Source organism: Gallinula chloropus (genome assembly GCF_964237585.1).
Source record: "Gallinula chloropus genome assembly, chromosome: 7".
In the NCBI taxonomy this organism is placed as follows: Eukaryota; Metazoa; Chordata; class Aves; order Gruiformes; family Rallidae; genus Gallinula; species Gallinula chloropus.
This window is the reverse complement of record NC_140092.1, coordinates 18,793,659-18,905,638: the sequence shown is the minus strand read 5'-3', so window position 1 is coordinate 18,905,638 and position 111,980 is coordinate 18,793,659. Positions and strand designations below refer to the sequence as shown.

The 111,980-nt window shown below is 40.8% G+C and overlaps 2 protein-coding genes across 2 annotated transcripts; one reads left to right on the top strand and one right to left on the bottom strand.

The window, feature by feature from the left end:
• Positions 1-2,564: 2,564 nt before the first annotated feature.
• AASDH (aminoadipate-semialdehyde dehydrogenase) lies at positions 2,565-21,745 on the top strand. Its single transcript, XM_084266983.1, has 15 exons — positions 2,565-2,607; positions 3,163-3,416; positions 6,182-6,302; positions 6,952-7,292; positions 7,834-8,026; positions 8,849-9,090; positions 12,499-12,605; positions 13,053-13,225; positions 13,764-13,956; positions 14,425-14,543; positions 15,878-16,715; positions 17,628-17,791; positions 18,386-18,511; positions 19,853-19,984; positions 21,009-21,745. Exons 2-15 carry the CDS (start codon positions 3,187-3,189, stop codon positions 21,405-21,407), a joined length of 3,378 nt encoding a protein of 1,125 aa, XP_084123109.1. The 5' UTR covers positions 2,565-2,607; positions 3,163-3,186; the 3' UTR covers positions 21,408-21,745.
• Positions 21,746-24,780: 3,035 nt separating this feature from the next.
• Positions 24,781-79,539, bottom strand: CRACD (capping protein inhibiting regulator of actin dynamics; the record flags this gene model as incomplete). Its single annotated transcript, XM_084266634.1, has 10 exons — positions 24,781-24,941; positions 27,107-27,281; positions 28,340-28,530; positions 30,182-33,416; positions 35,042-35,224; positions 36,850-36,918; positions 38,207-38,371; positions 46,838-46,973; positions 62,011-62,179; positions 79,515-79,539. The coding sequence occupies 10 exons, from the start codon at positions 79,537-79,539 to the stop codon at positions 24,781-24,783; spliced, it is 4,509 nt and encodes a 1,502-aa protein (XP_084122760.1).
• Between the last annotated feature and the right edge of the window lie 32,441 nt (positions 79,540-111,980).

Genomic DNA, 111,980 nt, shown 5'->3' with positions numbered 1-111,980 from the left:
ATCAAGCCCTTTGTAACAGATTCTATGAACTAGCATATGATTTTTAAAAATGAAAACTCAGGGAAATGCTCAGCCAAAAGCTCTCTAGCTTTATAACTTTAAAATTATTTTTTGAAGTCCAGTGTAATTACATAATTTCCATGTGCTTCTTATCAGTTGCCAGTAGGATGTGGAAAGACTAAAAATACTTAGTACTGCCTTTTCCCCCCCACCCTGTTTTATGTCTTGTTTTCTCCAGGGTAAGTCCTGACAATTTCTGAGCTAATGCTCAGTGTGCTTTCCATATACCAACATCCAAAGTATACTGAAAAAACAAAGTCACCTTTCATTTTTAACAGTGAAAACTATTTCCTACATCACTGCTTTTATCATAGACATAGTTGGCTTTTTTAAAAAAAGACTTCTGAAGAACCATTAGATATTTGTATGCATGATATTTTTAATTCGTCACAATTACACAGTTAGTTGTATACATGAAGCTCGCTTGGACAATGAACCACTAGCTGAAAATGGAAAAGCACCTTTGAATAATGTTGCAGATTTACGCACAACTGTAAAAATATTTTGTATACCTCAGTTTTTTCACTGAAAGCCAGCAATTTAATTTTAGATTTTCTATTTAATATTGTGTATTTTGGCCTTACAATTGTTTGTGACACTGTTAAAAAAAAGAATAGCAAAGAGCTTCTTCCTCCCCCATCATCTTCCACATTGTTCACAATTATAGCATTGGTGATTAAATTCAGAAGGGAACTTTCTTGCATGGGATTTGTAGCAATTTTGTCTGATAGACAATCACAAAACTAAAGTCCCAATTCCAGAAAGCATCTAAATACATTTAATGAAGTCAAGACTCTGCCTTGCGCAGTGGAATCAGAACCTTCCTGCCATCAGGCCTATGGGAGAATCTAGATTTTCGTAAGATCTTCTTCATCAAAGCCCAGAGGTACACATTCAGGGATGTATGTGAATCTCTTCTGTCTAATTAGCAAGTTCAGTTGGTTTTTAATGAACCATAACAGTTCATCTGGACAGTAAATTGAGCAAAAAAAAAAAAAAGAACAAGTTCCAGATTAATCGGGGAGGAATGTGAGAGAACAGAATTTATGTCATTTTTTATAAATATTCTTCCTTCTTGCCACCATAAGAATAACCATGTTTAAAAGGGGTAAGTCAAGCTCTTAGGTTACAGTTCTATGTGACAAGCCATTTCTACTCGAGTTAAAAACTTAGGTGGAGAGTTTAACCAGGTTGCAAGCAGAAGTCTTAACGATTTACCTGCAACTGTCTATAGAACAGACTGTACATGAAACTTGTGCAAATACTCTTCTAACCTGTTTTCAATAAAGCTGGTATTTTGGAAATCTGGTAATAATTACTTAAATGGGATTTGATCATTAGATGGCATAATTCTGATTTCAGTAGGGGTCCTAGTGCCTTTTATTCCGAGTTACGTGTGTGAAGTTGCAAGGTTTGCTGCTGTAAGCACTGTCATTTTTATACACACTACATGCCTGATCTTCAGTACGTTATTTTTCAATCCCTTAAGTTAAAGGGGAGATACTTCTCAAGTGCTGTTTTATTCTGACAGCTGGATTTACGCTTCAGGTTATCCAGCCTTTATTTTTCACGTACACCAGACACACAAACACAATGAGCACGTTGAGGGAGAGAACTCCGGGTTTAAGGTGTCGCTACGTGTATTGTGTTCATGCTCCACTGTGAAAATGTTCCTGCTGCACTGCCAACTTGCAACTGTGCTAAACTGCCATTGACAAGCTGTGACGAAACAGTAGAAAGCTAATGTCTTAACTTCTCCCGTGCGTAACATTAAAGATGGTTATGAACTGGTCGCCTCCTTCTCTCGCCCTTCGCTGCGCTCGCCGGCGCTACGCACGCCGGGTTGTTTCGCTGGGCTTTTAATAAAGAAAGTCATCTCGAAAGCGCCCTCGGAGCCGGAGCAAGTCGCGCCGGGTGTCCCACGGCCCCTGCGCAGCCCGCACTGCGTTACCGGGGCCCCCTCCCAGCGCCAGCTCCGCTCCCGTCACCCTCAGTCCCCGCTAGCGCCTCAAGCCCAGCTCGGGCGGGGGGATGCGCGCCCCGGCCGCCCTCGTTCGCCCCGCCGGGAGTCCGGCAGGTGCTGCTGCGTGCCCCGCTGCCACAGTCCCGGGGAGACGCGGAGCGTTAGCGCCCAGCCCAGCCCAGCCCAGCCCCGTCCCCCAGGCACAACGCTCTTGCCCCGTCCCAATGGCACCAGCGGGAAGGGACGTGCCACCTCCTGTGGGAGCGGGGCAGGGGCGAGTAGCGCCGCGGCGCCCCGCGCTGCTGCGACCGGCCTCACTTCGGAGAAGCCGCCGAAGAGCGGGCCGGGCCCCGGCGCTCTCAAGAGCTCCCTCGCCCCCGGAAAAACTACCGCCAACCACGCAGGCCGCTAGCGGATCGGACGCAGGTCAATGCCTAAACAGTGCGACGGCCAATCAAAGAGTGCGTTACTGCGGAGTCGGGCAGGACTAACACTGATCCACCAATCAGAAACGCAGACCTTCCGTTGCTAGGTAGCGGCGGAGCAAAGAGGGCGCTGGGAAGTGATATCTGGCGCAGTCGTAGGTGAGGGTTGCGTGGTGGGGTTGTTGCTCCGAGTCCCGGTCGCTGGGCCCAGTGGGGGCCGTCGGTGCGGGAGCGGGGGGGTTTCAGCGTGGCGGGGGCGCGGAGAAACCGCGGTGGGGCCGTAGCCCGGGGCCGGCCGGCCCGCGGCCCGGTCAGCCGGTGCGGCGCGAAGGGCAGAGGCGCGCAGCAGCATGTGCCGCGGCGGTGGGCGCGTTGGGTGTTCTGCGTGCAAAGAGCCGTGTTTCACGGTGCTTGTGCTTGTGTTAATGAAGACGCTGGTGCCGTTGTGCCCGGTTTAAAATGGTAAAGGTGCAGTGGTAAGGGACAAGCTGCCTCTGCACAATGAGCTCTTAGTGAATTGCTGTGACCTGGGCCTGAGGTAAATGACAGAAGCGTTAAGCTTTGTGCTCTCGCAGTATAACGTGTGGTTAAGCTGTGCGGTTTTGGCCAAGTGGCTTTTTTTTGGTACTTGGTGGTGTTCTGTGCACTCGGATAATTTGACTAAAATACTGAAAGTTGGCAGGTGACAGTGCAGCCTGTTTGTTAATCTTTCAGGGAGACTGAAGATATGCAGCTGAGATGACTCTGCAGGAGCTGGTGAATCAGGCAGCTCGTCTGTACTCTGATAGGAAAGCAGTTTGGTTTGATGAATGCAATGACAAGCCTCCGACCTTCTACACGTATGCGACGGTGGTTAAGCTTGCCATGGAGTTAACAGCTTTCCTTCAAAAGCACTGTGGTCAGCAAGGAAAATGTGAAATAGGCCTTTACTGCTATCCAGGAATAAATGCACCATCTTGGATTTTAGGGTAATACTTGCAGTCTGTGTCAGATTTTTAAGGGTCATCTCTGTTAAACCAATTTTTCAGTTTATTTACATTTCTAACACCAACAAAAATGCAGTGAGACCATAGTTAGGAAGTCAAGAGACACAGGAACCTTGCATTATTTAAGAAAAAGGATGGCAGTATTAAAATGCTTTGAAAAGCCACTGCTAAAGCTTTTTTTAACCGTAAGTTCATTGATCTAAAGTGTATGTGAATATATCAATTTTTAAAAAGTGTTTGATTAAGCATACTTAGAGAACTAAAACATTAATTACTAGTATCTTTGTATGTATTTAAAAATGGAGGTGATCTGAAAATGTGTATTATATATAATAAAAAGTATGCAGGTGTTTTAATGCATTCTTGTCTTGCTAGTAAAAAAGAAATGCGTTGAAAGCAAATGTTTTGCTTTAATTGAGTATGCAGTTAGAGTTCTATTACAAATATTGTAGAAAAAGGTAACAAGAACTGCAGCACTAAAGTAACATTGATTATTTAATGGCTGGGAAATGGAAATGTTTGTGATATCAATACATTAATTCAGCAATTAAAAAAAATTGCTTCTGCCGATAGATTCTAATGTTTGTAAGCATTATATGCCCAGGTGGCCAGGAAAGCCAATGGTATTGGCTTGTATCAAAAATAACATGGGCAGTAGGTCTGGGGAGGTGACTGTGCCCCTGTACTCAGCATTGGTGAGGCTGCACCTAGAGTAGTGTGTCCAGCTCTGGGCTCCTCACCATAAGAAGGACATTGAGGTCCTCGAGTGAGTGCAGAGAAGGGCAACCAGGCTGGTGAAGGGGCTGGAGGGCAAATCCTGTGAGGAGCAGCTGAGGGAGCTGGGGATGTTTAGTCTGGAGAAGAGGAGGCTGAGGGGAGACCTTATCCTTGTCCTAGGGAGCCTGCTTTGGCAGGGGGGTTGGACCCGATGATCTCTCGAGGTCCCTTCCAACCCCTACAATTCTACAATTCTATTCTATTATCACGACCTACAACTACCTGAAGGGAGGTTGTAGGGAGGTGGGCGATGGTCTCTTCAGTTGAGTAACAGGAGGTAAGACAAGGGGAAATGGCACAAAGGGCAGGTTCAGATTAGATATTAGAAAAAAGGTTTTTTACTGAAAGAGTTGTTGGGGCCTGGAGCAGGCTGCCCAGGGAGGGGGGTTGAGTCACTGTGCCTGGATGCCTTTAAAAAAAAAAAGGGTAGATGAGGTATTTAGGGATGTGGTTTAGCATAGGATGGGAATGGTTGGGCTTGATGATGTTAAAGGTCTTTTCTAACCTTGTGATTCTGTGATATAGGTATCTTTTATATTTATTGCATTTATGATCCCAGCATCGCAGGCTTTATAGGAGATGTGTACAGCAGTGGTTTTGCTTTCAGGGGATGATCTGTTGCAGTCCTGTTGTCACACTGTACTTGAAATACACAGTAGCCTGAGAAGATGCCTCGATCGCAGTTGACCATGAAGATTTCAGTGAAGTAAGCCAGCAAGCCCTGAAACATGAGCCTCCCAGAAGCGCCGAGGAAACTTCTTGATGATCAGAACACCTTTCCCACAGCCCAGCGTTGGAGCTGGTTGCACAGAGACATTGTGCAGGCAATGTCCTTGGAGGTTTTCAAGACATGACTGGTTAAAGCCCTGAACAACCAGGTCTGGTGCCACGGATGGCCCTGCTTGCACAGGAGTTGGACTAGGCATTCTGAGGTCCCTTTCAACGTGACTTGTCATGTAACCCAATGAACTGAGCAGCAACACCATTCTCTTTTCCTGTGTGACTGGAAACTATTGTGGCATTTTGATTCTTGCAGCTACCATCACTGAGTAATTAACTGCTGGATACAATGCAGGGCAGGCTTAGGTGCTAACTGATTCCTGTGGCTGTTTAAGTGGCCAGAATGCTGTGGTTTCCAAGACTAGGATCTGGATCTCATCAGTACTGCAGTGATAAATCACTTCCACAAAGAGGAAATCTAACTAATTGTATGTGGGAACACAGCCTTAGAAGAAATGTGAAGATTTATGGGAACCGTTGATATTTTAGTCTCCACTTACTCATCTTGGCTTTTTGTGGCGATAATCGATTCCAGTGCTTGTCTTTATCAAATAGAGCCACTAGAGGGGGAGAGTGTAGTGAGCAGCTGGTGAGGAACAACCTAAAGTGCCCTGGTTAACAGCTCAAGGATACCTGGTGCTCGTCTGTTTGATTCTTAGGGACAGAATTCCAGCATGAGCCCAAATTTTCTGGATTTTTAGACTAGTGAGAATAGAAACTGTTCAGTGTGCAGAATTCTGGTGGGCTTTTTTAAATATGTTTGTACATATTGTATATGTATAAATGAAAAATTTATATTCCTGCTCCTAGTTAGTAGCAGAAGCTTTTAAAACATGATGCTGTTGATGTCAGTGATACTTTTGTCATCACCAACCTGCGTTGCCTGGAAGAATTTTGAATGTTTTCATCTAGCTTTACTATTTCTCGCTGCTGTAAAATACCAAAAGGCAGCAATGATTGTAATTTGCTTCCTACTTTATTTCTAACAGTCTTTAAAAGTTGCATTATGACTACTTTTTCTGGCTCTGGGATCTAATGGCAGTGTAAAAGAAACTGAGATTTAAGAGGATTTTCTTTAGTTTTTTATATATGTTTAATTTTTTTATATATGTTTATGGTTGGACTTGATGATCTTCCAAGATCTCTTCCAACCTTGTGATTCTGTGATTAAAACATTTTTGTCTTGTTAGAATCCTTCAGGTTCCAGCTGCCTATTCCCCTCTTGATCCAGATGCACCACCAACATTAACCACTTATTTAATGAAGAAAAGCAATCTTCAATATGTTCTTGTTGAGAATGACAAAATAAATGTAAGTGTTCAGACGGCATTAAAGGGCGATTTAGAAATGTGTAGCTATTGAGATTGTAGGCTGTTTTAATAAGCTTGGATGGGGCTGTTTCATTTCCCCGTGTCAAGAGGTTGTCTTTCTCATGCAGAAAAGAACGTAATTGAAATTAGAAGCACAAAGTACTTCTCCTGTTCAGAAAAAATGCCGACTTTTCTATTATAGTGTTGCCCAGACAAGCTTGCTGGGCACTGGCATTTTAAGGTTTTTTCTCCATAAGTCAATGTTGAGACTAGGAAATCTTTGCTGAAAATAACTTTTGCATTTAATTCTTTGGTTTCCTTTTGTCCAACTCCTCATGAACCTTGTAACCTCACTCTATTCAATGGGAATAGACAAGATGGGAACATCTAGTTGTAATTCAGAGTTCTTTGTCTTTTGCATAATTCTTTTGTATATTTTTTCGTTATTTGCTCAGAAAATTGTTTTTTTCCATTTATCAAGTCTGTGTTGACCCGTACTGAATACATGTGATGTGTGTCCTTCAAAAGTAGAGGCATGAAAAATCACAGCTCCTTTGTATGAAATGCTGCTTCATATTTCATTGCAAACGATAGAACAATAGCAGTGCATCCTGAGTTCTGCTGTTTAAACAGTTTATTTTCTTTTACAGAAATTCCAGATGTCCCATGTTGGTTGGCTTTACCACGGTTCTTCCACAATAGAGCATGTTGGTGTAACTCTCTTCCAAGTGAGCTTGAGCAACACTGATTTAAATTCTCAAGTAGATGATATGAAAAGTAAATACGAACCTTTAGAAGCTGTGGGTGACTCACCGCCAGGATATACTGTTTGCCCAGATCAAACCCAAGTAAAAACATCAGAAGGAAGTTCCATGGACGTTGACTGCAAATTCCCTTTAGCATACATCTTGCATACATCAGGGACTACAGGGATCCCCAAAATAGTCAGAGTGCCTCATAAATGTATAGTGCCAAATATTCAACATCTTAAGTAAGTGTGGTTTCCAGTTTCCTTTTAAATGTTTTTACAAATTTGACATTTAGAGACTGTTTAATACTTCAGAGGAGTGTAGATTGGTTTTTTTCTGGCACTGCTTCACTTCCTCCTTCCTTGCCTTTGTTGTTTCCTAAGTAGCATTGTATAAAATTTTGTTCCTTTAAATGTTATTTGTAATGTTTTAATGGTGATTTACATGAATTTTTGAGGAGTGTTCTTCAGATAATACACTATTGCTGTAAGTATTGTACTCTGGCTTGCGGTTTAAAAGAAATAGATAACAAAATTATCTGTTCACAGTTACATTTAGTGTGTTCTGTAGTTTTAACGTCTTAATTCCTTTTTAGGCTCCTTCAGTTTATTTATGTTTAATTTAGTATTTTCTAAAAAAAAAATCTATTATGGAAAATACCACAAGAGTAGCTCTTAAGACCTTAGCCTTGCTGAAGTGCATTTCTTTCATGCTGCTCTTCCAGTCTGGAATTTTTTTTGAGAACGTGCATCAGATTTGTAACTCCTCCCTTTCTTATTTTAGATCCATATTTGAGATCACACAGGATGATGTGCTATTCCTGGCTTCTCCTCTGACATTTGATCCATCTGTGGTTGAGCTGTTCATTGCTTTGACAAGTGGAGCCTCTATCCTTGTAGTACCAAACACTATTAAAATGATGCCTGTGGAGCTGTCTGCTGCTCTGTTTCACCGTCACCATGTGACAGTGTTGCAGGTAGGCAACACAAAGATAAGTGTCTTTGGTGTCTCACCTCTTACCTTTGCCAGCGTGTACTGCTTTTTCATCAGCCCTAATGGTGATAGAGGAGCACTACTCCTTGAAAGCACAGCTAGCTCATGCTGGCCTTTCTGCTGTAGCGTGGTAGCTGTTTAGAAGATGATAATTTGATCACAGCCTTGAACATTTTGTGACAAAAACCCAATGAACTAAAGATAAAACCGATATTCACCTTAAGAAACCATTAATTCTTAAGGATTAATTAAATTATACTGTTAATTAAGCAGTTCTGAGGAATCTGTTAATGTAAATTGTTATAGACATTTTTAGTACTTGATCTTAGTGTCCTTCCTCGGGAAGTTTTAATGATAGTCTCTAAGCTAAAAAACTACAACTAAACCAGCACCATTTATAGGGTGATAAAACCATTATTGTTTTTGCAATCATGAGAGCAAGAGAATAATTGATTTCACAGCAACACCTACTGTTTTCAGGCCACCCGTTTATAAGAGGTGCCTCTTACGTGTTGGAATAGATTGTCTCCTACATGATCTCAATTTTAATAGCTCTGCAGAAGAACACTGAAGATTGGTGCTGATAGTGCTCGTTAAGGGCTTTACACAATAAACAAAATCTTACCAAAACCCAGCAGAGTTTATATTGGTGTCTGATGGTTGATGCCATAGCTGATTGTTAAGTACATCCACAATATAGCTATGCAGTGGATATGATAAAGCAGGAAGAGGTTTATACATATACTGAAAAAAATACAGCAGGTCTTTCTCTTTTTATTTTTTTCTCTTTAAATGTATCATTCAGGCAACACCAACACTTCTCAGAAGGTTTGGAGCTCACATTATTAAATCAACAGTGTTGTCTGCAAATACTTCACTCCGTGTCTTAGCCCTTGGTGGTGAAGCATTTCCCGTACTGAATCTCTTGAAAAGTTGGAAGCACAAGGAGAACAAGACAAGTATTTTTAATTTATATGGTGTTACCGAAGTATCAAGCTGGGCCACTTGCTACAAGATTCCTGAAGAGGTTTTTAGTCCTGATTTTAGGTAGGAAATGTCACTGTTTTCATGGCTTGGCATGTGAATGATGAAATTCTCTAGAAATAGAACCTCTATCTCCTGTTTCCAGGGCTACCGAGTCCTCATGAGTGTTTATGTTGGTAGAAGTTACGTTGGTGTTTTATGTCGAAGTAGAGTAATCCGTCCTCTTGTTCTCTAGTACAGCCCCCTCAAGTTAAAGTTGTTGATGGGTGATTCTTGAACCACTAAACTGCAGTCTGAAGTCCGGTGTACTTGAAGATGTATTAAGTTTCATGTAACATGTCCTGATGGTCTCTGTTTTGGTCTTCTCTGTATCTAGACCTCTTTCTCATTCCAGCCTGTGATTCCACACTCTGAACCTGGACGAGCCTAGTCCGGGGTGTGCTGTCTTTTATTATGTGGCAATCTTGAATCAATGTTGCATTTCTGCAGGGAAGTGGCTCCAACCCACTTTGCTAGTAACTTCAGTTAGCCACACTCTTGCTCATCATGAGGCCTTTCCAGGGAGACCTTGCATGTTTGGAGAGAAGAAAACTAACACAGCTATCAGTTAGGGTTAAGAAGTGGGGCTCTCTAACCGATAATCATACCCTTAGAACAAAGATGGGCTGACAGCTTAGCACTATCAAGTTCAGAATGTTTCTTCTGAGATTTACTTACTTGAAGCAAAAGTGCTCAAAGATTACATTCCAGTCTAAACATTAGATATACATGTCTCTTACTGTTACTGTGCTTTTGTCTACCATTTTTTAAAGTCCATAAATAATTAAGTGGAGACTAGACACTGAGGTTTTTTTCTGATACTGGTTAATATGCTATTCAGCAAATGATCCTACTGATACTGCTTGACTAGAATGGCTCATCCAAGGTCTCGGAGGAATTTTACTTAGGCTTCCAGAACTATTTTCCTCTCATCATTTAACACTGCCTTTTTCACTCAGTTACTGATTTTGAGAGTTGCAGGAGTGTCGAGGTTGTGAAAGGTGCTTCCAGTTAGCTCAGCATTTTGTTTGCTCTCTGAAAGGTTTAGTGATTCCCTGGTGTGATAATTACACACATGACTTGAGTTAGATGTGCCCTGTGAAGTGGGGTGTTTTGGACAAATGATGCAATGCATCAAACTTGTACTTAAACCCTTGAAGACTGAAAATGGTGTATGGTCATAAAGTGTTGTTAAATTATCATGGAAAACTCATTCTGTTCTGTTTTCTCTGAGTTCAAACATTACCTTCGCCTCAGTGAAACTGTTTTTTATACTCAAAGCTTATGTGCTCCAAGAGATAATGTGTTGTTCATCAGTCCTAACTAACGTGCAGTTACAGTGATGGAAGTTTTTGTAGTCTCTGGCTGTTGCCTTCCACCCTTCACCTCTAAGCCTGTCCCTCTAAGCCTCATGGCAAAGGGAATTTGGCTTCCTTTGCAGTAAGCAGCCCCAGATACAGTAAAAACAGGAGAGACCATTTTATGTTGTCTTCATTTCTTAGTAGAAAGGTAGGGCAGTTGAAGAACAGTGGGCTTTTATTTTTGCTAGCTAAATGATGAAAAATGCCACAGTTTTTAGAGAACACTAGAAAATGAAATAAAATCAGCACAAGGTTAGTGCCATAGTAGTCTGCATCCCTCAGTTCCTTAGATAACTTTGGCAAAATTAAATGTCTGATTCCAAGTCTCTTAATAATAATAGGCAAATGAGGTGGTGCTTTATTTTTGCTGGTTTATGATATATGTAGGAATCTTGGGGTTTTTTTTAAGCAATGTTAAATTCTGCTTTTTTTTGATGGTGTGGGTTAGCCCCAGCCAGCAAATAAGCCCTACACAGCCACTCATTCACCTCCCCTCGCAATGGGGTGGGAGAGAGAATGGGAAGAGTGAAAGTGAGAAAACTTTGTGGGTTGAGATAAAAACAGTTTAATAGGGCACACACACAAAAAGGAAGAGTGATGAACAGCACGATTTCTCATCACCTGAAGTGTATGTCACATGAGACCTGCCCTTCCAGCTGCCCAGCCTCAGCCCAGACGTGCAAGTAAACAAGACAAGGAATTCATTCCCCACTTCCCAAGGGCAGGCAGGTGTTCAGCCTTCCTCAGGAGAGCAGGGCTCCATCCTGTGTAACAGTGACTCGGGAACGCAAACGCCATCACTCAGAGATCAATGATGTGCAAGGCCCCAGGAACCTCAGCTGCCAATCAACTTCTCAGCCCACCCCCAGTTATAAATGAAACATGATGTCATAGGGTATGGAATATCTCTTTGGCCAGTTTGGGTCAGCTCTCCTGGCTGTTTCCCCTCCCAACTCCTTTGGTGCCTCCTGATTTCTTGACAGAATGAGAGGCTGAAAGTCCTTGACAGTAAGTAAAAACATCAGTGTGTTATCAACATTCTTCTCATCCTAAATCCCAAACACAGCACTACACCAGCTACCAGAAAGAAAATGAACTCTATCCCTGCTGAAACCAGGACATTAGGTTTTGTCTTTGTGTTGGGACTCCCCCGTAGCATGGAGCATGCATACTGAATATCTGTGGTGCTTTCTCGTATCTATTTGTGAAGCAATTATATTTTAAAGCTGACCAGAGAAAAGAAAAGGAGAAGATTCTTGCTTGCCAGAAACACACATTTTACAAAATTTGACTGCTTTTTAGTCAAATTGAGATGAAGAATACATCGACTGATCATAGAAAAGGAGAAGTTTCAACAGCCTAAATAACAGTTGAACAAGAATTATTAGGTTAAAATATGAGACTTGATGATAGAAATTCCACTGGAATGCACACCTAACTTCATATATTACCAAAGTTATTTAAAGTTACTATGCTTTTTGAAATGTGCTTTACTGAAAAAAATATATTATCCTCCCACTCAGAAATAGTGTCTCTGTTTGATAAATGAGGCTCTGTATGTGCTTGAAGAGGCTAAAGCGTGAATGGAAAGGAAGGAGTTGGTCTGCAGAATGAAATTAGTTTCTTTCATTTCAGTCTTTTCTGAAAAGAGTTTTTTTTCTGAAAGCCACAACATCACTAATAGAATAAAAGCTTTAACTAGGTAGGGCAGGGAAAGAATTAATTAGAAAGCAGTTTCATGTGTTGAAGTTGGTTCTTAGGGGACTTAAAAGCTGGCTGAAACTTGGAGGGTACTCTCAGGGTATCTCAGGGTCCATTGAAGCTTTATTTTCTGACATTTTGTGGATTTTGGTATGTGATAATGAAATCCATGCACACTGATGACGTTTGTTAATTTTGAACAAATTGAGATGTTTTTAAAGAAGAAACATTTGTAAGAAGAGGCCCCAAGCACCTACTTTTGCTCTAATAGCAAGTCTTTAAAAGGCTGAATGATAACTCATTTCTGGAACAGTTGTTTTGTGTTGAAAAAGTAATGATTTTTTACTGTTTCTCTCTTTAATATATTTAGAACTGATTTCCCTATACCTTTGGGATCACCACTCCTTGGAACAAAAGTTGAGGTCAGAGATACCAATGGTTCTGCAGTTCTGGAAGGTGAAGGACAAATATTTATAGGTGATTTTATATTTCTCGTTCTCCTAAGATACTTTTCTTAATGAACTGAGTTTTAATGATACACTGGTTGTTTTACTTGGTTTCTGGCTCTGATAAACAGATTAATATAGCATTTTAAGTTCCCATTGTGCTGGGAACCTTCTGATGGTATTTTAGGTTGTTGGAAGGACAGACAGGACATTACTGCAATTTTATCTGCAGACTGTGCCTTAATTATACTGACTTTTCTTTCCCTCCTTGCATTTTGACATTCTCAGTTGAAGTAGTTTCTGTGTTTTATCTGCATAGCCCAGTTTGTACGTTGCAGGAGTTCAGGCATTGATGCTAATCTTTTAGTACTGCTTCCAGTGCTAGTTAAAGTTTAGGATAATCTGATAACATACTCTTCATAATTTCCTTTTAAAGTTTGCCATTTAATGTATGCACCCATGATCTTTTCTTATATAGGTGGTGAAGAACGAATCTGCTTTCTCGATGATGAAATAACTGTACCCTTGGGCACAATGAGAGAAACAGGGGATTTTGTAAGAGTTCAGAATGCAAAGTTGTTCTTCTTGGGTCGGAAAGACAATCAGATTAAACGTCACGGCAAACGTTTCAATACTGAATGTTTGCAGCAGGTAATCTAACATTGAGTGAGTTGGGTATGCCAGTATAGAGGAGGGATAAGGAACACATTGTTATCATCAGAAATGGGTATTTACTCATCTTCGTATGACTTTTAGGAGTCTTAAATAAATGTGGAAGTTGTGTTATTGATGATCTAGTCACATAATTTAGGGAGGAGTTTGGTTCTGAGTTCTCAGAAATCTGTTTTATTGTATGGTTTCTTCCAGCAGAATTCAGAACTAGATAAACACCTGAAAAATACTGAGTGATGCACTGCACTGCTTGCTACAGTGATTGTTCTACAAGACTGAATGTCAGGCTCATGGTTTATATCTATCTCATTCATGGCATTTAGGCAAATATATGTATACCTCTGAGTTTGGTTTTATGTGAAAAAGCACAAACTTCAGCTACAAGAGAATGCATTTCATAGAACGTTATGTAGGATTGTGAGATGATACTAATTTTCAGTGTACTTATTTTAATTGTAGTTTTTACTCCTTTTGCTCTCTTGATTTCAAAGCAAAACTAATATTTTTTTAATTACAGGCTGCTGAAGATCTTTGTCAGGTAGAAGCTTGTGCAGTGACCTGGTATCAGCAGGAAAAACTTATCCTGTTTGTTGTACCCAAAGATGATTTAGAAAAGAAAGAAACACTTAAAGAACTCCAGAAACATCTACCAGCTCATGCAGTCCCTGACGAGCTTGTACTGATTAAAGCTTTGCCTTTAACAACACATGGTAAACGAAACTATTAAGTACCTTTGCTGCTTATTTTAACGGTCCTTTTTTTTCCATAATTGACCAAAATGCAGTGCCTGATTCATACCTTTTAAATACATAGATTGGGTAACTGACTTGTGGTAGGAGCTGATGACCACTTACTGTGTTTTCTTGATAGTGTTTCATTCAAGAGTCATATAAATTTAGTATTAACACTGCACATTTTTTTTCTGCAATAGGACCCTTAGTTCAGCTGGGGAAAGATCAGGCACTGAAGGTGGGATTATGTGGGCGGCTAGGATAAATTTTGAAAAACCTTGTTGGGTTCTGCTAGGTTGATTGACTGGGTGAAAAAATAAATAGGTGCAGTTGAGTGTGAATAAGGTAGTGTGTACAAGAAGAGAGTGATTATTTGGGCAGAGCAGGTTTTGGAAGTGTAAATGATAAAAAAGCAATGAAAAAACCCATACTTTATTTTCTACAAAGGCAAAGTTGATATATCTGAACTGAACAAGATTTACCAGAACCATCTAAACTCCAGAAGGCGTGACAGTAAGCTGAGTGGCGCAGAGGAATTGTGGGAAAGATTGCAGTATTTATGGAAGGTAGTATTTTGAGCTGCCTTTTTATCTTTGCAAGTGGATCATTATACATGTGTCAGGAATTAAACAGTTTTTAAAAGTATGACTAATGCCACCAGAACGTTCTAGCTGCCTATAGATTTAAGCACTACAGCTCTTTCTGTTCAGTTAATACTTAAATATAGTCGCTCTGCAGTGGCTGAGAGGGAGTCATTTATGTTTCTCTATCAGATAAAACTGCAGGCTGTGAGCTATAAGCAGTTAGCATAGGAAGGGCATACCCTGTCAGTAGCTTCTTGAATACTGCTTCACATGTCAAAGAAGGTGTCTGTAAGGGAAACAAGGAACTGGGACATGAAAACTTTGCACAAAATTGCTGCTGTGTTAGTAGAGTTTCTTATTTCTCAAGATAATTATGAAGAGTCTTATTTTAAATAGATAGCACAGTTGCACAACTGTTTCTTGTACTGTTTGTATTGTTTCTAGATTTCTGTGCTAAAGACTTATTTTTCAAGGCATTGGAATGTGATGCCAAACAGTATTTTTTATTTTTTTTTAAGATAGACTTCCGAGTTTCAGCTGGAAGTGGAATTTGCTGTGGCTAGGGCTTGAACAAGTAAATGTAGCAAAATTAGTAACACAATTTGCCTGTGCTGGTAATTGTTCTATTGGTGGTTGTGGAAGTGATAACCCAAAGGGATGGGATGTGTCCTAGACCCATGATGGACAGCAGAAGGTGCCCTCTAAAACCAGAGGATTTGGACTTTCAGTCCCAGACTTAACAAGCAGGGAGTACAGTGACAGGAGACATAGTAATCACTGTTGAAGTAACAATGCCAAATCCAAAGTCCTTCATGAATCGAAGGGGCTACAGCTTGAAAAGTAGGTAGATAAATAGGTAACTGAAATAATTCAGAAGTAAAAGATATCAGTTCTATATAAGTTTTATGAGTAAAATAAAGCACCTATACCAATGATGTCAAAAGACATCAGTGTTTCATCTGTGAAGCTGTCATTGGTAAATGGTATTGAGATTGGAAACAGCCAACAAAATACAGCAAAATTTGCTTTAATTCCTTAGTCTGCAGAATTGGAATTGAGTAAAACATGTTGTGATGCGGAAATAGTATGTCCCTGTTTCCTCATTCTTCCCCAACTTTTATTCCAATACTACCTCTCTTGGCAATATTTTGTTGGCAATGTTTCATGTGATTTTTTGCAGAGTAAAGAGTTTCCTCAATTGTTGATTTTTAGTGAGACTTCTGGGTGTTCAGGTGTTTTTTACCCAACTTAAGTCTTTGTATGTGTGACATAGTGTAACACCCATGGACTGTTACCTCTTTTCTTCTTTCCTCTAGTCTGTTCTGGGTGTCCTCGGTGATTCCAGTGGAATTTCTAAAGATGCAGTATTTCTCTACAGTGGTGGAGATTCCTTAAAGGCTCTACAATTTTGTGATGAAATTGAGATGCTGGTAGGCAGAGCAGTGCCTGGACTTCTTGAAGTTATTCTCAGCCACTCGATTGAAGAGGTTTTTAGACATATTTGTAAAATTCTGTTTCCAGATGAAGACCAGTTGATGAATTATGACAGTGCTTTAAAAAGAAAGTTAAGTGGGAGCAGTGGAGAGGAATTCCATGGGAAATATATTAAACTGGAATCTGAAAGAGGCCTTGAGGTTGCTTCAGGGTTAATTTCATTTATTGCGCTAAGCAGAGGAAATCGTTTGTTTTCTATGAATTTCACCAAGACTTCTATGCAACCCAATAATACAGTGCAGGTAGCAGTGGAACTGCTACAGCAACCACCCTTTCTGCATTTACTGACTCCAGGTGGAACAAAAAGCCAGCTACAAAGGCATGAAATGGAGAACAGAACTTTAACAGCCATGAACAATGCAAATAAAACCGACTGTTGCTCCATCCAGCAAGGGCATGCAGGATGTAGCCATGTAACTACAGCAGAGTTGGCATTACATGTAAGATGGAAGTCAAATACAAGAAAATGTGTTGATGCATCACCACTGCTTATAATACCATCTAAAGAAGAAGTGTCTGCGTCTGTGTATGTCGGCTCTCACTCTCATGCAATGCAGGCGATTGATCTAGATTTGGGAGAAATAAAATGGGAGAAGAACCTTGGGGATCGCATTGAATCTTCTGCCTGCGTGTCTAAGTGTGGCCATTTCATTGTTGTCGGTATGTCTTTTGTTTTAGCCCTCATTTGAAGTTCTTCTTTCTGCTAAAGACAAGATGAATGACAGAGTATCTTGTTTCTTACCTCTGGATGCGCTCCATCTGCACTTACCTATAAACTTCCATATCTGCTTCAAAACTAATTTATTATAAACAAAAATAGAGGAAGAAGTAATTTAAGTTTCATGATAGCCAGGGATGGAGCTTATCTAACATAAACATCTGTGTTTTAGGATATGACAATTTATTAATAAGGCCTTATTAAGGAATAGTCAATGGGTATGGTTTCTTTTTAGCAGTGGATTAAGGTGTGACCTTTAAACTTTTTAACAAAAAGTATGGAGAGGTGATACGGTCTTAAAATGTCTTTAAAAATTAATAGAAATACAGATTAGTACATGGTGCCTCAGATTATTTTTCACTGAGTTTAATTATCTCCTTTGACTCCTGTTTGGAAATGTACAGAACAAGTTCGGATAGTTTTTTGGTTTTATCACGTCTTTTGTCTGTTGTTGGCATTATTCATGTTAGTGTTAACCTTTTAGCTAATATCTATCACTGGTTAGCAGAGATGTCCAGGTGATGAGGTTTTCTATGCAAAGCTAATGTTACTATCTTTTTGCTAGTGTTTTGATTTTGATTTACTCCGATAACAAAATTAAATGTTTGATAGAAAGGCAGTGAAATAAGTATATTCTAAATGTAACCTGAAAAGAACACAGAGAACAATCAACTCTGAATGTATGACCTATCAGCAAAGCTAAAAGAAGAGGAGCTTTGGAAAATGTTTTGAAACTGAACCTTATGAGTCATCTTAGTTCTTCCCAGCACTGCTGCAGCTAAGAGCATAAATCACACCGTTATTACAAATATTCATTATCCTTTTTTCCTCCCGTTGTGTTTTGTTTCACACAGGTTGTTATGATGGCTTAGTGTATGTGCTTCAAAGCAGTGATGGAGAAATACACTGGACCTTTGTCACACAAGATGCTGTGAAAAGCTCTGCAGTTGTGGACGCTTCCAGTGGCCTAGTCTACGTAGGATCGCATGACCAACATGTGTATGCTTTGGATATTTATGTAAGAACCTAGACTAACTTTTATGTATAGAGGAATAAATATCCAACTTGAACACTATTTGTAGTACACCAGATGGAGCTCCACTGGTGGTGGTATTGTCAGGAGCCCACAGGTACCTTCTACAATAGTTTAGACTGCTTGAAGAGGTTATTAGAATTACATGGTAGTAAATAGTTTTAGTGTTTAGATATGATGTTCTCAGCTGTGGTTCTTGTGCTACTTGTCCTGAATGAAACCAAATCTTAAGTTTCTTAGTTATTAAATTCTCTGTGGGTATTACAGAGTAGGGTGCTGAGCTAGAAATAAAACTATGGCTTAATGGTGAGAGAGAATCTTACATTCTGAAACAGCAGATGAAAGGAAATGGAAAATAAGAGGGGCTGATACTGTCTCTTCATTAGCTCAATTTATTTACTGGAAGAGAAAGTAGCCAACGGCATATGTGTTCCTATAATAGCATGTAGATTATATCTCTACTTCTTAACTAGTATTTGCAAAGTAAAGTAAATGCCGTGTTTGGTAAGCTTTGATATTTTAAGATCTTTTTAAACATGAGTTTTAACTTTAATTGAAAAAAAAATCTTGTATTTACAGAAAAAGGCATGTATGTGGAAGTTACATTGTGAAGGTGGAGCAGTGTTTTCATCTCCTTGTCTAAGTTCTTTTCCACATCATCTTTATGTTGCTACACTAGGAGGACTGTTCCTGGCTGTAAACCCAGTATGTACCTTTGCTTACTTGTCTTTGATCCCAACCTCAAATTTAAATGCATTTCTGACATTAAGATCACTTTTCTGATGAAAGGAACTAGATAATCATTTGGAATCATAAAGTATTTTTTCACTTGAGAGCCTTATAATTATACAAGTTAGCATAATCATTCCTGTATAACAGAAAGCTATCTGGTGATAAAGACAACTGAAGTGACTTGCTTGAATTTACGTGCTGACTGTAGGCCAAAGTTAAAACCAGTGTCTTCTCATTCCCATATGCTATCTTGTCAGGTAAACTAGTGAGTGAATGAGTGCATGTCTGTAGATTTGGTTTTTTTACTCCCTCCCTTTGACAGTAGGGTCAGAAAAAACCTCCAACAAAACCACACACAGCATTTACTGAAATAAGAACAGAATAGAGAAAGAAGCCCCTTCATTCCTCCTTGTAGTCATTTAAAAAGCTGACCTCCTTAATCTTGGACTGCTATTCTGTTCTCTGCACTGGGGAAATGACATCCTTGAGAGATGTGGAGCAATTTCATGGTTTTTCTGAGGGATTGTTGGCTTACAGCTGGTCCTGCCTGATAAAAGGAACAGTCACCTGGAGCAACTGTTCATGTTTTTATACTCACACAACCCAAAGCATCAGGCCTAGCCATCTGTACCTCCACCCACTAGCAGTTTCCTCAGTAATACCCAGCCTAGTGCTAGAAGCCCAGTGCATGGTTTTGCAGCTCTAGGGGCTGTGGTTAAGAAAAAAAAAAAAAAAAAGATTATTTTTTTTCTGTAATCCTGAGTAACAGATAGTTGAGAAATCTAGGTGTAACTGCAAGTGATTATTTATAAAAATAGGAATGTGCAGGCTATGTTAGGAGCTTATTGTCACAATCATCAATTGTGGGTTCCAGCATTTCCTACAGTATTTATAGTTTATGACATAATCAATAGGACTTACTTTCAAGATATCCTCACCTCTGGTCCTTGTCATATACTGAGGACCTGGGAATGGAATCAAAAAGTAATCTATCATTCACTAGAACTACTACTACTGCACTATTACCATTATTATCTTGCCTAGGGGGAGGAAGAGTCAATCGGGGATACTGAATATCCCAGGGAAAATGCTAAACATTTTATTAGAATAAGATGTCAAGAGTAGTTGGGCTTCTGGTATTCTGTTCTGCATTCTGGGTGGGAGACACCTGCTTTTCTTTGCTTCCCTCCCATCCCCCCCCCCCAACCCCCCCCCTAATTCTTAAAGGTGGGCCAAGCTGTGAAGGAAGGGTGATTTTTCTGCAGCTTCTTACAGTTGTGTTAAGCATTGGTTATTCCATGTTGTCATTTACAGGTGACAGGGAATAAAATTTGGAAAAACTTCCTGGGAAAACCACTCTTCTCCTCTCCTCACTGCAATGAGACCTATGTTTGCATTGGGTGTGTGGATGGCAACTTGTATTGTTACACCCATTCTGGAGAAAAGGTAAAAGTGATGGTGATTTTTTTTAATGTTCATCATAAAACCCTGAATATTTATTAATACTGTTTTCTGAGGTTTAATGATTAACATGCATCTTTTTGTGAACCAAACAGAAGTGTCTGTTTTGGAGAGGAGAAAGTAGAAAACCTGTTTGCCCAGGGTAGTCTGTACAGTTCCTGGCAAAACCACAAACTCCCAGGTTGCTTGATACAGTAACAATTTCTAGCTCAGAGCTTACACCCAAAGTAAATGGTTCAGAGTGGTGCCAGCAAATGAAATGGTGCAATTTTGGTTTGGGAGTTCTTCAAGCTTGTTTAAAGTCATCTCTTCTAAAGATGTGAGCTGTTTAGAAGTAAAGGTTTAGAATGTTTATGTGTTTACCAAAAAAATGCCAAATTGTAGTTCTGGCAAAATATGTGTCAGCCTTCACACTAAGTTGAATGTAAATGTAGTTCCTCTGAGATGAACATGGTTTGTATTTGGTGTTAAAACAACTGCTGCTGGTTCTGTTTGTTCACCTGAGATGCAGGATACGTGGCAATTCTTAAGCCTTTTCAGATTATGAAGTATGTGTTAGCCTGTGCCCTGCTCTCTGTCTGCTTGCAGCAGTGTTGCAGAACTGGTACTCTCTAGAGGAGGGATCTGCACATCATTAGGATGAGCAGAGGCAATCTGTATTACAAAAGGAATATTTGCCTTTCTGGCAAAGAGCAGCATTGTCAAAGTTCAATGCTAATCATGCAACAGCCCAAAAATACCCTTTTTCCCCAAGTTGGCCATCTTTATGTAGACCTTACTGAAGGTAGCAACTCTTGCACATCTATTTTATGAGTCTTTTTACCACCTACCCCCTGTGTAAAACCTAACTTGCAATTTGACAAGTATTTACCAGCTCTCACGGAAATCTAGTATGCGCTTGAAACAAAGTGCTCTCCTGTCAACAACTAGTCTATTAAAAAAGTACACTTACTGTCACACTGATAATGTGAACAACCTTTGGTAATGGGTAGGTATGTTCTTTCTGTAGGTTTGGCACTTTTCCACTAATGGACCAGTGTTTTCATCTCCATGCATCTCGAGTTTAACTAAGCAAGAAATATTTTTTGGCTCCCACGACTGCTTTATCTACTGTTGTAACATGGAGGGTAATTTACTGTGGAAATTTGAAGCCACTTCAAGTGTATATGGAACACCATTTGTTTTCCAAAGCGATGACTTAAAGAACAGAATTCTTTTGGCAGCGGTATCTACAGATGGCAGAGTGTGGATCCTGAATGCCAAGAGTGGAACAGCAGAAGGAATAGATAAGCTTCCAGGAGAGGTTTTCTCTTCCCCTGTAGTATGGGGAACAAAGCTTGTTGTTGGCTGTAGAAATGATTATGTTTATTGCCTAGATTTGCATATAACAGGAAAAAAGAACAGCTGAGGTATTAGGCTGTTTCTGTTGTTTACATTTGTAAATTAAGAATTTTAACTTTTAACTTGATTTCTGAAGCTAAGGCAGGCAATTGCATATGCCTGGTAATAATGGCCTGCTTCCTATAATTTGTATAGACTGAATGGCTCATCTTGGCCCTCCATTCAGTCAGGCATATACTTAAACTCCATTGAAGTCAGTAGGAGTTACTTGTATTCCAAAGTCAAGAGTATACTTTCATGTGTATATTTATTAAATTTCAATGTCAGGTGCAGTATGAGTTCCTAGATGAAGCGTGCACTGCTCAAATCAACCACTGTCAAATCATGTTTTAAGAGATTTGAATGAATGCTCTCTACAGTGTCTTTACAGAGTACTGTTAATAAAGGATTGTGTAAATTGGTTTTGGTTGTCTTTAAAGTCCTAAATGAAATTACCAGTGGTCTTTGAACGTCAATCAAGTATATTTGCAGTGACAAAAAATCACTTAACTGAGATAATCTTCCTGATTATGAGTCTTCTAAAAGAACTATAGTAGAAACTGTTATCTCACTCTGCTGAGCCATCTACTTTGAATTCTGACAGCTGCAACTAAAAAAGTAGAAGTTGCACTGGATACGTTTCTTCATCACGTCTGGTTCCCCTGTTGTATCATTAGCAAACACACAGGCAAGGCAGCTGTAGCTCTGTAAAAAGTTCTATTTATAAAGCAAACCTGAACTGCACTGTTAGCAAAAGGACACACAGAATGCATACATCATTGATTAAGTAATTTTGACTGGGTTACAGTTTAATAAGAATTAAAATGACATTAGTATAATAAACAATTGCACTTTAAAACATTTGAAAAATTAAAAAAGTACACAACAAATACCCCACAATTATACATCTTATAGCTTTTATACATTACTATATGAACATAGAGGTTAATCGTATATAACCTTGTCAGAAGAAATGGTATTTTGTGTGTATAAGTTACAAAAAATTGAGACAATATACTACATAGTGGTTGGTTTGGTTCTTAAAACATTTTTGCAGTTTTGAACTCGGTAGTAATGGTTTGGTTGTATTTTTACAGATTTCCAACAATTTATCAGAAATGGTTGCAACAAAGCTAAAGCAAAGTAACACTTCACTTCATTGGTATTTAGTGCAAATTTTTGTTAATTTCACATGAAATGTCACTGTTGAACATGTACACTTTAGAAATGTTTCCATCAAGTACTGTACATAATACAGTTTCCATGATTACACTAGATACCTTTATGGTTGTAAAAACCCTCTGCTTTGAAGCTTTAGATTAAGACCATCTTTAACAAAAGCTCTAATCTATGTGCTATAAGTGTATTGTATTGGAAAATTGCATCCTTATGTCATGCACAATAGCACCTAATGTTGCTATGCTTTTCAGAATACCAGCATCTTTAATTCTTTAATCCTGATTTACTTCACTTTATATTTTCTGCCTGGCGCCTTCTCCCAAGAAAAAAATCATAAGGATGGATTTCAGGCAGTGTAGTTCTTGTAATTACAAATACATACTGCAGGCTTATGAACTCAGAAAAAGTGTAAATTTAATGTAAAATGCACTAATTCATGATGCTAGCAGAGCAAAAATAATTATGGGCTGGATTCTTTCTTCAGATAAGCTTGCAGAGATTTGATCCGAAAGCGTGGCGGGTTTTTTTTCCCTCACACATTGCCCCATCTCCATATAAAACATTTAAAATACATATATTGAGGATAAAAAGTTACTTTAGCGATTCAGGTTGTAACTGTGAAACTGAGCAAAACCGATGGCTTAAGAGACCCCATGTTGCTGCTGCACACCTACCCAGTCTGGCTCGTCCATTGTGTTTGTGCTGTTGTAACCATGGTACTGATCCAATGTTTTTCTGGATGGCGGGAAATAATTCAATCATGACTTTTGCTGACAAGCCCTTTCTGGATCCTTGGAACAGGAGGATACAGCAGGTTTCATTCTGTTTTCTGCATAATTTAAAGTGCTAATCCTCATGCTGCATACAGCAGTTTGGCTAAAATACTTCCACAAAACATATGTGGTATCATTCTGTAACGATGCAATTTCTTCTCATGAAAATGTCTTCCCTTTATGATGATACAGTCTTAAAGGTTCCTTTGAGCCTTATGGTTATGGAGATGTTCAAATTTGTTACAAAGTTCCTTGTAAAACAGACTTGGGTGTGTTACAGATCTGTTTACTAGAGTGACTTTTCAAAATGTAGACCTAGCTATTTCTGTGGATGAGAAATAGTAAAGTTTTTATTACATATGGACTTTATCCTTTTATGTAAGTGGGAGGGGGTGAACATTTCTATTTTAGTTACACTAAGTGTTCAATTGCCACAGCAGATACCTGAGATGGGGTAAGTAAAAACTTCTTTCTGAAGTGTTCTGGCTGTATTGGTCAAAGTACAGGAAGTTGTGTGAACTACCTGGAGTTACCCATGGAGTAAAGCTAGGAAGAAAGCAGAGTTAAATCTCCTGAGAGTCTCATTGACTCAGTTAACTTCAGTTTTGCAAATCTTACTCCCATGGGAACTTACTGAGACAAGTTCTACAGCTACATGAGCACACAAATAGTTTTACTTATTTTAGTTCCAGTCGATTGATTTAAAGTCATAACCTGCAATCACTGTCTTCATGCATCTTAATATGGCCAAGAACAAATAGTGATGCAAAAAGAGACTCCCTCTCTTCTATCTATAAAGGTTTAGGGTTTTTTGTTAAGCAGGATGAATTGTTTCCTTCCTAGGAGTGAGGGAGTATAGACCTAGTGCATTAATCCTACGATGAAAGAAATTATCTCAGCCTTTGGATGGTACCATTTTTCTACTTACCATTTGCAGGTGGAACGGTATGTCCCAAAGTTCTTCATTAGGAAAGAAGCTTTCAAATAGCAGGTAGAACTGCCAGTTCATACAGTTTAACATTTAAAAAAAATGAGGAATAAGAGAAGGAAACATGCATCTTGCCTTAATTTTCAACAATGGACTGCTGAAAAAAAAATCTCAGATCTCTACTTAAGAGTAGAGAAGTAAAATTCCAGAACTGAATACCCACAGAATTTAAGGAGCTTCTGAACTGGAGTTCGTGCTATGATATTAAAATTTACATCCAGTATCTGAGCATTCCTAAATTTTTGAGAGTCTGGCTCTGATATTTTTTGCTGTGACCTTTTAGCTATTTATCGAAGCAATGAAATATATGACTTGAGTAGATTTTACAATAAGCTAGAGCAAAATGGTAATCAGTTTGGTTTTCAGTCCTTCAGTACATGCATTTCCAGTTTTGTCATGTGTAAAAAGCTGAATAAATAAAAAGAAAGTGATTAATAGCAGTGGAGATGTAATTTTACACTTTACTTTATGATCTGAGGACAGTCACTCCAGGCTTTTGCTTTCCTCTTGGCTAATGCAAGCCAGGCTGGTTCTGTTGACACAGGGTTAGCATCAGGCGTAGAGAATCTCTTGGCCACCTCCTTTGCCAGTGGGGTTGATGGAACAGAATCTGAAATTTCCACTGGTTTTGATGGAGCACCGAGGGAAGAGAAAAACATACATTAGTTGAACGTTGTACTTTAGCATTCTGCAACAGAGATTTTGCTTCTTGCCTGTGAAGATGCTCTGATCTATAGCTTCTTAATCTTTTAGTTAAGTCTTACTTTTAATTGTATTTGCAAAATAATCAAGTTAGGAGGAGCTGAGTTTCCTTTTTCAGAAGTTACTCTAAGTACTGTAACCCACAAAAGTAGGGACAAAATTTTCAGACTCTCTGAGATCCAGAGAAAACATTTCCAGTTTGCCAGTTTTCTTCTTTACATCAGCTATTTTAATTACACCCACAGTGTACAAACAATAGGAAATGAAGCTGGGTTTTTACTCTCTCTGCAGTTGCTGAGCACATGTAACCCAACTCTTCAGCAGGATTTAGATTCCTTCTTCAGATGGGAGTTCTTAAATAAGCACAGAGAAGACAGCAGTCCTCAGTGAACCACTCTCTCCCGTGAGACCATCCTGAAGAAGAGATGAACCAGCTTCCTCCAACATGTTTGTCACATTTCCTTTAAAATAGTATATTTAAGACAAACAGCTCTCTCAGCAAGAAAATGTGTTGAATAAGCAGCTGATTTCTAACGAGCAACTTTACAGAGCAGAACTGTAGAAGTGTTGAAGTCAGGTGAGAAGATTGCTTAATTCTGACACCATGAATGCCCTTGAAGGCAGCAGGGATTGAAATGAGTCCTGTCTGAAACCTACGGAGTAACTCGTAAAAACTTAGTTCCAAAGTAACTCTTCACTAATCCTCCTTACAGGTTCGGATTTTTTTATGAGCCAACCCCCCCTTTTTTTGTTAAAAGTCCAGATTCAGTCAAAACTACTTGTAGTGGCATTTAATTTTCAGGTTTTGAATGTTTTAAAAATCTTTAAAATTGCACGGACAGCAAACATCATTGTTCTTTCTTTTTAGTGCATCATTAATTATGTCCTTTTAATGAACAGTAGCAGCCACAATTGCTGTAGACCAACACTTTGAAAAGCTAATTATTTAAAAGGTTATGGTAAATGTTGCTATTTTACAGGTTATACCCTCTTATCAGTTCCTGTTATGAGTCTGAAAAACACTGGCTTCTTCAAGCTTTGGGTGTTTTTATAATGTCCTTAGAGGAGGACTCAGCAAACTTTTGTTTTAAACACGTTCTGGCCTGCTATTCTGCTTTAAATGCTCTCCTAATTGTGGAATACCCAAATCACTGTCACCATCCATAATGAAAAATACTTGTATATATGTGTGATTGATAATGGCTACCTGCCTCCAAACGTAGCCAGTAATCACATGAAATCCAGTCACTATTTCCTTTATGGCAAATTCAGTTCTGTGTTTTAACTTTAAAAATCGCTAATTCCTCCTGAAACCCTCATACTGGTGCAGACAGACAGACCGACCAAGGGTAATTGGGGTTTGACCTTTCTTTGATCTTACCTGACATCGATTGTGCTAGAGTTTGACTTCTGCTAGAAGCTTAACTGAACTGACCGAAGAAATTGTAGGTTGTGGCTCGAACCTTCCCCTACCAACCACTGGACTGAGAGGGAGAAGTCCTAAATTCAAAGTGCCAGGCTACCTTCAGCTGAATCAGTTAGGCTTCGCATTTTTTAATGGAACAAGAATATTCCAATTATTCTGGGGTGAGTATTTCTCCTTGGCACACTGGGAGGTGTAGGAATGTAATATGCCTCATTTCCTACACAAATACACCTTGCAGAAGATAAGCATCATTCCCCCTCTGTGCTAACCCCCAACCTAAAGGCAAAACAGTACTGCAGATGCAATTTACAGTAAATCAAATCCCCCAGTGTGTATTAGTCATGTTCCAAAATACAGTTGGATACGGCTTGGAGTCACAGACAATTTCTTTTCTTTTTTAAACTTGAACTGGGGCATTGCTAAGTAAATTCAATAGTGCACCTTAAAAAAAAAAGTTTAAATGATGTACATCCAGTGTAATGGCCAGTACATGAGACTGGGACAGATCGCACTGCTCCGTGCTGAAGGCAAATGTATTTGTAATTCTAGGGGTAGTCACAGGAGAAAAAAATTCATTCATTCATTCATTCACTTAAGAACATGCAATACCATTTTTGAAGTGGATTAATCCTAGAGTAAATCTCAATCTCTCACTGTACCTGTCACAGAAGTTGGAAGGGTGTTCGACTTTTTTAGCTGTTCCCTTCTTTCTAGCCTTGACACAGCAGTCTCAATCTTCTTCTCCCCTTCTTGAGTTGTAGATTTCTGCAGTGTGCTTGTTTTGCTGCTGGTGCTGCTGCTGCTTTTGTTTTCTGACTGATTACTTAGAGCAGCCTAGAACAGAGAAGAAAAACTGCTAAAAGAGAAACAGTCTGTCACGTGATGGCTGCAAGTAAGAGATGTCACACTTGATGCTTTCATTCATCACCTGTCTGTTCTTTCACCTTCCTTTGTGGCAAAGGGTTGAAACTCTCTGATTACTTCTAAAACTAACAGTTATTACAGACTAAATATCCCCCACAGAGGTAAATTTGTCACCTTGTCATTTCAGTCAAAATACTGAATGGTTTGAGCCAACACTACCTGAAAACACAGTGTGGATCTGTGGGCAACTTCACGCCCACTGCTGTTTTCTTCCACCAGTTACCTATGCCTGGAATTACACATGTGCCCATCAGAAATGTGGGTCTCCCAACAAACATCAAAATATACTTAATTATTCACATAATCTCTCTTTTTGCCATCTGTGGTATCTATATACAGCACCAGTGCTTGTGTAGCGTCACTTTGGTACTGTAAGTAGAAGGTTTTGCCTTACTAATGGATAGTAAATAGCTATTTAGAGAACAGGAAAGCAGTGATACTTGAATTCAGGGCCTGCTTTAGGCATTTGGATGTCTCACATGACGGTTCATTTCTTTCCTTCATGTACATTTTATCCAAATAATGCATGTTAGGATAAAAATAAATTCAAACTTACTAATATTCCCCTATATTAATGTACAAATAAGTATTCCAGCTGTTATTCCCCAAGCATCAAGGATTAACATCTTATTTGTTTAAGCTTTGAAAGAACCACATTGAATACAATTTTTCTCTTCCATCACCTGCCCAGTGGTCACACTTACGATTGCCATGATCCTATATTAAGGCATCAGAGTTTACACAAAAATTGTCAGGCCATCACACAGCGTTTTCTCCTGGAGGTCTCTGTTTTGCAAAAGGGAACTCCAGATCTGTCAGACTATTTTTTACTCGCTGTCGTTTTAGCTTTTATGAAATCTTACAAGCCAAACCAAACAAAATAATTCCCTTTCATGTACTAAAACTAGCTAACAGATATAATTATGGTATCAGTATTTCTAATAGGCAGGTTTGTAAAGACTGTTTACATTTTCTTTAGCCAACTTCTCTGCTTGCTTCGCCTCTCTGGCTTGTCTCCTCTCTTCCCTTGTAGCTTGCTGCTCACGAAATCCCTTTTGCTTTTGCAGTGCTAATGTAATCCAAAGTGGTTGTGATGTTTCAACTTTTTCCATCAGTTTGGATCCATCTAAAGAGTGCCTGCTCTGGAGGACTGGTTTTTCTGAAAGAAAACATGAGAGGAATTGGTAATGCAGTTAATAATAATAAGTAATAATAAAAGTATTGTCCATCTCTCAAGCAAAACCATACAGCTTCTCCACCTTATGAAAACTCTGGTGCTAGGCCACTAGATTGAGTTGCTCAGAGCCCCATCAAGCCTGATCTTGTGTATCTCCAGGGATGGGGCCCCCATTGCCCAGGCAGGCCCCATCCGTGGAGATATTCAAGGTCTGGCTCAAGCAACCTGATCTGGTGAAGATGTCCCTGCTCACTGCAGGGGCTTGGACTAGATGACCTTTAAAAGGTCCCTTCCAACCTAACGCATTCTGCAGTTCTATGGTTCTATGCCCATTGAATGCCATGCCCTCCACAGACCTTCCTGGACTCTGTGTCAAATCCTGAAAGTTTTTATACCCCAAGGACAAGACCTCATTCAACACACTCACACAGCTATCCAATTTTATCCTTTTTTTTCTGAAAAAGCCTACCCAGGCCTCTTGGCCCTATAGCCTAATTTACTATATATACTCCCACTACATGAGATCTGTAAGTAAAAGCAACACATATGCATTGATTGTTTATACCCTGATGAAGTGAATGAAATACCACTAGGAACTGCAGTTCCCTAGTTTTCCAGATGTTATTAAGGGAAGAAAAGTGTCCAAACTTCAGCCAAAAAGCAAGAGGCTGAAATCATGTACTCCTGTAAATACAGCAATTTTTAATTTTTTTTTTTTTTTTCTGAAGTGCCACGGAGCATTTGACTTTCTGTACCCTCCATGAAACTGGGGCTACCACCCAGTATAGAGCTGAGTGGCAGGGAACAGCACTGGGGTGCAAAAGTGCTCCTGCAGCTCTGCCTCCAACTAGGTTCCATAAATCCTCATTTTCAAATGGAATCGAAAGAACATTAAAAAAACAAACAACCAAAAAAAAACCCCTAAAAATAAGCAGCAGTTCCACTGTGCTAGGGTTTTAGAAGTGTCTTGATCCTTGCAAAATTCAAGAATGGAAAAAAAATTTGGATTTCCCAATTAAATGCTGAATTTCTGCCTTGCTCTTTGGAGTGTCTTTACTCTGAAAGGATAATTTTTCCTCTTGTACAGAATACAATTTCAGGACACAGGGTCTTTCAACCCTCCTGTGAAAAGGCACTATAGCTACTGTAATTGATTCTATTACTGGAAAATGTCTCTGAAATGCAGACTCTGGTGCCCAGCTATATTGGGTTAGAGACAGGATAGGCACTAGAAGGGGACCTAGATCTTAATATTTTTTAAGATAAATAACATTCCCTTACAAAGTAGAAACAATATAGTGTAAATTATAAAAACTATTCCTCTTCTCTGATGACACATTACACATGGAAGGGAAAGTCCATCCTCTGACTAACTAGGCAACATCTCTACCAAGGGAAACACACAAATTTCTGTTACCTACTTGAAATTAACTTTCATGCTGGTCAGTCATGCTGAGTGTGCATGTTTCTGAATTAAACTGTGGAAAATCCCACTCATTCAGATAACCCTAAGAAAAGCAGTGGTGCTCCACAGGTAAAAATTAGAGCTTAAGACCAAATGTCTTCCTTTGGACCTCCAGCCTCTCATTTTGGACAAGCAGACACTCAGTGAATGACCTTGACAAACACATACCTTTCTTCAGTGGCTCGGGCTTCTTGTCATTTTTCTCTCTCCATGGAATACTTAGAGATGGGAAAAACGACTTCTTTTCTCTGATTTCTTCCTCCTCGTTTTTGTACTCGTTGGATGGGGTGGGGTGTGCTGCATTTGCTCTGTCGTCTTTTCTCCAGCCACCGTCGGAATCAGCTTTGACCAACCTCTGCCCCAGCGTATCGGCTAGGTTTGACCTGTTCATTTTAGAGAGAGGAGACGATGGTGGAGTCTGGCTGGCGGGCTTCGGAGCTAAAGCAGGTTTCTGAGGCACCAGTGACTTGCCTGCTGGTTTCTCATGAGGAATGGTGGCTGCTAGGACCACCGGTGTGCTCACTGGTTGTGAAACCTCCACCACAGTAATTGAAGAGTCCTTTGAGTCTTTCAAAATACCAGTGATGTTTGCTCTCCTCATGCCAGGGGATGTAGTCTCTTGTGGAGCAAAAACAGAGGATTCTTTCTCACCTTCTGTTGTAACAAGTGGGTCAGGCACGCCATCAAAACTATCTCCAGCACTGTACCTTTTCTTTTTCCTTTGCTCTGCCTGCTGATCATAATGGAACCGTAAAGAGTAGTTTGTCCTTCGCAACTTTATCCCGAAAGGAGAAACATTTTCTTCTCCGTTTGGTGCTGGTTTATCTGCTTTTCTGGTGCTGTTACTCTGCTCATTTTCCACAGCACTGGCAGGTTCTGCCTGGGGTAATTCTTTACCTGGAGAATGAGGAAAACTTGGAACAAGGAAAGATGGAAGATCTTTTGCAAATTTACAGCCTTCTGTGTTGTCTGTCGTTTTGCTGTGGGTTTCCATTTTCTCCTTAGCCTTTTCAGCTAAGCTGTCCTTAAAAGTGGAAGCCACATCCTCCTTCGAATCACCGGGCGGGCCAGTGACCCTCCCCACAGCCCCTGCTTCACTGCCTTTTGCTGTGCTTACATTCTCAGCATCTAAACTGGTTTTTGAAGCTTCTGAAAATTTCTGCCATGCTGGCGTAATGGAGAACTTTGCATTTGCAGAGAGGGTCTTCCTCAAGTTGCCATGGGGAGCACCCCGTCCGCGGGGTGTCCAGTCATCGCTGTGTCTGCAGGCACTCACTCGGTCTCTCTCATTGTATTTGCTGCTTTCTGCGTTCTTTAGGATCCTGGAGCGGATAGAAGCCCACTCAGCTAGGACAGCCTGGTTGTTCAGTGTCTCTTGTGCATATTTCATCTTACTGCTGCTGGGTTTGAGATCCTGGGGTTTTTTCTGGGCCTTCTCTGGTGAAGGAATATCCACAGTTTTTCTCTCTTCTGTTAAGCCCAGTAGCGATTTACAAGCCGTGTCCTTTATCTGGTTGAAGTTCACTGCTGTGCCACAGAGCTGTGCCCCGGTAACCAGAATGGCTGTGTGGGGCACACACACAGATGATGGGAGTGTATGAGAGCCCTTGCTGGAAGCATGCATCCTGTAGTCTTTGACAGGAGGGGAAGAGAGTCCTGCTCCTTTGACGGGCATGACTGGACTCAGATTTACTTTCTGAAACAGGATCTGTTTATCTCCAGAAGACACTTGAAATGTGAAGGGTCTAGATGCAGTCTGTCTTTCATCTACCTCTTGCCACCTAAGTTCTTCTCCTCTTCGCTTTAGCTCCTGAGCCTCAACTTCTCTCTTCAGTTTCTGGGCTAGGACTTCTTCTGCTGTTTTATTCCCTTTTTCTGGCTGTTTGAGTTTTTGGGATCTTGATCCTTCTTGGAGCTTCTCCTCTACTGGATGCCTATCAGCCCCTCCAGAATACAACTGATCCTTGTCCTGTTGCTGTTCCAAAGATTTTTCTTGTTGGTTTTGCTGAAGATTTTGTCCTTCTGGGTCTACCTTCTGCTCTTCCAGCTTATTCCATTTGAGTTCATTTTGTTCCTTTTGCTGCTTCAGTTCATCTTGCAGCACACCGTCTGCACTTTCCATGTGCATTTGTTTTGTGAGCTTGTGTTTTCTCTGCTCTTCCCGCTTCTTTTTCTTTTCCATTACTTGCTGGGGTTTTTCCTTCTCTGTCTTTTCTCCTTTCTCCTTTAAATGACTTTGTTCCTCCTGTTTCTTTTGTTGTTTGAGACTCTCTACTTCTTTCTCCTGCTTCAGTTTTATTTCAGCTTCTTGAAGCTTTTTCTCTTCTAGTTCTTGTCTCTGTTTTTCTTCCTTGTTTTGTTCCTTGAGTTCTTTTTGTTCCTCGAGTTCTTTTTGTTCCTCCAGTTGATTTCTGTCTTCTGCCTCTTGACATTGTTTTTCAACCTTGTGTTGCCTTAATTCTTCCACCTCCAGCCTCTTCTGCTCCTCCAGCTCTCGTCTCTGTTTCTCCTCCAGCTCCTTGCACCTCTGCTCTTCTCCTTCCTGATGCTTTTGTTCCTCCAACTCCTGATGTGTCTGTGCTTCCTGTTCCACCAGGCGCTTCTGCTCCTCCAGCTCTTGTCTCTGTTGCTCCTCCTGTTCACAGATTTTCTTTTCCTCCAGCTCTTGCCTCTGTTGCTTCTCCTGTTCATGGATTTTCTTTTCCTCCAGCTCTTGCCTCTGTTGCTTCTCCTGTTCATGGATTTTCTTTTCCTCCAGCTCTTGCCTCTGTTGCTTCTCCTGTTCATGGATTTTCTTTTCCTCCAGCTCTTGCCTCTGTTGCTCTTCCTGTCCCTGGAATTTCTGTTCCTCCAGCTCTTGCCTCTTTTGTTCCTCTTGTTCCTGGTGCCTCTGTTCCTCTAGCTCTTGTCTCTGTCGCTCCTCCTGTTCTTGCTGCTTCTGCTCCTCCAGCTCTTGCCTCTGATGTTCCTCTTGTTCCTGGCACTTCTGCTCCTCCAGCTCTTGCCTCTTTTCAGTCTCCAGCAGTCTCACCTCCTCTTTATGGCATGTTTGCTCTTCTATTTCCAAAGATGTCTCTCCTTCAAGGAGATGCTGCCTCCTCTCTTCTTCACAATGCCTTCTCTCCTGCTCTTTCTGAATCTGCTCAAGTTCTTGGCACCTTTGTTCTTCGAGTTCTCTTTGTTCTTCCATTTCTACAATTTGTCTTATCCTTTCGGCCTCCAAGATCCCCCAGTGATCTTCAATTTTTTTCTCCTCTGCCAGCTGAAGCTGCTTCTGCTCGTCTCTGCTCTGGAATAGCTTGTCCGTGATAATGTGTCCATTGTACCCTGGGTATCTGTCTCCATACACCTCAATTTCTAGGTCCTCTGGTTCAAATTCGGTTATTGTTAAACTTTGAGATCCCTAAAATTTGAAATTGGGAGACAAGTTTAGAGTTACTATTGCCTCTTGGCTTGTTATTCTTTACAGTCAACAAACAACCAATTGCAAATGCAAAACAACTTATTTTTTGTAAAAAGCCCAGTGATTTAGATCCAGAGCCAACACACCCACCCCAGTTTAATGGATCACATCGTTATAGATCCCATGCTTCTCACCTATTCAGATGATAGCCTTTAAAAGAAAGAAAACATCCCAACAGTGACAACAGTGTAATGATACACCATTTGGTGTACATGAGGTAATCCAGATTGGGACCTACCATTTCAAATTTACAGAAGCCCAAGGAATAGATCACAAATTTCATATGCCTGTTCTACTACTTAGATCTCCATCTTTTAAGGCTAAAATAATGAGCACCTGCTTCAGGGTATTGTTTTGCCAGTTCTTTCATGGCAAATCTAGCTGTTAACTTGCAGAGACAGAAGCTGTTGCCTGCAGAGGAGAGCTCTGAAATGTTAGCAGAACAAACACTACTCAGGGAAACACAATTTAGTTGCTCTTCACAATTCCCAGGCCAGGATATCTTTTTCATTAGCTATGCTGAGACTCCAGCTCTATTGCAGGGACCATGGGATCACACAAGGACAGAGAACCTAGAGCTCCCCAGCAATATTGTGCTGCACGACTGGCTCGCCATGCTTGCCCTGGCATGTGGATGCAATACTTGCATTAAACTGAATGCAACTGTCCTTCACAGTTTACTCCTTGTCCCTGTGGTGACATGGTCTGAAGACGGGCTGCACCTGAAGAGTGTTTCCCAGTATTTTCCATGAGGAAAACAGCTCAGCTAATGCCCTTATCAGCTATCATTTCTTCTTCCAGTTAAACATTCCGTATAAACAAGAGGTTTAGATTTAATTTCCTCATTGCAAGAGTGATAAATGCAGGTACAATGGTGCGGAAGAAAGGACAGTGGCCTCTCCTGAACCCTGCATTGGTTGGGCAGTCCTGTCCTGTTTACCAGCACTACTACAATGTCAGGATCAAAAGCAAAATAGCCACGCAGTAAGGGTACAAAGCAAGGGTTTGATAATTCCCTCTAGCAAGAGCTGTAACATTTAAGTCTTATTCTTTCTTATAGACAATGACACTATTGCTGTCAGCACACCCACGCCAGTTCTAGAGAATCTGCTTTTATTCCCAACCAAATTTTGCTCTATCTGATTGCCTACACCAGAGCAGCATTAACAGTGGCAGATATCCTTCACACCTTCATGACCTAAAACTATTACTACAAAAATGAGAATCCGAAAGCTCTCCCAGTATAAAATCCCACGGAATTACCTCAGGTGAAAGAAGTATTTCCTCTCAACTGACCATATTAAAAATTCTTTGCATCTTCTCCCCGACTAGTCTTTCATCGTTCGGTCTCTATCTTATTTTCAAGACAAAATGAAAGAAGCCTGCATTTTGTTTTGCCCTGAAGACCTGAGATTTGTCAAAGCAGCTCTGGACAGCTACCTTTAATCACTTCTTCAGACAGTCCTCTGTCTGTAGGTACTCCTGGTGCACTCAGTTACAGCTATTTTGTGCCGGGCTGCACAAGCAACCTCACTCATCTTGCAACCCAAACAGAGATTCGATACCTTTGTTAATCTCTTGTGCTTTCTTGACATCCTCTGCTTTTTTGGCTTCACTGACAGCTTGTGTTTCGCTGCACTGTTGTCTAGGCGAGCAACAGCCTGGGGAACTGCATCCAAATTGATTGTTTCAATTGTGCCAGAACAGGAAAATTGTCTTTTTGGCCGAGATGATTTGACTGGCATGACCTGTTTGTATCACAAACATGAGAAGCTATTATCAAACTATTTGTTCCATTTAAATAAATACATACATAGATAAATGATACACATAAACAGACACCCCCACCCTTCCTTTGCCATTTTTAATTCAAAGGAGTTATTTAGCAGAAAATATTTCATTTTCCCATTATACAAATCATGAATTTTGGGCAAGAAAGTTACAGCTGTAATATCTTCATATTTCCAGTACTACATGTTTTTACATTTTTCATTTAAAAATTATTTCAAACATTCTAATTGAAGTTTTTTTACAGTTCAGCTCGACTCAGAAGTTGTTGAGAATGGGAAGGGCAGAAGCAGGATTCTCACAGAATAGGTTGGAAAAGACTGTCAAGATCATCAAGTCCAATTGTTCCCATCCTAAGCTAAACCATGTCCCTAAGTACCTCATCTATCCATCTTTTAAACACATCCAGGGATGGTGACTCAACCCCCTCCCTAGGCAGCCTGTTCCAGGTCCTGCCCGCTCTTTCAGTGAAATTTTTTTTCCTAAAATCTAATCTGAACCTGCCCTGGTGCAGCTTTGTGCCATTTCCCCTTGTCCTATCACCTGTCACCTGGCTGAAGAGACCATCGCCCACCTCTCTACAACTTCCCTTCAGGTAGTTGTAGGCAGTGATAAGGTCTCCCCTCAGCCTCCTCTTCTCAAGCAACATCAAACACCAAAACATTTTAAAGTTTGCTTAGTGTGTTAAAAATATCTACATCTTTAATTAATTTAGATTATATACTTTAGGGAAGAGTGAGTCAGATTGACTTATCTAAGATTCTGACTATCTGCATAGGAGGTGGCTATGGTATTGGATCTCAGACTGGCACAGTGCCTGTGGAAACCTTCCCTCCACAGCCACGTGGAGTTGTCCAAGCTAGCACCAAAGAACGGCAAAAAATAAAATAAGACAATACTGGCTTTGACTGGTACTATTTTTCTCTCGCCCTTCAAATATTTGAGTTCAGATAGTGAAAATAAAACTTGATTTAGTGAGACTTCTCTCACGAATAAATACAATGGCACTGTATGTCTAGACATGTAAGAATGAGCCTGTAATCAGTCTCTCCCATAAGCCACAGAGCTATCATCCTGAGACTGGCATTTGGCACAATCCAAGTAGAAATAGAAGACAGGAAAAAAAAAAAAGACAGGAGAAAACATGTCCTGTAAGGAAAGAAAATCATGTACATTGTTTTCAAGACAGCTCTGTAATCTTCTGAGGTTAAACATATGCTAATTAGGGAACCAATTACTTAAAAGTTGATGGAACATTTTGCATATGCTTATTGAATTACATGTAGGCATAACAAAGTAGTAGAAGTACTTAGGAAAATTATGGCTCTATGATTAATACATCAAATGCAGGAATGCTGCAAGTCTGGCAGAGACCACGTTCTGCTGTTTTCCACAATCAGCTCTTACAGACGTCTCAGTCCTAGTTATTGCTTCTTTATTAGCCCCCAAACTGTGCCATGTTCACGAAGCCTTGGATGATCATGGGACAATGAAATGTGTAGTAAAGCAAAAACTCTCTGTTGGGCTTCTAAGAACTAAAAGCAGAAATTAACTTGGTGCCAACCGAGTGTAAAAGTTTTGTTACCTTTTCTTCCATTTCATATCCTGTTCCAGGCAGAGTCATTGTCCTCAGCAACTCTGGATTGCCAATGGACTAGAAAACAAGGAAATTGCCACAGCTATGTATTAAAATGTGAAGGATCTAATAAGTATGGTTCAAAGCATATTGTGAAATCATGCATGTCAGAGTAGGTTTTCTACCCTGTTTCCTGTCACTATTGACAGATAAACAATTCTTGTTCCTAAATGCTCTGAGTTTCCCTCTGCTGCTCCTTGAATCACTGCTGACTGTACAGAAGCAGTTGCTGCTACAAGACACTACAAAAGGCAAAACACTCGTGCTTCCTTAACAAGAGAACCAGGCTCCAAATCAGCAGCACAGCTTTGTAGGATTTCAATCAGCTCTTACTAACTTTAAAATCCAAAGTTGCAAAGAGGGACAGGAAAGCTGTTTGCAGGAGAGCAGCACTAAGTGGTCCTGGCCACCAGCTCCCGGCAGAAGCCACCCCTGTCCCCCACCCAGGACCCAGGCAGATAAAGATGCAGAGGAGTTGCAAGGCAAACAGCAGCGATGGGAGCCCGGAAAACAGGCAGGCTGCTGTGTACCAGAAATCTCTCCTGAGTGGGTGATGAGTAGCTCAGAGAAAAAGAAAGTGCCGCGTGCTCTGGTTGGCCTTTAGCACGTAGCATTGGCTTGTTAGCATCTCCTCTGAGTGGGGTGGTTGCTCCTTCAATGTATGGAAAAAGAACTACACAAAGGGGCATTCATTTTGTTTTCAAAGCATAATATTTAAAAGAGGAGAGGTGGTAAGGACTGAATCTCTCCCTCCATCTCACAGAAAAATACTCCAATTATTTTAGTGCTTAATTCCATAAAATCCTGGGTCTTGGGGTAAGGGCCCGTATTTCTCATGGACAGAAACTGGATGCAAAGAAGGGGGAAAAACATTTTGAGAATGGCCCCTAAATCCAAATGCTCAGTATAATTCACATAATTATTCAAAGTGTCCCTCTCATTTTGGAACAATTTTCCCTTCTGCCCTTTGAGGCTGCACACAACTCTCCATGCTGGGAAGTCCATATTTCAAGATGTTTTCTGTCTCAGAAAAATTTCCTGCCTTCTAGCTACGCTGTGAGTGATGTCTGTGTTGCTGGAAGTTCAGAGCAGACGTTCAAACCGGTAATTCTGTGGGACCCAGCTCAGCGTGCCAAGAGCAAAAGCTTCTCACCAGTCCAAGGAGGACAAGCTGAGAGATCCCACCCACGTAAACCAGCCCGCTGAGCTCCGCTATGCCTCACTGGAGACATCTGCTACGCCCTGATGAACTTTACTGTTTCAATGCTGCTGTAATGCCATGAATACATTGATTTAAAGTGCTTACTTTTTTACTGCTGTCTGGGATCACTGCGTCCTGCTGAGTCTCAATCTTCATGGGGCTACTGAGCAACACATCCTCTTCCATACTGGCATTTGCCTCCCCCATTGTCCTCACAGAAACTGTCATTTGTGGAGGCTGCCCAAATTTTATATTCTTGGCCAACTGTTGCTGAAAAACAAGAAAAAAAAGGGAAAAAAAAAGGTATTTATATTATGAGCTCAACAAGCCAAGTCTAGCACATGTTCCTTCTCCACGTGAAAGCTTCACAGGAACGCTCAGGACAACTTCTACCTCTGGACAAAAGATCAACCTGAGACACAGGTTGCTGCAACATAGCAGCCATTCCCTCTTCTTTCTCCCTGCAAAGTGACCATGACCAGGAATTTACTGCACGGCTTCTGATTTTGGATGATCAACTTGAGTCCTCTTCAGTGCTGCCAGCTTCTGAAAACTTACTGTGAAGTTTGAAACATTCCTTCTCTCTTTTTTTTCTAATCTAGGTCCTAGGTTAAGACTGTTTATACAAGCTAATTATGAAACCTTGCTGTTGCAAAGAAAGACCTAAGCCAAGCGTACACCAAGAAGCTAAAACAGCTCCAAAAGCAAACTTTCCTCTCCAGCTTCAAAACCCTGCATCTGTAGTCCATAAAGAGATCTGTATTGTAAGGCTTAGTCATGCTTTAGATGTTAAGGGTTTAGCATAGCCCTGCCTTAGAGGCAGCAAATCCTCAAAGGAGGGGAAACCCAACTTCTTTTAGATGCTCAATCTCACAGGAACAGCACACAGATTCATGTAGGCTCCTGCTCAAGTGCACTGTCACATCATTGCTCTTGCACAAAAATAAGTTTAAGCAGGGGACAAGCAGTACATGAATGGATAAAAAAGTTTTCCCACTGTTCATTTTCCTTTTTGAAAGCATCTTCTCTCAAGGGTTACAAGAAAGTACTCTTGAATTATATCAAGATGAATAAAATAAGCAACATACAATAGCTGTCCTCTTGTAGGGTGAATTGGAGAAATTATAGCCCTGGCTACTGCAGACATGTACCATACCGTCTTTGAAAGTGAACTTTTTGCAAAAGAGTAAGAAGAAATTCTCTAGAAGGAGCTAATGGAGTAAAGAACATTTATTAATAGATTTTCTTCCTGAAATATTTCAGGGAATTATTCTCAGTTGGGAAGGAAGGAACCGTGGTGTTATTTGCTTGCTTTACCCTCTTTCATGCACAGAAAATTCTCCAGAGGAGATCTCCCACTTGTGTCACTAGGAACATTTACAGCTCAGCAATACTCAGTTCAACCATGTAGCTTCTATTTCAGCGACAGATGGACCCCAACACGTGTTTGCTGCTGAGAACTGCAGAAGGTTGGAATGGAGAGCATGCAAAACAAAGATCACTTATTATTATTATTTTCCCTATAGCACAGAGTCAGTAGCATGGCTTAGGTGAGAAGCTGTTAGGAGAAGATAAGGTTTAGCATCGGATGGACTTCCAAAGGGATTCAGGTCAGATCAGTTTTGCTTGCTACCATTGCCCAGCTGACCAGACTCTTACATAAAGTTTATCCATATCCCCCCAAAGCATCACCAGATTTCTGTACAGAGCTATAAAGATAAAAAGTACATGCAGAAACTGCTTATAACCAGGTCATTAAATTAGAACAGTTTTTCCCAGTCTCCTCATTGAGTTATGCATTATTTATGCCCATTTTGATTTTGGTAGAAAGTAATGAGATTTATTTGGTACATCATTTTGGCATGGTGGGCAGTTTTGAATGGCAGAGGTTTTTTCCCTACCAGGAGGGCACCCACAGTCTAAAGGCAAGGGTTCCACCAAGCCCTCTAAAGCTTTCGTGTTAGCAGTGTGACTCTCTGACTTGAACTCTTACAAGTTTCTGCTGCATAAATGGGGCTTGGAGAGAGCCAACAGGTCTGTATTAGAGACCTTGAAGGCTGTAATTCTGCTCTATTCTTGCAGGTCTTCTGATGCTAGTACAAAGTTACTTGAGAGCAGCTTCTTAATTTGATAATGTGTTTTCTAAACTGGGGCTGCTCCTATCTCCTTATAAATGCCATATTCCTAAACAAATAGTTGTTCCAGGCTGAAAACAGGAACTGTCAGCATAAACCTGAGCAACTACTCAAGAAACTAAGGATTTGTGCATCTGTTCCATGGTGAGGAGACATGCACATACTGCTTGCAAAGTGTTTTGGAGGAAAGGATGGTGTGTTATTCTCTTGATCTTCTGATCGAGTTCTTGGTCTGTTGCGTGTATAATGCAGAGTGGGAAATGTGTGGTGATGGAGCCACTGTGGGAAATGGTCTGTGATTTAAAAAGAACAGCCTGTTCACTGCCATCAAGGATGCTGGAGAGCTCTGCTGCAAAAATAACTGTTTGTGTAAATAAAAGACTAATATGTTATTTTCCTGATATTTACAGGGAACAGAGTATCCACAATATTTATGGACCGTGAACAGTTTTGGTTTTAAAGTACTTCAAAGTTTTAAAAGTTTGTTTGCTTAGACTCGCAGAAATTATTCTGATTATTGGTGAAGAAACTCTAGTAGCCCTCATGTTCCTTTCAGGACAGAAAGCTTTTTTCTGTATTATTTATTTATTGCCATTATTTTAAACAATAGTTGTTAAATTAATAGTTTTGCATTGGTTAGTTTCCTTCCCTGCATTCTAATCCCCAAAACTGATGCTGAAGACCAAATGTCAAAATCTTGAATCACTTATTGTTACCACTGAGAAATTTTATTCTTCTTGCTTTCAAAAAGCAAGGTAGAACCTGCTCCTTGTTCTTTTTTAAAACAGGCTTCTACTGTAACTACAATGCAATTATCCTTCTCAAAAATAATCATACATTCTCTGCCTGGTCAACCATAAAACCCCTTGAAATGCATCATCGCTGAATGAAAAGAAAAAAACCCCAAAACTTCTACTTGGAAGAGTACAGTCCAACCTAGAGATGGAGAGATATGTAAACTTAAGCTCCCTGAAAAGGAACATCTGCTTTAAATTTCTCAAAAGTTTCAGCTAGACACGTATTTCTGAGCACAAAACTATAAATCCCCTGTACTTGAGGATTCCCTGTGCAGACAGTAGGTGGATGATGGCTGCCTAACGAGGATTATTCGCAACTCTGGTCATTAGAAGTTGCAGGCGTCACATTTTGTTCTTCTACCATTCCACAGGGTGTTTTAAAAAACCCATCTGGAAAACTCCAGAACGCACATTGGTGTCAGTTAAATTAAGTTGGTGTCTTGGTTTATGCAGGAAGGCTTTTAATTTAGCAGCCAGAAATCACTGTTCTGCTCCAAAATCCAGCTGTTGGCCAGGAGAAGGAAAGAGATAAGTCTTTCCTTACTGCACTTTCCCCTCCCAGCCTTATCAACTCCAACAGGCTTTCCCAGTCCCTCAGTCTGCAGCCAGTGGACAGGTATTTCCACAGGACTTAAAAACAATTCCCAGCACCAAACCAGCATGGCTACCACATAGGACAGTTATATACCAGGAAACAGCATTGGACAGAGCACACACAAAGGGGAGCTTCAGAATGGGACTGTCAGGCTGTGCTCCAGTCCAGGTTTACCTCATCCCCAATACTTTTCTTTTTTCTCTATGAAATCCATGAGGATTCATGAGGATTCACACTCCACTACTGGTGCGATGCCGTTCAGTGTGAGGTGAGCAGCAGGGCTGCACATCTAATAAAGGCCAAGAAACACTGGGAATTCAGACAAAAGCCTAAAAGTTTGCACTGGACTATGACACAGCCCTGCTTTATTTAATACAAAATCAGTTGCTAATGTGATACTCCTTAACTGACATCTCTACACCAGGTTACCATTAATAACTTCAGAAATGAAATTCCTCCATTAAATCGCTTCGCATCGGTTGGCACCTGCAGCAAATCGAAAAGCTCAGGCTTTCAAAGCTCTCTTTGTGTTTGCATCGGAAATGCCACAGAACAAACTTCCCATATCAACCGGCAGAGAGCCCAGATCGGGCTGTACATCCCCTCTCTCACTCCAGTTTGGCTCCTCTTCTGTGTACATGCCTGCTCGCATGCATGTTGGATTCAGTCCCCTGAAACTACGCACGGTTCCGTTCCGTGCCTGGGGTGAATCCAAAACCGGATCCACTGAGCCTCTTACTCCGTTCAGTTAAAAACAGAGTGTACTGTCTCAGTAGGATTCCATTCAAACGAGCCTTACAAGAAGTGCTGGTCATATTTTGTCTTCAACTGAAATACCCATTTTTCATGCCCATGTGCAATGCTCATATATATAAATAAATTATGTTTTCTAGTGGTAGATAACTGTGAAATAATGACTTAATTACACTTGTCCTAAGAAGAGCCATACCACTGAAATTCCACTTGGTCCTGTAGTGTCTCTCACAGTGACCCAAAGTCCAAAGGACCTTATGAGAACAGGGCGAGCCCATACTTTTATTTTCCTTGTAAAAGCTCCAATGATTTGTGGCATCCAAGCACTTCTGGAGTCAATAGCGAGCTGGAAATTTTTCTTTTATGAATTTGTTTCATTGCTCGTTGAACTTGTACAAATGTTTCACAATTACAGTGCTGTATGACAATGAATTCCACAGTCCAACTATGCATAAACAAATATTTGTTTTGGTTTGAAAGCATTATTAGTTTCAACTGATGATCATGTGTTCTCATGCTGTGAAAGACTTAATTATTGTCCTCTATTCTCAATTCCACTTGTGCATCTCTATCATATTTTTTCTCTTACAATTTCTTTTCTAGGCTGAAAAGAAAGTTTACATAATTCTTGCTATGGAAGTGAGCCCACTTCTTTATCCAAACAGGAAAATCTGCATCATATCTAAACAAGCAAAAAAGATGTCTGCCCCAGAAGAGCTGGAATGGCTAAGAAAAAAAAAAAAAGCTAAATTTAGGTTTTTAAGTGAAAACAATTGTGAAAAGTGAAGACAACAATTAGGCTGCAGTGGCACTAGGAAATACTGGCAACAAAGAAACGAATTGTAAGAAATACAAACCTGATCAATGATGCAGCAAAAATCCACTCCTAATTCTATAAAATGCAGAGCATCAAGTTCAAAGATAACAACTTTGAGGTTTAGCAAGTGACTTTGTAGCCTTGGTGAGATTTGGGCGATATCAGACAGGAACAGCAATGGGAATGGCTGGTTAGAATACAGATGTGCAATGCACAGTAGGGGAAGCACCGGATTCATCATTAGCTAAGATATGTAAATGACTGAAAAAATGGGATCCAAAACTGAACAGTCATTAGGTCTGACAGGAGGAAAACGACTGGGGACATTAATCCCTACTATGCCAGGGAAATGTGAATTTAAGAAGTGGTCAATTAGAATTTGACCGAGTAGTCTGGATTCCCAAGACATTTTTTATCATAATTAGTATCTGTGTAATAAATGGCTGTTTTGCAAATTTACAGAGTAGAAGGTTTGCTTGTTTTGAACCACATGGCCACATGAAACAGGAAAAATGTAGCCCAGTGGTTCCTAAAGACAATGAGCCATATGTCAACCTTTGGTACTTCTTGCGGCTGACCTGCACAGCCTCATGGACACCAGCTGACCCAAGATACTTCCAGTGAAGACAAGAGGTGGAGAAGAAGCTTTCCTCCTACCTCCAGAGACAACAGCAGTGCCACACTGCAGTACTATCACAGCGACAGGGAGATAATGCCTTGGGAGCATCAACATCCTAATGCTCAAAGCAAGTTTCTGGTTTACTTGCTACAGCTTTTGTGGGTCTGAAACAAAAATGGTCTGCTGTTTATTTGGTTACTATTTCTGGCAACTGTCAGCAGTAGGAAGAAGAGTCACAGCTGCAAAATATGGGGAAGTGGATCTGACACACTTTGATGCAAGAAGAAAAAATACATTATCTTAAGAAAGGGAAGGATGTAAATACAAGCGCCCAGAGTTTCTTTTAGGTTTGTCCTGACAAACTGCTAGGTTTAGATTCTAAACATCCCTAGTGTCTCATTCACAATGAGAAGTAAAGCACAAGAATTATCAGAAATAAAGCACCAGATCCCAAGAAACTCGGAAGTTCAGCATTAGGAGTAGCAGTGCCTTGGTACCCTCTCTTTGTGGGAGCAGGTTCAGGCTGGGTTTCTACACTGGATCTTAAAAACTAGGTAATGATAAATCTCAGCAGATCCAAGGACAAGGGAAAGCCCACTTGTACAGCCACAGATGGCTCGCACGGAGACAAAATAACATCAGGATAGACCAAGGCTATTGGAGGTTAACAAGAAGCCAGGGTCTTCTCAGTCTGACTTCTAGCCCACACTAAACCTTCGAACATGACCAAATCCATTTACAGAAAGCTTGATAAGGTGAATGCTACCAATCTGAAAATCAATAAAAAGAAATGAGAGCTATTCCAGAAAAAAACTGATGTAGCTTACACACACAGCCAGAAAGAATTCCTCTGCAATAAGAAGCTGAACCAGGGCACATGCTGGCCAACTGCCCAGACTGCTGCTACAGAGGTTTGCCCCATTACACAACATTTTTTGTAGCTTGATCAACACTCCAAAGTCAGCAGAAATGCAAGGTGAGAAGGGGGAAACACTTTGGTGGTCGGGCAGAAGGAGATCCAGCACCATCAGTACTAAATGTCTTGCATTTCTCTTCTGATTTCAAAACCCTTTTCACCACGCTATCAGTTGGGCTTGTAAGCTTCCAAAAAAAAAGCTTTGTTTTCCAGGAATGTTCACTGTACCATCCCTCAAAAAACAAAAGAAAAAAAATCCTGAAAAAGTTTAAAATCTGCAGAACTTTTGATCTCTGTTTGGAATCCAGCAAGTTCAGAGCCAGCACAGGGTGGTGGACATTTAGACAACTATAACAACTTCAGTGTAAGCACGTAAATAGTTCAAGTGTAATTTACAATCCACTATGCATTTCCTTCCTGACTGGTTCACTCTGGATATTGCCATCATCAGTAGAGTGGGAAAAGCTGAATAGTGAATGTTGTTACAGGCTGGGCTGCAGCTATATTAAAACAATAAAATGTAACTACTGCCCTTCAATTTTAAATAAAAAGGGAAGCACTCTGTTGACATCAAGCAGCTGAAAACAACACTCCCCCTTAAAACACATGCGGGTAACCACACCAAAAAAAAAGGCTCATGTAAAGTTCACACGAGCAAGAGTGTATCACTGGCCATTTATTTTGTGTTTTATTTTCTTCAGTGGTGATTAGTTTTCCTTTAATTTTCTTGAGTCACCATTTGCTTAGCAAAGACTGTTGTTAGCAACTGCAGTAACTGGCTTTTATTGTAGGTCTGGGTTTAGTGAAAGCAATAATTCCACCTGAAATTTTAAGGTGAGGTAGGAGATGGGAGAAGCCACTCCTGCAAAGTGAGAAGGTATTCAGGGAAAAGCTCATACATGGAATCCAAGACAACAGACCCAACAGAAGTCCATGGGCTTCATATCCAAAGGACACTTAAGAACACTGCAAGACAGGTCCAACCAAACTACCTCACTTCTCTCTCTGCCCAGAGTCAGCAGTCATTTAAAACAGAAGGGTTTCTAGCCTGGAAAGCAGCATGCAGTGAATCCACCTGACCCAGGGAAATTTAAGCTGAAAAAACAGTACAGAGAAATTGGAGCTGTCCTACTGTGGTCTCGACTTCAAAGTTCATCCAGAGTCAGCACAGCCAACGCCGTTCAGGTGTTCTGTCTGCTGACAGCACCAGGCAGGAAGAAGGAACAATTTCATCCTGGAGGTCAGAGCTGTCTACCATGTGTGATCTCTCACTCACCAGAAAAGAGGGACTATGGGTAGACTTTGGAGGTAAAAGAAATCAATGGTATTTTACTACAGGGTAATGGCACCTGCACAGCATTAAAAATTTATCAACATTTTGACAGGACGTGTCAGCATCCTGAGCAATAAACTGAAATGTGTTTCTGAAGGACATCTCTTTCAAGGTCTAGATAGGCATAGATCTGGGAATCTTACAGATGTACAAGAGGTAAAACAAACAAAAAAAATTAGTTCCAGCACTAATGGGACAGAGTTCTGGAAAAGAAGGGAAAGCAGACCATGTCGAGCTCTTTAGAAGCAAATACTCAAACGTGTTACTTATGTAGTTATGTGCTGCTTGCCTTGGAGAGATTAACATGTCCACCTTTCATGAGAAGCATTGAAAGGATGAGGAGAATAAGGAAAAAAAAAAGAAGTAATATGTATAAAAGGATAATTAAATCAGCTTTGCAAAGAAGTCTTACTCTGTGTGCCATTCCTCACCACCACCTTCATTTTTTCACTCGGTACCACATCTGTAGGTCTCAGGCATACAGATCAGGTCATGCCAAAGCCAGGAATTACATTCAAACAAGTTCCACATAACGTAGACATTTCTACAGATGCGCTTGCAGCATCGCTGCTATACCTTACGAGACCAAATCCTAGATCTTCTACACATTATCCAAATTGTTTACATGTTTTTTGCCCAGACAGGTTACATTAAGTGAGAAGAAGCCCCAAGACTACTAAAAAAGCAGCTCCTTTATCCACATTGAACACATTCTGTAGACCATTTTCCACCACATTTTAAATATTTTTTATCCCACTTACAATTTCTTACCTGAAGAGTTTTGACTTTTCCTAAAACGTTCTCCTGTGACATTGCTTGGATGGCCTGTTCACTCTCTGCTCTCCCATCAGGTATAAAAATACTGTCATGGGAAAAAGCTCGACTGCCCATAGAATAATGGGAGGACCTAGAAAAAAACACCCCAAAGCCAAACAATTAAAAAGCAAATAAGCACAGGAATGAATTTAGAGTGACCCTTCATATCATAGCTGCTCTGCTAGATAGATTTTTTCCCTCCCCTAAAAGCTATGAACGTTCTCAGCAGAGAGGTGTTTAAACATTTTCTGTTATCAAAAGTTTATCAGAGTGACATGATTCCTTAAAAGGTGGTTTCCTCCTTTTAATGGAATAGAGTGGGGTGTTTTCAATAGGTGAGATAAGAAGGTCAATCAATTTTCCATAGGATGCAGGGTAGATGATGGTGATGATGATGATGCATACATTACCACATTATATCTCTAAGAAAGTCTGAAGTCTGTATGCTCAGGACCTGCTGCCATTCTTAGTCAAAGACAGGAGGTCCCAAGCAGAGGTAGCATTATAACACCAAAAGAGATAATACTCTCAAGTCATCTACTTCTGAAGAGCTACCTCATTTAGCTGATTCACACAGCTGTTCTTATTGCCATGAGCATGATCACTCTGACAATGAAATGTTATCACCAAACTCCCAAACTGATAGGAAGTTTGTTACACCGTCCTATGTGGGGCTGATGAGCAGCAACCAGCAAGACAGGACCCGTGTGTTACTGTTAAACTAGACACTGATGCCAAGGAGGAGACTGCGTCATGAATGACCTGGTTATATGGCTGCTCTAAATCCACAGGCAAAGGGATTAAACAAAAAGTGGTTTAGTTTACAGGAGGTTTTTAAGGCTCATCAAGAACACTGAGAATACATTAGAAAAAGGTTTGCAGGTGGTTTCTTTGAGGCTTGGGGGGGCATCCTGGGGGGAAATGTTTGAGTTTGAAAGTTTTGCTTTGTCTCACCTAGATTATTTTACAGTAAGTGGGAAGCCAGTAAAATGCAAACAATACAAAAGCCACAGTAAAAGAAAATCGAACTGAGAGGTCTCCTTCTAACTACCTATGGGCAACTCTATGGAACCCATCTGCAGCTTCAGTAACAAACATTCTGGAGGAAAAAAACAGATACTTTTCATTTTTGCTTTTATCTAAGTATCACAGCCTGCTACATATCATAAACCATTGAAAACAAATACTTCAGCAAAGCCAAGGAAGATATTTTCACAGAGATGAATAAGTAAAAAAAAAAAGAGAGAGAAATTAAAGCTTCACGTATTTAAGAAAATCAGTGTATTATCTTTTTCTCTCTTCTAATCTGTCCTAATTGTTTATAAATTTCTCAAAATATTTCCATTCATTCTTTTTTAAAAAGTAATTTTGGCATGTATGTCAGATTTTTATCTCATTTCTTTTTCTGGGGTATGGAAATAAATTTTTAAAGTAAAAATTATAATATTTTCTTACCAAGAATGTTATTTAGGGTTACAGTAACCTTTTATAATTGATTAAATGAGGCTATTCTTGACTTTCATAACAAAATTTCTTACAGGTAAGTTGAAAATATCAGAGGAAAAAAGCTACCTGCAACCTGTTACTCTCTCTAGTTTATATTTAAAATGCATTTCGACTCACAAAATACATCATCTGAGCTTTTGGGAAGAACACACATATCCCTATATCATGTCATCATCCATGAAAGCTCAGACTACCTGGAAAACTGTTTTTTACCCAAAAAGAATATTTGAACACTGTGCTTCATTTGAAGCAGAGCAGCACACAACCAAGCAAAGAACTGATCAATATTTCATAGCATTTTCAGCCATCAAAGAGGGGGAACATTTAACTGATGCTATGTTCTATTTTAGGTTTCTGATGGCAATTTGATTGCCTTTGGTTGCTAAAGGTAATACACCTTCTTTTAGAAACCTTTTATTAGAGAAACCATAAAAGTGTACTTTTAAACCTTCTTCTCCAAAGGTTTCCAAACTGAATTGTCCCAACTCAGCCCGTGCACTGAGCTGTGGTGAAGTGGTGTGGCACTGGGATCATAGGGATATCCCTACCTTCCTCAGCCACCCAGGAATGAGCCCGTGAACTGTAGTTTAGAAATGTCCCTTAAACAGAGATGAATTCCTAGCAGGCCTGGCTTGCCAAACGAGCGGTCCAACATAAACCTGAGTGAAAGCTGGCTTTTCTCATTTAACCCCACAGGTCCGCTTGAGCCAAAAGCTCCAGCATTGCACTCAACGAGGGCGGTGAAATCATCTGTATTCACAGCCAGAACTGAGGGGAACATGCAAAATTTGACAAACCAGCCCATGCCAATCCCTCCTGTATTTGCATGGTTCAACGTGTGAGACTGCGGCAGGTGCTGTAGGCAATGCCAGTGGAAATGCATCGTTCACTATTTGCCTTTGACCTGGGAGATCTGCTGAGGATGCATAATCCAGGTCATACCATGCTCCAGAGAGAATCCTCTCTCGGGGATTTTTCCAGCAATACCGTGGCTCAGATACTTAGGGCTTTGTCTCACAGCTACTCACCATGCATTATAACACCGTTCTCCCCTTACGCTGTCCAGTGGGTTAGTGTTCTCATACTTAAAATGAGACAGCTCACGTTTATCCCTATTGTTTGTTACAACTCATTAGTAGGCAAGGATTGCAATTTAGGTACCAAACAGTTTAGCAACTTGTTTGCAAGTTGTTCTTAACCTAACTAATGAATCTGTTCATATTTAAGTGGGGAACAGCCAACCTGCAGCATTTGAACCGAACAGGGTTTTTCTGGGCGTTCAAACCCCCAAACTCCGACTGACCAGCAGCAGGGATGCTCTGGCAGGAGGAACTGCCTGATAATCCAAGTCCCCGAAATGGAAGAGAAGAGCAACTGCTGAGGTCAGTGCTGGTGGACTGCCTAGGACATGGCTGCGGATAAAGGTATTCACCATCTGCTACAGAGCTGAGGATACCTTTAGTGATCTAGTCTCACCTCCTGCCTGTGAACTGATGCAAAGAATCACCTATTTGAGACATGCAGTGCCCAGCTTTTGGCTATGTGAGGATTTGGGTTTATGGCTAGTATGATCTGGCTTTTTAATATGTCATTTAAGGCTTCCTTAGGGACACCAAGTTATGTGAAACAGCTTTGTGTGACCTACAATCATATGAACATCACCACTGGAAGTCCAACCCCACCTCTGACAAGTGCCCACAGGGGTACTGATAACAGGCTAGGACCATCCTAAGCACTTGCAGCATCTCTCTCTGATGTTCTCCCAAATGCCAGCTGCTTTCAGTTTAGGCACTTCCCTTACTACATGGCATCACCTGTTTCTATTTCATAGAGCTGAGGCCAAACCTATTTGAGAGCTTTTGTCTGGTTTTGTTTTCTTACTAACCTGCTACCTAAAAAAACCATGCTCCAGGTTGTCAGGACACATGAAACAAGACATCTTTCTACTGTACACCCTCAAAAAAACTTCACGAATATAACAAATATTTCAGAACTGGGTGACAGCAATTCTGCTAGCCACATGTCCAATAACCGATAAAAACATTGTAAGAATTTTGCTTAAATGCCCATGTAAGGTAAAGTATATTGGAAAAAAACATTCACACATTGTAGTAGCCTAGTTTCTTTTACAGGTGAGTTTAAATACTGTTTAAGGTGATTTTCAGTCTACTTGGACTTTCAGAAAGGTCTCTTATTTTACTCACTTGGAGCCCACAGTCCTTTAAAATCTTCCTAGCTTTGAGTTTGACATTATATCACAAAGATCCTTTTCCCAATTCTTTTTTCACTCTCCCCGTGTTCTACTTTTGAAAGGTCTGAATTTCTTTTAATTCATTATACAGTGCGAATAATTCCTCCACTGCTACCACCATTCCCACCTTGGAAGTTTTTCTCAGAAGGCTTTTTACTATATCATCCTCACAAACCACATCTACAGACTGTGCTTCAGAAAGCCCTCTACTCAATTATGACATGTCAACATCAGGAATGGCATAAGATAGAATCACTGTAGCTCAGAGACACGGGCTACAAACATATCCATGGTTGAAGGTATTACAGCTTCAAACTGCCGTATCACTTCCAAGAGATGGGGAGAACGGTGACATCAGTTTATGAGCACTTCTGAGGATAGTACTGATGATGACACTTCAGGGGTTGTTTGTGCTGAGAATAATTGTATCATCTGACTCAGTTCCAGAAACCTGATTAAATTAAATGAATTATGGATGTGCTATTCCAACATACAAAGCATGCTTAGCAAATCCTTAAAGGTGTTCTCTCTAAAGATGTGTTGCAGCCCAAGTATCACATTCCACTCTCAGTAAACAAACTTTCAAAATTAGTTTTCTCATACTCAAAGCAAAGTTAAATTCCATTTGTTCTCACAGTCTCCTTTCCTGCACCCGAGTCCCTCTTCAGGTTCCTGAGGATAGGTTGGAATACTTGGTTTCTCAGCAAAACTTAAGAATATGCTTTTCACCTTTTTCATTAGGATAGAATTCTCATGAACTACTACATTTCTGAGAATGAAGGTATGAGGGGCTCTTAGACCCATGTGAATCAGACACAAAAAGAATGCATCATGACACGTCTTGATCTTGAGTGTAGCCCAAGAGCATAAAAGTACAGCAGAGCCAACCATGCCACAGGAATTTTACAAATAACAAAACAAATATTGTCAAACGGGTGGGAAATAGGGCAAGACATGGAGTGTGAGGACTGCACCACATCTTGACCATGGATATGACGTGGACTTCTAGTCCAAGTTTAACTGCATTTAGCTGTAAAAAGAGTTGCCTCAAATGCATCTTGCCCCTAACTAACTTTCTTCTGAACAAAATGAATATGTTTCTCAGACTCTTTTTTTAACTCAATGCTGATAAAATAGTTCTTCTGGAAAGGGAGAACATCATCTGTGGTATTTCAGACTTCTGGACGAATTCCAGAAAACCACTGGTAAAACAGATTACATCGGTGTTACAGGCATCACAGCTCTAATGTATCTATGTTTGAATTTGGCTCGCAAAACCCTCTGTGTAGTAACCCCTCTTTCAATTACTCACTCTTGCTGAGGTACCTGTGCGTAGGATATGTGAAATCCCTCAGAGCAGAAAGGGACCACCCTGAGCCTACAAGAAAAATCTTATTCCTCTCCCATGAAGAGCAGCAATCTGAGGTTGCTCTCTGCTCCCTGCCCCCCCATCAGCCATCCAACTGCTGTGCAGTGCCATCTGTTTAGGATGCCACTTTCTATCAGTTCTATATACTCCAAGTCAGGACTGGGTGAGGTATCACCCTTCCTCCCTTTATCCTCCTCCCCCCGTGTTCACATCACCTCTTTTGTGCCTGCTTAGTGCTCATGATTCACATGAAAATGTTCAGAGAGCTGTTCAGACTGAATAACTAACCACAAAAAGACCAAAAAACCCAACCAACCAGACTCAACCCCCCACAAAATGTCCTGGTTTGGCTGAGCAAACACTGACACAAGCTGTCATGCTAGCTGGATGTCCAAAGAGCTTCTGGAAAGAGTTAAACAACTGCGGTCCAGATGTCAATCAGCATGTGCTAGTGTGGGACTGCACCCTTAAGAACATCAGAGCATGCGTAGGGGTAATACTGCACAAAGCACAAGGTGAAGTTTACCTCAGTGCTGGTGGTTATTATGTTTAAGAGCCCATTTTTCTACAGAAGTATCTCTCCTTTCAAAGGCAAATGTGGGGTCCTTCTAAAGGGGAATTTTAGCCACTGGGGAGCACCAAAATCTCAGCTCTTGCATAATCCCACACAGGTGTAGTACAGTAAACTCACACCACTTGCCTCTTTGGTGAGTCGTGAATGTTCCTCCCACTCTGATATTAAAGAGTTAGAAATAGAAACTGGAAAATAATGGGAAGGAATGAGTTGTTCTGTTCTTTCGTGTTAGTAGAGACTGGCTCCAAAAAAACCTGTCTCATGACTTTCACTCTTTTACATTGCCATTAGAAAACAATTCTGTAATCATTAGAGATCAGAGCCAACTTTTTAACATAAAGTCATTTTTAACACTAACACATTCACGAAGCATGCAAAGCAAGAACGAATTTGTTTTATCCAGGTATTGACCCTTAGCATAATGCCTTCAAAGACATCTGTGAGTCGCCTCCTAGAACAGTGCCCCAGGGAAATGACAAGCACAGTGATAAGTCGCCTTTACTTAATGTTTTCTTTTAAAAAAATAAATCTGATTCCAGCTCTTTGCATCACTCATAGTTGTCTCCAGGGCAGCTGGAGATGAAAAACATAAATTGCATTTTCTAGCCATTCCAGAGATGCATTAATACTGTAATAGAGGAAAACGACTTGTAATTCTGAGCTGTATTTTTAGTGTCCTCTCATCTATTATGCTGGAATGTGAGTTTCAGTTCTAACTCATGCTTGGATGGGGAATATTGTCCATGCTGCAAAATAACTCTGAGTTACAACTGTGCTTAGACAGCACGTTGTTTCATTGCATTAACAAACCCATAAACATGGTTCCTACAAGTTGAACAGGCAACAGGAAAATATTTTTAGCAGAGTAGTTGAAAGATTTTTTTATTTTTAAAATTTTTTCCGTAAGTAAACTTAGGGATCATTTCTGTGCTCAATCTAAAGATACATCCATATCACCTCAGGAACTGCTGAACCTCAGGGAACTCTGGGAAAACTGCACAGTCCCATTGTCACGACACATCAGCGTCCCACTGATGCCAATGACCTGTTTTGCAGCTTCTGCGTTAGTGGTGTTGCTCCTTCTATCAAACAGCAGCATATGTTTATGCAAAATTTGCTCCAAAGTATGGCAAAATGTAGAGAGAAGGAGAAGTCATCTAAGGAAGCCTCAGCACGAATAGGTGCTGTATAGTTATCATAGATTAACCCCAGCTGGAGGCTCAGCCCCATGCTCACTCCTTCTGCAGTGGGATAGGGGAGAGAATTGGGAAGGTAAAAGTGAGAAAACTCATGTGTTGGGATAGAGACAGTTTAATAGGTAAAGTGGAAGCCACAAACAAAGCAGAACAAGGAATTCGTTCCCCACTTCCCATAGGCAGGCAGATGTTCAGCCATCCCCAGGACAGCGGGGCTCCAGCACGCCTTACTTGGGAAAACAAATATCATCACTCTGAACATCCCTCTCTTCCTTCTTTATCTGCCAGATTTATATGCTGGGCATGATGTCATACAGTATGGGATGTCCCTTTGGTCAGTCGAGGTCAGCTGTCCCGGCTGTGTCCCCTCCCAGCTCCTTGTGCACCCCCAGCCTACTCGTTTATGGGGTGGTGTGAGCAGCACCAAAGCCCTTGGCTCTGTGCAAGCACTGCTCAGCAGTAACAAAAACATCCCTGTTACCAACACTGTTGCCAGCACAAACCCAAACCATAGCCTTGTACTAACTACTGTGAAGAAAATCAACCCTATCCCAACCAAAACCAGCACAGTAGTAAGTGCATTTCGCTCTGAAGGAGGGAAACGAAGAGGAAATAAGACAGAACATCACACTATAGATGACAACTCTACTTGGTTTGAGCCCAGCCCTAGACCTTACCAGCTACAGAGAAGGCAGTTGCCATGCAAAATCTGCAAGGAAATAACAGTATATGATGATTAGTGGTGGTGGGGGGGGGGGGGGGTGTGTGAAATTAAAATGTCCGAAAGGGAGGCAAGAGAGAAGACAAGTAGACAGTAGAGCACCCTAACCTAAAGAGCCTAAAGCAAGACAGTGTTTGTGATAGAAGAAATGGAGACCAGAGTATTAAAAAAGAGAAAAGTTCTGGAGCTCCTAAGGTGAAGATGAAGTTAGTGATGATCAGGGTTTCACAGACAGAGTGGGACCTGGTATATAAGTGTTCCCTGCTGCAGAAAGAAAACTTACTAAAGGGTTGTCAGGATCATATACAAACCACAGCAAACATAATGAGGTGTCTTTGCCCTCAGGTAGCAGCCAAAAGAAAAATAATGGCAAGTGAATTGCATTTAGTGAAAATTTCTAGTAAGTATTAAAATTCCAACACGTGGTGGAAAGCCCCAACTCCCACACCTGCAAACAAAGCTTCTAGAGCACAAAGACTTAACCAAGTTGCTAATAGGAGGGAAGAGGGCAAGTGCTGAGGGGTCAAGAAAGAGTAAGATCAACAAAACTGCTGTCAATGATGTTAGCCTAGTGTTCTGTCATGAGACCAGGCACCGTTTCAGAAAGGCTTTCCCCATTCCTTCACCCTAATCCAAATGTGCTTTGTTTCTAAAAACTTTACAATATCCATATGTTCCTTTGCTGTGTTTGGGCTTGAAGACAAATTTACTGAAATCAGAGTGCTACTAAGATGAAATCTCCAGGACAAGGTGGACACCAAGCACGACTGCACCAAGGCATTCCCACTGGAGTCAGGAAGGCATTCAAAATGAGACACTTACAAGGGAAATTAGGAGACTGACAGAATTCAATTGCAGAAATCAGGCTAATAAACAAAAAAAAAAAAAAAAGAAAAAAACCCCCAGTGTGTGAAAATTAGATGTGACGGGGGGGAGGTATCGCGGGAGCTTTTTGAAGCTGCAAGCAGGTGGACTAGATAACATTTTTGGGATCTAGATTGCTTCATCTGGAACTTCACAGTGCCACATCCTCATGCAAATGTGCCAAAGTAGTGGCTGAAATTGTCCAAGAAGGAAATGGGACATTCCCCTGGACCCAAAACACAGATGCTTGTGGTTCTCTAGGTCTGGTTGTTTTTATGTTTAGCCAGTACCTTCAGTTCACAGGGATTTATGAACACGTAAGTATACTACCAGCTAATAAAGCAATACATCCAATAAAGCTTTCTTACTTTTCCTATTTTAACAAAGCAGATTCTTGAAAGTTATCAGTTATAGGTTGTTGGGTTTCCCTTCTCCCCACTCCTCCCCAGTCTGAGCTGGAGGTAGAAGCAAGGCTTCACTTTATCAAGATTTTAGAATACTATGAGCCACTTTGGGAAATTTTGTGACAGACCGTAGGCAAACAACTAATTTTAATATGCTTGCTTTACAAGAGTCCATTGAAACAAGATGCCAAAAGCAGGCACTACCTTGGGATCAAGCCTTTAGTGAAATCCATGAGGTGGCCTTGGGCAGGAACGCGAATCTTCATGCCCTGCTGCTGGACTGTCATCTGCAGCAAATTACATGTTTACAGATACTACAAGACAATGCTGAGGAAAAAAAACAATCATAATGCCTCTCCTACTCTTTTCACTGTTACCAAAGTAACATGGGAGAGACTCTTCACGTGAAGCGCATTAGCCACTGAGGTGGAAATCTGAGTTGCAAGGTGAATGTGCCATCAGAGCAGGGGCTGGTGTTGCTGAAGAGGCAACACAAAGACCAGAAGGAAAGAGAACAAGCAGTTTCTCATGATTTTTTAAAGGGTTTTTTGCCTTACTTAATCAATCGCCACATATTCTCTCACAATACATGTCGATAATTACCTGAGCAATATAGAAGAGTCACTAGAGAGATGAGGAACACACAGTCACTCTCATTTTTCAGGCCAGTCTCTATGACGACGAGACTGAATGCCATTGATCAGCAGTTAGTAACCAAGGCCACATTTGATGTTCTCATTCACATGGAAGGCAAAATTAAAATTAAATATTCAGAAACTAAAATGGAGACACAAGAGATGAGTAATAACAGGCAAACTGTATCACCTCCTAGACCTGACTTGTATAATATGCTGTTACTGGAGGAGTAGAAGACCACAAATACCCGCAGAAATTCCCAAGATGAACACACTGTTTAGAGACATCAGATGAATAATTTTGGTTCCTGAGGTAAATCCACAGCTGGGAACAGTCACAGGGAGGGTGGCTGAGCACTGAACAAGCCTCTCTCATCAACTTCTCTAAAAACAACCACAATAATACAGGTCCCAATCTGCACCCTCCAGAGGAACCTACATATTGTTTGTTGTACGTATTCTCACAAAGAATTCCTGCTGTCTGTGTAAGCATGAACTCAGTGCAAGCTGCATTCACAGTAACAAAGTACACACTGGCTGAAAACAATGTCAAACTTCCACCCAGTGCTTTTTTCCCCCATGCTGCCATCATTCTCTCCTTGCTTGCAGAGGACCAACTCTTTGCTTAATCCTGCTTAATCCTGCTCCTATAAGTAAAGAATTCATGAAATGATTCCTCCTTCTCCTTGACATACCTCTGCAGTTCACCATTGGTTTCCACTTTAAAGAAATCACAATTTAGCCATGTTGATAGCTACACTTCTTATCCTTTCTCTGCCTGAAAATTTGCGCTTGTTCCCTTTTCAGGCACAAAATTCAATATAATTTAATTTAAAATTAAAATTTCTATTTTACGGATCAAATACCTCTTAGATAAACAGTAACAGCTGTCTGGAATTTATTTATTGCTGAAACTAAAACTAAACTGGCTGATCAAAATCCTGATCATGTAATTTTCCTTCTAGAATGTACTTTGGGGAGGGACAGTACTGGTCAACTATCCTCCAAGAAATGTGCTATCCAGGTGCCCCATGCCATGGAAGTCCCACCCACCACTGACGTTCTTCCCACTGACTTCAGCCTCTCTTAAGCACAGAGAAGCCAAATTTGCACTATAAACACTGATGGCTGGTACAAAACCACTGTCTCCTTTCCTTGCTCAGACTGTCTGTGGCATTTGGATACAGGCCACCAGTGAAACAACCCAACCTGCCCAGCCTGTGACGAACATTACCTTTAGGAAATTACTAAATGAAGGCCTCCTAAGATGACAATGAAATGCTGATTTTATTTTCTCCCCCCTCTCTCCCCAGCCCTTCTTCTGATCTTTTCCAATGGAAAGATTCACCCTTGGCACTGGCAGGTGGACTGACTAGAGTAACTTGGGAAACTTCAAGTCTTACACGGGGACAGCCCCTCACAAAGCCTGCAGCTCCAAACACACGCGTGGCTTGAGTTGTGCTGCGTCTTTGGCACTGTGCCCCCGTTTGCCACCCTGGGGCCTTCCCCCTGGGAACTTCCTGGCACAAGCAATAAAACTGATGCAGCTTGGGATCACGCTGTGCTCCTTGCCCCAGCTTTGGTCCATAAACAATTTATTGCTTACCTATACAGCCCAGTAATGAGAACTGTGCAAAATACATGCGTGAAGTCCACGTGAAGCCTGTCATCGAGTGCAGATGCTGGGCACATATTGCAGAAATTACTGAAAGATTTTCCTTCGGTTTTGCATATGCCCAGTTTACATTTCTAAAGCTGAGGTTTGCTGGCAAGATGTCAGGACAAAGGTCAAGGAAAGATATTTTTGAAGTTCTGGTGAAACTGTCATAAACTAAACTTTATGTTTGTAAGGGAATGCCTCAGTCTTCTACAGTCATGGTAGAAGGCATCAGTGCAATTATGTGATATCTCTGAAATATCTGACCAAGTGCAGCAGGGATACAGCTCGAATAGCAAATAGCAACTTTGCTTGCCAAAATGAGCCATTTTCAAAGAACCAACACAGGGAGAAGTCATGCTGCTTGTGCACGTGGTCCCTACAAACAGAGAAGCAGCTAAATTCACTAGCTGAGTAGTAATTGCTGTACAGTTTAGCTCAGCTCTGCTGGGCAAAGAGCTGGGGCATTCACAGTCCAGTCCTGATAGCAATTCATGCTGACAAGGGTTCAGCAAATCTGAAAGTTGTTCATGAGTCAGGAAAACTCTCGTGCTTTCTTCTTCACCGACAGCTTTTCTCAGTGTATAAAGAGAACTATGATCTTTAAGTGATTTTGCTGTGATGGGGATGACTTCATGAAGGTGGCCTGACAAGGTATTTGCTGGGTTTATGTGAAGCTTGATGGGGATTTAGGAATAAAGGGGTCCTATTTCATGGACAGGCACATTCAAAAAACTAAAATTTGTTAGAGACTTTTCTTGGGAAGATGATCGATGTTGTCATACATGAGTCTTAAAGACCCAACAGGTCTACTTTCCAGGTCCTTTGAAGTATCATATTCAGGCCATGTAAAGGCTCTCTACCCTCTGTAAGAAAATTGTAATTCCCTGCTGCCTCTGCACATCAGTCCAAAGCTAGAAACTTTTTGTAGGGCACCGCACAGGTGTCCTTTCAGGTACATCCTCTCAATGCTTGCTTGGTGTCAGCTGTGACAAACAAGACAAATAGGAAATCTTATAAAGTGCCAAATCACAGCCTCAGAACAGAGGCTTCTGGAGACTTCAGTGAAACTCCAGAAACACAATTTAGCTTGCCTTGTAATAAGCGCTTCTGTCTCCCGGCTCATATGGTTAGGACAGAAAGTTAATGAATACAGGTTTAACTTTGTAAACTTGAGAAGGGCAATATAAAAGCGGGAAAAAGAGTTCCAGTCTTTCACAAGGCAGGGCAAGACAAATTGCAGTAGCAAACCTCCCACTTGGGAACTGCAAAACAACATGGATGAATAAATAGGTTGAAGCGCGCATACATCAAGAGACTGAGCAAGGTATTTGCATCAGATGAGTCCAGGAAGTGTCTGTAAGAAAGGATGGACAGGCAGATCTCTCGGGCTGCTTCCAACTCAGCTAGTCAACCTACACCATATGCAGATTACCTAAATTGCTCCTGGTACATCTGCATCACCCAGTCAGCACAGTATCTATTAGAGATGCAGGTGTTGGCTCTGAGCAGGCTTGTAAGCCAATACAGCACGCACTGAAACACTAGCTCAGGTCTTGGAAGCAATACAGATCTCTTATTTAGCTTGTACCCATTTATTTTCCCGTCTCTATCTTCCTGAAGCGGCTTTGTTCCCTAATACCTTTGCAAAGTAATAACCTCTCCATCCTCAAAACAAAACAAAGAGTCCACATGAAATGTCTGCAGATAAATTAACATACTTTACAGGTTGATGAAAAACTGTAGCTCTATTAAGGGAATGGGAGCATCCCTGGAGCTTTGCTGCAAAATTGGAACTTTTATTAAGCTTTTGTATATATGGTAATTGTATATACTTAAAGAGTTTGAAGGAGGTGGTTTTATAAAGCTACTCAGGATTTTGGCTTTATATAAACAGAATACTAGATAGTTATATGTGCTCTGGTCCATTTCTAATGGGTAAATGGAAGACGTGGTGATGTATCTAATGTCAGACAACTTGTGGACAACCATGTATCACTTTTTACTTAGTTTATCTCTGCATTCAATTTAAAAACATTTTAAATGATACTAAAGACCAAGAAAGAACATTATGGATGGAAGCAGCATTGCTGAAAACATAAAAGGATGACAAAACTAAGCCCCCCCCAAGCAATCTAATGAAGTTCAGTGAACATCTATGCTTGTTGTAAGATAAATATTGTCACAAATGCTACCTGCACACTGAAAATTATTATCAAATCCCACTCACAATTGCACCATGAAGCCTGACAGAGAAAACAAGAGTTTTGACTGAGCATTTCTAGCAGGCTAAAGCAAAAGTGAATCAAAGGCACAGAAAGAAAAGTTCCACTTGAGAAGAGAGGTGGGACCCTTCGTATTTGCTAATTCCCTGTGATTTAAACGATGCAATCTGATTTACTCCACTAGAGCTTTATATTTAATGCTTTTATTAATTATTAAAATGAATATGTTCATAAATGCAAGCATTTAACAGTCTCACAAGCATCTGCCACACCCTCACCACTGAACAGGACAAGTTCCCATACAGTTTGTTCCTGAGCTCAGCATTGAATCTTCAGCTGAATGGGAAATCCTTGACAGTGAGATGATGCCCTTTTATTTTTTGCTCTTGTTCACCAGTTTGCTCTCGAGGCAATAGGTACCGTAACTTCCCACAGTCGCTCAGCATCATGCACACAGGCAATGCAACACAATAGCTGTCACTCACCTCTCCACCTGCATGTGCCTAACTGTACTCTGTCTGGATTTTTGGGAAAGTTGGGTCAAACAAAAGAGTTGTACATGTCTGTATTGCAGAACCAGCGGGGAAACTGAGGACTTACAAAACTTCACTGAATGGAACAACAACATCAAAAAATTAAAAAAAAAAAAGCCAGAAACTTTCCTTTTTTAAAGTAAAAAAAAAAAAACCCTTCTTCACAGCTGTGATTTTGCACCATTGAAAATACTGCACAGGGTGATATTTCTGATACACTTTTCTCTTGAGCAGAGGAATTTGGTACGGAGTTATGGTCCTCTCAGAATTTTTTTGTTCCTTTCAGATACTCACACTCCCCAGTGTAAACAGTTCCCTTTTTTTTTTTTTTTTTTCCAAAGAAACAGGCTTTGACCAGGAGCCAACTAACCTTTCTGAGACAGTTGGAAAGTGAAGTCACTGTTACTGACCCAATTAGTTTGCACATCTGGTCTTGGGTTTTTTGTTGTTGTTGTTGGGGTGTGGTTTTTGTTTCTGTTTTGGTTTTTTTTCCCCTGTTCTGTTCCTAGTTAGAGATCGCTGACCACTGAACTCTGTGTAGTTTCTTTCGCCCATCATTTCTGCAGCAAATTCTCACATTTTCCTCCTGTCCCCTCTTGTCTCTGGAATAAAATCTGATTTCCAGGTGCCTCTCTGCCTCCTCTCCCTTCTTCTACTCTACATTCAATTCAGATCAGAATAAAAGCAGCCCGTTTGTTGATCCCGGTTCCAATGCAAAAGATATATGGGATAGACTGAAAGAGGACATCTCCACCCTGACCCAGAGACACAACCTTGCAGGGAAAATTACACAATAAAGTATCTGTAGTGGCTAGTCCGAGCTTCCCTTCCCCTAGTTTTAAAAACACAGGTGCCATTAGTACCACTGCCCAGGTGTTTGCCATGGAGTTCTGCTAAATCACAGAGCAGGATTCAAATTCATTTCCAATTCACCAAGGGATTCCTTTTTTTGCTCACTGACGCACGTACCCAAGAAGTAATGCACACAAGAGCTGAGACCTTGGGGTCTGCAGCAGTGGGTCTCACATTCAGAGGTGGGACAGGGATGCACACCCATTATAAAAAGCAGCATACAACCCAATACCACTTACCAGAGGCAGAACTGATACTTAACACCAGTAAAAGCATAAAGAGCAAGCTTTGCATTTGCAGGGGCTCTTCTGCCAGCCGGCAGCAGGCCCAGGTGAGCTTACCTCAGACCACCATTTGGCTCTTCATCGGAGGAGAAAGTGCCGTTGCAGACGTTGCCGAAGGAGTGGCTGGGCTTCAGTTTGGCTTCCTCGCAGTCCGAGGTGGGCTCTCTTTTCTTCCTCTTGCCGAAGAGCTTCTTGAAAGGCTGGAATTTGCCTGCTTTTTTCTTGTCTGTGGATTAAAAGGCAAACAGGCACCAGGCTGAGGGACCGTGGTGCCTCAGCACGGCTCTCGAGCACGCACCCCAGCAGCAGGTTCAAAGGAAGAATGAGGTCAAAGAGCAAGTCAGCAGCCCGAAGCAGCCCAGCGCTTGCCATGTAAATGCAGGGCTGCGACTCGCTGTTGACGCGTCATATTGACAAAGCAAACATAAGAGCATTAAAGCATCTGCTCTTGGGTTTAAAGATCTGCTTGGAGGTGTCAGTGTGGCAGGATGATTTTGTAGAGCCAGAGCTTATATAATGTTTATTATTTGAGGCTCATTTTTAGGCTCTACCCCACACTTTTGACCTTTTCACCAAAAGACAAGCACTTCTTTTGGTCACCCCACTTTGGCAGGTGCTGGATCCTCTGCCTTGAATTGAAAGGAATTGAAAATTACTTACTCTATTTTACTTACGTGGCCCCATAACTAGACAAGTCAGTTTGCAAGTGAATGAAGAGAACAGGATAAAGTTCTGTTGGTTTGCTGGTGGGTTACTTCAATAAACATCCAGCTTTCTATCAGCAAAGTCAATATATTGGTCTGACTTTTTTTTTTTCCCCCAAAGTAACTGAGGACCGAGTTTGACCAAGCATTTCTTCCTTGAGACAGTTACATTTTAAAAGCTGCACCAAAAAAAGCACGGCAAAAAGACAAAACAGACATGAAGGCAGGAACAAGAAATTGTAACGTTAACCAGGTAAAAACTCAACTTTTTTCCACCAAAGGCTGAAGAAAATTAATGCAGCTTTGAACTCTTTTTCCCACACCTGGTAAAAAGAAGTACCAAGAGTTTCTCGTTAACCATTGCAAAGAAGAGGTTAATTTCTCTGGTTTGGGATGAACCAAAGAACTTCTAAAACATCGTAACTGTCAAAGAGCTTAATTTCTTTTCTGCCTCTACTAAATTTTGCACTGAATCTACTTACGCTATTTAAAAAAAAAAATTCCACGAACTTTTAGCCTCCTCTCATAATCCAGTTTGAGAAGCATCATGATGCACTGGTGACAAATATTTTCATAAGCTATTTAAATTCCTGTAAGTGCTTTTATCCCAGGATGCATGCATATGTACTGCCTCAGCACACTCTACTCTTCCTATGAGCTGTTGCCAGTTGCAAAGTACGTGGACAGCCCCTGTAGGAACGTTTGGCCAGGAAATACAAAAAGTATATTCTGTAGTGCATTAGGACTCTTCCATACCACACTGGGTTTTACACTCCACTCTGCCATACCTGCATACAGCAAAGGCATGAGGGTGTCACCCCTTTGTAGTTCCTGGAGACATCAATTACAGGGTATTCAAGGAGAGAAAAACATGCCTGAGCACACTGTGATGTAGCTACTTCCAGTGACAAGCGGTTTCCAAACTAACATGGTGCCGGTGAGCACACGTTGAACCCGGGGATGTGACCAAACTTACACACAGGGCAAGAAAGCTACTCCTTGTAAACCTGGTTCTGTCTGTACCTGACTTCGGATGAAGCAGGAAACCTAGATCAAAATTACAGTTCAAAACCAGAACAGATCATAATTCTGCATCTCTTTACAGACCCCTGAGAAGTTTACACAGGTATCATTTTTCTCCTTGGGCAGTCAAGATGCACATCATTTGTGCCACTTTGTTGAGACAACAAGGCATCCCAGTAGCAGCATAAAGATAATCACCTGAATTACGAACCTCAAATTCAGGCCCAGCATTAGAATTTTTCAATCCAGAACTGCTGACCCACAATGAGCAGATGAGGAAAACAATAACCACTGGAGCAGCAGTTTTACCAGTGCAGAGGAAAACGTAGGACAGAGGTTTAATCTCCCTGTCCCCTCACTCTGCTTTCCATAAGCTGACCAGCCCACAACATCTCCAGCCAGACCAATTGCTTTCTGCTCAATTCTGACTTCAGAGAAATATATTCTTACACAAAAACCCCAACAGACAGCCAGGCAGTCATGCAGAGAGAAGAAGAAATGATTGCTTTCGGCCAGAGCTGCCCCAATCCCTCGTGCACTTCAGAGAGTGCCTGCAAAAACTAATAAATCAAATGGTAGAGCATACAGGAGAGAAAGTATCAGAACCAGGCACAAGACTGGATGAAAGAGGTGGTTTTTTGCCACAGTTCACACCTCGCCTGCTTCCTCAGCCTTCTTTGAGAAGCAAGGCTGTGTGATGCCACTTCTGTTGGGTAATTTCCTGCATAAATCAATGCAACTACAACATTTTTAAAAAAGGTTTTCACTGTGTCATTCATCCACACTACCCCCTTTGGGAGGTCTTCAGATATAACTGTGAATTACCTCATCAACTCCAAATCTGTACTGATTCACCAGCTATGACTCTAGGTGTTGAACAAGTAAGACAGGTCAACACAGCTTTCATTTCATCAAAATGGGTGAAAGCCAACATGGTTATCTCCAGCCAAGATCTGGTTTTCTCCGTGTGATTTAACATGTCCCTTAGCTGTTTCCACGCTCCACACCCCATCATCACAGTTGTCACATTAGTAAGCATGATTTCTTTAAATTAGGCTTTATGACTCATTGCAAAACCAACACCCTGCCCTGCACAGGCTGCACATGCTATCCCCCATCCTACCGACACAGAGCTAAGGACCAAACAACCCTTCCAGGTTTCTAAGGAGACTTCGCCTTAGTGGTCAGGCATTACCTTACTTAAGAAATTTTTTCACAAGTTCTTATGGAGGAATCATAGAACACCTTGAGTTGGAAGGGACCCATAAGGATCATCGAGTTCATCTTGATCCACATCAAGAAGATGTGGATCATCATTCCACATTTTCCCATACCTCCAAGGAAGACTCTGAAGCTGTGCAATGATATCACCTACAGGGTGAAATGCTTCCTATGACAGTAAAACAAGTACAAAAAGGCATTCAAACATTGGATGCACGAGACAACATTGTGCACAAAAGCCTTTTGCATCTCTAATGCTGGAGTTCAAACATGACTCTCATTCCTCCTGCCTTGCTATACTGCTGAAAGGAAAACAATAATGAGATAGGATAGGCTGAAGGTTGGGATATTCATCGCTGTCGATCTGTGTCAAAGACAATTGCTGAGATAGCCAGGGAAGAAGTCTGCTTACACAGGCCATTTGCTTCTCTCCTTAATCACTTGAATAGGAATCCTACAGATCCAGCCCCAGGACAACACTGGCAATAAGCAATTAAATCTCTTTCCCGTCTGTTTTACAAGCCTCTTGTGTTCAAGTCACTGTAAACAGCTAATAGTAAATCAGTTTTGAATCACAGAAAAACATGAGGTGTGAAGGCGACAGATAAACAAGGTTGGATATGGTAGCTGGAATAACACAGCACATATGGCAAATGCTCCCTTCTCAGCTTATTCCAGAAGAGTGGCAGAGCAGATTAGAATAATCTTTAACCTGTCATATAATTTGTCAGCTGCATGAAGACATGTGGTGCCTAACACAGTGCCTAAGCAGAGAGCACCAGCGTCACGAAGGCAGCACATGGTCCCTTCACCTCCAATGATGGAAAGGAGACAAACAGGAGCAGCTATTCCTCTCCCATGCTCTATTTCACTCTAAGGTGCTCTCCAAGAAAGATGGAGGCTGGTGTACTGGGCTTTGTCGCCGGTAAATCAGGCACAGACTGTGGGCTTCAACTGGAAAAGCCTCAGCAACACACCAGCAGACAAACCCCCATAAGATAGCTTGTAGCTGAACTACACCCAGATCCATTGGGATTCCTAGACTGTGATGCCTCTCAAAAACTTCACTGAGACCTCAAGACAAGCACAGGTCAAATAAGGATTTAACTGCTGCTGCTATTGAGAGAAGAGATTGAAGTGACTGGAAACAGGGCAAGCAATGTAACAACAGGCACAATGCAGGGGTGAGGGTACACCACTGGATGGGACAGAGGAGAGATGTCAACACCACTGGAAACATCTGAAAAATAATCTTCAAGCAAGGTAAACATCTCACAAGAAACAGAAAGCATCACATAACCATAGACAAGACAGCTAAATATGTAACAATTTGGTGGCTCCTTGCAGCTTTTCCTCCTTGCTGCAGTGCTGGGGGCACTCACAATAGAGTGGGTGAGAAAACCTGTGGGAAGAGACCTGGCCAAGCAAAAGTATCAGCTGGTAGGTAGAAAGATGATCATGGAAGGGAAAAATAAAAGGAGGATTTACAGTGGCTTATGAAATCTAAAGTTATCATGGCCAAGATTTTTCAGACGTCAGTTTTGCAATGGGATTTGCAGAGATCTCATAGACAGTTGTTCATTACATGAAATGCAGCACCTGTCTGTAATACCTGCCTCTAGTATGAGACATTGTAGAGGAGCTGTCTCCAAAATAACATGTCCCTTGTCGGTGAATTTAATGGCTGGAAAATATGGAGTAACGGCCTAGATTAATGAGGACATGAATTATTAAATTGAATAGGATTTTCTATGAAGAATACAGAGAATGGAAACCCATGTGCACACAGCATTAAGAACTGCATGGCAGGGTAAAGGCAGGGGGGATACTGGGCTGCAAGCACAGCACAGAAGCTGAGGTGATAAAGGGAACTGGTACGAAGGTAACTCCACTGACATCTAGAATATCTGCAGCACAAAAAGGCTGATATGATGTACACTGCCAGTATTGGTAATAACAGAACCAAACACTACCCCACTTTGATTTTAAGCTAATGTTATGCTTACTAATGCTCTTCTTCAAATAACTCAGGATATCTGCAACCATAAACAGTGCCCTGTTGATCCCTGGGCAGGCCATGCATCTGCACAATCTCCTTTGCTTTGCAGATTCACACCAACAAAGCCACCCTGTCTCCCTCCTGCCCATTCTGTTCTTGTAGGGCACAGAGCTTCCCCATGCAAACCAGGACTGGCACTCGCCTCCAGATTTCCCACTCGCTCCATGCCTCAGTACATCCATTTCTTTGAGTCCCCAGAGCTGCTCATTACTGCAGATACATTCGTGTTTAGTGCCAGGAGCAGTGGTCCCCAGGGAGGAACCTCCACTCCTCCAGGAAAGGGAAACAATTTGGGAACAAGGAGGGGACAAGAGACTCTGCTCCATTTAACCATGTTCCTATGTTTTAAAATAGGCATGAGCTTCTGTACCTATGGTGGTTCACCAGGTTTCTCACAGAATTACAGAATGACTAGGTTGGAAAAGACCTTTAAGATCATTGAGTCCAACCGTACCTGTCCTCTACAAACTTTCTTGGGGAAAGTTGTTTTCTGGCTGTTTTCTACCTTCATGACCTGCTCTCAGTCCATTGCCCTCTCTTCCGTAGGTAGCTAGAAGAAAAGCTGGAGTTGGTAGATGGACACTGTCCAGACAGACAAAACAGACACAAACACCAAAGAGTCCATGGGCACACTTAAGATAACACAAAGGGAATGAAGATTGACACAAAGAAAGACTGATGCTCAGATTCAGAGGCATAGCTTCCCAGCAATGAGTTCCACTGCATGAGACACTGAGCAATAGCACACAGCACTCCCAAAGTGGACAGCACACTATAGTCCCATGCTGATGGAGGTAAGATGAGTTAATATGACCAGAAATGAAATCAATACCTGAGAAACATTAAATGAAAAAAACACTGAGAGGGATCAGAGGCAAGTAATTTGTGCAGCCACAACAGTCTCATGAAACACCTAGGCAAAACAAATTAAAAATAGCATGCTGATGCTTGCTGGTTTCTCCAAGAGTATCAAGTGATCTTATCAGAGATACTGTGTCTTGCAAGCCTTGTCCCACAGAGAAGAGGAGATATTCTTGGATTACCTGATATAAACTAGTAATACTACCTAAAGTATCCATAATACAGCAAGAACCAATCTTACTTTCCAGAAATGTCTGTTTTCCCTTGCCACCTGCAGAAGCAAAAGCATTTCCATAAACAAGAGACTGTTTTGTGATTTTTCTTCCTCCCAAAGTGCATCTTCCAAAGAAACCACATGTAGCTAAAACAGTCAGCTGATAGGAAAGCCCGTGAATCAGCATAATAGTCTATTAATGTTCAAACACCATGTAATATACTTTATCATCCAGAGCAAGGAGAGAGCTATTTCAAACACAATAAGGAAGTAACAGGGAAAAGTAGAACCTAATTTTACTCACTTCAAAGCAAAAGCACATAACCTCCGCTACCTGAGGATTGTCACGGTGGTCTCTAGTGGCGAGGAAGAGATATTAATGGTGAGGAGGAGTAAAGAAGTTTTGAAATGTTTAGATGACATTATTCTGAAGAACTTGAGCCGTGTAAATACTGCTTCTATCCCCTTCTTCACTCTCATTTACTCTGGCAAGGGTCTCACCTCTCTTATTTTTTGAGCTCCTGTTTTCCTCTTTTCTCCCTCTATAAACGTAAGTCTTCCCAGTCAGCCTTTGCATTTCTGTGCCCCTTATTTTAAGTATCACAATGTGAGGTCCTAGAGGTCAGAAAGCCTCATGTTCCTCACCCAACCTTTCGTTTTGACACCAGTATCCTGTCTCCCTAATTTCTCCCGCTCACCACTTTGCACAGCACCTTAGGGATGGGGAAGATGCTGATCTCTGCAAATCACAGCCAAACCTATAGCAAGCAGGTCACTTTGGGAATATGTGGGATAGGCTGGGGTTACTGGGGACTCCCAGCAGGGAAGACAGTATGAGGAAGTCAATACAAAATCTGTCAGCAAACATTACTGGGACCAGAGAGTTTCCTCCTTTTCCAGGGAAGGAGCCCCAGGTACATGCTATCCAGTGCGTAGTTGAGGGGTTTAAAACAACTTGGGATGCACATCCTGAGCACGGTGACAGTACCTAGCTGAGTTCCTATGTATAAGGGAATTTGCAGAAGGGTTAAGTAGATGAGATAGATGTTACTGAGGTGCTGGGCTGCATTGCGGAACATATGGGATAAGATAAAACCTGCTTATAATAGCTCTGGGCTCAGTGATGCATGTGAGACTTTTAGAAAGGAAGAGCTTCTGATTCACCAACAAAACACTCATCCATTATGTAACAGAAAGGGAAAAAATTATTTTGTTAGGGAAGACTTATTAACTGAAGTTATTCATAGAAGACCCTTTTGGTACACTGGATTTTATCTGAGGTTTCCAGATCTGCATTAAACACTTGAGGTCAAGGCAGTAAAGAGATGTTGGCTCATTATTTCCTTCTCAGAGGAAAACAAATTGTAAAGCATGGGGTTTCTTCAGCAGATTCGTTTCTTATAGACAATTCCCACTTGAAACCTTTAAAACCTGAACCTCTGGCCAAGTTGCCCAAAGGCAAAGACAGTTGCCTGAGACTTGGCTGCAGTGCATTCTAAAGTCCAAGGAACACAACCCTGGTTGACCAAACACATCCCTGCTGCCCCTCCCCAGCTGCTGGAGGTCATTTGTACCTCCTCAAGGTTGGCACAAGCTGCTGACAAGCAATGATCCTACACTCAAAGGACTATTACTAAGTTCATTCTTGCAGGGGACTGTGTTATATAAGCTGCTGTTTCTGCCCCTCCAGTCCCTAGAACAAGTCCTGTACTGCACAAGCTACTTCTAGATCATGCCACTTTGAACTTTTTTCCTACTGGTGAGCAAAGGTGCATTTAATCCTCACATAAACTACTGCCTTATCATAGAAAATGTAAATTTTCATGAAGGGAGCATGAAACTCATAGACCAAACCTCTTCAGTGATAAGGCACAGCCGTGAACAGCATTGTACCAGCATCTATCAACAAGACAAAGTTGACAGCCATCCTGAACTCAGAGGAGAGTCAGAGTGCCATGCCAGAAAGACTAGGTGGCTGGAGAACTCAGGTAACAGAATTGAGAGGCAATATTGAAGTATTATGTACAAACTCATCCATTTAGGGCATATTGCTGAGTCGTTCTTCTAATAACTTGGCCTCAATCAGCTAGAAATGGGTGAGGAGACAGATCCGTCCCCACCAGCTGATCACAGGGTAAACATAAGCCGGCACTGCAGTGCAACTACAAAGGAAGTAAATATCCTATGGAAAGCGCTCCTGGAACTGCTAGGGGACACCCCCTGAGCAAGGGGTGGAGAGCCAACTGGCTAATAAATCATCATGTGCTGATAAATCAAGGCTAAAAGCAAAAGCAGGCAGGTACATCCAATCTATTGAGGAGTAGGATTTTTTTTTTTTTTTTTATAAGGAAGAAACAAACTAACACATTGCTGAGGTGTTTTGACACAGAACAAATTCTTTCTTGAATGTCATGTAAGGGCAATCTTATTGGATAAAAATTTCTTGTCATGGTGCAAAATCAGATACAATATTTTTGCTGCCTAGCACAAGCTGAAATCAGTAAAGACATACTGTGACATGCAGCTGCTTCAAACACTGTAACTGAAAGTTATGGAGCACTTTCAAAGGAGTGTCACTACCCAGAACAGTAATAAGTAATTAATTAAAAACCAAAGTGATTAGTTTATGCCTGTTTGTCTTTTAAAGTTCTGAGAATTATAAAGTGATACACAAAAAAACGAGATTAAAAGGGATCTTATTCCAATTGAATTGCCACCCACTGCAGTGGAAACATTATTAAAATAATTCCCTCGTCGTATTTTGTAAAGATGAGTGGGAGGCAGTAAATCCAGCTCCCCTACCCAAATTTAGGGGCTTGGAATCCCAGAAAGATCTCTAAATTTTGCAATGAGTAAAAAAAAAAAAAAACAAATCACCACATATTTGAGTGATCTGGAAGCCAAGTCAAAACTAAACTCAGGCTCAATGTGTCTAGAATAACTAATCTCTGATTTCACAGAACTAAAATCATGCTAGTACAGCTTTCAGCTAGGTAGCAAAGAAAATAAACTATTTCTTAAAAAACTGTGACATTCAGAAATCCCCCAGCCAAATTTGGTAAAAAACCAATGACCAAAGTGAATGTTTGCATGGTGGAAGCCACAGTGAAGAGAAATTGGGAAGGATTTTGTTTTGTTTAAGGTCTTTTTTTCCTAGAGAAAGCCAAACCTCAACCATCTTCCTCTGCTGCACAATGTGGTCAGAAGTAACCGTGGCACTCATTCCCCAGGCTGGCCTGTCACCGAAACATCACAGGCAATAACATCAGTCAGCAGCACAAGAGGTGAAGAACACATTCTGTGCTCCCCTCCAAAGCCTGGGAAAACCATGCCCTGCTTCTGCTGAGGCTCTGCAGAGCCAGGACAGAAGAACATCTTCTGCTCCTCATGACTCCTCCTCCACCTTTCTGCTGAACCCTCTCCGTTCCCAACAACTCCTATAAACTCACTTAACCCCTTCTGATAAACAAATGCTCTTTGCACAACTTGTCATTCATTGTGGCCAGATTAAGCCTCAGGACAGCTGTTCAGAGTCTGTGAGTTTGCCTTATTTGTCCAACATTCTCTGTTCTTCTGTTCAGGGACAAGGTTCCACTCCTGGGCACATAAGCCAGAAGCTCAGCTGCAGATCCTCATAATATCATAACGTGTCAAGCCTCTGTAGATCTTCACAGTAAATCAGAGAGGTTTTCCCCCTACTCATGCACAGCTTACAACTCCTCCTGCTCCTCTACATCTTCAGCATCACAGCCTCACCTCCACGCTGCACACTGTCCTGCCCTTTCACCTCCCTTCCTGACGCTGTTTTCCCAGCCCACCATGGATGTCCCTTCTGAGTGCCAAGGTCAGGTGGCCATTTCCACCTTTCCCTGACACTGTTGAGTTTGGCGACACTGGCAACTGTCAGCCTCAGGATGACACTGGTATCCCAGTGTTGACTTGAATGCTACGAAGGGAAAAACTCCATCTGAGACAGTGCTCAACCAACGCTGTCACCAGCAATTTCAGCAACAGGATTTTGAGAGGTTAAGCAGGCCATGAAGACAAACCACAAAATTAATCATTAGCATTAATCCTGAGTTATGCTAGTATCGTATTTCAAACTTCAGAGCATTTTACAAACCTGAACTGGTCGCTCATCACCTGTTCTGACGTGGGAAGCAGGCAACAGGCTGAACCACAAAGGCAAATTTTGAGCAGCTTTTTCACAGAGCAGCGTCAAAGACAGGACAGGGAGCTCATAGCAGCATTTCCACATCCCTCAGCCTGGATTGTCTTCACCACAAGATGCATGCAAGACATTTTTGTTACAGGAGAAGAACTGCAATGTTAGAGTTGATCTGTTTTTAAAATGGAGCTTAAAATAGGCTCAATTCTTCATCTCGTCATCAACGTAATAGAATATGCAGAATAAGAAGATATTTCTCTGCTGCTACTTAATAAGAAAGAAAGAAAAACTCAGAACATACACCAAAACTAATACAAACTGTGCATTGCCAGCGGAGGTCTTGCTATTTGGAGGCAACTGAAGAATTGAGATGATCATGGTTTGCCTTTGTTTTCTAGAATTAAAACAGGGAAACTGGACATCAACTAGAGGGACTTACTGACTGCTAACCTCAAGAAAAGTCTGATTAAATTTTCTAGCTTAGATTTCCCTACAGATATATAAGAAATAAAAACATCTTGAATATTTTTCTTCTGATCTTTGCAAAACTAACGATATTCACTTCATAAAATACTTAAATAGATGTACTTTATCATTGACTTTATTTTGCTGACACTGAGTATATTTATTAATATAAGCCACCAATAAGTAGAAGCAGTGTTATTTTCAACACCAGCCAACTAAGTACTCATGAAGACGGCAAATTTAAAGAGAAGAAAAGCAGTCATAAAACAAACCTAAAAAATTTAAATTAAAATATCTAAAATAATTTAACTTTAAAAAGGCCTTTGCACAAAAGAAAAACTCTTTCTATCCCTTGAACTAAGACAAACAGACATCTTCTTTCCTTTAGGCAGAGGGAACAAAGAAAAACAAACCTATTTTCCCATTTTCATGCTGGTTCAGTTCCAGGCAAGGATTTGCCAGGCTGGGATGTGACTGACCACACTAATCAGACACTGTCTCACTGTGCTGAGATTACAAAGCATTATCACCACTAAACTGGTGAAATACATCAACTTTAGCCACATGAGTGAGACACAATCAAACTTCACTGAGAAAGGAGATGGCGCTTATGTCTCCAATGTCGCCTGCCCACACTGGAATTCTTTTGCAATTTACTATATCCCAGAACAAAATTGAATGGAGGGGACTCAGGTGGCCAAGCATGAGGTTTTCTGTGCTGGTGAGGATGATTAAACATAACTACCGCCAAGGGAAATGAATGCATTGTGGAGTCTAGGATATGACATCGACGTGAACCTGAGAATGGAAAATACCCTGGTATGCAGTTTATAAGACTTGGAAGGACGTTGGGAGTGCAAGTTGTGTCTGTTGTACTCTGTGAGGTTACAGCAGCCATAAAAGCCCAGGGGACCAGCCAAGCGCAACATCTCCTGATGCAGCATCATTGCAGAAAATGTCCTTTGAGCAGGGTGCCTTCTGGCAGATCAGGTACCCTCCAGCTGTTCCAGTGTAGTGACAAGAGCAAGAAACAGAAATTCTGCTCCGGGTGCTGATTAGTGCCAGGGCCTGACTGTCAAGCAGGGATGTGGGAGTCCATTCCAGCAGCTCTGAACACTTGTTTCCCAGGTGCTGAAGCACATGTTGGATCCCTGCAAGCAGCTTGGTGCAGGAATTGGTATCCTGCCTGTCCAGTTAAGCTCAAAATGAGATTCAGAGGAAGTCCATGCTGACCAAACCATATTTAGCTCTCTTCCCTAATGGCTTCTCTGACACTACAGCTCTCCTGCCACCCTGCAATAAACCACTCTTTCACTTGATACCTCTGCTCTACTTTTAAAACTCAGGACTTGAAAGGAGCAATCACTGGAAAGAAGAGCCAGAAAGGAAAGGTGGTAAAGGGTCGGAGGGGGAATGGATGACATGATGTCACAAAAGAACAAAGAGGCAAATACTCATCTAGTTTTAACATTTTTTTACTTGCCTCATATCTACTCTTATCTAGACTACAAGCATGTGGCAGATGAAACTATTTTCCTATCTCTGTAAAGAACCATCCAGGGTTACAACAGCAAATGCCAGTTTGAAAGAATTCTCTAACAGCACAAAAAATAATAAGCAAGCCAAAGGAAAAGTCTATAAAGATAATCAGCTTCCATTATGTGACCAACAGGCTTCAAGAGATGCATGCATCTCTCTCCCTGATGCTTTTTGAAGCTGGTATACTGCAAAGTGTCTCAAAGCAAATCCAGGTTGCACTTCTTGAAGCCTTCCCTCACATGATCATTTCTGAAAGATTTATCGACTGTGAGTATGGAAACAACAGTCATTGCTGCTTTGCATTGTGAACAGTCTTTTTCGTGATGGCATATAGAACATCTGTGGCCAAAAGTCCCAGGTGAAGAGAACAGTTATCCCAGTGTTCTGTGCTGCTCAGATCCCCAGACCCCCATACCAGGTTTTCTACTGCATTTTGGGAAAAAACACGATGCTCTTAAATGACTGTGCTAATCTTGGTACTTCTTTAAGACCAAAAGCCATATGTTCAGGAACACCCACCCAGGACAGTCAGAGCAAAGAACTGTTCAGTTTAGGTGTATGAAATGACAGCACTGCCAATTATATGGAGGTAACTTTGCACAATGTACCAGTTAAGCTGCAGGCTTCTACCACCCCTTCATCCCTTTGTCTTCACTTTATAAGATCAAATCTTGAATATTATATGGAAGAAATAAAAATGCCAGTCTCCAGTTGCGGGACAGGAACACACTATAATGCCAATGCAGAGCAACGTTTTCCTCAGTATTTTTCATCCAAGGGTATGTCTCAATCACAAGAGAAACACCAGCTCCTCCTTTTCCTGCTTTTCTGTTATTTGGAGCCAAACCAGAAAATGCACAACTACACCACATCAGAACAAAAAAAGGAGACAGAGATGCAATTGTGCCTCGAGAAAGGCACAATCTCCCTCCAAATCTTCAGTATGGCTTGATGTATCAGCTTTTTTAAAAACCTGATCATATAGGCATGACATATATGCAGGGATACGGAAGGTTTGCAATTTGTTTGTAGAAAACATTACTCTGAGCAAATGCAATTCTGGCTACTGTGCTTAGTCACAGTTACTGCTGTGTGTATTTCCTCTGGCCAGCTGATGCTCATGAACAAGTCTGAGCTTAAGTATTTCAGGCTGTAAACTGAAAATAACTAGAGACAGATAACCTGCTGTACTGCCTGAGAATTCACTGCTTTATTAACATTCCAACAAACACTAAACAAAGATGAGCACAGACACTTAATGCTTCTGCACATGAAATTTATCCTGTACTTACACATTGCAGGTCACTGATGAATCTGGAAAAAATAAACCTGAAAGAATACGTACAGCTACCTGGCATTGTATGTCCATATTCATTAGTAGGAGAAAAAAAAAAAAAAGATATTTCACTACTTTGCCACAAAAATTATTTGAACTACTTTTAAAAATACAATAACATTTTTACCAAGTTCTTTCAAAAGCACAGGGAAGTGTTTTCTCAATTTTATTTAAATAAAACATTCAGAGTGAAGTGGAAAGGGCCACAGGATAGAAGCTGCAGCAAGATATCTACCTGTAACTACTATGCTCCTGCATGGACACCATGTGCACTGTGCAGTGCTGTAAAAGAGGCCAGAAGCCTGTCAACCAAAGGATCTGAAATTAAACTAGGGCAGAGGAAGAGGGCAGGAAGGACAGCTCTGAAAACTCCTGCAAGGCCTTATGTCTCAGAGAAGGACAAGAAGACAGCAGCAATCTGTGTAACTTTGTTGTAACATCAAAAGTTAGTTTACTTCTTCCACCTGCCACAAGAACTGGCTGTAGAAACTCTGCCAGAGACGGCATCACCCTTCACAGCTGCGGTGGAACCGCAGCGCTGACTAACAGCACAGACAAGAACCCAAGCAGCAGCTCACAAGATATTGGTCCTTATTCAGTCATGACCACCAGGACTTGGCCTCTAGCAGAACAAGCCCCGATTGAAGGGGGAAGGAGGTTTATTTTGCTTTTTTTCTGAAAATGTTTTTGGTTTTGTGCTAAGATCCACAGTGGGGAACAGCAAAGCAGCTGTAAGCCCTCCAAAGTGCTGGTGGGCAAGGGCACAGCTGCTGAGGCAGCCTTGCAGGATTCTGCTCTCCTCTGCTGGAATGGGCTTGGTGGCAGAGTTGGTAGGCTTTGAGGACCCAACCTCGCTGTGAATAGCTGTGCTTCTTCACCTTGCCCTCCTGAACCATGCCATCAGACCTGTTTTTCAGGACATCCCAAGAACCCTCAGCAGAATTAGCCTCTTACTATCTTCCAGCATCTGAGGAGTCAGCTGGCTCAAAGGTAGCCAGCCACAGCACAGCTGGCCTTCCTCGCTTTAGGCTACATTGCGAAATGGGACAAGGCTAAGGAGGACAGGTTTTTTAGGGAAAAGGCATTCCAGAATAAGAATTACATCTAGTCTGCCATGGGTGAAGAAGAACATGAAGAGATTGGATATTTGGAGTGAGGAGATGAGATTTTAATCTATTTAATGAGAAACAAGTAAACTAGAGGACAGAAGTCTCCTAACTACACTGGGTTGAGATCTCTAATTAGTTCAAGAAGCATTTTACCGGGAGTATAATTTTATATGTGTAGCAAAGCAAAAGGTACTGATTAATTGCAACTCATTAAATGTAAGTTGTTTTGTAATTAGGAAAAACGAATGCAGGGATGGCAAGGCTGGTGCAGACAAGAATTCCACCTGGCTGAGTGTCACATTTCCAGCAGCAGCCAGACTGCTCTAGCAGCAGAGGAGTAATTTGAATTTCACTCCTGATTCATGGGGACAGACAGTCAGACCACACATTCCAACTTTTCTGAAAGAGAACTAGGAAGAAATCTTATAAAGCAAAGATAATTAATGCCTTTGCTACACATGATTGAGTTAGCCAATTAGTGGCTGTCTCCACCCACGGGCTATTAGAAATTCAGGTTCCATGTATGAAAAGCATTGCTGCCCTATCTAGTGTATTAGTGGATGTATATGTTATCATCTTTTAGAGTTCTCCTAATTCTAATGCAGTAGGTAAGTCATACTTAGGTCTTACGTGAATTGTACGCTTCATAAGGAATCAGAAACAAACAAATAACCCAAGTAAGATATTACCAACAAGGTTTTAACAGCATAATATAATATTTTCATTTTTTTTTTCCTCTTAACCCGTTTTGAGAGAGAAAGATTGGGTGAGAGAGTTCAGGAATCATTGCACATACTAGGACAGAAAAGGGATTGAAACCAAAGGCAAAGTGAAGCTCTAGCACAGAAGCCTGTTCTTCAAACACAACCGCCAAGGCATGCAAAATTGTCATCACTCACCTCAGCCAGGAGCCTGGCAAACTGTAGACATTCTCTACTTCTCTACTTTAAATCCTGTCCATGAGACAGAGGTACCCTCAGAGAACCCAAGTACACTTCAGCCAGCCATTTTTCTACTAAAAGAGGTAGCAGTTGTGGACACAGGTTTCCTAGAAAAGTGACTTTCAGAGACTCACATGACATCGAATCAGACTTGTCCCCCACAGCTGGCTGCCAGGGATTTGTAAGCCTTTACAGCAGTACTGTACAGTGATCAACCACAACCCCCAGTATGAGACAAGGCACTGATGCACCGTTTTATTGGGTGGTAATTGCAGAGCAAATGGTTTTCTACAAAAGCTGGCACCAAATTCTGGGAAAGTCTGTGTCTGGCATTTTCAGCTCAGCTATGACTTAACTAATAGTAACCTAACACAAGTGTAAAAGCCACATGAGAAAGAGCTTCCTTCCCTTCCTGCAATGCCACTGGTGAAGTTGCTTGCAAAAAGAAAACTAAAAAAAGTCTGAAGACTTCAGACAAGTAAATTCTTTCTTTGTACTGAATGGACACACTGTACTCCCACTCCTTCACAAAGGAAGTTAAGAGCTTCTTTATATTTCAAGCCTACTCTGTTTTTCTCGGCAAAATACAAATGAAAGGGCTGTGTGAATTATTAACAGATGACAATAGAGAGCTAGCCAGGTATTTCAAATACTTGTGTCTCTTCTTCCTACATGAATTCCTCACTAGTACATGCAAAGTGAGTCTTACTTCTTCCATCCTTTAGAGAGGGTTAAATAACTTGTTGAGAAGTAAAGGCTTTTTTTACATCCCTTCCTCTCTCCTTTCTTTCCCTGGCAGAGCATTTGACCTGACCATCAGTGACAGTGGGACTTCACACCTTGCTTGGGCAGTCAGTGAATCAGACAAGAGCCTTTTCCCCTCTTCATGCCTTTTCAGCTGATGTGGAGCATCATGCAATCCACTGGAAACAGAGATACTCTTTACTTCTGAACTGGAATAGACGAATAATCAAGAAACCTGAAAGCACACTAAAGCTTTTGTCATCTGAAGATGTTAACCATCATCTCATGTTGAAAGCAAATCCTTTTAATGATAAACACTTTGGCCAAACCCTCCTCCCCCCTCCCCCTCCCCCCGCACCCCCTCCCAAGCCCCAGCACAACGAGGTGAACAGAAGGACATCACATTAATCCAGCACTGCTGCTTGATGGCACACAGGTACAAACGTAATACTGCTTCAGTCCATTTCCATCATTTAAATTAAATCAATTCTGAATTTGTCAAATAATCTCTGCAAATCCAATACAAGAAATAAAAATGGAATAATGTAAGTCAGTATCAGTGCAACTGAAAGATATAATATTTGACAGCTAACAGGAAAACTTAGTGAAATTAGAACCACAGCAGTAAGCTTTAAAAACAGCAAACATTTTGACAACTTTGAAAAGTAATCCGGATGATCCTAAATGAGCACATGCTTTTCTAGTCAAAAAAAAGGAAAATTTAAATCTATAAACTCTAAACTTTTATCAATGAAAAGGACCATTGCAAAAGGCACGGTAAAGCACAACATCTGACATAACACAAACTGGGGGAGTCAAGTTCCCCACGGTGGTGCAGACAGCTCCCAGTGATGCCACTGGGAACTACCTGCAAAACATAAGCCAGAATAACCTCTTTGGTTTGGACGGACTCCGCTTCACACACACTCACACACACACACACGCACACACAAACACACACACACACGCTGTTGACTACAACTGCTGTAAAAATGGACAAAAGCAGCACACAGATTAGCAGCAGCTCCTGCTTAAAAACAAGAAGCACAGCACATTCTCCCCTCAGCCAGCTCCCCGCTGAAAGTACTCCGGACTAAGCCACAACAACTTAGCAGTGAGCTTTCGAATGACAGGACATCATGTGCTCCATAATCTACAGATTCAGTCGAGTACTTACAAGGTTTCTTAAACAAATTGATCATGCCTACAATTTCAGACGAAGTCAGAGAAACTCCAGACTTGATCTTCTCTGAGGAAGAAACAAAAGCCATGAAATCACCAAAGAGAAAGGTTTTATTGGCTTTTTGTTGTTGTTTTTTCAGAGAACTCTGAAGGATATACTGTAACATGACAGGAAGCTTGTAGGAACAGCATTACAAATCAAGCTGAGCACGTATTTCAGCACTCCTGTTTTTATTTAGCACTCTCCCTGTGGAAAACACTAAGGGAGGTTTTAACTAGCAAGAACCAAGGTGATTTCAGATTGATAGCTAAGACCTCCCGACTGATCTTTCATGTGATGTTCATTTGGTACACTGGTTTATATAACTGCTTTTTCCTTAGTCTTCCCCAACTACGAAGCCAAAAATAGCTTACCTTTTCCATAAGGGCAACAAGGTATACCTGGAACACAGGGCAACTCTAACTCTTTACAGGTGCTGTAAGTAACAGCAGAGGTGTTTAAAACGTGAGAAAAAAATCCTGTCATTATATTATTATCCATGTTTTAAACATCCAAGAACAGTTTAATGTGAATAACTACCAAGAAATCTGGAAGCTGCAGTTTCCAAGAAATATTGTGCCAGTCACTAGTATTTTCTAAAGCATCCTATAGCACCAGGAGATGGAGACAAGCATTAGGCACTCTATATTATCGTCATAAAAGAAGCAACAATGATGCAAACCCCTCTTAGAAAGCAATAAAATTTCGAACGTAAAACCTAAAAAAGACTTCATTATGCAGTTCTCAGTCAACACAGGCTGAGCCAAAGCCTACTACAGTACTTCTCTTGTGCTCTGGATAAAATTTCCCATGGCTCCAGTAGCTCCTTTCGCAGAGGTGCCAGTCTTCCACGAATAGATCTTTGCAACCAGGATTTAAGGGAAAACGTACTCTGTAAAGCTAGGATCCCAGAGCTGCAGTTTGGCGTACAAATGGGCGATGTAATTTTCCCATCTCCCAGGAACAAAGTAGCTTGCACTGCAGTAAAAAAAATCCTCTACAGGAAATTCATGTCTTAATGCTGTCTTTTCAACTTTTGCATGGTGCTTGTTCAAAATTACATCTTAGAGGCTTTACCCAAAGACCAGCAACAGCGAGTGGCTAAGCATAGGCCTGCACACCCCAAACATGTTTGAAGAAGATGATTTCTCATAAAACTCAGGATCTAGAGAAGGATTGTACTTTCTTAATGTGAAAACAGAGAAGTTATGGTTTAAACAGGTCCCCAGCAATCATGTATCAATTACAAAGACTTTTCAAGCCAGTAAGTTAAAGCCTTTAAAAGAGGGAAATTTTAATTAAACTATTGTACATACAGCATTCAATAATATCTGATTTCTTGAATCGTCCTCTATGAAGTCAATTAAACACACATTGTTAGCTTATTTGGAGAAACATTTAAGAATCCCAAGCTGCTTAGAGGCTGCATTTTGCTAAGCACTGGAAATAGACACACAGAATCATATCCCTGAAACACAGGAGAGTGGGATTGAACTGAGAATGAGAAAAGATAAAATAAGAGTTGAGAATAATATCCTCCTGTCTCCCTCTCCTCTGAGGTATTCACACTGATTATTTTTTTTTGGCACATATATCAAGGCTTAAGTGTAATAATGACTTTAGTGACTTCTTTCTTTAGGGATACATTTTATTCCATTAAATAAACATTCTCAGGAGCCAAGAGACTGACTTTCACCCAATTTCATTTTTAATTAAAAAGAACTAAAAAAGAAAAAAAAAAAAACATTTTAACCCATCTAAAAGGGTTTCTTGGCTGTTTCCTCCACTCCAGTGGCTGACAAGAACAAGATTCCTAGCAGCAAATAAATCACTCACTCAACCCCCTCAAGACCTTTCTCCAACAGCACTACACCGGATCTAACATCCCTCCTAGTAGCCAGTAAGCCAGGATTAATTCTGACCATGAAACCTTACAACAGGGCTGAAGACCACCAGAAAGGCTGGGTGGCTACTTGAGCAGATGCTCCATGGGTCACAACTCTGGTCACTCGCCTGGGAACATTCTGCAGCTGTTGAAGTCCTTAGCAGTTTTATGATTTCAAACCCCATGATTGACATCCAAACTTAGAGACCAACACATGAACATTACGATATTGAAGAGCATAGGTATCATGAGGTACCTCTTGGAGGGACTACCTAATTAGCAGCAAAGTTGGAGATGCATGAATGACCATGAAACAATCTTCTAGCTGAGAACAATTATCAGTGTTTAATCATCACACAAGGTTATCAAAGGTCTTTTTATAACAGCAGCCAAGGAGCAGCATCACTCAGACAACAGGCAAGAAAAATAGTCAAAGACATTCCTATGATGAAGTGGTAGAAACCAGCCTCCACGTAACTTCCTACTATCAGCACTATCTCAATCACTCCCCAGACTGCCTGCCACAGCCTTTCTCTGGGATGAAGGAGGGGTGAAAATTTAAACACAAGCTTTACTCAAACATCAGAACATTAGATGAAAAAGGATTAAAAAGTGATGTGGCAAAATTAAACTCATTGCAGTCAAAGTTTTAAGAGAAAAATAAATCTTTTTTTCAATTGGCTTACATGAAATGTTTTAAGAGTTGAAGACTGTAATGTAGCAGACATTTAAAACATCCTAGTTATTCCCTAAACAACTCCAATTCATGTCAAATCCACCAAAAATTTAGGCATGTTGTGTGGTTTGGTTCTATATTCTTTGTTCTGTGGAATAATTAAATAATTCATATCACTGATTTGGCAGCCATTCTATCTGCTGATGCCAAACTGAAATGTTTGCCCCCTCTCACTAGCTTAGCTTACTTTGCATTTCATCTTGAAATATTTTTGGATGTGACAGAAAATCAAGGCAGTGAGAACTGCTAAAATCTTGTCATATCTAATTGTAGATATTGTAGGTTATTAATTCAACCATAGATTTGGCATGGGCAGTAGACCATTAACTCAGGAAATGTGCTTGGTCAGAAAACTTACCCGCTGGTTAAAAAACCCCACTGACTGCCCCCTCAGTCAAGTGCTCCCAGCCATATGCAGTCAGTGGAGAATACTGAGGCTAATAAAAGAAATCAAGTAAAAGAGAGTGGCAGGCAATGAACCAAGCAAAAAACACTTCACTGGAAGCCAGGGAGTTTCTGAAAAGTGGTTGATGATACAAAAGATAGGATGCATTATTTAGACAAAATGCCTCCCATGGGAGCTACTCAAGAGGCAATAAAAAGGGCCCTCAAGGAACACAGTTATACTCTTGTCTCTCATTTGTCCCTTAAATGCTAGAGGTCCAAATGGAAAAACTCTTGATTTAGCATAAGAAATTCAACGATATATGGCATTTGCAATGAAATATGCAGTCAACTGCCTCTAATCTGCTTCTTCCAACAAACTCTACATGGTAATGACCAGCAAGACTGCCTGGTGCCCTCTGAGCAATCCTTGAGAAAAAATCTTTTGGTTTTCTTGTGAGCGGGCAGATGCTCCATTTCCAGATAAGCAGGCCCAACAGCAAGGTCCTCAGCAGCAGTAAAACCACAAAGGGTTGAAGGGAGCAGAGTCTCCCCAGGTATGTACAGCTCTGCCCCGGGAGCAAGCACTGACTGCGGAGCACCTACCAGTGCTCCTCATGACGTGCTCTACTGAAGGCAAACAGGGGATGCCAATTTACCAGCGTTATCAACACAGCACCTCTCTGAAGCCCTGGTTTTGTGCAAACAAAGATGAAAATGGGTATTTGTCTTTACCAGAACTGTCAGTTGGAAAGAAACATCTCTCACATTGAACGACACCCTTGCACCGAATTAAAACCTGGCAAGTGTTGCTTCTTATCTTATTAAGCCATGAACACTGTTTAATCTCACTCCGTTATTGTCTTATCTCTGAGCAGCTAAATTTCTACCATGTTGGCTCAACTAACCAACTTATGTTGCTGTGATTTTGACATTTCAAAAAAATTCTGTTACACAACCAGAGCAGGAATAAAAACACTTGAGCAGCTGAAAGAGTAGAGCTGAATAAGGAGTGCTACAAAACAGGAACAGATTTAGAAATAATGAGGTCACCTCACACCTCAACACGCATGAAGTTATTCTGTTCGCTCAAATAACTTCACATCCAGTAGTAATCACAGCACAAAATACCACACCATTTTAAAGAGACAGAAGCATTTTCAATACTTTGGTTGATCAGAAAAAATGAACACAGAAGAATGCCATCATGTGTGACCCTTCCAGCATTCCTCTGGTTTTATACATTAAGAGAGAATTAAGAAGGGTGAAAAATGTTCCCTCTCTCCTCACCCCCTCCAAGTGGGAGACACCTAATCTGAACGTGTGGCTGCAACTCCAGACCATGGAGCAAATGTGGCATTTATGGTGCTTCAGCAGCATCTTGTGCCTGCTCGAGTACTCAGGTGCTGCTGAGGTGACAGCATGAAAGATGTCCTTCTCACCAGATATTCTGGCTGTTCAGCCTTTCTTATTTCAGATACTTATTTCAGATCTTCAGATAATAAAGAAGATTTCTCTTCTTTATTTAGCAAGGGAGAGATACAGTATTGGCTTCCCACCAAAACATCAAGCCACACAAAAGCAAAGCTCAGTGCCACAGGGTCTGGCAGGGCTGGTGTTACGGGACCCCTACAAGTACAGAGGAGGAGGGAACTGGTGGGAGGAGGGAAGACAAGGTGATAGATGTTCAGGTGACCAAAGATGAATGAACAACTGGTGAGTGGACAAAAATTGGCGATATCAACATGAGATAAAATCAGTCTGAATCTTATCAGATTGGTACCATATCTGTGCAGGCAAGAGCCGGGTTGTTTGCTGGGGCTTTTTTTAAGACCCCAGAGCCCATGCTTGTTTGATACAGAGAGGAGTGCAGCAGTCAATATCTAATAAAGGAATGTTCTAGATGTCAAAATTGCTCAAAAAACATGACTGCCTACTGGGCTAAAGCGTGATGTTGTTATCCCTAAAAGGGAATTGGTATCTAAGCAGATACAGATTGGAATCACTGACTCATCCACCCTGGGCCTTTAAAGGCAAGCTGATGAAGAATGAAGGGCTGACAGAAGGAAAAGAGGGGGGAGGAAAATAAGGAGGCAGAGGGGATTTAAACAAGATTAGCTACATGTGAATCCTAAATAAAGATTAAAATCACTGCCTTGTGCATTTTGGGATTTCTGAAGCGAAGGTCATGAAATTAGCAGAAAACTAGGGGTTCATGAGCTTGTGTGATGACTTTTCTGGGGACAACTTTCAGCAGTATTTTAACTCTTCAGAGTTACCACTGCACAGTTCTTCCAAGCTTCTTAAAACCACGGGGAGAAATTGGCATTTAGTGCAGGCATCTAAAAATCACCCCTCCATTCCATGATTAGCTCAGGCATCTGTTTTAATGCAAACAACAAAGTATTTCCCCCAAATCTTTTACCGTTTATACACCCTGCTGCCACCAACAGTCAAACACTCATAACAAAGTTGATAGTTTGGGTCTGTTCTGTTGCACTAATATCATAAACCCTCAGTGAAATATGATCTTGATACAGATCACAGATCTCTCAAGCCAGAGAAAGCACTATTAACTTCTGATTCTCTAACCACTGCTGAACATATGTCAGGTTTCTTTGCAGATTAAACAGCATTTCAGTCTTCTTAGGAAATATTTTATGCTTTTTAGAATGAAGATTTTCATGAGAAAGTTCTGTATCTCTTCATTCATACATATTCATACTCACTTTCAAATGACTGAATTGTAGGCTCATCCATTTATAACTTGCTATAGACATCACGAAAGCTAAATAAATTTCCCTTATGTTCTTAATATGAATTTAAAGTTATCAAGCTACATGTGAAGATAAGTGCTTTTCATTTTATGTGGCAATCTTTCAGAAAGTATTGCCTGTCTGTTAATTCAAAAATTGCTGTGCCAGTTTCCTTGGAAAGGTGATAGTTTCCACGAGGGCAGCTGGGAATGACTAGGGAAAATAAGTAAGGTGTCCTCAGCTTATTTGGTAAGACTTCAGTAGAAATAAAATATACAAATGGTATTATTTTCACTAATGATGTATGCAATTAAAACACCAACTGAAAAATGCAGTTTAATTTATCCTCAAGCAACATCCTGACCTAGAACCTAAAAGAACTGGATTTTTTATGATCTACTTTTCCATAACTCCTTCCTATGTTTCCTTAGGAAGATTTCCTTATAGCAGCTTGCTTTCTATAGCTTGACAGAGGAAATCCTATAAGTTTGGGAATAAAAAAATATTTTATTTTGATTCCTTAAAGACAGTTTTGCCTTTCAGTAATAACATTTGTTGATTTTTGCTGTGATATTATAGAAGAATGAAAGGAGTAGGGTTGTTTAGGAGGATTTAAGTGCTTTCAAGGACAACGTGTTGCCAGAGGAAGTTTAGATTAAGTATCAGGAAAAGTTTCCCAGTAAGGTGTATTAAACAACTGGACACAGACATGGAGTGCAAGTACAATCACCCTGACCAGATATTCAGAAATATAATAAAATTAACAGCCCTATGCTTAAAAGAGGAAAGACAAAACAAACAGTATTGCTTCACAGAGCCAGTGTCTAGGGCTCCTTCTTTTGTTCACAGAATACTAGAATTAAACCAAACATTGCTACAGTTAAATAGCAGGTAAAAGAAAAAAAAAAAAGAAGCAAGAGTAAAAAACACTAAATCAAATGCTACTGTAAAAAAAAAAAAGTAATTTAGATTTCCTATAGAAATACTTGGAACTTGCTAGCCCAAGTGATCAAGTACACTCCAGACCACATAAAAAGACAGTGAGAGACCAGTCTGTAGTAAGAAGGAACCGCAAGACCAGCCTGGGCAACTCTACCATTTTCAGACACAGGCATAAGCAGTTTCCTCACTTTAATTGTTATTTCTGTAAATAAAATGAAAATTAAAGAGACAGAACACATTTATGACGAAAAAACCCAGTTTATTTTTACAGTACCTGAATCATCAGTGCTCAGTCCCTCAGACTGAACACTGTGGTTTGTAGCACTTTCAGCTGCAGCCATGGGCTGTTTGCTTTGGTTTGGTTTTGTGGGGTTGGTGTGTTTGTTTGCTTTTTCAAAAGTTACTGAAACAAGAAGTACAGCACAACACATTTATATAACCACTGAGATTTTTTGAAACCAAACACAAGTTTAAGATTCCCTTATCTTTCAATCACTTTTCTTGCAGTAAACTGTCTTAGATTTTAGGAACTTTTGGAACCACACAGTAGCAGTATTGCGAGGGTACAAGAGTTGTTACGTTACGAAATCTACATTATGTGAAAATTCTTCATAACAAAATGCAGCAGCACCAGTAAGTCACAAATTCAAGGAACTGCAGAGCTCTGGAATAAGAAAGTCACATTGTGCAGAACACGTTTTCCATCCTACTGTCTGTATTCCTTCCTCTGATTGCTAATGGAAACAAGTAGTAACGCGTATTTATACAATGAATATTTTAAATAATATTTGCAGTATTTCTATTTAGCACAATAAACAAACACTGTCAATACATGAATACTGTGCTAAGCAGCATTGTAATATAAAGCACTGTGCTGGCTACCGGAATGCTGCAGAAGTGCAGAGGCACCTTTTTTTTTTTCAGAAAATTATTTTCTTCAGATTACAGTCTCTAGTTGCATGTTTCCTATACTTTAAGTTTCACCAAGGAATAAACAACTATCGTAATGGGCTCAATAGGCTGTAAAAGTGTCATAATGGCACATTATATCTTCCAGATGTAACAAGACAGCCATTAAAAATTACAGCATTTTTCCTTCTGTAAAACATACGGGCAGATTAAAGTAACAGTTTAAAATGCCTCAAAGAGGGTTTTGTTGTTTGGTTTTGGTTTGTTGGGGTGTTTTTTACATAAACTTGTCTATGGGTTAAAGATTTCTTTCTTTTCTTCATCTCCAGAAACATTCTTTTCTGGAGAAGTCAGTTTTGCCTATGTTGCCAGAACATAGGCAATACAGAAAAAGAGTAAGATACAAACCAGCACCATATCACATTGCTTTATCCTGAGTTAATCAACTAAAATTAGCAACCTCAGCAGGGTCCTATAGTGGAAAATATTATCCAAGCATGACAGGAGAGTTCAGCTCCCCTTTCTACTTAATGATAAAGATGATGGAACTGAAGAAGGACCTTGTCTTGAAGACACCTCTGCCTACTGGTCGTTCAGGATATTTTAGATCTCCGAGAAGTTCAAGGAGTGCAGTGAAACATGAAGTAAAAACAGTGAAGTACACATGGGAAACTTTTTAAAAGCCTTTTTAAGTCTCCGAGCTGCATTTCAGCTGAGAGATTCATTCAGATGGAGGGGAGGAAACCCACAGGGAATTTTAAGTCTTTGAATACAGAGCAGATAGTCAGTCCACTGCCAGTACTGAATTTAACATGTCATCTCATATTTATCTCTAATATCTACATGGGTGTCTTTTCCTTTTAGAACTTCCCAAAGAGCTTTACCCCCCTTAGTCCTAGTGAGCCACGAAAGCTCAGGTCTATAGTGAGCTTGCAGCTCAAGGAAACACTAAATCATATTACAATTAAGAACGTAATTCTCTTTTCCCAAATTAGGGCTTCTGAGATTATTTAGTCACCGTTGGGCATCTAAGGCACAGCATTACAAACAGAAATACCACTTTACCAAAGTAAAATAAGGATTTGTTTCAGTTTCTGCCTGTTCCAAACCTACTAATATGAATTCCTGAGCGCTCTTAACATGCAGATTTGAAGTTTTGATGTAGAGGCAGCAATACAAAAAAATAACTATGGAGAAACCTTTCATTGTCCCATGAAAGTACTAGAGGAAGCATAAATCAACCATTACTCTCAGATAACTTTGCCTACAGTGCTCTTCATTGATATCCTCTAAGAATTCAGCATAGAGGAAATCAAAAGAACATAACCTACAGATTAACTAAATCTGGTTTAATCACATAAGCACCTTTCATCAACAGGACCACAAAGATAAAAATCCAGATGGAAACTGATCTGAATTTTGTGTACGTGGCTCCTGGCCCTGGGAAAAATTGTCTTGACATAAGAGATTTGAACAAACTAAAAAACCAGACATGCTTCAGACTTTGTGCCTCATTTTGTGATATAAATGGCTCCAAAATACATCTGGTGAGCATTGAAATATTGCGTGGAACTATTGAATGTAACTAGGAACAAAAAAACCCCTCAATTCCAATTATAACTGGGTTATTGAAATAAACAGATTTAATTAGAATTGAGCAATATTATTGCAATCAAATAATTTCACAAAGATTAACCCTGCCTTGGAACCTACTATATTCATGTTTCTTAAGATCTTACTCTATATTAAGCACAAAGATTCAAAATCATATAGGCACCTAGAGGCTGAATATAAATACTGCTCTGATTTTAACATAGATATACCTACCAGTTTATGCAAGGGAAGTAAAAGTGGGAGAAAAAGATACTTATCAAAAATTATCAAGACAAGTTTTTGCATATGGGGTAGCTTCCTGGAGAAACAGAGCATATACAAAAGTTAGCTAGTGAAGTTATATCTTGAAAGGCTTAAGGAACATGAAAAATGTGACATGGCAACTTGTTTTGTCCATTTGTTTTTTATTTATAGTTGTCTTACCATTATTTCAAAACAAGTTGATCAAGAATAACTCTGCTCTTCAGCATGACAGTATTGCCTTTCAGAGGAAATTTCTGTCCAGGAGCTTGAGCCACTCATCTCACCCTCTCCAGGCTCTCCTGGAGATCCCAAAATTGTCAGGTGTAGCTTCCACATTACAACAGATCTACCCACTGCCCTCCCACTTCTCTGCCAGTTTTCCACATGGTGCAAACACAATCTAACCCAGCTGACCTCTACAGCTCAGTATCCCAGGTCTCAGCCCTGCACGGCCAGAGGTACCAGGTGAGAAACCACAGATTCTGGTGCATCAGGCATTCATACACTGGGCTAGAATGAAGATGTGACATTGTCCTCAACAAAAACAAGCTAAGACTTTTCTGAGTCGCAGAAAAGCATGAAATCACGGTCCACTTACAGTGAAAACCTTCCTGGCTGATTTTGTGATTTTAAATTTGAGAAGACAACCAATTAATTCACATTAATAGTAAGTAGAGTTCACAAATTAAGGGACTTTTCACATTGAGGCTTGTTCTAATTATCACTAAAGTTCATTGCAAGTGTAATACCAAAAAAGTCTAGAAATCTAGAAAATGAGTCATGAACAAATGCTACAGCATAATGTTGACTAAACCAAAGTCTCTGTCTTCCTGGCAGGACGTCCTCTTCATTAAATTAAGGAAAGAGATTATTTGCATAGCTAGTTATTGCACAATGACTCATCTTATAAAAAGCCTTGCTGCTTGTACTTCCGCTAAAGTGACTGGAAGAACACAATCAAATGTATCCTTAGCCATGAGTTATTGTAAGAAAGAAATCTGAATGGGGTAAACACAAAGAACAAGAGAGGCAAAAGAAAAAGAACAAAAAACTAGTTGAATAAAGAGGGAAAAAACAGCTTTGGAAGATACAAATGAAATCACTAACTTTAATGGAACGTAAAAGAACCAAGGTTTTGGTCCTATTTTCTGCAGCAAAAAGCAAAATATTCTAACATCAGGATATGGGGGTGGGTTATGAAAGAACACTGGGTACATGTAGGAAAAAATAGTTTTAATTTTCATGGAAGAAAACCTATGTATATGCAAATTCTATTCACAAATATATGTCTTGCACAGCTTATTTATGAAATCCCTGTTAGCCAATGTGATGATGCTATTGTAACTGACCACTCTCATCAACTGCTCCTGGAATATTTGCGCTTTCAGACAAGGGGTATTTTAATTAGCATAGTTACAAATGTGCTGTTTGGAAACTGCCATATTGCACAGAAAAAATGAAGCCTATTAAAGGAAACAGAGGATAGCTCAGATTCTGTAATCCTTACGTACAGAATAACAGATTAGAGAGAGCGGGTAGGCAGCATCCTGCATCCACAGAGCACTTTCCATTGGTGGCAGCACATTTCATGTCTTCTTGTTTTGAAAAATAAGAACACAGCCTCCCCATAATAAATAAATAGACAACATCTCTCAAATTGGTATTTCAAACACACCTGCGTACCTTCAGCTGAGCCGTAGTAGGTTTTTATGGCAGAAAAATATCCTCATGACTGTGACAGTCTCAAGGAAACAGAACCTTTTTTATTTTTTTTCATTCTTAAAAAAAGCCAGTGTATTCCAGTTGATCATGTCAGAAGAGCTGTCGATGATACCTGCCTGTCATTCATTCCCTTGCCACATAACACACCAGTCAAACGTATGTATTGGCAAGACATTCACAAGTGAGGCAAGCGACTATGAGCCTCTGTTAATTTACAGGGTGATGCTGGTTAGACAGGAAAGATTCTCTAAAGCACATAAATAACTTTGAATAACAGAACGATCTTGCTCTGTGCAAAAGCAAAGACAGCATCTCTGCATTAGATGGACTCTGAACCCTGTTTTATTGAACTGTGGTGTAGAACGGCGTGATTGCAGATGAAATCACTGATGAACACATTTGCCCTGGGACCACATTCCAGACTGGCCTCTCTAGAAGAGGAAATTATTACCTGTCATTTACAATTCCAACAACATTCTTCCCAAGCCAAAAAAGTAAAACCAGAGAAAATAAAATCTGAATGGAAAAAATGCTCTTCTGCTGTCATTCCACTTTCAGAGGAAACTTGCACAGTACAGTGCGTTTTAACAGTATGTTTTAAGGAACTAAAGCTGTAAATATTTTACAAATAACCCATCAATATAAAACCTGGAAGGAAGGAACAGTGCAGATCTGTTGTGATAAAGCCTAAATGGTGGACTATTACTTAGCACTAATTCCCAGCCGCAGCACTCTACGAGCACGCTGTATATCTGTCTTGGCTAAATGAGAACTAATTGCTTGGTAGCCCAGAGACTACATAAATCTTTGCATGGCTAAGAACAGCTTCAGTGGTTGAAATAGAAGAAAATACTTGCTGTTGAGTGCAGTACTTGTTTTTTGTGTAGCTTTTGTGTGTATTTGGGGGGAAAAAAACAAGTTCTAAGTAACACACTCATTACATACATCCTTTAATATGAAAAAAGCTTTTTCTGTTTTGAAGTTAGAGCATGCAGGTTAAATAAGTACTTTAGTATTCAATTATTATCTACATTTTTACTTCCTTCAACCAAACGAAACGTTAAATGAAGATATCGCTTACAGTGTTAAAGGATCATCAGAGAAACATTTCCTTACCTTTTTTAAAGATGGCCTGTTATACTCTCTGCTGTCACAGTCTTGCCCTCTCTCTGGAACGGGGATGTTTCTTTAATATAAGCGGTCAGAAATCAGGATATGCTGCTAGGGACCAGTAGTTCATATTCTCCTAGACTGCCTAGGCAAAGAGGGAAAGAACGAATTTTAGTTCACATTTCAAGGCCAGCCTAACAGTATTTTTATGCTTTCCCCTTTTTGAGGGGTGCTTTTAAGTTGCGCAATTCCTTCCTGCCACGTGTCTTGTAAGTGGTTGATGTTTGCTGTCTTAAAGAAAAAAAGAAAAGATAAACATATTGCAACCTGAGAGTTTTTCATTAGCTTTGGATTTCCCTCTGAGACTTTCATACAAAATGGTCTTTCTTTACTCTTTCTAACTAGTGAAATAGCAACCCTTCTTAACACTTTCTTATTTTTCCTTCCAAACAGCCACATCCTGCAGTTCTAAGTCAATTATATCTCAAGAAAAATATGTCATGGTTTTCACTTTAGTTTTTTGCTGAAATAGAAATGCAGTTGACACTAGTTTCTCAAAAGGAAAATCTAAAAACTTCTAAAAATTAAAATGAGAACTTATCACAATTTTAATTTTTCCTCTAGCTAGAGCTTGTAAAAATGAGTTTTAACTGTTTTTCTGGCAAAAAGTATGGAGAACCTGTTTAAATTAAAGAGCCTTTATAAGAAGAAATTCAAACTATAGTAACAGACTGTATATTTGGAAAAAATTTCAGCAGGAGAATCATAGAATCTCCTGAGTTTGAAGGGACCTGTAAAGACTATTGAGTCCAACTCCTGCCTCCACACAGGCCCAGCCAAATCAGAGCATGGGACTGAGCGCATCGTCCTGACACTTATTGAACTCAGTCAAGCTCGGCGCTGTGACCACCTCCCTGGGGAGCCTGTTCCAGAGCCCGACCACCCTCTCAGGAAAGAATATCCTAACATCCGGCCTAAACCTCCCGTCACAGCTTCATGCCATTCCCTCAAGTTCTATCACTGGTCTCCAAAGAGAGGAGATCGGTGCCTGCCCCTTTGCTCCCCCTTGTCAGGAAGTCACAGACCACGACGAGGTCTCCCCTCAGCCTCCTCTTCTCCAGGCTGTACAAACCCAGAGACTTCAGCCTCTCCTCGTAAGACTTCCCCTCCAGACCCTTCATGAACCTTGTTTCCCTCTTCTGGACACTCTCCATAGTTTTGTGTCCCTCTTGTACTGTGGCACCTGGAACTGCACACAAGTACTCAAGGTAGTGCAGTGCAGAGCAGGACAATCCCCTCCCTGGACCTGCTGGCCATGTCATGCTCAATGGGCCCCAGGATATGGTTGGCCCTCCTGGATACCCGGACACATTTCTGGCTCATGTGTCACCCGCTGTTGGAAAACTTGTAAAATTGCACAGAGCAACTGAATTAGTTTTTCGACTGACTTTTCTTTGGTTTCACTAGGTTTTAGCTTTACAAACTTGAAAAGTTTGAAACTAATTTTGCCATTTTGAACAAAATCATGATGTAAAAGTTTCCTCAAAATTTTTTGGCTCTTGTAAGGGATTGTTTTGCTTCATTTTGTATATAACTAAATGTAAGTATCAGACAGGGATTTTGTAACCATCCTATTCCCACACTCTAACAGGTATTATGGAGTAATTACTGTATTTATTCATTCTTATGCCCTCAGTCAGCAACAAATAAGAGTATTTGGGTGGAACGACATAATTGGGGTATCAGCAAAATCATGTTTCATTTGACAAGACAAGGATAAGTGCATTGTTCTACCACTGGCAAGCAAAGAGAACAGCTTGCAGGCATTACACTGTGGGGTTATTAGCCTTGATATTCAGCCACTGCTGAAGTTCATGGGCTAAGCATTGCTGGGTGCTTTCAGGCTGCCAGGACAGATAATCTACATCAGCGTTGATCCTAGCAAATACCTCTGGAATTAGGCAAAGTCTGCTTAAACTGAGAAATGACAAATTAGCACCCACTTGACTCTGCACCACTTGCAGCATTCATGTTGTCTCCAGGGCATGAATGGAACATGGAAAAGCAATATGGAAACACCCAGAGCTTGTCAGACCAAACGTTAAAAGAAAACAGTAGCCCTAATGCCTTTGACAAACTGTGAAGGTCTCAAACTACCAGAAGCTGTGTGTAACTGGGAACTCCAGGTGTTAAAAATCTCACACACACATCTACCTCAAATCTAATTTTCACACAGACTCAGCACTACCCTCTTGCTTATGGGCACAAGCTGCAGTACTGAATATAGTGTGAGCAGTGGTCTGAGCATTGAAAGTTTGTGGCCTGCAACAGGACAGCAGGTCAATGTTCCTTTTCTGGTAAGCCAGGCAGGAATATATTCACTTTTTCAGTGAATCAATTATCAGTGCAAAGTTCTCTGTTAGTCCATATCTGTAAATCCTGAATGCAACCAAAAGCCATTCCAAGCAGAGTTTCAATTCTAACCACTGGTCCCTAGCAGCATATCCTGACAGTCCCTACCCTGCAGAGGTGATGTTAACTTGCAGAGCAGAAACACCTCTCAGTGGGACATACCTGCTAATTTCACATGTTTCCCTGCCCTTTCTGCACCTGACTGGCACATGCACAGCATGCCACTGGGAGTTCAATGCTCCTGCAATAAAGAGCTTGCTGTAACAGAGAGACTTCAGGTCTATCACCCTGCGTGCATCCCAAGGGGAGCGGTAAATTTACCGGTGGCTGCCATTATGGAGAGTCAACTTTCATTCTGCTGATTAAGGTTTTGAAGTGGGTGAGCAATGGAACAACCTCTGAGTTAGTTTATTGTTCTTGAAATTCAGAATCTAGAAGTTTGAACTCCTGGGTGCAATACAAGCTTCCATTGTTCAAGGTGCAAGAGAAAGAAGCTGAAAGCACAGCCTGTGTAAGCTACTAAGCTTAAGAAGCGTACCAGGAGATGCTCTGGCAGTAATATGCAAACAGGAAAGTTCTTCCTTCTATGTAATATCAATCTATTTCTTCCCAGGGGAAGAATTGGAGACAGGTGGATAGGGAAACATTTCAACAAAAAGGAAATTCCTGCAGACAGGCCTGCATGGAAGATTGAGGACTTCAAAGATTATTTCCAGGAACTATTATCCTTTCATAACTCAGCCATAATTTCAACATAGTACTAGAAATATTTATTTCCAGTACAGAAAGTTAAGCAGATGTATAGTTTGCATACACCTAAGAAAAATTATTGTACCCCACAATAATAAGGAGCAGAGAGAAGCGATGATACCAGCCCATGAAAACCTGACCAGAATAGAAATCAGGAAATAACAGGTTGCTTCAGTTTCTTGAGATTTTGTTGCAGGCCAGAGAACTCCATACTCTGCATTTTACCTTTTGGCAATCTACACTTTATCTCAAGACATAATAATAGTACAAAACAGATAAAAGCCATTAGAAAAACCGGTCCCTGAAAATACCTACCCTGATGCTAGAGTTACAAAAGGTAAATTGATCAACTGGTCTATTTTCAGCTCCTCAGACAATAGCTGTTCTTGTATGTAGTCCACATGGTTGTTATTTCACCATGCAACACAAGACTAGTAGGCAATTAAGCATGGCAAACTATCAAATATTTGTCTGCTAAAGGACCCTGTTATATCTTTTCCCCATCTGTTAAATACCTGTTTTGCTGAGTATGTTTTAACTTCTCATAATAGCTGAGCAGCACTCGAAAAGGAAAATATTATGTTCAGTACCCCACAGGTAAATATAACGAGTGCTACTCATAGAATACTTTGTTCATATGCAAAGAAAGCCCTAAGAAGAAAGGCAAACCTGCTTCTCATCAGACAGAGAAAGCCAATGTAAACAACTCCTGAAAAAAAGCAATAGAGTGCAGAGGTATCTTTCAGTTAAAATGCTGAAAACTGAATGGATTGTATCGTAAGCAAGAACATGATCCTTCTCTGAGCTGCCTGGTTTCTTTAGAACACAGTAGATCATTCTGCACTAGAAAGAATGTTAGCACATTTGAAAACTGTGATTCTCAAATTCAATTTACTAACACCTAAAATTTAAAGTATTTGGTACACATACAAAACCACCAGAATATCAATAAAAACTTCCCTTCCTCTACCACCCCCCAACCCTTCCCACATACCTGACAAAAGCTTGCAGTAGAGTTATTAGCCATGATAGGGAACACAATTCAGAAAAGAACTTTTGGGGGTGTCAGAAGCTTTTTTAGTAACAAGTCATAGTACATTTTAATGCCAAGTTTTAGTTTTGAAAATAAAAACAAAATCAGAAGAACCCTGTGGCATCTCTTTGGTGGCTGCTAATGCATTCATTTTCTGTACCAGAGACTGGGGTCATTCTGTGACTCTGTGAGGTGGCTCTGCACTGCACATCATACAGGTTTGTTACTGTGGATTATCTTCACAGTGCATCCCACAACTGCTCAAAGCTAAGAAAATAAATGATATCTGGAGATCATATTAGATCATATTATCATTTTATCAGGGTACCAAACATTAGTTTAAGTCCCAAGCTCCTTCAAGGATGGGAACTACAGGAAGCACAACCCCCAGACATGCAATAGGCATGTATCTGTGTACATACACACAGCACCAGGGAACGGCAGGTTAAAGTTTTAACACTGCTTTCTCCCCACAGTTAGATGTTTGGACTGTTCAAGAGGAATGAATCCCCTCACTGCAATTACCAGGACTCATTAAGAGAAAAATAATACACTAGCAGATAGCAATCGGACCTGCCCTTGCCCAGGTTTCTGCAAGTTACATAGCTCTTATAAGAAAAGCAGCAAAAGAAATTTTATTTCAAAAGGAGTTACCAGCATAACTGCACCTCTCCTACCCATCCAAATCTGGTGAGCAGATCAGGCTGTTGCTCCATATGCAGAAAATAATACCCAAACATCGTGGGCAAAGCGTGTTCTCACTCCTCTGCCAAAATTAAATCCCTTATACGTTTGCTTGAGTGATAAATAGGAAGCTGTGCTGGTTCAGACCTAGCAATTAAAAGCACTAAAAATAACAGAAAATGTAAAAATCATGATTAGTAAATAATATTTCAAAATGGAGTACATGATTCCAGGGATAAGAAAAGCTTTGGTAACTTAATCTTGTTTAAATTGACATGTATTCTGTACTGGAACTCTGGGATATCACAAAATACTGTTTAGTTCATAAAACTGCTAGGTGCCAGAGGGAAAAACAAGCAGCAAAAATGTTCACCTCCCAGTTTTCAAAAGTGCTAGAGGCTGACAGATCTCCTTATACAGTAATTTTCAGCCATGCCTTGCAAGGCAGACTCTTGTAAGAAAATTAAGAGGAAAACAAAACACACACACACACACAAAATAAATAAATAAATAAGTGTAAAGTTCTGAGATGACTATTAACAATATTCAACAAACTCATACGTCTGAGCAATACCTGCCAGGGCAGTTAACAAGCTAGAAAGATGTGAAGGGTGTAAAGAAACAGAGCAATGCTTTTAGTGACACCAAGTGACAGGACCGAAGGCAAGGGGCACAGACTGAGACAGAGGAGGATCCTTCTGAAAATCAGGAAACCCTTTTTCACTGTATGGGTGAGCAACCACTGGCACAGATTGCCCATGGAGGTTGTGAAGTCTCCATCCTTGGAAATATTCAAAATCCAACTGGTTGGAGTCCTGGAAACCAACTCTAGGTGGCCCTGCTTGAGCAGAAGAGTTGGACCAGATGACCTCCAGATGGGTCTTCCAACTTCAGCCATGCTGTGATTGCATGAATATAGAAGAGAAGAAACCAGAAAAGTAATTTCCATGTAAAGTAAACAAAAATAGGAAAAATCACCTCCCTGCCCCACCCCCTTTCTATTTTTTTAAAGTACAACCCTATTTATCACACACACACACAGAACCACAGAATGATCGGGGTTGGAAGGGACCTCAAAAGATCATCCAGTAATCACAAGCCAAACAATGGCATGACAAATAGGATAAAATTGGATTAACCTTGACAGACCTGCAGAACAATTTCTGTCAACATTATTTTCCTGGGTCAGGCTGACACTATTAAAAGGGCATGTCTCCAGTCAAGGTTGTGTAAACAAAATTCAAATGCATGCAAAAGACTGAGTAAGAAGGAAGCTTTGATCTCCCAGACTGAAAGGCTGGAAGAGTCTTCTCTGAAAACCCTGATAGGTCTTAATATGAAAAATGTAGATTTTGCAGGGCAACTGTCCCCCTGCACACACCCCAAATGCAGGGGCATGCCCTGCTCACCTCTGCTCACCCTCACTTCGTTCCAGCGCGGCGAGGGGCAGCAAAGGTTAATTGTATTTGCATAGGAGAGCAGCAAAGCTGCATCTAAAGACACTGGGGGGATGTACAGACGGGTCACTGAGATTTTCTGACCTGCACAATATTACCACTGATGAGGTAAGGAAAAGGGAAAACTCGCTTGGGCTCTGGGGAGTTTGACGGCACTGCAGGAGGAAAAGGGGTGCATTTCTGTAATGCACTAACACACGTGCTGTAGCACAGCCAGAGCATTCTGTAGTTTTCCTTTCACTGATGACAAACAGTGACTAAATCAAAATAAAAGTGTAGATTTTCCTGAGCTGTAGAGTGCTAGAGAGAACTTCTGGATCAGGCTATCAGATCCAGCTCTCCAATCATACACGGTTAACCTCAACCTGCTATAGCCACCAGGAGCTTGCACAAGTGTGACTCAAAGTACACTTTATTGCAGTGTGTAGTTATACTTACACTGGCAGAATTTAAGTGTAAAGTGGTAAATAAATGAGAACCTGCCTTCTTTTTAAACTATGTATCATGTTCTTTCTCAAAGACCACAATCACCTTAAGTAGGAAATGCTTCTAATACATTCTGACAGAGAAAAATGTGAAATACTTGTGTTTCTTTACTTCGCTGTCAAGAATTGTTTTTGTGTCTGTGCTTATTGTGGCAATTATAACCTCTAACACTCAGAAAAACGTATGTTCCTACTTCCCTTGCAGTACCTTAAATGATAAGGCAGGTCATCAACTTTTATGATGCTAAAAATCCTTCAGCTGTTCTCTGTCCATTTAAAGTACAAATAAAAACACTGCTCTATGTCATTCCTGACTATATATCTACATTATTTCTAAACACAACTAGAAAAATTATTTGCAATATTATGTGACCAGCTTCCATTCCCTTTATTTGATCCAAATTGAATTTTGTGCTACAGTCTGGCTTAAATGAGTCTGTAAAGCTGCTTTGTGGGGCAGGATCCTGCTCTATAAGAGTCAAAGTAGAAAAAAAGCTGTCAGAAGAACTTGAAAGAAAAACTAAAAAGGAACATGAAAGCCTGAGAAACCCGTGCTTGAGGAATGTCATATCACAAAGTGCACAAACAGCACAAGCCTCACGGAGTAATGATGCCTAACCCAAGTGAATAGCCAAGAATAGAGGGGAAGGGAGTTTCTTGTAGCCATGTCTGCAGTCTGTGGAGAAATTCCCAACAACTTGTTTCAGATACTTGCTCATGCAGAAAATTTTCTCACTGCCTTGGAAGCTGTCCGAAAAAAGGCACTACATAAACATAAATCATTAATGAACAGAGTGACCTCATCCTTGGGTAACTAGAGAAGCATAAAACCAACACACTGTATAGGTAGGAAGTCTTCTAGTCAGCAGTGCCACGCATCAGTAGGCAAACACAAGTCCATCCATCCTGATGCTGCAGCAGATGCCTTTTGACAGGCTTTGTGTTTTTATCTCAACCACAACAGGTCATCAGTGGCAAAAAGCAGAAGCTTCTGAGGACAAGCAAGTGCACACTTCAATAATTAAGAGGGAGATCCCTGTCTCATCTCTTCATCACATCCAAGACTTGCCTGCACTGAAACATTTGACAGAAGTAAAACAAATTTTGCTGCCTGTAAGAACACAAAAGTAGGCTGGTAAATGATGCAAAGCTGTTTAACACAGACCACCATGGTCCAACCTGTGGCTTGCAGCAACAGCCTGGTGAAGGTGGAGACCACATGTACAAAGAGAAACTCTGCTTAAGTAATCAACCAGCTCCTCCAGCCTTTTAGAGTGACAGGATCTACCCCAACACACAGTGCAGCAGGAGCAGTACAGCTTTTTGGGGCTTTGCCCTTGCTTCTCAGCCCTGCTTCCTCAACTTTCAACATCTATGACTGCAGCCACTCGAGCCCAACTTGCTCCCTGCTCATTCATATGGTGGCTACATGGAAGACACAGGAGGCAAAGGCTGCCAGGAAAAAGGCAGGAGAAAAGGCAGCTGCCATGAAGTCAGGCAAGGAAAATGTCCCTTGCACAGGGGTAAAGCTGCTGATGAGTGAAATAAAGAAAGGTCATAGGTCCAAAATGCCCAGACCCAGGTACCAGGAGTTCAAGGTTGTGGTGTTTGACAGAGACACTTGCTGTCCCTATTACCAAAAATTCAGTTACTCCAAATTGTCCTGGTAGTTGCAGGTTTCTTAATGGCATCATGAGGACAGCAGTCCTTTAAAGGGAATTTAAAGGAGACTGGATGGTGGTGATTCTGCAAGACTTTCCAGTGGAGTTGTTTGATGCACAAGCAGCATTGTTGAGGGAAAACAAACAAAGGCAAAGATTTCTGTGAAAAAAAGATAAAAATAAAGGAAAGGTTAGTCTGGCTGGCTGCTGTGGCAGAGCAGAAGAGATATTGTCTCTGGTAAATTTAGTTGAATGAGCTAATGCTTCACTAGATGATTTTTTGGGACCAGCAGCTCAGTGATTGACATGCCTTTTTTTTTTTTTTCCTCTGTAGAGAGAAGTGACAGAGGGAGCACTTCACTGGCAGTCTTCATCCTGCTAACATGAGGAGGAAACTCAGCTGAGTGTCATGCCAGCTGCATGCGATGATTTCAGTTGACAACTTGTCCAAGCTGCCTTTGCTGTACAAGAACTTGTTTTCCAACTAGCTATAGGAGCAACTCAAACATCGTATTCTTCCAGCTTGTTCCAGATAGAGTAAGCAGAAAAAACTACTACGACGCTCTGACCCTGAAACTGTGGTCAGTAGTTACTAGCAGCCCAATATCTTCATCCTGATAGGTGTTTTGCTTGGTGTCACGTTACGATTCGCATCTACCTCTCTCATACCACTGTCTTGTTGCTCAGGTGGTGGCAAACGGCACAGAAGGGTTTGTGTTTTTCCCTTCTATTATCTGGAAATCAAGAAGTGGGGCTGTACAGAGACTTGGCACTCTTTCCCTGCAAGAAATCTATATGCAAAAAGATATGCTGTGCAGACAAGATTAATATTACTTAGTGATAGTCAATAGTCCCATCCCTGAAGAGTTTGTATCCTTCTAAATTCTCTCACACATATAAAAAGAGGGAATGCAAAAAAGGGAGCGGTGAGTGAGGCACAGTAGTTTCCCTAATTGTTTCTAATTATCAAAAGGATGTAAATCACAAGGTGTGCAAACCTCAAGAGATAGGAAGTGATGAAGGAAATAATTTGCTGCATGAAGATCTGATAATCTATCAGATGCAAGGATATGTTGTTTCTTGCTTAGGACTTCCAATGTTTGTTGTGTTGTAGTGAAAGACAGAAATTTCATGGGTGTTTATGAAAAAACAATTCTGTAACACTATAATAAATTCAGAAGGCTCAAAAGAAGAAAAGAAGCTCAAAAGGACTTGAGAGTGTTATTTGTATTAAAGTTCTTATTTGTGCAGATCATGGCTCTCTAAATCTACCCTCCTCTTGAAATGACCAAGTACCATCGAACAATATTTCTTTCAATTCCATGACACTTCCATGAACTAAATATGTAACTTTTCCAGAAAGCACATAAATACCTGTCCTTTTGCTGAGCAGAACTGCACCTCATCAGCAGCAAAGTTCCTGAGCCTTTTACCAGCAGCGATAAGTAACAGGCAATGTAAAATATACAAGTGCATTAAAAGAAAATTCATATTTATATATCTAAAGACTTACTCAGGCACATACATACAATCATACAGGTTTTTACAACATTTTAAAGAAAGCTTCAAAGCTGAAAAATTTTTTTCTTGCCTTTCACAACTTGACCTAACCTGAAAACAAATACAAAGTCCTCTGATTGGTCAGCAGAATAGAACTGTTAACAGGGAGACCCATTGCACAGCTTGCAACTAATTAATATCTATTTAAATATCAAACTACGACTTAAAAGAAAATCTCTCTCTCCCTGTCCCTTACCACCCCCATTCATCTAAGTAGGGGGCATATCTTGGAACATACTTGGGAAATGCCAATTTGGCATTTGTGGTTTTGTTGAAGAACAGAATAAACAAACAAACAAAGAAAAACCTTCTTCTCCTTCCCTTCTCAAACTGTAAGGCTTTCCTGCTACATCTCTTTTCATCTCAAGGAAGAACACATAGAATTTTATATAGTTATTCAAAAAGTCATCTTCTGATAATTGTAGTAGGCTGCAACTCCAATTCCCCAAAAAGATCAATGTGTACTTCTTATCATTTGTTGTCATTCTTCACTTAAATAACTCTGTCTCCCAGAAAAGTGAATCAATAGATTAATATCTTCATGGTGTTTATTTTTCACATTGCAAAATGCATCTTTGCAGAAGCTATTCTTACAAAAAGAAAAATATATTAAATGTAGAAGTCCTTTTAAAATGCAACTAATTGTCAATCGAGTTATTTCTTAATAGGAATTTATCAATAGGATCCATATCATAGCATTTAGTGGATTCTTTTCAGATACTTTTTCTAATATTTAGCAGAAAAAAATCATCTGGATGAAGTTTGCTGTGCAGCCCATCACCACCTCCAGTGTGACAGACAGAAAATATATGTAGAGTGAAAGAAACATAGCTGTGAAAGTGCAGCATAGCAACAGCAGTATGGTTGTCTTTCCTTTTTGCCTTTTGGTACATTGAATAATTTTTCACTGGTATTTTTGCTCACCTGGAATCCTTCACATTTTCTCTGTTCATATGAAAAGAAGTATTGATTAGGAGGCCTTGATAAGTTATTTTTTTACTTTCCTAGGCCATGATTGCTCTGATTAAGTGGTTTTCATGTTCTTCTGGATAAGCATCTTCTTGTAACTTGGAGAAACATCCAACATGTTTTCGCAATCGCTGCTATCCCAGCTATAAGAAGCTGTGACAACCCTATTGATCAGTGCTATATTTCTGATACTTTTCTGCAGCAACCTTAAAAGGACATATTTCTCAACAAGACAGTAGAAACATGTCAACTGTCAGTAGCAGAGACACTTAAATCCACTCACTTCCCTTCCTAGGGCAGGAAAATGGGCAAAAATTTGGAAGAAAACACATTCAAGTAGTGTGCCCCAAAGGGAGATGAAAGGAGATGGGAATGAGACTATTGTGATGTTTCTGTGGACATTTATGCCCTACCTGGCATTTCCAGCATCACAACAGAGACAGCAGCTTCTCTGGTGGAGTAGGGTCTCCTGGTAGAGCTCAGAGAGACTTTGGTATAACACAGCATCGATTCTGTCACCGGCTCCACCATTACACACTCAGCTCACATCTTGTAGAGTATGGCATCTAACACAGAGCAGGATGCTTTTTGAAGAATTGGGCCCTCGTTTAGCTGTTGTATCAGGATGCTTTTTGTGCAATTAAGCAGCAAGATAAATTTGCACCAAACAACTGAAGTATTTGAGGGTTTTTTAGTGTTTATTGGATGTCTGTTGGTGTACGTGGATGAGCCTGGGAAGAAGAGTTTGGGAAGAAGGTGTTTTAATTCTTGTCTGTCTTTATTAGCATCCAAGCCTATTTTTAATTTGCAGTAAATTACATTAATCTTCCTCAAGTGGAGACTCTGTTATCTGTGACAGTAATTGGTAAGGGCTCGCCCTGTCTTTAACTTGATGCATAAAGGGTTTTTTCACCTTAATTTCTCTCCCTGTCCTGATGAGAAGGGGGAGTGGGAGAGCAGCTGGGTGGGATGAAATCAATCCACCATGGCTTGTTATTGAAGGGCAAAAGGTTCTTCACTGCTAAGGAAGTATTCCAAGAGTAGATTTGCTTTTAGTTGTGTCCTTTTAAACCCAGAGATCCCAACTCTCTTTCATAAGACTTCCACTGCACTGATCTAGTATTTGCCCACATCTTCTCTTTTTCTCATTTTCTGAGAGCAATGCAGGGATTACTCAGGGCCTGATGTAAGTATAGCAAAATTAAAGTGATATTTGGCACCAAAAAGAACCCAATTAAAACTTATTTTTCTAGTTTAGAGAAAAGCATTCCTGTTTAGAAATACTTCAGCAGTTTGGTATATTTGTGATCCTGGCATGCTGTCACATCAAAAATAATAAATTGTTACAATTGCTTCCTGCATTTTTTCACTTCAGCATTTCAGTGTATTGCCTGATGGTAAATAAAAAGATTCTCAGTGGTGCTGGAATGACTGGACGTTCGCTGTGCTCCTGGGAATTAAGAAAGCCAGCTGATGTAAGTAGTTAGAATTGAGAGAGTTCTATAGGAAATAAAAAGTTGGTGGAGTTGTTCAAACAAATGAGCAGGGAGGCAAAACTACAGAGACCTGAATGCCAGCTACAGAAGCTGCAGGTATAGACCAGCAATGGGAAACACTGTGGGGAGTGGGGGTGTCTGCTATGGAAAGAAAAGCAGGTGAGCAAATAGAGTACCAATGCTGACATCGCACTGCAAGATGAATCATTTGGCTAAAAGTGGGAATGTTCTTTTCAACATCTATTTTTAAATAAAATGTCTAAGAAGCTTTCATGAGTTTTCTGTATTCTCTATTTCAGTTTCCAAGAAGTACCAAAATACTACCAGAAATTTTGGTCCCAGAATATTACTGCCAGGATCTCAGAATAGAATCCCCGAAAATTGGACATGAAAGCACAGAGTGAATGTTTCCAGCCCATTCTATCCTTGGTTTAGGTTCAGTGAGCCTCAATAACCAGTTTAGCAAGCATGCCTATGACAAACACATCTTCACCTTTAATAACTCCATCTACCCTTGATGTTAAAAAAAAAAAAAATTAATTGCCTGCACTGAAAAGAATGAATGTTGGAAAATACACAAGATGTGATCAAAAGGTAAGTAGGGAGAGAGAAAAGTTCATTTCTCTGTAACAAACAACCAACCAAACAAAAATCTGAGAACTCCAAAGTTTCAATAGCAACACAGTTTAAATAAAAGACAAGCTGACAAATGAAAAAAATATAGTCTTCCCTAGCTTTCAGTGTGGCTGTTTTCCACTTGGAAGCAAAAACCTAAGAATCTGTCCACAGCTTACTGTACACTAAACCAGATATTATTGTATCATAGCAGGGGGGAAAAAAAAGTCAAATTCTTAGTTTATACAAGAAGCTAATATACCTATTAAAAAATGCTGCAGCCTCTGTCATACTAAACCTCAGGATTATAGATTGCAGCCTAATTTCCCACATTAATTTTCTTTGGAGTCAAATTATACCACATTAGATGGTGTTTCATTGTGTGAAGTTGCAATACCATTTCCATGGTCTAGTTTGAATTGAACCAATGGACGTGCTCTGTGCTAGCCACGGGCAGGAAAGGCACACTTTTCTTGTTGGTCAACTGAAATCATCACACTTCCCTCTACCCAACAGCACAGTACTGATCATTTTTTACCATCCTTCCCTGGCATAATTTTTTCTCCCCATATTATTAGAGACTTATTGTTCAGCCAATGACACCAATATTTGGGATGGGTGGGCGTATGAGCGACAGATCTAGAAGGATGAAAATCATTTGCTCACAAAGTGGACATGGCACAGGTAATGTCAGCAGTATCTGCCCTGCAGTTGACATGTGAGTGCCGAAGCATGTCCAGAGAAGGGCAACAAAGCTGGTGAAGGGTTTAGAGCACAAGTGTTACGAGGAGAAGCTGAGGGAACTGCGGATGTTTAGATTGGAGAAAAAGAGACTGAGGAGTTTGTAGCCAGATGGATGTCAGTATCGTGGCCCAAGTAACAAGTGATAGGACAAGAGAAAGTGGTCTCAAGTTGTGCTGGGGAAGTTTATATTTTATATTAGGAAAAAAATCTTCACTGAACAGGTTGTCAGGCACTGGAACAGGCTGCCCAGGTAAGTGGTTGAGTCACCATCCCTGGAGGTATTTAAAAGATATGTAGTGTAAGTGTCCATGTCCCTAAGCACTAGGGACATGGTTTAGTGGTGGACTTGGTAGTTCTAGGTTAATGGTTGGACTTAATGACCTTAAAGGTCTTTTCCAACCTAAACAATTCTATGATTCTATGATCTTCTAGAAAATAAACATTTGGAGAGGGTCCCAGACTCTTCTTAAATTTAATGGGGTTTAGAGTAATTTGTACAGAAGGATAATACATTTCTAGAGATATTTGTTTCACGCTATTAAATTAATAGACTTTTTCCTAGAAAAGAAGGAAACTTCATTGAATTACATTTTGATCAGGAAAATGACAGAATTCTCAATTATATTACAAAGGCAAAACTTTCTTGTCACATTTCCACTTGTATCTGCAAGAAAGTTTCTCTAATTTTGAAAGTGAGGTTTCTTCCTATGGAGGTCAAACTTTTGATTTTAGTCAAAGCTGATAATCACTGTATGACCACACTGCTCAAAAGTCATCTTTAGTGCTTGATTAAGCTGTTAATTTCCTCACAGACAGCGAGCCTGCCATGGGTTAAGTGTACTTGTGAGAACAGGGATTTATTCATGGAATACAAAGGTGAAACTCAAAAAACGTTAACCTGGAGCACATTAAGATTCCTGATTTGAATAAAAATGGCAAAACGGCATGAGTTGTAGTGTAGACACATCATCACGTGGCAAATCACATCTACCCTGCAGCACTGAGAACTGGGATCCCATGGCTAGACCTTCAGCCTTGTTTGCTAATTATAAGTGGACAAAAAATTCCCTTCTGATATGGACAGGGTCTATACACAAGTTGCAAGGCTTGAAGATCTTTCATTGATAGCTCAACTTGAATAAAAAATAAAAAGAGGAAGAAAAGCAAAGACACAAGCACTGATGCAGTCAAAATGTACTCACAGAGTTCAGGCAGTGGTTGTTGAGCAAGTCCGTTGCAGTAGTCTGGTTTGGAGCTAATATACAAAAGCATGTTTATGCCTTAATAACATAAGCACTCAGTTTTCCCCTTTTGTTGGTGAAAAAACCTTTTAAAAACCCTTCATGTGCTTTCTGAAATTGATATACACAGATTCACAGAATTGTAGGGGTTTGAAGGGACCTCAAGAGAGCATTGAGTCCAACCCCCTTGCCAAAGCAGGTTCCCTAGGACAGGTCACACAGGTCAGCATCCAGATGGGTCTTGAATATCTCCAGAGAAGGAGATTCCACAACCCTCCTGGGCAGCCTGTCCCAGGGTTCTGTCACCCTCACTGTGAAGAAGTTCTTCTGCATATTGGTGTGGAACTTCCTGTGCTCCAACTTGAGACCATTGCCCTTTGTCCTGTACCCACAGACAACTGAAAAGAGGCTGGCTACTTCCCCCTGTGTCCCACACTTCAGATATTTATAAACATTAATCAGATCCCCTCTCAGTCTTCTTTTTTCAATGCTAAATAGTCCCAGTTTATTCAGCCTTTCCTCATAGGGAAGATGCTCCAGGACTTTCATCTTTGCAGCCCTTTGCTGGACTCTTTCCAGGAGATCCCTGTCTTTTTTTGTACTGGAGAACCCAGAACAGGACATAATACTCCAGGTGGGGCCTGACAAAGGCAGAGTAGAGGGAGAGGATCACCTCCTTTGACCTTCTGGCCACGCTCCTTTTGATGTACCCCAGGATCCCGTTGGCTCTCTTAGCCACCAGGGCACACTGCTGGCTCATGGCCAACCTGTCATCTACCAGAACAGGAGAAAGCATTCACGGTGTTTGCATATGCAAGGTACACAGCCATACCTTTTATCAGAATGAGAAGTTACTCCCTTAGGTCTCTTTAATTTAGAAATTGCACCCTCTTGGTTGTATGGAATATCTTCTCTTGGCGTGAAGTTATTAATGGAGACAGAACTTTGAAAAAGTGCATTAGAAAGCGTCCTTACCCCTGGAGACTTGTCCCGAGGGATTACACCAATCAAATGCATCACAGAAGCACTTGAGCACTCTCCAAATGTAACCTGCATCTTTCCAGAGAATTTAGCTGTAACCAGATTATTTTAGCCTGAGTTCCTTGCCCAGAAAAAGCTTTGTCTCCTTGTCAGAATCAGCTACCTAATTTTGGAAAGTTCACCACAAAAACAAAGGGGATGTGTGAAACTGCAAAGGAGGTGTTATCACCTCTATTCAACAATAACAGGCTGTGATAGATTCCTTCTTGCCAAATTACTGCAGCTTCACACAGAATTTTAATTCGGAAGCAGCTATTTGGATCCTACCAGCAAGTAGGATTTAGAATTGTAAATCCAAGAGAAAGGAACAAGTCGCAAATGCCAGCAAGCTGCAAGGGCTTCTCTTTGCTAAGGAGAGTCTTGTTAGACATTCGTTATTGTTTTATCTTGTTAAAACACAAAACATAGATGAGTTTTAGAGTGTAATGAGATAACTCTGAACTAGGCTACTAATGCAAAAGCAAATACTTGCAATTCCTCAACCTCAGTTGTTACAGTGCTCGTCAATTATTACCTATTTTGACAAGTGGTAATTGTTCAGTCTTTCTTTCCCTCCCCCCCCCGCCCCCTTCAGTGGGTCCATTCTCTCTTCCCTCACCAGCTGCTCACTTTGGCCCTGGCAGACTTGATGCCTCCTTTCGTGGTTTCATCTGAGATAATAGTAGCTGATATAGTGCTGTGATTTGGATGTAGTATGAGAATAATGTTGATAACACACTGATGTTTTTAGATGTTGCTAGGTAGTTGTGGTGATTACACTGTCAAGGAGGCTTCAGGTTCCCACACTTGGCCAGGGCAAAAGGAGCTGGGAAAGAACAGCCAGGACATCTGGCCCAGGCTGGCCAAAGGGATATTCCTTGCTGTACAACATCGTGCTCCCTGTATAACTGGGGAACTGAGCCAGGAGGCGGGATCGCTCCTCGGAAACAGACTGGGCACTGGGTTATCTTTTTCCTTTTCACATGTGGGGAGTGATTGCATTTATTTTATTGTTATTACTATTCTCTTCCTTCTTCTATCCTATCAAACTGCCTTTGTCACAACCCACAAATTCTTTTTTTTTTTCCATTCTTTTCCCCATGCCCTTGGTGGAGAGGGCTGAGGAGCAGCTGCATGGTGCTTAGTTACCCACTGGAGTTAAACCATGGCACCTCTTCTACAACAGGACTAACAAACCTCCTCTAACACAGATGACACCACAGGACTATCAACAAACCACAGGGTAGGTCAGAGCCCAGACAGGAACGCAAGAACATTCAATTTTTTGTAAATGCCTTCCTGCCTTGCCTCCAAAACAGTTACCATAGTGCTTACAAGGGAAAGACTTGTGTTACAGTTTCTTAGCAGATGAATGTGGGACAAAGAAATGAGCTGTTTCATGGACACAGTTTAGGAAACACGACAAGGATGTGTAGGTGAGGAGATGGGTTTGATGTTTGAAAGGGACAGAAAGAAGCCTTACATCTAGGTAGTCAAAACCTAGCTGGACAAACAGCACTGTCCAGAGCTACATCACACCATAATACTCTGGTGACCGAAGATAGGGGTCTAACATCAAGAGTACTCATTTTTAAAATCTCGATTTTTTCCTCATTATTCAGTGTGGCCTCACCTATTACACAAAATCCACTCTGGAGAGAATTATTCATTTTCCCAGTTTCATTTGTTCTGAGTGTTTGCTTGCCTGTAGAGCTCTCACAAAAAAAAAAAAAAACCAACATTAACATGTGAATCAATTTTAACTATGGCCTTGATAATAAAACACCATTAAACATATTTAGTATATTGACTATGTCTGTAAAAGAGAAGAGAAGAAAAGGTGTGGGAGGCAAATTTGAAGGCTAGAGCATAAAGCAGTGTTGGGAGAAAGCTCTGCCAAGGCCACTCTGCTCTGGTGTAGCCCATGCACAGCTCTACTCACACATCATGAGAGGGTTGAGGAAGTAGTTGTGGACGTTCTCTCTGGCAGATATCACAAGTGCTATCTAGTAAATCCTAACTGAACGGGGACAAATTATGATCTCCAGAAAGGGAATGAATCTCTTCCTGGGGGTTTTTGTGAAGGCAGTAGAAAAAGCCATGACACCACATCACATGTCTTACCAAATTTCAAATCCTGACTCCAGAGCATGTAGGCTTTCTAGTTTTTCAGCTGAAATTATGAAGTATTTTTTTAAAAGGAGAAAACTCCTCCCTGCTATCCAGATTTAATTCCTCAAAAGTGAGAAGTCAGTTACTTCTGCAGCATTTCAAAATAATCCTCGGGACTGAAGAGGCTGGGTGGAAAATGTCAACCAGGGCAAATAAAGTTGTATGAAATGTTCTTGTCAAGACAGTTTATGCAAAATTAACTGCCTACCTGTCAGGACAGAAACAACCAGAACTTCCAGGAGGGGAAAAAACCTGTCTGATACTTGCACCCATTGGCTACATCAGCCAAGTTCTGCAATGATGCCTCCTGATTTTAAATGAAGAGATAAAGTTAGGATAGAATTTTTTTCCATGCTTTTTTTGAAAAAACCTCCAACTTAGATCTGTACTTCATTCTACCAGACCCCTGGAGACTTGTGGTGAGGGAAGGTCAAGGGGAAGAAAGAGGACACTAGAGGTAAAAATTTCTGTATCTGCCCATATTAAATGAACACTTCTCTGCTTTCTGAGCCAAATCTTCTCTGAAACTTTTACAGTTGCTAAAATAGTTATTACTCAACTATTTTCCTAAGTGCTTCAAGTTTAACTTCTTTTCAGTTCTGAGTAAGAGTAATTAAATTTTTCATACCAAACATTTCCCAAGAGTTTCCACTGCCTTCAGCTCCAGAGGTTACAAGCTCATCTTGGCAGGCAGGAGATATTATCAGCCTCCTTATTTAGGCTGGTAGCAAGCTACTTCTGTCACCTCATCTTGAATTAATTGTATCTATCATGATAGCAGTGCCTGGAAACAGCTCTCCAGGCAGAAATCCCCAAACGCTCTCACAATGGTAAGGATTTAGCACAAGCACATTCATCTTCATTACTGGAAACATCATAAGAACTGCGGCCCTTAAAGACAGTATGTAAGGGTATTTAAACAAGAATAGCTCCTGAGTGCAATAAATACTTCATGCTCACATGAGCGATGTGCCTACAGCTCCGATGCAGCCCACTGAACCATCTGCTTTCACAATAGCTTCCAGTCTGTCTTTATCGCTGCGGTGCAGCGTGGGTTGCGCCGCTCCCCAAAAGCATTTGGATCGAGCCAGATCAGATAAAGAGAGCCCTCAGAGTCCTGTACATTTAAAGCCATTTCGAAATTGTGTGTCAAATACTTGTCAAATTACTGTGCCCTGTAATTGAAATTACAGAAGTGGAAAAGACACCAGGTAAGTGGTTAGCGCAGGATTTGCAGGTTCCGCTAAAGCTTACCTCTGATGAGAAAGTCAGCTCTTCCAGCAATTGAAATAAATTGTCCTCCTCTCTTCATTCCTGATGTGATCTTGCACAGCTCAGACAAGAACAGGGCTTTTATTTTATCACCTCTGAGATAACACTGCAGGAAATATGACACACAAACATCTTTGTGCTGAGCTGATTTGCGTGGTGTGTCAGATGCAGGGAGCATCCAGCTGCCTGCAGCTTCCATGGAGCCTAGCAGAGGGCTATCAAGACTTCACGATGGTACAAGGCATTTGCATGCTTTTCCTAAGAGGGTCAAGGCCAAAAGTTGTCCCCAAATCCCAAGCTGTCACATTGACAACTGCTGCAAAAGGCTGTTTAAAAGGTGATGAGATCACCTAGAAAGTTCTCTGTCAGGAGGAGGACTAACGTTGCACACCTCTGAGTGGCTCTACTGGATGAGAGGTTGGTGTCTCACTCTGTTTTAACACAGCTAGTATGAGATGCTGAATGGTAATGGTGGAATATCAAAGATCTGAGAGGACCACGGCACATATTGTGACAGAGGCAGGAAAGCAGGATGACAGTAACAGCAGT

Excerpts from the sequence above, each read along its gene's own strand:
- AASDH (XM_084266983.1), top strand. The coding sequence starts at position 3,187 with ATGACTCTGCAGGAGCTGGTGAATCAGGCAGCTCGTCTGTACTCTGAT. Across the intron at positions 3,417-6,181 it reads GCACCATCTTGGATTTTAGG|AATCCTTCAGGTTCCAGCTG; the intron begins GTAATACTTGCA and ends TTGTCTTGTTAG. Across the intron at positions 16,716-17,627 it reads TGGCCATTTCATTGTTGTCG|GTTGTTATGATGGCTTAGTG; the intron begins GTATGTCTTTTG and ends TGTTTCACACAG.